Source organism: Pleurodeles waltl, chromosome 2_1, assembly GCF_031143425.1.
Source record: "Pleurodeles waltl isolate 20211129_DDA chromosome 2_1, aPleWal1.hap1.20221129, whole genome shotgun sequence".
Taxonomy (NCBI): Eukaryota; Metazoa; Chordata; class Amphibia; order Caudata; family Salamandridae; genus Pleurodeles; species Pleurodeles waltl.
The window spans coordinates 228,024,608-228,168,786 of NC_090438.1; positions in this window are offsets into that span (position 1 = coordinate 228,024,608).

The window sequence follows — 144,179 nt, forward strand, 5'->3', positions numbered from 1 at the left end:
TTTCTGGGGAAAGGGCCCCAGCCTTCACTTCGGAGGAGTTGGAGAGACTGGTGGATGGTGTCCTACCCCAGTACCGTTTACTTTATGGTCCTCCAGACAAACAGGTGAGTACACTGTGAGCATGATGCATGGGATATGAATGCATGGAGTGCTGTGTGTGTAAGCCTCATGTAAGGGGGGGTGGCTGAGGGGTCCTGGGCAGAGTGCTGCATGTCTGGTGGTCAATGTCTGTGCGTAAGGGATGGGAGGGATATGGTGGGCCATGAGTGTAACAGGCCGGACGACATGACTAATACCTTTTTCTTTATATCTTTTTATACAGGTCAGCCCCCATCAGAAAATTAGGTGTGTTATCGCCAAGGACGTGCGGACCCTGGGGGTCTTTGACAGGCAGAGCAACCACTGTTGCAAACGGTGGGAGGACCTGAGCCGCTGGGCAAAGAAGGCGGCGGAGGCCGAGCTGGGGATGGCCTCCCAATGAGGAAGGGGTGCCCATCGTGCCTTGACCCCCCTGATGATCCGCATCCTGGCGGTGGGATATCCGGAGTTGGATGGGTGCTTGAAGGCATCACAGCAGCCACAAGGGGGGTGAGAATAGTTTCAAATTCTGCAAATTGTGTGTGTTGAGATGTTATCTGGGTGGGGGATGTGGGTCTGTGGGTGCCCCTAGGCCAGGGCGAACATGGCAGGGTCTGATGCACTCCAACCCCAAATATGCTAGTGGGCATTTCCTGCTGGGCAGGGTCCTGTGGGTTTCAGCTGTGCTGCTTTGGCGTTAGGCCTTGTATTCCATGGCCTGGGGACTAGAATTGTAACTGGTAGTGCATGGCCTAGTGCATAATGCAGTTCCCTGTGTGTTGTGCACGCCAACGGTGGTGTTGTTGCTGGCAATGACCAAGTGTATCCCCTGTCTCTTCCCCCCCTTTTTGTTTTGTCACCCTATCCTTTTGTGCATTAGCATCATCTGGCAGAGGAGCAGAGGCACAGGCGACAGAGGGAGCTGCATCCCACATGGCCCAGGAAGCCGAATCCACTGACGGTGAGGGCACCATTGGGACGGAGGGCGAGGGGAGCACCATGGCGGAGACTGGAGGGGACAGTTCTGACAGCGACACCTCTTCCGATGGAAGCTCCCTGGCGGTGGCAGACACCTCTGTGGCCACCCCAACTACAGGTACAGCCGCCACTCCCGTACCAGCACAACCCTCCCAGCAGCCCCTCAGTGTTTCCTGTGCCCGCTCACCCAGGAGGGTGCCCATCTCCTTCGCCCCAGGCACCTCAGGCCCTGCCCAAGTCAGCCCTGCTGCCCTCAGTGAAGGGTCTATTGACCTCCTGCGATCCATCTCTGTTGGGCAGTCAACAATAGTGAATGCCATCTAGGGTCTGGCAGGGCATTTGCAACAAACAAATGCATTCCTAGAGGGCATTCACTCTGCATAGTGGCCCAACAGATGGAAGCCATTGTCCCTGTCTTTAGTCTCCCCCCTCCAACTTCCTCTACCCAGTCCCATTCCCCTCAAACCGAGCCTATCCCAAGAACACCTTCAAACCAGCATGCACTCAAATCAACACAGAAAAGTGGCTCAGGCAAATACAAGCACCACACTTCATTCCACAGGCACTCACACAAGCACCATCCAGAGGCAGATAAACCAACATCCACTGCCTCCACTGTGTCCCCATTGTCGTCGTCCACCCCCCTCCCAGTAGCGTCTCTTCTCACACCTCCATGCACTACATAATCATCCACAACCCCCATCACCATCACACCTATCACTGCTCGCCCCACAGTGGCAGTCACCACCCTCACATCCATGCACACATCCCCTGTGTCCTCTCCTGCTGTGTCTGTGCCCCCTCCTCCCAAGGTACACAAACTCAAGCATTCAGACTCCCAACAGTCATCCATCTCACGACAGCATCCAGCCCATGCACGTGCACCCAAACACAGCAGACAGACACCTCCTACAAACATTCCCTCTTCCTCCACTCCCAAACCTTCACACTCTTACAGCCCCAGTGTCCCCAAAAAGATTTTCCTCTCCACCCTTGATCTATTCCCAGCCCCTCCCCCCCGGCCTTATCTTAGGGCCAGGTTGGTCAGGACACAGGCTAGCACCTCAGCCACACGGTCTGCAGCCACTGTTGGTTCTGCAGCCACTGCAGTTATGAGAGGCACCGTGAAGACACACATCCACACAGCCAGTGTGCCTGCACCAGCTGCCTAGGGCAAAAAGGGAGCACCAGCTGGCAAACACAAGGAGGCGCCATCAGCTGGCAGAAGCAAGGAGGCACCATCAGCTGGCAAACGCAAGGAGGCACCACCATCTGGCAGAAGCAAGGAGGCACCACTATCTGGCAAGGGCAGGAAGGGACCACCAGCTGCCAAGGACAATGAGAAAGGCACAGACGCCGCAGGCAGGATGGATATGGAGCCTGGTGCTGGAGCAGCATCTGGGCACACAACACCTGCCATGGCACATCAGCTCTCTGGGGCTGTGGGGGAAGGGCTGGAGCCTCCCCGCCCCGCCACCAGCCCAGCCACCAGCACTGCCACCATCACCGCCACCAGCACCACTGCCACAACCACTTGACAGCAGCAGCAGCCCCAGTGGGCAGCCGTCCGAGGCTGTGGGGGAAAGACTGGAGCCTCCCCCCACCACAGGCAGCACCACCACCAGCTCAGCAGCCAGCACCTCCGCCAGAACCGCCACCAGCACCGCTGTCAGCACCGCCACCAGCACCATTGCCAGCACCAATGCCAGCAGCAGCAGCCCCAGTGGACAGCCATCTGAGGCTGTGGGGAAAGGGTTGGAGCCTCCCCCCACCACAGGCAGCACGGCCGCCAGCCCAGCCGCCAGTCCAGCCACCAGCACCGCCGTCAGCACTGTCAGCAGCACCACCACCAGCTCCGACACCACCACCACTGCCGGCAGCAGCAGCCCATTGGTCTGCCGTCCAAGGCTGCGGGGAAAGGGCTGAAACCTCCCCCCACCACGGACAGCACCACCACCAGTCACGCCACTGCCACCACTGAGCAGCCATGACTGCCGGTGGGCAGTGTGTAGTTGTGCCTCCATGGGCTTAAGCGCGTCCTGGCCCCTGCAACATCTGAAGGTGTGACACCCAGGTGAGAGACAGTGACCTTACACCCTCCAAGGTCTGCATCACAGGGCATAAAGCCCCCTCCAGAACCAGTGGAAGAAGGCATCCACTCACCCCCTCCTTGCCAGGATGAAGCACACTGGGCACAAAGCCCCCTCGAGAACCAGTGGTAGAAGGCATCCACTCACTCCCTCCTTGCCAGGATGAAGGGGTGTTGTGTGTTGCGTGTGTGTCACTCTCTTTTTCCTTCCCCCCTCCCTTGTGTGCTAGGTGTGGTACTCACTGTGGTCGTCTTTGCTGCCATTTGTGTTCCTGATGTAGGAAGTGGAATACCAGCATGGGTAACACCTGCAGTTCGGGCTCCATGGCGTTGTGGTTGTTCCCTGATTGTCCAGAGGTGAGTCGTTTCCCTTCTGTGTACTCCTTTCTGCTGTGCTTTTGATGGCGTTGGTACCACCCCGGAAAAACTGGCGGATTGGCATGATGTAATAGGGTGGGCAGTACGTTGACTTATGCCTGGCTGTTGGCGCTTGTTTCTACCACCGTGGCAGTTGGAGTGTTAAAGTGGCTGTCTGTGTTGGCGGTTTCCGCCGTGGTCATAATTCCATTTTTTTTACCGCCGGCCTGTTGGCAGTATTACCGCTGCTTTATCACCAACCGCCAGGCTTGTAATGAGAGCCATAATGTCCACATTTGGCATACCCAGGTTCTAGCATACTCTCTGGTCTGAAACACAAAGCTGTAACCCACAATCCAGACTCTAACCATTTTAAAGGTAAGCAGGGATAGCATACTGGAGCAGAATGTGATAGCTTTGAAAAGGAAAGGCAGTTAAAATGGAGAACAGGGGTGGTTTAAACAAAATGATGGATTTAATTGGATTCTGTAAATATGCAGATAGGAAAAATTAGGTAGTGACTGTGAAGAAGACGTACGCACATCAGTGATTGGCTGAGGTTCAAATTAAAAAATAATAATGTATTCTTGCATATGTTTACAATTGGAAACAGTCAACCACACCTGCTGCATTTGGGTTGGGGTATAATGTTCAATTTCTAGAATGTATTGTGAACTTCTGATCTATTGGTTCTAGTGGGTTGCTAAGAAAACTCTGCTAAGAGAGTGTTGGGGGAAGGGTATTAAACAGAATGTAGTCTGGTATTTTCAAATCAGAGTTGTTTAGAATCATTATTAGAGCATGAGGGTTCAGTTTCCTAGAGAAGACTTTATTATAAAGTGCAGTGTAGTTGTAAATTATTAAACCAACTGAGCTAAGTATGTTTTTGAACCCCCATATTGATTTGTGAATTTGTCGCAAAGTTACACGTGGGGGGGCACCGAGGGTTGTGATGAATTGGCAAATATGCATAAATACCCTCCCATATTGGGCTTCTTGACAGAAGTGCAAGTAAAGGTTAACACACACTAACCATTGAGCAATAACAAAAGTAAAGTATGAAAGGGATAATTTAATTAGCTACCTTCAGCAGTGTCGGTGAGTGTAAATTTGTAAAGGTTGCCATTCATTGTTGCTTTGTATGAGAGTGGTGTGCCATTCTTATGCTTAGTTTTCACATTTCCAGAGAAACTTCAATCTATCCAATAACAGCTAAAAAAATATTTGACCAACAAACTAAATTTTCAGGTATGTGAATTAGAGTTTACTTTAAAAACATTTTATTGAAAAGGTATATGTGTATGTGAGGCTTATAAACGTGAGCATGATATATTCAAAGATATTGCAGCTCTGTGAGGGGATCTCTGAATGGCTGTGTGAGTGTTTTAATATAGTTATGAATGGGTGAGTAACTGTCGATCTGGGTGTGTGGTTGGGTCTGTGAGTGTGCTTCTGAGGGTGAGAGTAGGTGTGTTACATTATTTTGAATATTGTGTTACCCTGGAAATGTAGAGTGTTCGTTTGTTGTTTAGTGCATGGTCTAGTTAGCATAAAATGTCCTTGCTAAGCGTAAAGTTTCCGTTGTACTGTATACTAGATATCATATAGATAGGGTGTATATAAGTCATAGTTCAGTCTGCTATGTAGTTAGAGGGTACGACCTGCACTTTTAAGTCATACTCAGTCACATGTGTACTTTTAGACCCCTAGGTATAATTAAATATACAGTCCTTCACCCATAATGAAAGTTATATATCTTGGGAGACAGACAGCAACAGAGGTACTTATTCATTCACTCACAAACCCACACTGTACTTAAGTATACAGCAGTGTCATAGCCAGTTGATAAGCAGAGTGCCATATTTATAAGGTGGCGTTAAGGGACGGTTTGTGGCTTAACACCACCTTGTAAATACGAACCCGTGCCACACAGCAATATGCGTGGAAGGGGCGTGCAATGGGTGTTGCTGTGGGCATGCCACAGCAACACTTATTGCATTTTGATTCTGCCTCAGATTTATGAAATCACGTAAACCTGAGGCAGCGCCAAAATCTAATGCCACACCCAGGGGCAACGAGGAGGAATACTTTTATTGCTCCTTGTTTTTTGCTTTTTCTATGTGTGCTGCATTCTGCTGCACACTTAGAAAAGGCGAAATGCCAGAAATTATTGTTTATGTGTGGGAAAGTGTCACTTCCTGCACATAAACAATCATTTGAAAATGACGCTTTGGCACTTCATCACACACAGAAGTGCCAAAGTGCCTTTAGCGATTGTTTATGAGCAGGAAGGGACACTTTCCCATGCATAAACAATCACACCCTTCAACACAGACATCCTTTCACGATGGTGCCTGAGTTTTCTGTGGCAGCTAAATTTAGTGCCAGTGCAGGGGGAAACACAGGGGTGCGCTGTATTCCCTAAAATACATTGCTTCTTTGTGTTTCTAAAGTGCTGCAGCACGGTGCTGCCATTGTTGGCGCAGCACCATGCTGCACCACTTATCTTTAAAGCTAGCCCACAGAGACCCATAGTTACTAAAACAGTGAGTCATATACTGGTATACTTACTTCAATATCTGACGGCACACCCATAGAGGAACTGATACACTCACTCAGATATGTAGTCAAGTACTTATATAAACGTAGTCACCCATGTAGACAAGTAGTTCTTTAAACATGGTTTGGACCTAGTATTGCAGAACCTGTGTCAGTGGTTTCTTGCCAGGTGGAATTACCATTTAAAACCCCTTTACTACGCCTTAAACTGATATTTTACTACATATAACTCTCCCCTAAGGCAGAATATAGGTAGGTAATAGGACAGGCTGCTTTGTGCTTAAATGTGCTTTTAAGTTTCACTGAGTTACATGTGCAATTACAGACCCATATGCCCCGTTACACATCCAGCCTCCCACCAATACCGCAACTCACATACCTATTTACAAAAGCATCGAGCCAGACACATACCAAGTCAGACAGCGTTACAGGTACTTACACATTCACCCATAGATGCACACAGCAACTATGTAGCCAGCTGTATTGGAGCCGGTTGCAAACAGAGTTAAATACACCTATACTCACTAGCACAACATTTAGAAACCCATATAGTTACTAAAAGAACCAGTCATATGCTGGCATATGTACTAAAAGAGCTGATGGGACACCCATAGAGGGATTGATGCACTCACTCAGGAATGTTCTCAGGAACTGAGAGAACATAGTCACCCATCCAGACAAGTAGTCCTTTATCTATGGCTTGGGCCTAGTACTGAAGAGACATATATACATACTCTCTCCTTTTACTACATATAACTCACCCCTAAGGCAGGGTGAAGGTAGATCATAGGACAGGGTGCTATGCCCTTAGAAAGTAAGGCATGTAATATTAAGTTTCAGGGAGTCACATGTGCACTTTCCGACCCATATGGCCAGCTGAACATCCATTGCTCAGGAGACAGACCAGTGGGGCACACCAACATAACAAAATCTATGCTTAAGAGATAATATGATATCTTGAAGAGACCAAATGACGTATCACAATAAGTTTCACTAGAATGCTTGTTTGATCCTCTCTCTTCCTTAAATAAAGTTAACAATCACAAATCTGACCAGAAAATGCTATACACAAATGTAAAACTAACCAAGAAAAAAGTATGTCCATGCAAATATAAATTTGAATACACAAAGAATATAACTTCTTATATACATAAACATATACATATATATACAAAACATAAGAAAAAGAAATGAATAGCCATCAGCCGACACGTGTTTCGTCCTGACTGGACTTCTTCAAGGCTGAGAAAATCACAACAGACAACAATCAATCACGACAAACATATATATACAATTTTACACAAAAATTAAAACATATATACATTTTATTCTATTATTTTCCAATATAACTAAACAAAGGTATTTTCTTGGTCAGTTAGGTGTTCAAAATGTTATATACACATCATTTTTATAATATTGATTTAATCTAAGCCAGAAACTACAAAGGAAAAGAAGAGAACCACCACCACATAATCTTAGTGGCAAGGTGTTATTTAATGTCCAAAGGTATAGCATAAAATATTATCCATGTCTCCAAGAATTGGTATATTAAAGCCATAGCAAAAGTTCAACATGCCACATGCACACCCAAGTGTAAAAGGATTTCTCTTTTGTTGGCATTTCATATCTAAAATTTCTCTTTTGTTAATATTGAACCGCTATATGCCTAAAATGACCCCTCCTTATATCATGGTGAGGAAGAAAATATCCAATAGTTATGTACCTTTGCTCACTTCTATGTCCGTTATACTCATATCACATCTACCACACTCTATAACAAGAGGGGGGGAAGAAAGACAATTCCATTAACCTCCTTTTGCTTGTCAAAAATATTTCTCAAGAATGTGAGAGTTATTTATTATAATGCCATTACTGACCTGTTTAAAAACCACAGTCAATCATATCTTATTCTTTCTTCGTAATCAATTTAAATACTGGACATTGCTAGTTTCATCTATTGGTGAGGCAACTGAAATACAAACAAATAAAATAGCTCTAGTGGTAGCGACAAATATAAAATATCTACTTATATTAACTGCAATACGAAATTTGTGGTATATATATATTGGAATGTATATGGCCAGATATATGTGGGCAGTACAATCAGGCCCTTGAAGGAACGAATTCAAGAACATATCAGAGCCCTAAGAAATCATGATACAGCATCACCATTAGTACGGCATGTCAATGACAAACATCCAGGTACTGAGGTCCCATTAGTAAAATACATGGGTATAAATCACATCCCGACAAATGTTAGGGGTGGTAATAGAACATTGGACTTGCGAAAAAATTAAGCAAAATGGATCATTAAATTGAGAACGATCGAAATGGGCATGAATTTGGATGACAAATTGTATCATTTCCTATAAATGTATTCATTGAGTATACTATTGATGAAGAATGACATACATATAATATGAGTAACCTACTCTGGTGACATACATTGTATACCATATCTTGGAGGGATCTTTCCTTTTCTCACCGTAGTTTTTCTATATACTGGGGGGACTTTCTACTTCCTCACTCTGCATGGGTACTGATGTTTACACTTCTGTACATATTATGGGCATTAATTATGTTGCAATCATGGAACTCGATGGCTGAAAGCCAAGGAAAATTGATCTCTTTTGTTGGTAAATAGATCTAATTGATATTCTTCCATATATTTTGAAACCTATTGCCGGCTTAGTAACAACGGTGATGTTTTGGAGATACATATGATTGGTCCACCAAAATCTCTCCTGTCAATTTGACTGTTGTACTTGTTGAATGATACGAGGTACTATAATTGCCATTTAATAATGGCCGCCGTATTTGAATGCAATGGACTTAATATGTCCATAGATTGGAGTTGCCACTCTGAAATGGCCGCCGTATATACACATAAATAGACGGCAATTTCGTCCTCGCTGTTTAGCAATCCGGTCTTAAATATTGAACCACTTCAAAATGGCCGCCATAGTCCTGTTGTACAGGCGGAAGTCCGTTTTCGCTGTTCATTAGCTTGTTTCGAAAACGAACGCGCCATTTTAAATACCGGCGCGGGGTCGCAGGCAGTTTAAAGTAGCCGGAGGACTGACGGGAGGCACGGAATTTCCCTCCGTCATTGCTGTAAATTAGTTCTTTTTGGAAGATAAACGCAGCATGTAGTAATGCCGGCGAGGGGCTCGTATTGAATTTTGAGAAAAAAAAGCCGGAAGACTGACAGGAGGCACAGATTTCCCTCGACATTTTGCCGAGATTTATTAGCAAACGGGATTGGGAAGCAAACAAAAGAATCAGAAAGAGGGGAGGATAGGTAAGTTAGTAGCACGAATTTGGGAATTTTATTTAGTGTACGTAATGGAAAAATGGAGCCTCATTAATTTGTCTGTTTCATTGTTGGATACTATGGAGATACTGATATAAATCTTGTTAGGTGGATGAACGGTGATTACATATTAATGATAGAAACTAAGGTTCTTTGTTTTTGTAGAAAGGCCACTAGAGCTATTTTATTTGTTTGTATTTCATTTGCCTCACCAATAGATGAAACTAGCAATGTCCAGTATTTAAATTGATTACGAAGAAAGAATAAGATGTGATTGACTGTGGTTTTTAAACAGGTCAGTAATGGCATTATAATAAATAACTCTCACATTCTTGAGAAATATTTTTGACAAGCAAAAGGAGGTTAATGGAATTGTCTTTCTTCCCCCCCTCTTGTTATAGAGTGTGGTAGATGTGATATGAGTATAACGGACATAGAAGTGAGCAAAGGTACATAACTATTGGATATTTTCTTCCTCACCATGATATAAGGAGGGGTCATTTTAGGCATATAGCGGTTCAATATTAACAAAAGAGAAATTTTAGATATGAAATGCCAACAAAAGAGAAATCCTTTTACACTTGGGTGTGCATGTGGCATTTTGAACTTTTGCTATGGCTTTAATATACCAATTCTTGGAGACATGGATAATATTTTATGCTATACCTTTGGACATTAAATAACACCTTGCCACTAAGATTATTTGGTGGTGGTTCTCTTCTTTTTCTTTGTAGTTTCTGGCTTAGATTTAAATCAATATTATAAAAATTATGTGTATATAACATTTTGAACACCTAACTAACCAAGAAAATACCTTTGTTTAGTTATATTGGAAAATAATAGAATAAAATGTATATATGTTTTAATTTTTGTGTAAAATTGTATATATATGTTTGTCGTGATTGATTGTTGTCTGTTGTGATTTTCTCAGCCTTGAAGAAGTCCAGTCAGGACGAAACACGTGTCGGCTGATGGCTATTCATTTCTTTTTCTTATGTTTTGTATATATATGTATATGTTTATGTATATAAGAAGTTATATTCTTTGTGTATTAAAATTTATATTTGCATGGACATACTTTTTTCTTGGTTAGTTTTACATTTGTGTATAGCATTTTCTGGTCAGATTTGTGATTGTTAACTTTATTTAAGGAAGAGAGAGGATCAAACAAGCATTCTAGTGAAACTTATTGTGATACGTCATTTGGTCTCTTCAAGATATCATATTATCTCTTAAGCTTAGATTTTGTTATGTTGGTGTGCCCCACTGGTCTGTCGCCTTATTACTAGAACGGGTTTACTTCAAAACCCGTTTTTATACATCAGGGCAGCGATGTGTTTCAGTGTATGAGCACCCACAAGTTTCTTCTTACTTAATTAGAATGTGCATTGATTTCAATTAATGAGTTGCCATTTGTTTTTGAACATCCAGTGCTCCACCTATACTGCAACTCACATACATATTTAGAAAAGCATAGAGGCACTTACTCACCTAGTCAGACAAATAAAGAGTCACTTAGACCTTCAGACACCTGCCCATACAACACTAATGTATCCAGTAGTAAGACACTCAGTAGTACCCATAGTTACACATAGTAACACAAAGTTATACGCTAAACACTTAGAAATAGAGCCAGTAAGTGATATATACAGCTAGTTATACATAGATATACAGACCCATAGTGATAATAAGAGAGGTACTCATATAGTCACATAGTTACTTATATATTTAGTGGCACACCTAAGAGCTATTGGAGTACCTATTTATGTTTTTAGTCAAGTAGTGACTCTGTAAGTAACCTATCTATGTAAGTATCCCTCTAAAGATGTGGGATCCCTGGTAGTACAGGGACTGTGTGTACAGATTTACTGCCAGGTTGAGCATTCATTTAAATCCCCTTGATAAAAGTTAAAGATCCTTTTTCCTACATATAAGTGACCTCTAATGTAGGCTGTATGGGGAGTTACACAGATTGCAATTGTAATTTTATTTAAATAGAGCTTACTGCCCCTGATAAAGTGTCAAGGTGGTTTTCGGCAAGTAGCACACTACTCAGGAACCAAAAAGGATTAGTGGTGGATTAATATAGGGAAATCTGAGCACAGTATTTGTATTACTGTAGGGAGATATGCGTTCATTTGAGCGATGGACATGTGAGCCTGTTATTTGGATGAAATAGAATAATGGAAGGATAGAGGAAGGAAGAATCTGAAAGTGCTAATTGGGAGGTCTTAGTAGTAAGATGATATTTGGTATGGGATAAGTAAAGGAGAGGTAGAAGAAGGAAGAGTTTGTAGATAGGTATTAGGGAGATCAAAGTAGTAAAATGGGGTTTGGGATCACTCAAGGAGAGATAAATTTAGGAGGATTGTCTGGGAGATCATAGTAGTAAACTGAGGTTTGAGTTGAGCCAGGAGGGGTAGAGGAGGGAAGAGTATAGGAAGGCTATTTTGGAGATCATAGAACTAGAATAGGTTTAGGATGAGTCAGAGGGTGGAGAGAGAGGACAGATGGTGAGACATAGTAAACCGTTCAAGGAAGTAAATATTTTTTTCCTTCTTTTACAGTAGGACTAAAGTAGTAAATATATAGATAGAATATTACATATAAGGACATATATATGCAAGGAATATAATTTATTGAGATTAAAAGCTGTATAGTATAAACACAGGCTTTCAAGAGTTGCAGCATTTGAAGTTAATGTATTTGTTCACTTTTACATCATTATTTTATCTTTCCTCAATATTTCAGTAGTGCAATGCTTGTAGATAGTTAGGATGATGTTTACCTATTGTGATAGATAAAATAAAAACAGAGACTCATAAGCTTCTAATCAAACAACTTACATAGAAGGTATTCAATGTTAAGCATAGAATAATATGCACATATATATGTATATATAGAGATACACAAACATACACATAAATAGTATATATATATATATATATATATATATATACACACACACACACACATACACCCACACATACATATACATGCCTATATATATTTAACCGTAGGTAAAATATACATTTGATAAACAGGCCTAGGCCTAAAGAGTTGTATATATTTTAAGATTAAATAGTTATTATTATTATTATTATTATTATTATTTGTGCAAAGAAATACACATATATAGATATGTATATGTAATCAGATTATAAAATGTTTAAATACACAGGGATGTGCAGTTCATTGATGTTTGAGTATGGTGGTTACATAGGAAAGAGACAAGTCTTGAGTATTCTTCGGAAGATAAGATAGTTATCCATGGATCTTATATTTGGCAGTTATGAATTCCATAGTTTGGCAGCTTGAAGAGAAAAAGATGTGCCCCTTTCTTATATGGTGGTGTTTTGATGTGAGATTCCAATCTTAATCAAAGGTTTCTTTGTTGAATGTTTTATTCCTGATGAAAAGCAGTCCTGTTCTATGTATTGCTTTGTGGGTGTTACATAGCACCATGAAGGTGGATCATCGGACAACCAGTAACTAATGTAGGGTCCTCAAGGCAGGGCAGATGTGGGCTTGTGGCTTTACATATAGGAGTAGTCTGGAAGTCGAGTTCTGAATGCATTGTAGTTTTTTCATAGTAAATAGAGATGATCCATGGTAGATGCCATTGGCGTAATCCAGTTTAGATAGTACAAGAGAGATAATAGCCTGCACCTTGTGTGGAAATCCGAGGTAGGGGAAGTTTTCATGGTGATGAAACTTGCTAATTTGTCCACTTGAACATTCATTGTTAACTTGGAGTCTATGATAATTCCCAGGTTTCCTACTTCTATAGAAACTTTAAGAGGTGGTCCCAGATCATCAGGCCAGGCACTGAGTGGGTCATAATTTTTCCAATGGCCACATGTGCGTATTTATGTTTTAGAAGCATTCAGGGGCATATTTATACTCCGTCTGCGCCGATTGTGCATCAAAATTTTTGACGCACAAACAGCGCAAACGTTGCCCCGTATTTAAATTTTGACGCCCGAGCCCGTGGACGACAAACTTCCGCCGTGTGCGTCATTTTTTGGATGCGGCAACCCACCTTGCGTTAATTATATGCAAGGTAGGCGTTCCCGTCCAAAAAATGACTTAAAGGGCCGTTGCGTCGTATTTATGCATTCGGGCAAAAATGACACACGGCCGGGATGCGGAGCCAGAAAATGACGCACAGCCCGATTTGCATCAAAAATTAACACCTGGGTCAGGGCAGGCATTAAAATGGGGCAAACACACCTGTATTGAATCAGAACACACAGAACAAACAGCAGAGCAGCAGAGCAGCAACAGGGAGCCATGGAGGTGATTCTAATCCAGCATGCACGCAGATGCAGAGCCCAGCAGCAACAACAGCAGCTACAACAACACCAGCAGGGACCCCAAAGGCAGCGCAGAAGGCAGGAGAGGATATTCCGCCCAAGAAAACCCTTCAGGGCCTCAGGGAACACGACATCATACAGAGGTACCAGTTGAACTGGCAGGCCATTCAGCAGCTGCTGCGAAACATTGAATAGCAGTTGCCCCCACTTTGGTGACACCCCGCACCATCCCAACAGAAACAAAGCTTCTTGCCGTCCTTCACATGCTGGCAAGTGGCACTTTTCAAACAACTGGTGCCCTGGTTGGCGGAATATCACAACCATCATTCTCTGGCTTTTTGCCCAAAGTACTGGACGCCATCATTCAACTGACACCCGCCACATTTGCTTCCCTAGAAGCAGCAGGAAACTAAACAGGAGTTCTACGCAATCAGTGGCTTCCCACACGTCCTTGGTGCAATCGACTGCACACATGTACGCCTTGTGCCACCTGCTGCAACTGAACACCTCTACTGCAACAGGAAGCACACACATTCCATCAACGTGCAGGCCCTTGTCGATCACCAAGGATTTATCACCAACATCGTGGCTAAATATCCTGGGAGTGTACATGACTCATACATCTTCCGTCACTGCACCATCAATGAACACTTCCAGGATGGACGGTATGGCAATGGACTACTTGTTGGTAAGTACAAAAACCTACTTATTTACACACTGCACAGCAACTCTATAGGACACACAACACATACACCACAACACCAACATGTCCACAGGAACACACTGAGGTCGTGACATCACTAGCCATGTTTCTAAAGTCCCCATTGAACCTGTCACACATCGGAATTTACTGTACAGCCTAATGTGAAGACGTCAATGAGTGTGGTTGCCGAAATGTCACCTTGCAAATTTTAAGTGTCCCAATGACCTTTACATTAATACATTGCATAAGTCTAAAGGTATGGGATGTCCAGGGTACTTTCATATGAACGTGCTAACAACACTTTCAATTTTAACTGTGCATGGAACTATCATCTCACCCCCAGTGAAGACACACGGACACCTGTATCACAAGTCACAATGCTAGGGAGGGCACACTGTACTGAAAATCCCAAAACATACTGCTGACAAATGGTTAGCAGACAAACACTCGTTCAGCCAAGGAAACAACACAATGCAGATGGTACAGCCTACAAGCATAGTATGTCACATTAGTACACAAAAGAGTCACAGACAACACAAGACAACTACTGCCATTAAAGGTCTTTTCAATAGTGCCATCTACATCAACATGATCCCATTCATTTTCTCTTGCAGCTGATCAGGGATATGGCATCCAGCCATCGATTATGACACCATTTGGCAACCCGAGTACAGCTGCAGAGCATGCAAACAACGAGGCCCATAGGAGGACACGCAGCATTGTCGAGCGGACCTTCGGCATCCTCAAGTCAAGGTTATGCTGCCTCGACATCACTGGTGGTAGCCTCCTATATTCTCCCGAGATGGTCTGTAGGATCATCCTCACATGTGCAATATTGCACAACATTTGTATCAGAAGAAACATTCCCCTCCTGGAACCAGAGCCACACATGCCTGAAGAGGAGGAAGAGGAGGATGCTGGCTAGCAACAGGAGGGTGAACTACAGAACACAGCTGCTGGTATACGCAGGCGGCAACAGATTGTAAATAATTTCTTCTGAATATTATCACCTTCACCACTTTAGTTAACTAATGTAAATAAACACCTATTATAATCACCATATCATGGTCTGGCTATTCCTTTTTACACACCTTCATCTCTACTTATCAGAATAAGTGTGTTGCCTCATGGAGCATTGCTGAGATACTGAGTAGGACACGGAACATCCCAGAGCTTATGTGATGCCTAACATACAATGGTCACATACACACACACTCTTAATGACATATATCATGTACATATCTCCTTTGAAGGCCTATAGCAGAGGACCACAACTATTTCACACATACATGTTGAAAGCAAGGTCCAACGCAGCATATGCACACAACTATGACACCATCACTCAAAAAGAGTTCCATAGAAGCAGAACATAGACAGCACAAGTGCCACACATATGACATGCATTGCGCACATGACATTCCATGTACATGTCAGCCCATTTCCTAACTCCTGACACACCCATGCACCTGGTCATAACCCACCTGTCGGACGAGGTCCCTGGAATACTAAGATGTGTACCCTGATAATACCTCCTCTACAAACACAGACCAACATTAGCAAACCAGTATGCTACACCCTTTCCTAAGGTATGCCATTGTCAAAGACCATCTGACTGCATGGACGTCAGGTCAATTTATACACTGTCTTCTAGTTTCAAAGCTCTGTTAGCACATGTAGATTGCTTCCCCTTGTGAAAATGTCTGTTGGCCCTTAGAATGCAAGTCTCACCTACAGGACTGGTGAGAAACAGATGCAGCCCACACCTGTGATCACCTCCATGCACACCACCCATTACAAAAAGCACTGCCCCGGATGATGCCTGGAACAGCATAGGAGTTGCCATTATGTCAAATACATCGTCAACCATTGATAGTAATTAAGCCGTGTAACACAGCCCTTGGGTTCATTTGTCACCTTCAAAAACACAGGACATACACAGATTGACATGTCAACTGTCTAGTTTGTCCTCCATACAGTCTCAGACAGACCACTGATTATGTAACTTGTCCAGTAGCTGGCTCCTGAATCAACTTGCATTCTGTCAGCCTGACTGGCAACTGTCTGTGCGTCAAACTAAAGTATCCCTGTGTCTACATATGTACCACACTTGCATTAGCAAACCTGCCATTCATCAGGGGGCATTGGGCATGGGCTTCTAACATGCATACACAAATACATTGTACAGCATCATCTGCCTTTTAACTGTACCATTTGAGTTAAATCCTCTTGGAAATGCAAAATTCATGGCCCATCCCTTTTCTGGGTTGCATTTATGCATGAATGACAAAGTGTGACAGTGTCCCAGGGTCATAGGCAGGGATTGGGTCCGGGGCTTTCAGCACAACCAGCAACCTCTGATAATGTACATGACTAATACACAAATGTCAGAACCATGGCAGTTCACACACAGCATCACAGTGCGCACAACATAGTGATGGGCCGTGTGTGGTGAATAGCTGCGAGAATAAACAGCACAGAGGCTATGATGTTCCCAGATGCAGTGGGAAGTGCAGAGGCCAACCTGTGTACAAATGTTGTAATGACACCTGCCGGAACATGACAAATGAAACATTATCTCACTCAGCACACCAAGGTTGCCCTGTTGACTGTCTCATTACACGTCTTTAGTGACAGGGTGGGACCATCCACATGTTGGTTCACATGTCCACATCTACTTTACTCACATTGATCAACAAAGGATACTCAGTAGTTACAGGAATAGCTGCCACTGACTTATGATGAGTCCTGGTCCGAACTGTGACAAATTACATCCCAAAAAATCTACAGGATCATCATTGGACCACACACATGAACAAGACACCTATGTGCAATTGATCACTGGAAATATGTGGACACGTGCTGTCTTGTATGTTGGTCCACCACAGCCACTTGATAGTTGGGGCTTACTTCTATGGCCTCAACTGTGGTGCCATCATACGTATGAGATTGACCCTTGTCTGTCTGTGCAAACAACAATGTACCCACTTCCTCAGTGCACGTGTATGACTCACTGTGGGATTCATCAACTAGTGCCTAGGAAGCTCTTACCAATATTCTAGGACATAGGATGCAGAAATTGTGGACCTTTGACATGAACATGTGTCTGCCATCCATCTAGTGCATGCTATGTCACATGTGGTGTCTACGTGACCCTAAAACTTGGAAGTATACTTTGCGGGTGTTGTTACATGTATGACTAACACATGCCCTTGCTCATTCCAATTTATTCTTGCATCTTAGGGTTGGACACATGGACGTCACATGCATACAACCAAATGTACAATAATGTTTCATGTGATGTGCACACACACCTGGTCAACCAACAAATTAGTTGTCAAAGCACACACTTTGAGCCAAAGGCAATTAGGTATTGTACATATGTGCGTCACATTGCTATACTCTCCTTATGGCAAACATGCACAATTTGTGCCACACATCTATGTAGGCCACACTTATGACCATCTATGACGTCAGCCAACTGTAAACATACTGTGAAGGGTGTAGTGGATGATGTTCCGCTGCAGTATGATGTCACACATGTGAACATACACCATCAACACCATACTGTCTTCAATTAGCTAATCTCTGATATGTTCCAAATGTAAAATAACCAAAAAAGAAGTAAAAATGCCCCAAACCCGTGAATGCACTGTAATTTTGACATCCCTAGCGGTGTGCGTCATTTTTTGTTTACCAAAACTGTATTTGCGTCATTTTTTTTGATGCACAGGAGTGAAATATAGCCCGCATCCAGATATTTGTACAGTCCATGTATCATTATGTGGATGCGGGTTAATATTCACGTCTGTGCGTCCCAAAAAATGACGCAAATACAGTTTAGTGCAACAAAAAATGACGCATAACGAGAAAAAGGCGGGACTTTTCATTCAGGAAGTGATGTAATTGGATATCCTGTTTACAGATCATGTACAGTGGGTGTACTTTCACTTTCACTTTGCAGTCTATGATCCTTCTAGACTGTGTGGCTGTGTAGAGAGTGTTGTCCAGAGATTTTGTGCTGTATTTGTCCTGTGTGCTATCTGTAAAGTCCTTTTGTCAAATAAATTTTGTTTGTGTATACTGTAGTACTGTGTTTTGTCTACATTTGTACATTTATCTTGTATATTTCTTGTTTGTGGGAGTCTGTTGTGGGTAGTGTTAATTTGGGGATAGTTGGGCTCTTTCAGTGTTTAGGTTTACTTTTTTTCTGTCTTTTTACCCCTACTTTCACCCATTTCCCCTTTCTATTTCTTTTACTCCTATTCCTTCTCTTCAATTAGAAGTATGTCTGGTAGGCCACGTCTTGGCAGGATGGGGGAAGAGGAGTTGGGGGGCTTCATCTGGCTGGTGACACATTTCTTGCCGCTCATGATCCAGGCAGGGGGCAGGGTCATACAGGGGTACCCTACAGAGGCGCGCAGAATCCAGTGGGGAAAGGTGCTGCATCACCTGCAGCGTGTGTATGCCAGCCAGAGGAGTGACCACCAGCTGAAGCACTGGTGGGCTGACCTCATCACCAGGGAGCAGGATCTCTTGGACCACCTGGGAATCATGATTGGTGGCACTGTTGGTGAGTACGACTATTGTTATTGTGCACAAATGAATGCTCTGTAGTGACATCAGTGGATTAGTGCAATGTCTGCCAGCTAACTTGATGACTGTGTGTAATTTTGGGGACATATAAGGGGATCATTGATGCACTATGGCAAGGATCACAATTGCTAGCTGTCAGGTAGCACGTGCTCAGCAAACTTACAGGTAACTTTACCATGTAGGAAATCGGTGCGGCCTTTCTGTCAGCACAGGTAACAAAATAGAGAAGTACAGATGTACCAACATTTAGGCCAACTATGTTGACGCAATTGCTAGACTGACTTAAGAATCACTACATGATGCTGAAAATGAGTGCTACCTTCACGACAATTTATACTAGCAAAGTGGCTCAAACATTGGTCTCATGTGAGTCTGGTGAGTGTGGAAGGAAAGCGTTCAAAGAAGTACTATGTATGTGTGGGATTATTGTGTTTCTTAATCTTTTTGGATAAATGTCAGTTCATGATTTGAATATATCGTGTAAAGGTGTAAGGTGCCCTCAGCTAACATCGTAAGATGTTTGTTGGAATCGGTTGAGCCACAATGCAAATATGGATGGCAGTCCAAGTGTATGCGCATGGCTTTACATCTCCATGGTTGGTGCAAATCACCATAGCTGGGCCACATCAATTGACTATACTGTAACAACAGGATGGCTTACAGGAGTCCCTGCCCCTCCCTCTGTACATTGGGCCTATGTGCACTAAATGTGTCATGGCCACAAGACATGTTTGACTGGTAATGCAGTCCTCAAGTAAGCAGGCGTTGGATGTTTCTCTTGGATGCACATGATGAGATGATTACACTCCATATTTTTTAGTGCTCACCAATTATGGGGCAAGTTTACAACCACATGATAGTTAGGGCCAATGTATGTGTGCAGATATGTGTGTAACTGTCACAGGAGACCCATGCTATGCACAAGTTGTCCTTGAAGTATCAGATGCAGTACCATCATGTCTGAATGGCTGCCATTTACTTGTTCAGCCTACACATTGTAAATGATACTGAAAATCTTGCACTGTGCACAAATTTTGAGCACATTTCTTCCTTTCATACCTTACAGGTGGACTGGCGCCCTACACTGTGGGAGCGGTGGTGACAATTGAGGACCCTGACCACTACAGTAAGTGTTGATATGTCTGTTATGTGTTGTGTTTGCTGGTTATGGGCTCGTGTGAGTTGGACGCATAGCAAGGTGTGATGCTGTGGGCAAGTTTTTCACTTGTTCCATGAGTGGGAATGCAGTTTTCACATGTTTTGAGTATCCAATGGTATCATGTAGGGATTGAAGGACATCCCTGCAGGCCCCACTGTGAGTACGGGGGATAGACATGTCTCTGACACTTGTATCACCAAGAGTCGCAATGGAAGTCAGCCCCTATTTAGTCAGCCTGTCAGACCCACATTCTCTAAGATTGGTGGAGCTAATAGCTTCCCAATAGACATCTGCTTTACTACTTACCTACGTAATTTTGAAACAGTAGATAGAACCTCCTAGCGTCATGTACTTCCACATGTGGTGCATCACGTCTGTGGAACCTGAGTGTAATGGCCTAGGTGTGCATGCAATTCATGATCATGGGTGTTCTAGCAACTCTGTGTCTGATGTAAGTCAGGCCTCACTGAAAGTATATGTTGTGTACTAAGTTCTGATTTTCCTGACATGTCTGACCCTATGAGTGCTCTAGGGTTTGCTGTCTCCAAAATGTAGATAGACCTTACCTGTGGTGTGTCTGTAGAGACAAACATGTGTGGATTAGCCTATACACTCCTCGGTGTACATGTTGTTGGCAAATTATAGTTGTGTATCCACTGCCCCCCCTCAAACACGGCCATGGGTTTGTGAATGGGATACCTAGTATTGATGCTACCAGTATGTTACACATACCTGTGAAGAAGTGACGGTTTGGTTGCATACTAGTATACACACTCAGGTTTGGCACTTGGTACCATACTGGAAAGTCCAGTTACAACTTGCAGACCATGTGGCTTTAGTTTTGCTTTCCGTACACTGACATTTGTTGCCCAGCTCTTGGTGGAGGATATGCAGCATGATTCTTAGATGTTAACTGTCAGAACTCAGATTACAAGTCAAGGCCAGTTGTTACCCATCTTGTGGGTTAAAAATGTGCTTTGTGTGATGTGACCTTTGTTGTCTGGCCTGCCATGTACTTCCTCAGGGACATTCGATGCTCTGTATCGTGATATGAGCTGTTAGAAGTACAATAGATGTATTGTCTGATTAACTTGCTGTTTCACACAATGCAGTTACTAATGTGGCATATCTGCATTTGTCTTCACAGCAGCTAACATGACTCCAGACCAGGTCCGTGAATTTCAGCGTCAGGCCATGCGATACCAGCACATCCTGCTGGTGGAGTCGGGGTTCCGGAGGATGGCCCGGTGATATCGCCATGAACGTGCCTCCGGCATTGCCACCGGTGCAGGACAGCCCACACAGACCCCCTCCACTGGTACCCAGACTGCCACTGCTCCAACTGTTGGCCCTGCAGCCTTCAATAGACTTGAAAACAAGATGGACAAAGTGGTGCGCAAGGTGAGCCACCTGAGCCGGGACGTGCGGCACATTAAACGGCGGGTCAGGGATATCAAGAGGACCCTCTGGAGGGCCAACCTCTAGACAGTTGAATAGATGGACATGATACCCTCCCTTCCCTCCTCTTTACTTGTTCTTATACTTAGTGGGCTTAGGGGGCTTAGTGTTAGGTTAGTATAGGCTGTTAGTTTAGTCAGTGTTAGTGGGTGGGGGGGAGGGGGGAAGGGGTCCTGCTTCTTTCTTTTTTGACTTATTACACGTGTGGGTGGGTGGGTGGGGGGCTATGTTGGGGTTCTTGTGTGTAAAAAAAAAAAAAACATAAAAAAAAATTACCCAAAAAATATATATTTGTTTAGGATAGTATAGTATGTGTTTAAGTTAGTATGTGTTGTCCTCAATGTGTCCCGTCTCATAAGGGGGGTGGGGGGTAGATGTTTAGAATGTTTTGTTACATGTGATAAGTAAGTGTAGCTTAGGTTAGTTAGGGACAGTTGTGGGTAATGAGTAGTCAGGGTAGATTAGGGTAGGGAAGATTTTTCCCTCAGTTTCCTCATCTATGGTTAGCTTTTAATAAATATTTGGTTACCCCTTAATAGCATGTGTTCAATGGTACTTGATCGTGGGTTTGGATTCCGTGTACATCTCTTTTGTACTAAAACATCTGTGTCCAATGCTACACACAAATCCCAACTGAGCTGTACGATTGGCAGCTAACCCAGAGCTACCTTGCAAAGTGTCTACCCTTTGTTGCAACCACCAATCACAGTTAATATTGATGACAATGTGTTTCTGTTGATAAGTGTGTTTTCAAAGTCACTAACAGTGCTTCCAGACTTGATATTGGGGAAACAGTTTTAGGTCTGACTGCAGTGTGATGATCATGCACACCCTTATAAGATGAGTTCTCATTGGCAATCTTGTATTCTTGTCTTCATGACCCTCATACATCATTTGTGACACAGTGCAGCATGATTACCTATTTGTATGTTAACTCAGACACCTTCATTTGTGCAGTTTTTTTAGTGTTTACTTAGATTAGTGTGACATGTTTATTGTGTTATTTTTGCACGTTGACAACATTTAGCAGGCACTATTTGATGACTTAGTTATCCCCTGAGGAAGCATTCTTCTGTCCAACACAGCATGGTGGTGTATGGTTTCTCACTTCATCAGAATATTCCCTCAGGATGGGCAGAGTATGATGCAATCATGGTCACTGTTCAGATTTCTCTAACTACATAATTTCTGGACAGTTGTATTGACAAGCTACGTTGACAGTAGGCACATTTCAATTATCTACTGCACAGTTGATATGTCACATTACCCAGAGACAGATTTGTTGTGTAAGTGCTATTTATTGAAAAGTGCTGTAGTGCTATATGTACATTGTCCATGATTGTGAGTCCATTATAGTGATATCTTCCATTGTGATCCAACACAAGGGTTTACCAAAATGCTTTTGTCATGCTGGGGTTGCTGTTTCAGACAGTGTAGAGGGACAGACTTAGCCAATGAGTAGGAGAGAGACAATCACTGGGCTGGGTGACAAGTTATACAGTGGTTAGCAGAACAGTGCTTGAGTACAGTTGTTGTAAGACTGTCATGTTTCAAAACGCAGGACTTTGGTAATAGTTGGCCATGTGGCAGGTACTAGTGCTTCTGGGTACTTTTCCTTGTGAATGTGATCTGTTCCATGTCTTCTTCTTCTGATGTCTGTGTTGCCTCCTTTGTCCTTGTTGTTGTTGGTTGTGAAGGGGCAACACACACCTCAGTGTTAGAAGACGTGGAGTCAGACATCCCGGTGGCTGCTCCCTGTGAAGGTCTTAAGGGCAGTACTGCTGCAAGGAGGGCCTCCTGGTTCTTGAGAATAGCAGCCACATCACGATGGTAGGCAGCCAGGCCGTCCCTGAGGGGTTCAATGTTGCATTTGTGCACGCATTGACAGGATTGCTGTTGTAGGTGTTGGGTCAACTGTATTACAGCTCTGCTGATTTCCTTCTGGGTTTTCTGCAGTTCCTGCAAGATATATGTTAGGGCTTGCATAGCTACTGCCTAATCTGCAGATGACATCATGCACGAACGCACCCCCTCAAGGCTGGCTGCCATATTTTGCATCCCCATCCGCACCTCCTTGGCCAGCTCCTGCTGTACTCCAACTACAGTTCTCTCAAAGCTGGTGCCTGTGACGTCTGAGTCCTCAGCTGTATTGGAGCTGGCAGGTCTTACAATTGGGGTGGTGGGTGGATCCTCTGTGATGGCTGCTTGTTCTGTGCTCCTCCTTGTGACTGAAGGTGGGGCCTGGAGGGTTTCAAGGACCTTTTGGAGAGTTTCCTGGGGAATGTTTATCGGCTCGTCATCCATGTCATCAGGGAAATCTGGGACAGGCATATCGGCAGGAGATCCATCTTCCTCTGCAATGAAACAGGGTAAAATTAGTGTGTCTGTGTTATGACAATTTTGACGTGATGTGCCTGCCTTTTGATGAATTCACTTTGTGATCTTGTTTTGTATTAATATCTGCAGTCCTTCAGATGGGCATTGATTCAGGCCTATGGCCCACCTGTGTGTCACATGTATGTTATTGAGTTATCAGACTTGTCAGCCTCATTGCCTCTAGGTGTTGCTTTATGTCAAATAGAGAATTGCCACCTTCTTTTCCTACTCGACCCTCCATGTGTATCCATTCTCATGGTGAGACCTTTCACTGGCTGTGGGTGTTCTGATGGCCCTGGCAGCACACTTAACTATCAGGACCTGCCCAAATCCCTGATCGTTCACATCGACTTAAATGTAATTGACATGTTGCATATCCTATGCATGGCATAGTTATGATCTGATATGGATGCTGACATTGTTAATGTGTCCTGCTGATGTTGGGGAATGTGTGTTACATTGGATTGCCCTGATAGTCGTATCAGTGTCCTATTTCGTCCTCTGACTGTGCAGGTGTATTTCAGTGACCAGTTACATGTGTCCCCTCCTCAATGCTGTTGTCTGAGCAGTATGACATTTGTGATGTTGCCTTGTTACCCAGGCACAGGATGGACCCTGGCATATGCAGCATGGGTGTGTCCTTAATGCTGTGTCGCTCCTATTGTTGTTTACTTTGGCTGATGTTTGTGACAACTATGGGCATTGACATTTGAGTCTACTGGGGCCTTTGTCTTGTTTCAGGAGATTGTTGCAGATGTCATCCTCACCCCCTAATTTAGGTATGTATGTTCCATGGGGAGGTTACTGCCATTGGCTACTTGAGCTGCACACAGATCAGAGGTGGTAGTGGCAACTGTTGCCACAGTTACATTGCAGTTGTTGGTTTGGCTAGAGGATTGCTAATAGGGCCCTAGTTAATGTAGGAGGTATGTTGGCTGCCAAGTGCCAGGATGTCAGTTTGACGTAGTGGCCTTCCCTCCTGTCGTGGCTTTCCCTTTGCTCCATCGTTGGCATGACAGCATGCCCCCATGGTACTGTTGTTGGTGTTGTGTAATGGTGTGCCCCCAGGTCTTCTCAGAACGGGCCATGCCCCCCTGCTGTGCCCCTTTACCCATGCCACTCCATGTATTAGATGACTTCCATGCAATGTGTAGAAGGTATTTCCCCCCCCCCCAGTTGCAGTTGACATTAGTGCATTTCAATTCCCCATGTGACTTACCCTGCATGTGCGTTGTCTCCTGGTAGTCTGCGCTGTCCTGACCTTGAATCTCTGTGATGATCTCCTCAGGGATGACGGCTGCGACCATCTCCTCCATGTGGTCCAGGACCTCCTGGTGTGCTGGACTCCCCCCTCCAGTCTGCAGTGCTGCCTTCCTGTTCCTGGACATCTTTTCCTTGGTCCTGCGTTTGCAGTCATGCCATCGTTTCTTGCACTCAATGACAGTTCTGCATACTTCAGCCACACTGTTAATCTGACAATTTGTTGCCATATAGCCTCTCTCCTACTGATTGGCAACTTTGATGTGACAAACAGTTGGTGCTGGTGTTCCGTCACCTCTTTTTCCTGCTCCTCTGCACTGAAACAACACTTTCTTTTCTTCTTAAAAGTGTCCTGGTTCTTGTGTGGGTCCTCCTGGCTGGTTCCTGGTCTGCTGTCATCTTCCTGGGGTCTGTAGTGGCATCTGGGATCCATTTTGGCTCTCCTCTGGTGAAATGGCTGTGTTTGCTGTGTTTTTTTTACGCTATTGCGTAAAAAAAAATGGCGCATATCCGGTTTGCCGTGTCGTAAATCGACCCACAGTCATTTCCGCCGCGTTAAAGTCGTTTTTCTTTACGACTTGACGCCGCGGTGTGCGTCAAAAATAATGACTCCCACCTGTTGTTTGCGCCGCCATGCGTCAAAGTATAAATATGAAGCCCGCACGGCGCACCAAAATGGCGTTAGCCGGCGGTAATATTTTTGACGCAAAACTGCGCCGGCGCAGTTTTGCGTCAAAAAGTATAAATATGGGCCTCAGTTTGATATCGCTCTATTTCATTCACAGATCAATGTCTCTGAGGCAACTGAAGATTTGTGAGTTTCCATTATCTTTGAGACATTCCAGTTTAAAGAGTAATTTTGTGTCATCTGCATAGTTGTAGCATGTAAGATGAAATTCTTTGCTCATTGCTGGTATTTACATCATAGAGATGCTGCTAAGCACAGGTGAGATGATTGAGCCTTGAGGGATCCCTGCTTTTGTGAAGTAGGGTTGGGATGAGCGTTAGAAATGGGGTCATTGGTTGTCAGTCAGGTTAACCTCTGTCCAAGCAAGGACCCTCACTCCAGTCAGGGAAAGTCACACACAATCCAAATGATCCTGTGCCCACCCTCTGGTAGATTGGCACTGAGCAGTCAGGCTTAACTTAGAAGGCAATGTGTAAAGTATTTGTGCAATAAATCATGCTATAACACAGTCCAAACACCACAAAAATACACCACACAGGTTTAGAAAAATATAGAATATTTATCTGAGTAGCTTAAGGTCAAAACAGTCAGGATTTGATAATTACAAGTTGAAATATCACTTTTGCAATCATAAATAGATTCTCTAGTTCATAAAAAGCAACAATGGTCTCTTGCGAGCGCAAAGTACCTGTTTTGCGTCTAAATTATCCACATGGGACCTCAGAGGAGATGCCTGGAAAACAGGACAGTGTGCATCAGTATCTCCAGGGACACACAGATGATGCTTCAATGCTTTTCCCCGCAGTAAAGGCTTTGCATCGATTCCCGGTGCGCGGCTTGGATCCTCTTTGGGTTGTGGGGTATTTGGATGTTCCAGGGCCGATGCAGAGAAATCCTAGGCATGCAGGATGAAGTCACAGAAGCTGCACTGGTCCGGTGGACGAAGTGGGGAAATTTCTGTCGTACGGCAGGTGCTGCATTGATTTCTCTCACAGGAAGTCGGGCTGCATGTTCCGGCTCAACGATGCGTCGATCCGGTGGGCCGTGTGTCGATGTTCTGGTTGCATCGTTGGCGCTGCATCAATCTGGTTCGGAGTTGTGGTGATTTTCTCATCGCAGGCTGTGTGTCAATTCTGGCAGGCTGTGCATTGATTTTTGTCGCACAATGTGTTCTTTGTAGAGCTGAAGTCGTTTTGGTCCTGAAACTTCAGGTAACAGGAGGCAAGCTCAATCCAAGCCCTTGGAGAGCACTTCTCAGCAGTGCCAGAGGGCAGCAAGGCAGCAGGGCAACAGCAAGGCAGCAGTCCTTTACAGTAAAGCAGTCAGGTGAGTCCTTTGAGCAGGCAGGCAGCTTCTCTTAGGAGGTTGTAGGTTCTGGTCAGAGTTTCTTTCCTAGGACGTATCTTGTCAAGAAGTGTCTGAGTTGATAGGGTCAGAGACCCGGTTTAAATAACCAAATGTGCCTTTGAAGAGGGGAAGACTTCAAAGAGTGGCTTAGAATCGCAGAAGGTCCCCTTTCATTTCCATCCTGTCTGCCAGAGTCACAGTAGATGGTTTGGCAGTCCATTGTGTGTGGGCAGGCCACTGTACTTTGACATGTAAGGGTTAGACCCTCCACCCTCCCAGCCCAAGAAGACCTATTCAGTAGGGAGATGTGTGCAGGTGTGACTGAGCATCCTGTGTTTGGGGTTGTCTGAGTGAAATGCATAAGGGAGCTGACAATTAACCTAGCCTGATGTGGATTGTAAGGCACAGAAGGATTTAAGTGCAGAGAAATGCTCACTTTTTAAAAGTTGCATTTCTAAAATAGTAATATTAAATCCAACCTCACCAGTGAGCAGTATTGCGTATTACCCTTCTGCCCATACTAAATATGACCTTGTTACCCCTTTCAGATTAGAATCCACCACTCAAGAAATATTTGAGGGTAGCCCTAATGCTAGCCTCTGAAAGGAGCAGGCTTCATAGAAGTTTAAAATTAATTTAGGAGTTTTACACTACCAAAACATATCAACCAAACGGGTCATGTCCTGCCTTTCCTCTACGTAGCACCCTGCCCTATGGGTTACCTAGGGCCTACCTTAGGGGTGCCTTATATGTAGAAAATGGCTTGGTAAGTACTTTTAAATGTCAAGTCGCATTGGCAATGACACTGCACATACAGGCCTTGCAATGGCAGGCCTGAGACATGGTTACGGGGCTACTTATTTGGGTGGCACAATCAGTGCTGCAGGCCCACTAGTAGCATTTCATCTACAGGCCCTGGGCACATGTAGTGCACTTTACTAAGGAATTGTAAGTAAATTAAATAAGCCAATTGGTTATGAGCCAATGTCGCCATGTTTTAAGGGAGAGAGCGTATGCACTTTAGCACTGTTTAGCAGTGGCTTTGTGCGCAGAGTCCTAAAACCAGCAAAAATAGTGCCAAAAAGTGGAGGGAGGCAGGCAAAAAGTTAGGAGTGACCACCCTAAGGCTGTCAGGTCTAACAATGAGAAAGGGGGAATATGAATGACATCAGTTCTGTTTTTAAGGTAGGATGTGATCCAGTCGAAAGCAGTCTGCTTCGTGGAGTCTTAGTATTAGGATGTCATGGTCAACTATGTCAAAGGCACTTGAGTCCAGGAGAAGTAGTGTAGCAACTCTATTGTGAAATATTGTGTTTTTAAGATCACACCAAATGGTAATGAGGGCAAATTCAGGTCCTCTTCCTGGGCCAGATCCAGTTTGGTTGTCTTAAAGTATGGAGTTATCTTCAATGAATTGTGATATCTGGCCGAAAGCTGCTCTTTCTATCAGTTTGCCCAGGAAAGGTCAATTTGTAATTGTTCTGTGTTAGAAATGGGGTCTTTGGTTGACAGTCAGGTTACCCCCTGTTCAAGCAAGGACCTTCACTCTAGTCAGGGTAAAAGAGAATTACCCTCAGCTAACCCCTGCTTACCCCCTTGGTAGCTTGGCAGAGCAGTAGGCTTAACTTAATTTAAACACTACAAAATGACACAACACCAGTTTAGAAAAATAGGAAATATTTATCTAAACAAAACAAGACCAAAACGACAAAAATCCAACATACACAAGTCAAGTTATGAATGTGTAAAGATTAAACGAAAAAAATAGCGCTTAGAAACAAAAATGCTTTGATGAGATGTTAACACGGCGTCGTGACGGAGTCGTTCCCAACAAGCCGACACCAGCGGCGCCAGACACGGAGTTGTGTAGACCCCCAAGTACAGTACCTTTGGTGAAGAGTGAAAACAAGCCGATGCTCGAAGTCGGGGATCGCGGCGTCTGTGCGAAACGTTGAGTCCACGCACTTTGAGCGGCGTCGGTCATGACGTGGTGCGGCGACTTCCACGGAGTCGCGGACTTCGGCGGGGCTGCGGCGGCATCGGGCCTGCGAAGAGCGTCGCGTTCCAGCAAAGGTTACGGCATCGGGTGCAGGCGGCGTCACCGGATTCAGCAGCGGCGTCGGTCCGGAGTCGTCCGAAGTCGATTTCCGTGGATTTCTACCAGCTTTCCTATCAAGGGCCCAGGGACTGGATAGGGCACCACTTGTCAGAGCAGGAGTCTCTCCAGATACTCCAGGTGCTGGCAGAGAGAAGTATTTGCTGTGCCTGAGACTTCAAACAACAGGAGGCAATCTGTAATTCAAGCCCTTGGAGATTTCTTCACAAGATGGAAGGCACACAAAGTCCAGTCTTTGCCCTCTTACTCTGGCAGAAGCAGCACTGCAGGAAAGCTCCAAAAAGCACAGGCAGGGCAGCACTTCTTCCTCAGCTATCAGCTCTTCTCCAGGCAGAGGTTCCTCTTGGTTCCAGTGTTTCTCTAAAGTCTGTAGATTTGGGTGCCCTTATTATACCCATTTTAGTCTTTGAAGTCACCTTTCTTCAAAGGGGACTCAACCCTACTTGTGAAATCCTGCCTTGCCCAGGCAAGGCCTCAGACACACACCAGGGGGTTGGAGTCTGCATTGTCAGAGGCAGGCACAGTCCTTTCAGATGAGAGTGACCACTCCACGCCTCCCTCCTAGCAGAGATGGCTAATCAGGAAATGCAGGTTACACCCCAGCTCCCTTTGTGTCACTGTCTAGTGCGAGGTGAAAAACAACCCAACTGTCAAACTGACCCAGACAGGGAATCCACAAACAAGGCTGAATCACAGAATGGTTTAAGCAAGAAAATGCTCACTTTCTAAAAGTGGCATTTTCAAACGCACAATCTCAAAATCAACTTTACTAAAAGATGTATTTTTAAATTGTGAGTTCAGGGACCCCAAACTCCACATGTCCATCTACTCCCTAGGGGAATCTACACTTTAATCATATTTTAAAGGAAGCCCCCATATTATCCTATGAGAGAGACAGGCCTTGCAACAGTGAAAAACGAAATTGGCAGTATTTCACTGTCAGGACATATAAACCACATTACTATATGTCCTACCTTATCCATACACTGCACTATGCCCTTGGTGCTACCTAGGGCCTACCCTAGGGGTGCCTTATATGTAAGAAAAGGGAAGGTTTAGGCCTGGCAAGTGGGTACACTTGCCAAGTCGAATTTACAGTGTAAAAATGCACACACAGACACTGCAGTGGCAGGTCTGAGACATGATTACAGGGTTACTTGTGTGAGTGGCACAACCAGTGCTGCAGGCCCACTAGTAACATTTGATGTACAGGTCCTGGGCACATCTAGTGCACTTTACTAGGGCCTTAACAGTAAAACAAATATGCCAATCATGGAGGACCAATTACGTACACATTTTAAACAGGAGCACTTGCACTTTAGCACTGGTTAGCAGTGGTAAAGTGCCTAGAGTAACAAAAACAGTAAAATCAGAGTCCAACACACATCAACAACCTGGGGAACAGAGGCAAAAAGTTAAGGGAGACTATGCCAAGGATGAAAAGTCTAACAGTCTGTAGTTATTGAGGTCATGCAGGTCCAGGTTCGTTTTCTTTAATAATGGATACAAGTATGCCTGTTTGAAGCTTTCAGGAAAGATTCCCACAGTTATAGAATTATTGATGATTCTTCTTACTGGTGTGACAGCAGAGGTAGATAAAAGAATGTTCTTGATGTGGTGGACGAAGGTCAGAAGGGCAGCTAGAAGCCTTGCGTGCTTTGACCAGATCCATAAGTTCACTTTGTGATATTTGTTTGAAGTAGTGCAGAGGCTGGGTTGGCTTTCTCTTTTGGAAACAGGTTGGTGCAGGTGGTTTTCCTTTGTTTTAAATAGAAGTCCAATGTGTTTGCCTTGGTTGTGTAATGATTTGCCAGTTCATCTGTGAAATATTGAGTAATGGAATGGGTTCCTTCAATGCATGTAGGTTTTTGAAATTCATTGAGATTGTTTATTTGCAGATGTAGCATTTTGAATTATTTCTGAGTAGTAAATGTATTTAGCTTTTTAATTGATGATTGGTATATTCTGTTATGTTTGCATAGCTGAATGTTTTCTTGAATATTGTTTGTTTTGAGCCAGGTTAATTGTAGTCTTCTGATTTGTTCTTTTATCTTTTTTGGTTCTGTATTTCTCCAAGGTGCTTGTTTTGCTTTCTCCTGTTATGTTTTTCCAGAGGTATTAGGATATTGAAGGTTTCCTGCAGCCACTGATAAAGTTTATTGTGTCTAGATTTGTGTTGGCTGTAAGCTGTGTTTCTAAATATCCAAAAGTGAGTTTGTTCCATGCTTGATAGGTGGATGTATGTAAGGTGGTCTTGGGTGTGTTGATCTGTTGTGTGTTATGTCAGCAAGTTACCAAAATGGTGGTCTGACCATGTGACTGGTGTGATTCTTTGAATGGTAACTAGTTCTGGGTTTGCAGAAACGATATCTAGGATGTGTCCAGTGATGTATGTGGGGTTATGTACAATCTGATGTAGGTTCAATGTGATTAGGCCAGTGATTATAGCTTTTGGATGGGGCATATTGAGTTTATCAAACCAAATGTTTAAGTTGCAAAGAATGCATACGTTGGAGTATAGTGTTATACGTTTTTAAACTGTGTCTAGAACTGTGTCTGGGAACGTAGAATTGCTAGCTGGTAGTCTGTAAAGGAGGAGGAAGTTAGAAGAGTTTGTTGGTGTAGGGTTGCATCTAGTGATGAGGGACTCACAGATTTGTATTGAGATGTTGTCTGTTTTGCTTAGATTTATTGATTGTTTAAATATAACACCTAGTCCACCTTCTCTTTTTCCTATATGGTTTTGCATGATGGTTTGGTAGCCTGGAGGAATGGCTTCACGCAACAGTGGGACCATATCATCTCCCAACCATGATTCAGCTATGAAGCGTAAGTCAGGTTGTGTGTCAGTGAATAGATTATAGATATGGTGCTTGTTCTTAGAGAGTGGTCAAGCATTTATGAGCAGGCATTTTAGAGATTGTATATTAGTGGTGGTGTAATTTTATTTTGTAGAAGAATGATCAGTATATTTTGATCTTATAGGATTATTTTTCTACATTGTGTTCCTCATCCAGCAGCAATAGAGTGCATTTTGTTGGGTCTGTGTGTTTCGGAGGTGGAGATGGTGGTTGAGTTTGACATAGTGAGTTGAGTTCTTTTTGTAGAGTAGCCTTGTTTTGTAACAGTCATCGGGATGCAAAACTGTGAAGAGTGGCATGTTGTTCATTTTGTTTGTGTCTGTTTAGGGTAGAAAGAGTATGGGTTAGGGATTTAGTGGAGAATGTGGGTCATATTCTAAGACTGTAAACTGTGCAATGGACGAGAGTCAGGTGAATGAATGTTTTTAGGTTTGAGCTTGCGAGTGCATGCATAAGCGCGTTTGTCTTGCTTGCGAGAATCAGTTGTATTCAGTAATGGGCTCAGAGCCCGCCTGTCACTCACCAGTTGCTGGTTTGCATGGCACTCTTCTTTAATCCCTGGTAATCAATCAAGGCACGCCTGGCATCATTCCCGGTATTAGCTGTGGAGCAGGGATCAAGCAATGATCCATTCATTCTAATTAGTGCCCATCCATTGCTTCCAACATGATTGAGGTACTATTTGCTCTTTTTAATTTCTGGTGGTCTGCAAACAAAAAGCTTGTGACTGGCAAAAATGCCATAAGTGTGGGTACTGTGGGCTGATCAATGCCCCCATGAAAACCACACATTCATAAAACTTTTATGGGAGGATATTGGGGAACAATGAGTTTGGTATTTTTATTATTTGTGTAGTCATGAGGGTGAGAGTGGGTGTGACAGAAAGTATTATGAAGGTTTGTGTGATTTTGATGTACTGGTGTGTGTGTTTTGCTTTTGGGAAGTAGTGACACTAATAAACCCAGATACATCCAAATCCACATAGTAGCAGCTCACACACACACAAATGCATACACGAACACACTGAAGCACATGCTCATGTGTACACTAACATACCTACCGCAAACTGATATATGCAGTAACACATGCAGGAAGACACTTATGCCTACAGTGACAAACTCAGGCACACACTGATGCATATGCTTAGCTACCCAAAGACACACCGATGCATACAGTGGCATACTCAGGCACCGACTGGTACATACTCTGACACAGGCAGAGACATACAGATATAAACATGAAAATGAATGACTAGATACACTATAGTAATAAAACTGTTTACGTCGGCAGTTAAATATTTAAAAAATGTAATTTAATAGTATGCAATGAAAAGCTAAATGTAATCTTTTTTTTTTTTTTTCAGACATCTACTTCTAATTAAAACCAGATAATTAGAATGCCATAAAAACAGAAAGATGAGAGAAACATAAGCCAGGAGATTACCTTCTTAGTATTGAGAAACAAAAGGAGCAAATTGCAGAGAATATAGTGAAAGAGAAAAGAGCTGCTGGCAAGAAAACAAAGACGTTTCTCAAAATAGTGTGTGGAAAACTGCAAAGTGAGCAAATGTAGGTAAATAAAAAGCAAAGTTTCAAATCAGGTAAAAAATGTCAAAAAGTACATAACATTAAGAGCAAAAAATCATAAAATATAGCAGCTAGTTTAACCAGAAGTCAGAGGCAGTTTAAGGAACTAGAGGCTAGATGTACCAAGAAATGGGTTTGCGACTGGCAAATTGTGAGTCGCAAACCCACATGCAGGATGGTGTCCCTGACACCATCTGCGAATCGCAAGGGGGTCGCAAAGACCCCCCTCATTGATTTTAATGAGGTGGGTCGCAATTTGCGACCCCTTGCGACTCGCTGCACTCACAGGGATGGTGGCCTGCTGGAGACAGCAGACCACCATGTCTGTGACTGCTTTTTAATAAAGCAGTTTTTTTTTTTTTTTTTGTATTGCAGTCCGTTTTCGTTAAAGGAAAACAAGTTGCAATAAACTCGAGAAAATGAAACATTTTTGTTTCATTTTTTCAGAGCCATTCACAATTGGGTGCTAACTGTGAATTGCTTTGTGACTGTGTTCGCGGTCACAAAGCAATTCTACATCTTGATGCGAATCGCAAATAGGAAGGGGAACACCCCTTCCTATGTGTGAGTCGCATTCCCATTTTGCGAGTCAGTAACCAGGTTCCCGACTCTCAAAATGGGAATGAGCATCGCGATGCGCGTTTTGCATGGCGCAAACAGTGAAATTCGCTGTTTGCACCATGCAAAACACTTTGTACATCTGACCCTAGGAGTCAAAATGTTTCGTACTAGGGTAATTCAGAACCTCTAGAACTTTGAAGCAGTATAAAAGGAGAAGAGAAGCAGTAAAACAAATGGAACATCTTGAGGCTATAATTGATAAGGCCTTTGCCCTGAAGAGGAAACTTTTAATTTTGAATCTGAGTGGAATATGAACACTGGATACAATAGTGTTGCTTATAAGGAAAATAAGCCGAAAGAAAAGGCTTGTGAATAGAAGTAACTTTTGCAAAATTTTAAGTGCCAAATGGAAGCATACTTCCACTTTGGGCCTTTCTTTCATGAAGTAAGCTACTTCCAAGAGAACACATTGGTGCATGCTGTTGAAACAACTTGACATTATTGTTAGATGAAAGATGGTACTTCCATACTGAAAGAGATAATGGTTCCTAGTAATGTTGAAGAAGAAACAGCTGGAGAAGTACCAGGAAGGCATAGACCGACCCCTGTATACAAATGGAACTGTAGCAGTATTTGCAGTGTTCGGCAGGAGTCAACTGATATATTCAGAAATTTCCTACATAACGTCCCATGAAAAAGTCTGAAACAAAAAATTGGTATTTTGCAGGGATTATACCCATGCAGAGTAGAGAAGTATGGTAATTGAAAGGGGCATTCAATAGCATGTCTATCGAAGAAAGTATGCCAAAGCATCATTCATCATTTCAGAATGTTACCTGTACACCACTCAAAAATGCAAATTGTAGTCTTGAGGCTTTGCTATGTCAAAACTATTGCCCTATGTTTAGGGCAAATGAATAGACCTCTTTTACATAGTACAATAGCAGAGGTAGAAAAAGTTTGTGAAGATGTTCAGTTTCATTTCTTTGGTCCTGAACAGGAGTGTAGGGAAAATGAGGAATTGCTACATGTAGGTGTAGAGGAACAGGAGACAGGTATTATTATTGATAGTTTTACAGAAGAGGCTGGGAGGTTTAACAGGAGTCAAGAAAAAGGGGGTGTCAAAAAATTGTTTTGCCCATGTTAATTCCCATAGATATTTTAGACGCAAATACATCATCCGAAATCGCTGGACAGAATTACACCATATTTGTCAGAAAGGCAGCTCTTGGTCCAAAAATCTCCCTTTTTGGTTATTTGGTGTAAATCCGTTCAGAGATACATAGAGAAAACCACATTTGCATATCTAGAGTTGCAACTAATTTGAAAAAAATTGTGACAAATAACAAATGAGCAAGCCAACAGTAATGCAGTGAATGGCTGGCCGCAACCTCAGCAGAAAGTTGCGGCCACCATTTTAACTAACAGGACATGGTCCCCGGGGCTGACAGACAACTGTAAAAGTGGTACAAGAGGTCAGGGTAGAGGTACCCTGAACCCATGGCTGGAATATAGGGGTGTGTGAGACCGCTTATATAGAAAAACCACCCGAAAGCTGTTTTTCAATCCACATGTGATATTCATATTCATGTGGCAGGTATGAACCTACACTTAGCAATGGCCCTCAAACCCCCACTAGGTCCATTCAAGGTGTCAGTAAATTAATCCCAGCTCAACTCTTGGTAGCTTGGCAACAAGCAGTTAGGCTTAACTTAGGAGACAGGTGTGTAAAGCCTTCAATAATCACAAAACAGTAAATAAGTAAAACACACAACACAATAGAAATCCAACACAAAATTATAAAAATAGATTATATTTGTATCTTTAAAATGACACTAAAATGACAAAAATCCCCAAAAAGGAACCAGAGATATGTCTAGCACCAAAATATAAATATGGAGTTAAGTTAGCGCAGGATTTGCGGTAAAAAACAAATGTGCAAAACCAGCACAAACAGAGTATAAATATGGGCCTATTTTTTTTGTACAATATTTATGATGTTTTTCCCCACTGATCAAGTATGAAACTTTATACAGTACAATCATTATGGTGTACTATTGTAAAAGCTGAGAACAGTAAAAAAGAGAAAAGGAAACAGTTTAGTGTACGTACTGTAAAGCACTATTTGAGCATAATAAATATTTACTGCTTGATATATAGTATGACCTTATGTAGTGCAGAAACTTAGATTTTGTCAAGGGATTTTGCAAAAGTAATACTAATTTATTATTTTTACTCCAGTTCTTTTTATTCCATTTCTTTTTCTTTTTAAACAGATCAATGACACTATCTATTGAAGTAAAGTAATTTCCTAATTAATTCTTTGTCACTAATTCTACAAAGTGAACATGTGAAGGTATACACAAAGGTAGAGTTTAATAGAGCTACTGAAACATACAGATAGAGGCTCTCATATTTCCAGAAACACACTCATTCAGCCACTAACACACCCACTCAGTGACGGGTATAGGCAGGAACATATTCATTCAATTATACTACTACACACACTCACTTATCCATACAGATATTCACACACTCATTTACTATATAATACATGTACTAACACATGCACTCATTCACCCACACCATAATTCATACAACAACTCAGTCACACATACAATTTCTAACACACCCAGTCACACTCACATATAACTACTGATACACCCAATCACTCACCCATAGAGCCAGAAAGACATCCACTCACTCATCTAAACAGTCACACATACACTTGCTTATACAGCTAGTGTCATACATACTCAGCATTACATACAGGCACTGACTCAGTAACTCACTCACCCATACAGGCACTCACACAGCCACATATTCACTGTTACAGACACTCTCTCACCCACTTATTCACCCATACTGGTACACACACACACTGATACAGACTGTGACACACCCAGGCACACACTGATACACCCAGGCACACACTCATGCATGTATTCACTGCTACATTCAAGCACACACTGATGCATACACCAATACAGACTGTGACACACCCAGGCACACACTGACACACCCATGCACACATTCATCCATACACTGACACACCCAGGCACACACTCATGCATGTATTCACTTCTACATCCTACCACACACTGATGCATACAGTAACATGCCCAGACAAGCACTGATGCATACACTGACACACCCAGGCACACAATTATGTATACACTGATAGACCCAGGCACACACTGTTCTATACACTATCACACTGAGTCATACACTGATCAAGACACCGACACACCCTAGCACACACTGATGCATACAGTGATACAGCTACTCACTCACCAATACAGCTACTTATGCACACACTCACTCCACCGTATAGGCACTCACATAGTTTTGCACTCACCCATACAGTCACCCATACAGTCACTGACGTAGCCACTCATTGACTGGTTGCAGCTAATCAAATACACATCCACTCACTCAGCCATATATGTACTTACACAACTTCTGAATAACTCATACAATCATTCACACAGTTACTTACTCACCCATACAGCTACCTCACACAGCCACTCCTTCACTCCTACAGTCACTCACTGACCCACTTAACCATTTATACAACCACACACACTGCCACTCAATCATCCACAGAGCAACTCACACCCAGTGTCTCACTAATGCAGCCACTCACCCACCCAGTCACTAAATCATACAGCCGCTAACACAGCAACTCAGTCACCTATACACTCAATCACACACCCACTATCTCACTCATACAGCAGCTCACAACCTCAGTCACTCCTCATACAGCTACTCACATAGCCACTCACTCACTCACTCATACAGTCACTAACAGCGAGCCTTTCAATCATCCATAGAGCTACTAACACCATGCCTCACTTATACAGTCACTCACTCACCCAGTCAGTCACTCATACTGCCACTAACACAGCCATTCAGTCATACATACAACCACTCATACACCCATTCACTCACTACGTTCCCCCACTTCGGTGGGAAGTGCTTGCTGAGGTATGTCTTCAGGTGGGTCAACATGATTTTAGTCCCACATGAGTATTTCTTAGATGTTCCCCTGGAAAGAGTATTTTCACACAATGAGTCCTTCACATGCTTGCCCACTGTTTTGTTTTCCCCTCAGAGGGGATAGTAAAAAAATCCCAGCCAATAGATTGCTGTTTTTCTGGGGGTTACTCATCAGATGAAATTTCCTATTCAGAATGTGACTCCTGCTGCTCACTTCCACCAGATGCCATTTTATTTTTATTTCAAAATGCACTACAAGTATCTGAAAATGGAAGAGAGTTGTAAAGGTGCTTCCAGTCTCTCCACTGTATGTGTGAAACAGGAAAACTGGGTTGGGACTTCCTTTGTAGAATAACAAAAAGTGTCCTATCCAATGAAATCCCTTTGGTACATACTCATGTTATATTTGTGAACGCCGCCGTTGCCATGAATACCGGCGTCATCGCAAATACGGGAGTGTTCAACAATAAAATTATTTACAGAAAATATCTGATTATACATTATATTGGTAAACTTTTGACCTCAATCATTAATTACAGTGTGTGTATATATGGGTTTTACACTTTCTGAAGATCACACCAAATTGTCAGTTAACGACTAGGGTTAACCAGAAAAGCCTGGGGGGGATCGGAAAAAGGGAGGACGTGATTCTTCTCAGGGGAAGAACCAAGGGAAAGATAATAAAAAGCCCAAGGAGTCCTCACAAGATTCCCCAAAAACTTCTCAGGGTAGGGGAGCCCCGGGCCATTCCCAGGGTATCAGGGGAAGCATTATGATACTGTTAAGGCAGGAAAGTTTCAGGAGCTTGCTAAGGCCGACAGGCGCTTTGAGTGTCATCAGCAAGATGGTATCTGCTCCAAGAAGCCCCACACTGGTGGGCAATCCATGGGATTGCTAATGTAGGGATGGGGGTGAAAGTTGGCCCGGGGCAGGGATCAGGGTACACAGAGGTCACCTTAGTATCTGAGGGTGGGGTGGACATTGCAACTCTGGCCACCTTACCTCCCAGCATGGAGAGGTTTAGGCAGAGGCCTAAATTAAATGGGACTGAGGTGGAAGCTCTGAGAAATACAGGAGCCAGTGTGACAATGGTCACAGAGAAGCTGGTTTCTCCAGAACAGGTCTTACCTGGTGTTTTCCACCAAGTTATATAGATAACAGAACCAAACTCCATCCCATGGCCATGGCGAGCCTGGAATGGGAAGGTTTGCTGGGAAATGATCTGGAAGCATCTGAATGGTCGGAGGTGGAAAGAAGGGTCCATGCAAAGATGCTGGACCTCCCTGAATGGGTGTATGCTGTGACCAGGTGAAAGGCAGCACAACAGGAATGTGCTGGACACTTGGACCCTGAAACAATGGGCCAAGCCTCCAAGAAAAAGAGAGAGGGCACTGGGTCTGGCTTGCCAGTTCCATCAAGTACAGAGGGTCAGGAGAAATCCAAACCTGAGGGGGAGGATCTGACCTCTGAGGGAGGGGCTCTTCCCCTGCAAGCTCTGCCTGACTTTGCAGAACTCTAAGGGGCAGGTGGGCCCACCAGAAAAGAGTTGTGCCAGGGACAAACTCTTGAGGGCCTAAGGCAGACTGCTGCCAGGCAAGAACAAGGGGATACCAGTGAAACTCACAAGGTTTACTGGAGGATGAAGTTCTCTACACCGAGACAAGAGACCCCAAACCAGGGGCAACCAGGAGAGTGGTGGTGCCCCAGACGTATGGAGAATTCCTCCTCACTTTAAGCCATGATATTTACTTAGCTGGGCATTTGGGACAGATCAAGACCTAGAACAGGTTGGTCACCCATTTTATTGCCCCCAATTGTCAGAAAACGTCAGGGAGTTTTGCAGCTCCTGTATCATCTGTCAGGCCAGGGGCAAGGCAGGGGGCAAGCCAAAGGCTCCCTTGATACCACTGCCAGTGGTTGGGACTCCATTTGAGAGTGTGGATATTAACATTGTTGGTCCCCTAGACCCACAATCTGCCTCAGCAACAGGTACATTTTGTTGGTTATGGACCATGCCACCAGGTACCTTGAGGCAGTACCCCTCAGGACAGTCACTGCTCCCACACTGACTAAGGCTCTACTTGGTGTGTTCACCAGAGAGAGATTCTGAAAGGAAGTGGTCTCAGATAGGGGCACACATTTTATGTCTGCCCATCTGAAAGCAATGTGGGATGAGTGTGGTGTTACTTATAAGTTCACCTCCCCCTATCATCCACAGACCAATGGTCTGGTGGAAAGGTTTAATAAGACCCTGAAGGGCATGATCATGGGTTTGTCTGACAAACTCAGGAGGATATGGGATGTTCTCCTCCAATGCCTGCTGTTTTTCTACAGAGAGGTGCCACAGAAAGGGGTCGGATTCAGCCTCTTTGAGTTACTGTTTGGGCACCCTGTAAGAGGCCCATTATGCTTGGTAAGAGAGTCTTTGGAGAAGCCTCTCAAAGAATCCAAGGAGAATGTGCTGGATTATGTGCTGGGCCTGCGGTCACACATGGCTGAGTACATGAAGAAGGCAAGCAGCAACCTGGAGGCCAGCCAAGAGCTCATGAAGCTTTGGCATGACCAGAAAGCTACCATGCCTGAGTATCACCCATGTCAGCTGGTGTGGGTTTTGGAGACTTTGGCTCCTAGGGCACTTCAGGACAAATGAACGGGGCCCTATTCAATTCTGGAGAAAAAGGGTGACGTCACCTACCTGGTTGACCTTTGCACCCCCAGGAATCCTAATAGGATCCTACATGTCAACAGACCCCACCAGGACAGGGCAGACAGGACCATGCTGATGGTCACTGATGAAGTGAGGGAGGAGTAGAGTGAATCTCTGCCATACCTCCTGTCCTCAAATGAGCAAGATAGTCAGTGGAGGGAGTGGTACTCTCTCCCAATTTGACAGACAAGCAACAAAAAGACTGCAGAAACATTTTGGAGCAGTTTGCTATCCTGTTTTCCTTGACCCCTGGACTCACCAATGCATTTGTCTATGACATTGACACCGGTGACAGCTTACCTGTCAAAAACAAGATGTACAGTCTGTCTGACCAGGTCAAGGCCAACATCAAAGCTGAATTGACAAAGATGTGGAGCTCAAGGTAATTTAGCCCTCTGACAGTCCTTGGTCCAGTGGTACTGATGCCCAATCCTAATCCCCAATGTGGGAAGAAGGAATTGAGATTCTGTGTGGACTAAAGAGGTCTAAATTCAGCCACTAGGACTGATGCTCACCCCATACCTAGAGCGGATGAGCTCTTTGATAGGTTGGGGGCTGCCAAATACGTGAGCACCTTTGAACTTACCTCAGGATACTGGCAGACTCTCTTAAATCCAGGGGCTAAGGAAAGATCAGCATTTTCCACACCAGAGAGCCACTTTCAGTTCAGGGTGATGACGTTTGGCCTGAAAAATCCTCCTGCCACCTTCCAACAGTTGGTGAATAGAGTCCTATCTGGGTTGAAATCTTTCAGTGCAGCAGTGGATGATATAGCTGTATTCAGTTCCACCTGAGAGTTCCACCTGGTCCACCTGAAGGAAATGCTTCAGGCTCTGCTTCAAGCAGGCCTGACTATTAAGGCAAGCAAGTGCCAGATAGGGCAAAGTTCAGTTGTGTACCTGGGCCACCTTGTTAGTGGAGGCCATGTACAACCTCTGCAACCCAGGATCCAGACTATCCTGAATTGGGAGGCTCTTAAAACCCAGACTCAGGTCAGAGCCTTTCTTGGCCTGACTGGGTACTCCTTGAGATTTCTCAAGAATTATGGGACCATAGTGGCCCTCCTGAATGAGCTTACCTCAATGAAACAGACCAAGAAGTTAATTTGGTCCCCAGAGTGTCAGAAAGCTTTTTACACTCTAAAGCAGGTTATGTGTTCAGCGCCAGTGTTATTGGCCCCTGACTACAGCAAGGAGTTTATAGTGCAAAAAGATGCTTCAGAGGAAGGGATTGGGGCAGTTTTAGCACAAGTTAATGAAGAGGGCCAAGGTCAAACAGTTGCCTTCATTAGCAGGTGACTAATCCCCAGAGAGAAAAGATGGAGTGCCATTGAGAGGGAGGCCTTTGCTGTGGTCTGGTCCCTGAAGAAGTTGAGACCATACCTGTTTGGCACTCACTTCCGTGTACAAACTGATCACAGGCCTCTCAGACGGTTGATGAAAATGAGGGGGAAGAACCCGAAACTGTTAAGGTGGTCCATTTCCAAACAGGGGATGGACTTCACAGTGGAGCACAGACCTGGGACTGCCCATGCCAATGGAGATGGCCTTTCCAGGTTTTTTCCACTTAGCTGATGAGGACTACCAGGGTGTAGGTTAATACTCATCACCTTTCATCGGGGGGGCAGTGTAGGAAAGTCCTCCTTTTTGCCCTGGTCAGCCCAAACATTTTGGACAGATACGGGTGGTTACTGACTTTTGGCTGTGCCCTAGTTACTGCTAACCAGTCCCAGGGCCAGTGTTCTGTGTAAAATGGATATGCAAATTAGGCTAATTATAATTGGCACTATTAACATACATATAAGTACCTAGTAAATAGTAGGGCAAGTAGGTTTAGGGACCTCAGCATAGGTAGTGCACCCATTGGTGAACTGCTGAGGTGCCCAGTGTCATTTTAAAGGCAGGCCTGCATTGGTGGCTGCTTTTAAATTAAAGTTACATGCAAATTCAATTTTGGAATTAAAAGTACTTCCAAAGTCTTACACTACCTTACTTTTACATATAAGTTACCCCTCAGGTGTGACTTTTGTGCCCCTAGGCCTGGGTGTCATGTAACTATAAGCAGGGACCGTATAACATAGTTTAATAAGGCCTGGTGAGTTAAAACACCCACATTTGTTTTTCCCTCATTGTAGGGAATGTCCTCCATGGGCTAGAATGGGAGACTTTATATTAATTTATAAAGTCCCCTTAAGTAACAGATTCCTCAAGTTTGGTATCAAATTAATTATTATAATAAATCCCACAACATACAATTGTTGGATTAACTATAACTTGTTCAGGTAAAGAGTTTTAAACTTTACCTGAAAAGCTGCCAACTTCAGCCCTGCAGTGTTTTGCTGCTTTGCTCTGATTGGCCAGCCTCTGGCAGCCTGGCCAGTCTACCTTGATGAGGTGTGAAGTGGCCTGGCTCAACACAGAGGGATGTGCCTGGGGGAGGAGATCTTCCCTCAGCAGATGGGGAAGCAGGAAGGGAGAGGGCTGCCAAACTGGTCTTCAAAGGCAGGGAAGGACATTTGGACCAACCCAGCACCTCCCTCACATCCTGCAAGCCCAGACAATTAGATGCCCCCTTGATTAGATTAGGAGAGGGCAGGAGAGGGGTGGGTTTAAGATTTTTAGCCACAAGAGTGAGTGGGCTCAGCCAGATGTAACCTCCAAAAATATTTTTTAATGATCAAGGATTTTTGAGGAATGTTGCTCCCTGGGATTGATTTTTGTCACAATTCGCAGGAAGTGATCATCACACGGGGGAGGGCCCTGCACCTGATTGGAGAACCAGGACCCCCCTGTTTTTCACCCAGGAGCAAGGATAAAACTGGCAGACCTGCACCCACATTAAGATCCCTACCAGGAAGAACTACTGGAGAAGAAGGTCTGCTCTGCTGGACCCCTGACCTGCACCTGGATACTGCATTCTGGAGGACTGCACTATCTGCACTCTTGGGCTTTCCCACAAGAAGGACTTTTCCTGGCTTCAACTGGTTCAAGGTGGGACTCCCTGTTTGTACAGGTGAAAACTTGCTAACCAGAGTCCCCTGTACCAACTCCTGAAGAAAATGATCAGCTGACCACTGTCCAGAAGCCAAATTGGAGTTTGGGCCACTTGCATTCTGGGAGTTGTAGTCTGCATCCTCAAGGAGCATCTCAGAGCTTCTGGAACCTTGGAGTGTGCTGTGGACCCGAAAAAAGAACCTTAAATGAACATCTGGAAGAAGATCCAGAAATTAGGAGAAATTTTGGAAAGCGCTCCATAAAGGTACTGACCCGCCACAGCAACTCTAGCTGGCTTGCCTCAACCACGACCCTGCCTGACTTGCAGGTTCATCCCGGTGAAGAAAATCTCTGAAAAGGTGACTAGTTCCGAATGTAGGAAGTTGACCTAGACCTCCCAGGCAGTGTATCCGAAGAGTGCTCAAGGGACGTTAGATCAAGATTGAGGTTTGCCTCGGTCGAAGGATTTTCACATAAAAAAAACAACGAAGTCCAAAAGTAAAAATCTACACCAAAGGCTCCCGCGACACGTATCCCAAGAGGAGTTCCAGGAGGTCGGATTGGACTGGCGACTTAGTCTCGCTGATGAAAATCTCTAGAAAAACGACTAAGTCCTAAGGTAAATTTTTGACCGAGGCCTCCTGCGTGCTGCAGCTGAGCAGGGCTCCATCCCAGTCTGCCTTAAACTTGGACTTTGCCCCGGTCGAGGGGCGACCAGATGACCAGATTGGCGCTAATCTTTTGTAAGCACTAAAAAGCATTAATTCTTTAAAAATCATATCTCCGTTTCCCTTTAGCATATTTTATTTGTTTTGGTGTCATTTTAAAGCTACAAATATTTCCTATTATTACAAATTCCTTGTGGATTTTTTAACTATTTCCTGTGTTTATTTCATAACTGTTTTGTGCTAGTTGAATGCTTCATGCTTTGTCTCCTAAGTTAAGCCTTGTCGCTCGTTGCCAAGCTACCAAGGGTTGAGCTAGGTTTAATTTATTGAGACCTAACTGGACCTAAGTGGAGGTTAGTGACCTATTGCTAAGCGTAGATACTTACCTGCCCTTACCAATAACCCATTTTCCAACATGAATGTATTGGTAGGCATCAAAAACACAAGACCACGTGTAAGCCTCAAGGCCACATACAGTCTTATTCCACTTAATTTAGCCACTCCACTATTCACTATTCCACTCTACACCACTCCACTTCTCTCCACTGTATGAGACTCCTCTCTATGCTACTCTGCAATTACAATGTACACAACACCACTGTACGCTGCTCTAGTCTATGTCACTCAATTGTGCACCACTCTACTGGACACGACTTAACTACATGATATTCCATTCTGCGCCATCTTACTGTACACTACTCCATGCTACTTTTTTCCACTGTATGTTGTTCCACTCTGCGACACTCCACTATATGCTATTCTACAGTATGCCATTCCACTGCACGCTACTGCACTCTATGCCCCACCAATGCATGGCACTCTACTCTATGCCCCTTCATTCTATGCAATTCCATTGGACCCCCGTCCAATGTACATCACTCTACTGTATGCTATTACACTCTACCCTGTGACACTGTAAGCCACTCCAGTTTACACCACTTCATTTTATGCCACTCTACTGAGTGCCACTCCTCTATACACTGTTACAATTCACCCTACTCCGCTGTACATCACTCCGCTCTATGCACTGCACTCCACGCTATTAAACCATATATAACTCTACTCTATGGCAGTCCACTCTATGCTATTTTACTTTATTCAACTCCACTCTATGTCTCCTCAGTGTATTCCACTTCACTGTATGCCACTCTGCTCTACACCACTCCAGTATATGCTATTCCACTCTATACCATTCCACTGTATGCCACTCCACTCATCGCTATTCCATTGCATGCCATTCCACTGTATGCTACTCCACTCTATGCCTCTCCAACATATGTCACTCAACTCTACCCCACTCCATTCTGCACTATTCCATGGACGTCACTTCACTGTATGCTACTCCACTGTACGTTATTAAACTCTGACCCATTCCAGTGTACCACCTCACTGTACACCACTGCAGTGTATACTACTCCACTATATGCTATTTCAGTCTATGCCATTCTACTGTACACCACTCCACTCTATGCTATTCCACTTTATGTCATTCCACTATGTGCTACTCCATTCTACGTCACTCCAGTGTACACATCTCTTATCTATGCCACTTCATTCCATGCTAGTCCATTGGAGGCCACTCCACTAAATGCTATTTCACGCTACCCCACTCCAATGTTCACTACTCCAGTCTACTGTAATGTCAGTCCACTCTACACTTTTCTATTCCATGTTATTCAACTTTATGCTATTCTGCTCTACATCACTTCACTGTACTCCTCTCTACATTATTCCACTGTACGTCACTCCATTCTATTTCATACTATACGTAACTTCAGTTTTGCCCCTGTACCTTATGGTATTCCACTCTAACCCACTCCTCTGTACACTTCTAAATTGTATTATATTAGACTCTGACCCATCCCCACTCTACACCACACCAGTCCAGTCTAAACAGTTTAACTGTATGCCACTCCACTGTATGCTACTACACTATATGCTATAATGCTCTACACCACTCCTATGTATGCTACAACGCTATTACATTATATGCCGCTCCATTGTACATCGCTCCAGTCTATGCTTCTCCACCCTATGCTATTCCACTTTCTGCCAATCCACTGCATGCTACTCCACTCTACACCACTCTAGTATACTCTATTCCACTCTTTATAACTCTACAAAACGCTATGTCACTCTACTAGACTCTACTCCACTCTGTCTCTGAACAATCCACTATCCAACTTTGCACTCAACTCTATGCACATACCCTCTATTGTACAACTCTATACTCCACTCTAAAGCAGTTTCCAACACTATAGAACACAACACTCCACTCTATTATATGAAACTCCACTCCAATTTATAATAGTTTCCTCGACTCTGCGCTAAACTATTTCAATGTGTACAATCTCACTCTGAGTTAATCCACTGCACCCGACTCCACTTTATCTCCCTCCACTGAATACCACTCCATAATTGCTATTCCACTCTATGCCTCTTCACTCGTTGGCACTTGTAGGAGGCTGGCCTGGCTTATAGTGGGTACCTTGTGGTGCTTACACCTTGTGCCAGGTCCAGTTATCCCTTATTAGTAGAATAGAGGGGTTCTAGCAGCTTAGGCTGAGAGAGGTAGCTATAGCAGAGCAGCTTAGGCTGAACTAGGAGACATGCAAAGCTCCTACCATACCACGTATTTCATATAGCACTATCTCATAAGAAAACACAATACTAAGAGTTACTAAAAATAAAGGTACTTTATTTTAGTGACAATCTGTCAAAAGTATCTCAGAGGATATAATCCCTTAGGAGGTAAGCAATATATACCAAATATATACACACAAACCAAAATCAGGTAAGTAACAGTTAGAAAAGTAGTGCAAACAATGTAGAATCACAATAGAATGCAATAGGAAGAAATAGGCCTAGGGGCAACAAAAACCACATACTCTAAAAGTGAAATGCGAACCACAAATGGACCCCAGGCCTAGTGTAGTGTGTAGAGGGTCACTGGGAGTGTAAGAAAACACTAAGGGTGTCCAAGATACCCCACCCCAAGACCCTGAAAAGTAGGAGTAAATTTACACTGCTACCCCAGAAAGACAGTGAAGTCGAGATAGGGGATTCAGCAACAACTGAATGCAAAACACTGAAGATGGATTCCTGGACCAGAGGACCTGTAAAGGAAGGGGACCAAGTCCAAGAGTCACACAAGTGTCCGGGGGGGGGCAGGAGCCCATTAAACCCTGGATGAAGGTGCTAAAGGGCTGTCTCTGGGTGGAAGAAGCCGAATATTCTGCAACAACGGAAGGTGCCAGGAACTTCTCCTTTAGTCAGAAGAAGCCGCACACTGAGCTGGAGGATGCAGAGTTGTTTTCACACAGAAAGACCGCAAACAAGCCTTGCTAGCTGCAAGAGTTGCGGTTGAGGATTTTGGGTGCTGCCAGGGCCCAGGAAGGACCAGGAAGTCGCCCCTTGGAGGAGGAGACAGAGGGCACACTCAGCAATACAGAGAGTCCATGAAGAAGCAGGCAGCACCCGCAAAAGCACCTGAACAGGCACTTAAAAGATCTGAGGACAACAGTCAACTCAGAGCCACAAAAGAGGGTCCCACAATGTCGGAGTCCAACTCAGCGAGTTTGGCAATGCAGGATGGAGTGCTGGGGACCTGGGCTATGCTGTGCATGAAGGAAGTCTTGCAAAAGTGCACAGAAGCCCGAGCAGCTGCAGTTCACCCAGTACACAGGATTACTGTCTGGCGTGGGAAGGCAAGGACGTACCTCCACCAAATTTGAACAGAAGGGCCACTGGACTGTCGAAGACACTTGGACCCAGATCCTGTGTTCCAGGGACCACGCTCTTCAGGATGAGAGGGGACCCAGAAGACCGGTGATGCAGACGTTTGGTGCCAGCGTTGGCAGGAGGAAGATTCTGTCGACCCACTGGAGATTTCTTCTTGGCTTCCAGTGCAGGGTGAAGGCAGACAGCCCTCAGAGCATGCACCACCAGGAAACAGTTGAGAGGGCTGGCAGGATGAGGCGCTAGAATGTTGCTGTTAGTCTTCTTGCTACTTTGTTGCGGTTATGCAGGCGTCTTGGAGCAGTCAGTGGTCGATCCTTGGCAGAAGTCGAAGAGTGAAGTGCAGATGAACTCTGGTGAGCTCTTGCATTCGTTATCTGGTGAGATACCCACACGAGAGACCCTAAATAGCCCACAGAGGAGGATTGGCTACTGAGAAAGGTAAGAACCTATCAGGAGGAGTCTCTGATGTCACCTGCTGGCACTGGCCACTCATAGCTGTCCATTGTGCCCTCACACATCTGCATCCAAGATGGCAGAGGTCTGGGACACACTGGAGGAGCTCTGGGCACCTCCCCTAGGAGGTGCTGGTCAGGGGAGTGGTCACTCCCCTTTCCTTTGTCCAGTTTCACACCAGAGCAGGGCTGGGAGGATCCCTGAACCGGTGTAGACTGGCTAATGCAAGGAGGGCACCATCTGTGCCCTTCAAAGCATTTCCAGAGGCCAGGAGAGGCTACTCCTCCTAGGCCCTTCACACCTATTTCCAAAGGGAGAGGGTGTAACACCCTCTCTCAGAGGAAATCCTTTGTTCTGCCTTCCTGGGACCAGGCTGCCCAGGCCCCAGATGGGCAGAAACCTGTCTGAGGGGTTGGCAGCAGCAGTAACTGCAGTGGAGACCCCGGAAAGTTAGTTTGGCAGTGCGCGGGCTCTATGCTGGAGACCCAGGGATGCATGGAATTGTCCCCCCAATATCAGAATGGTATTGGGGTGACAATTCCATGATCCTAGACATGTTACATGGCCATGTTCGGAGTTACCATTGTGACGCTACATATAGGTGGTGACCCAAATGTAGTGCACACGTGTAATGGTGTCCCCCGCACTCACAAAGTCCAGGGAATTTGCCCTGAACAATGTGGGGCCACCTTGGCTAGTGCCAGGGTGCCCACACACAAAGGCGGTCATTCTGACCGCCAGGGCCGTGGTCCGCGGGAGCACCGCCAACAGGCTGGCGGTGCTCCTTTGGGCATTCTTACCGCGGCGGTACAGCCGCGGCCAGAAACGGAAAGTCGGCGGTGTACCGCCGGCTTTCCGCTGCCCAGGGGAATCCTCCATGGCGGCGCCGCCATGGGGATTCCGACCCCCATACCGCCATCCTGTTCCTGGCGGTTTCGGCCGCCAGGAACAGGATGGCGGTATGGGGTGTCGTGGGGCCCCTGGGGGCCCCTGCAGTGCCCATGCCAATGGCATGGGCACTGCAGGGGCCTCCATAAGAGGGCCCCACTTAGAATTTCAGTGTCTGCTTAGCAGACACTGAAATTCGCGACGGGTGCTACTGCACCCGTCGCACCCCTTCCACTCCGCCGGCTCCATTCGGAGCCGGCTTCCTCGTGGAAGGGTGTTTCCCGCTGGGCTGGCGGGCGGCCTTTTGGCGGTCGCCTGCCAGCCCAGTGGGAAACCCAGAATGACCGCCGCGGTCTTTTGACCGCGGTACGGTCTTCTGGCGGTTCCCGCTTGGAGGGCGGCTCCCGCCGCCCACCAAGCTTGGAATGACCCCCTAAGTAACTTAGCACCTAACCTTCAGCAAATGCAGGTTAGACATATAGATGACTGATAAGTTACTTAAGTGCAGTGTAATATGGCTGTGAAATAACATGGATGCTATTTCACTCAGGCTGCAGTGGCAGACCTGTGTAAGAATTTTCTGAGCTCCCTATGGGTGGCAAAAGAAATGCAGCCCATAGGGATCTCCTGGAACCCCAATACCCTGGGTACCTAGATACCATATACAAGGGAATTATAAGGGTGTTCCAGTGTGCCAATGAGAATTGGTAAAATTAGTCACTAGCCCGCAGTGACAATTTTAAAAGCAGAGAGCATAAACACTGAGTTTCTGATTAACAGAGCCTCAGTGATACAGTTAGGCACCACACAGGGAACACATACAGGGCATACTTTATGAGCACTGGGGTCCTGAGTAGCAGGATCCCAGTGACACTTAGGAAAAAACAAACATACATACAGTAAAAATGGGGGTAACATGCCAGGCAAGATGTACTTTTCTCCTACAGCACTCCACTGTACAGTATTCCACTGCACGCTATTCCACTGTATGCTACCCAACTTTACGGTAATCTACTCTATGCCACTACAGTATACACCACTCCACTCTATTCCACTTCACTGTATGAAACATTCTTCCAATCTATATACCTACACTCAATAAAAGTCTATCACACTTCATGGTACTCCATGACATTCTACTCCACTCTATCGCTGTACACTCCACTCTCCAAATCCATTTTCTGCCTGTGCAACACTTTTCTATACAAAACAGCACTCCATACTACTGCATGAGACCCCACCCTAATTTGTATCAGTTTACTAGCTACGCCACACCAGTACACTCCAGCCCACTGTACTCTATGACACATGAAAACAATCTACTGTACTTTACTCCACATTACGTTACACCACTACACTAGAATCTACGCCATTATATGAACCTTTACCTCATTCTATAACACTAGATGCCAATCCACTCTAATACACTCTATAACACTATACTGTACTGTATAGCACTCCACTCTAAAAAAAAAAAACTAAACTCTATACCACCAGCTACACTCTACTGTACAACACAGTACTCCAATTTATGACACTTTACTCGACTGTATGTTATGCCACTCCACTCTACTGCACTCCAGGGCACTATAGTCTATCATAGGCCGCTCCACTCTGTGATACTTTACTCCACTTTATACTAACCCACTCCAGTGTACTCCACTCAACTATACTCCACTCTACGACACTTTATCCCACTCTATGCTACTGTACTATACTCCGCTTTATGCTGCTCCACTGTCTGATGCTTTACTCCACTGTCTGCAACTTCACTCTACAACACCTTACTATACTCTATGCCACTCTATGACACTCTCTTCTTCTCTATGCCCATCCAATCTATGTCACTTTACTACTCTGTATGACACTTAATGGTATGGCACTTAACTTCTTTTGCTGATACACCACTCCACCACACTGAACTCCACTCTATGAACTTCTCCTCCAATGCACTCCATGCCACTCCACTTTACAATACTCCACTCTATGGCACTCTACTTCACCCCTCTAAACAATCTACTCCACTCTATGACTGACTATGACACACTACTCTACTGTTAGACATGACATTCCATGGTGCAACTTTTTAAGTCTACAATACTTAAAACCATGCCACTACATTATATAACACTGTACTACACTGTACGATACACTACTACACTCCATCCGACTACACTTAATTCCAATCTACAATACTCCAGTCTATAAAAATAGACTTTGCAACACTCTCCTCCACTATCCTTACTGACATTCCACATAACAACTCTACAACTGGACTATATGATTTGGAACACATTTTATTAAAAAAATTAAAAAACTAGTTTAAAGTACAGTAAATTTCATTCCGTTACAGAGTGTGTTTCGATGAGATAAAAGATTCTGGAGATTGCACACATCATGGAGTGCCTGTTTTTCTTTAGATGGTGGCCGTAGTTTGGAGTGAAAATATATACATACAAATGTTAATTGGTACCAGGAAATATGATAATTCCCAAAAGCAATATACAATATTCCATGAAACAGGTCCCTGTAACACATGTATAATTTAAAACAATATAAATAGACATGTTACATTTTGTATACCAACAAGCATAAAATATCTTGGATGCATCTGAAAGTGTCCTGAATTAAAGCATCATGCTCCTGTGTGCTCATCAAGCCCCGAAAAAAAAAAATCCAGCCCAAATGAGCATGGCCATTCAAAAAGGTATAAATAACAGTTCCACGGTGCATGATCTGGTCAGCGATCCGGCCCAAAGGGTATAAAATATGGTACCACAAATTAATGCTAGACTGCATAGTAATTGTAAACAGATCAGTTCTACTCAGCACGCTATCACGGGCTTACATATGATCATCATCTGTGTGCAAATGACAAGACAAAGACAAAAAAAGAACCTCCATTACTGCTTCAGCATCAGGGGATGTGTTAAAGTAGAAAATGAGCCTATATTTTAATCATGGCAGACTAGATAGCAGATTTCATACTCTAGGTTGAAGAACCAGACCGAACTGAATCTGCTTTAAAGAAAAGGTCACAGGAAATACGCCCTAGAGAATCAAATTAAGCATGTAATAATCAGTTTGAGGGTCAATAACCACACCAATTTATTAAGAAATGAAAGGCTTATTTCCCTATATTAACAATGCTAAGTCACAAAAATAAATTCTCAAACTCAAATGATACATATATAGAAAGAGGCTGATTTAGTTGATATATGAATCTAAGCTTAATCAATGCAAATAAACAGAATATCTCAATAGTTATTACACAGAACCATAGCAATATAATCTGAGCAAGAGAAATTTAAATACATTGAAATAGCAAAACAAAAGAATCAATGACCATTCATGTGTTTGAGAAAAACACCTCACTGACCTCTAATTAGCATCAACATGTTGAACTTCATGTAAAAGAATTTAGTAACATGAATTTAGGAAATATATATCTAAGGTGCTATCAAAAGCAGCAGTATTATATTATTAACAGTTGGTACCTGAAAACAAAAGACAAATAACAATACACAGTTCATACATTTACCCAATCTCTGAGGTACTCAGCAACTACGTCTACTTCATCAGGTGGACCGCAACATCAGCATCGAAACAGGAACAAGGTGAGGGGTAAGGTTTAGAATTTGGACCATAAGATTACTAAACCATCAAATCATTTGTTCAGTAATGAAAAAACATAGTAAACTTAGAAAATAATAAACACCAGGATGTCAGGAACAAACTGGCAAAGCATGAAATGTCAAATGACAGATCATGAGAAGTAAGATCTCTGGAGACTCAGGATCACAAACAAACATCCAAAAAGAATCTACCCTCCACTAATGGTGACTGAACATTACATTTAAATTAAACTTGTTAAATCCTAACGATTGGTTTAGAACATGAGGTGAGAAAATGATGTCCAATCAGAACATTAACAGATATCAAAATAATATGAAATGTGAGCTCTAAGCTCTTCTTTTTGCTGTTATTCCAGTGACGAAACTCAAACTAATACACTTATAACATGTACATCCTCTTTTCTCGTTGCATCTATGAACTCATTGTTCGACATCTTCTGGCTACGCTGTCACAGTATAGTGATTACAAAACATGGAAACATTTTCTCATCAGGCCATTTCTCCTTGAGGAAAAAACATAGGTTAGAAACATAACTACAAGAAAATATGAGAATACAATGAATGAAGGCTGTCAGGCTTTGGAAATGCAGCTAGAAAACAGAACACACTAGAAACATTTAATACAGATAACATTGCACAGTGGCCTTGCATCTGCATTAGCCTAGCAGAGGCCACAAAAAACTTGTTTAATTTCAGCATTTATTTTAGCAAAGAACACGCTCTTAAAGAAACAGAATAATTTCATCATGACGTTAGCTTGACATAAAACAAATATAGCCTTTTACTTGTTGGCGCCCATTGAGAAGGTCACAATTTTCATAAACACAATATTATAAACAAATTAAGTCACAAGTTAATAAATGAGTATAATTATATAAAGACAAATTATTTACGATAAAATTCTTGCTCTCACAGATGGTAGTAACCATGTGACTAAGACCTTGAAACAACATATACTTCAGTATGAGAAATTACTAAACAGGGACATTAATAGGTTGTGGGAAGTGACTTCTTTTGATGACTTTTTTGAGATGAGCAGCGCCCCGAAGGGTCTGTGTATACTTATTATTCCCACATACCAAAACCCCTAAACCAAAACTTTTGGACGAATGGTCCGCTCTTATGGCCACAACTGGTAAACAGATGATGGGTTTTCTTTCAAGATAGGTCAGAATTGAATTGGAGGAGACCTGTGATGAAATTGCTGGACTAAACCCTCTCTTGATTCAACATCCAGATCAGACAAAAATTGTGAATTCTATTTATGAGATGGAGTCCACAGTTGGTAATTATGAGGAGGAGATTCATATGAAAAACCAGCACAAGTTATTTCACGACAAACAGGAATATGCTAGTTGTTGTATACTTACTTTGGGCAGGAGATATGACGGAGCCACTAAGCAATTCAAACTGATGGGAGCTTTGATACAATGTTGAGGGAAAACAGGGCTGATTGCAGAGGCTCCCTGACTTTTGTGCCCCACAATTTGATATTTTTCACTTTTTGCTGGTGTTTTCCTGACTCTGATGATGCCCTGGGTACTGCTAACCAGTCCCAGGGCCTGTGCTTTGTATAAAATGAGTATGAAAATTAGGCTAATTATAATTGGCTAAGTCAACCTACCAACCTACCTATGAGTCACTAGTGTATGGTAGGGCATGTAGGTTTAGGGACCCCAGTATAGGTGGTTCCCGCATAGGTGCACTGCTGAGTTGCCTAGGGTCATTTTAAAGGCAGGCCTGCCTTGTTGGCTGCTTTTAAATGAAAGTTACATGCAAATTCGACTTTGGAACGAAAAGTAGTTTCAAAATCTCAAACAACCCTATATTTTCATATAAGTCACCTCTTAGGAGTGCCTTTTGTGCCCCTAGGGCTGGGTGCCATGTAACCATAAGCAGTGACCTTATAAAAATAGTTGTGTGAGCCCTGGTGAGGTAAAACAGCCAAATGTGTTTTCCCCTCATTGTAGGGAATGGCCTCCATAGGCTAGAATTGGGAGATTTGATTTTTATTTTAAAAGTCCCCTGAAGTAAAAGATACCTCAAGTTTGGTATCAAATTAATTGCTATAATAAATCCCACTACTTCCAGTTGTTGGGTTTAATATAACTTGTTCAGGTAAAGAGTTTTAAACTTTACCTGAAAAGTTGCCAACTTCAGCCCTGCAGTGTTTTTGCTGCTCTGATTTGCCAGGCTCTGGCAGCCTGGCCAGGCTGCCTTGATGAGGTGTAAAGTGGCCTTGCTCAATGCAAAGAGATGTGCTTGGGGGAGGAGATCTTCACTCAGCACATGGAGAGGCAGGAAAGGGGAGGGCTGCCAAACTGGTCATCAAAGGCAGGTAAGGACATTTGGAGCACCCCAGCCCCTTCCTCACATCCTGCAAACCCAGGCAATTAGGTGCCTCCTTGATTAGATTAGGAGAGGGCAGGAGAAGGGTGTGTTTAAGATTTTTAGCCACACCAGAGGGTGGGCTCAGCCAGATGTAACCTCCAAAAATCAGTTTTAGCCAAGATGGATTTTTGAGGAATGTTGCTCGCTGGGATTGATTTTTGCCACACTTGCCAGAAAGTGATCATGACAGGGGGAAGGACCCTGAACCAGGACCCCCTAGTTTTTCACCCAGGAGCAAAGATAAAAGTAGCAGACCTGCACCCACATCTCAGATCCCTACCAGATTCCAACAAGGAAGAACTACAGAAGAAGAAGGACTGCCCTGCTCGACCCCTAACCTGCACCTGGACACTTCACTCTGGAGGACTGCACCAGCTGCACACTTGGGCTCCACCACAATAAGGACTTTGCCTGGCTTCAACTAGTTCAAGGAGGGACTCCCAGTTTGCTACAGGTGAGAACTTGCTAACCACAGTCCCCTGCACCAACTCCTGAAGAAACCAACCAACTGACCACTGTTCAGTGGCCAAAAAGGTGTTTGCGCCAGGTTCATTTAGGGACATCGGATCAAGCTTCAGATTTGCCCTGTTGGAAGGATTTTCATCTTGAAAAAATGACTAAGTCTGATGGCAAAAATCTCCACCGGGGGTTAGCGCGACACGCATCTGAGGAAGAGTTCCAGGAGGTCGGATTGGACTGGCGACTTGGTCCTACTGAAGAAAATCTTCAGAAAAACAACTATGTCTGAAGGTAAACATTTGACTGAGGCCTCTTGTGAGCTGTAGCCGAGTAGGGCTCCATCGTGGTCAGCCTAAAACTTTGACTTTGTCCTTGTTGAGGTGCGACCAGATGACCAGATTGGCACTATTCGTTCCTAAGTGCTAAAATGCATTAATTCTTTAAAAATTCATATCTCTGGTTCCCCGTATCTGATTTTGTTCATTTTGGTGTCACTTTAAAGATAAAAATATAATCGATTTTCATAAATTGGTGTAGGATTTGTATTGTGTTTTGTGTTTTACTTATTTGCTGTTTTGTGATTTTTAAATGCCTTACATATATGTCTCCTAAATTAAGCCTTGTCGCTTGTTGCCAAGCTACCAAGGGTTGAGCTGGGTTTAATTGATTGAGACCTAACTGGACCTAAGTGAAGGTTAGTGGCCTCTTGCTAAGCGTAGGTACTTACCTGTCTTTACCAATAATCTATTTTCCATCAAACGGGAACTGGTAACTTTGGAGTCTGGCTCAGACATTTATTCAGATCTGGATGATCACCCAGGTACAGCCAGTAAGGATTTTATGACTTTTACTGCTGCAGATGAATATCATTTTTGACAGCAAAGCAAAGTCCCCTGCATGTAGCCACCAAAAGAAACAGGAGAAATTTACGGAAAAGGAAAAAGACAAAGCAGAGATAATGGGTGAGATTTCATTAACAGTTATGAATCTATTTGACCATGTTCTAACAAAGGATGAACGTTTGGAATTAGGTATGTCTTGCTGTCCGGTTAAAGATATGGATTATTGTAGAATCTGGATTGATATTTTCCTTTTCATATGCAAAATTAATCTAATGAAGTTTATTAAACTACAAGAAAATAAGTGGAAAAAAGACACTCCTGCTGTGACATATTGACACTAACTTGTAACAATTTATGTTTGGTTGATAAAGAGAGTCTGGCTGCAGTGAGGGAACTAGAATTGGGTCAGGTGTATTGGGCAACTGAGAGGAATTTGCTATGTGATTTGAATTCGGAACTTTACTGAATTTCACCAAACCCTTTCAAAGTAAAGTTGATATGTAACCCCAGAACACCACATGATAACATTGATTCCTTTTTATGATGTAGTGACGAAGGATATTTTTCATATTTGGAAAGGTTCTAAGGCCTGCCAACCTGATAATTTGAGGCAGAAACAAAGGCAGACAATCAAGACATCAGTGCAGGACCCCAGTATTGTTATTAAACCCTCCAATAAGGGGGGAAATGTTGTATTGTGGGATCTCAGAAAATATATCAATGAATTCAAACGAAAATTGATTAGATCTAGGGATTATGAGTTAACACCAAATGAGGCATACAAACATTCTATTGTAAAATACCATGTGTTGTTGGATGGATGGAGAGATAAAGGTTGTTTTGTATGTGAAAAATACAGTTGCTCCTCATTTCTATTTATCCCTACAATACATAAAGACAGGGATACTTCACCTGGTTGGCCTATAGAATCTGCCAACAACAGTTTGCTGGACCTACGTCCATTTTTCTGCACTATTATGTGTGGCCTTATGTTCTCAGTTTAACCTCTTACTGTTGAGACAACACTTACTTCATTTCTAAGATCAGTGGGATTCCTTGGTTAAACACTTACCTGTTGGTTATAATATATGATTATTCTTTATATACTTATATCAATCATGAGCAAGGTATCTCTGCATGTAGGCCTTTTTTTAGAGACAAGCCAATACATTTCTATGATCACTCCATGATGCTTCTAGAGATGCTCAGATACTGCCTTGAGAGCAACATATTTTTTTGTTTAATGAGACATGGTCCCAACAGAAGCTCGGAATGCAATGAGCATTTGATTTTTTCCAAGATTTGCCTGTATCTTTATGCGCTGGTGAGAAGAACAAGTTGTTTGGACTGACTCCAATTAACTCTGTCCGGTTAAAGATATGGATTATTGTTGAACCTGGATTGATATTTTCCTTTTCATATGCAAAATTAAACTAATGAAGTTTATTAAACTACAAGAAAATAAGTGGAAAAAAGACACTCCGGCTGTGACATATTGAAGCTAACTTGTAACAATTTATGTTTGGTTTAAAGAGAGTCTGGCTGCAGTGAGGGAACTAGAATTGTGTCAGGTGTATCGGGCAACTGAGAGAAATTTGCTATGTGATTTGAATTTGGAACTTTACTGAATTTCACCAAACCCTTTCAAAGTAAAGTTGATATGTAACCCCACAACACCTCATGATAACATTGATTTCTTTCATGATGTAGTGACAAAGGATATTTTTCATATTTGGAAAGGTTCTAAAGCCTGCCAACCTGATAATTTGACGCAGAAACCAAGGCAGACAATCAAGACATTAATGCAGGACCCCAGTATTGTTATTAAACCCTCTAATAAGGGGGGAAATGTTGTATTGTGGGCTCTCAGAAAATATATCAACGAATCCAAACAACATTTGATTAGATCTAGGAATTATGAGTTAACAACAAATGAGGCATACAAACATTCTATTGTAAAATACCATGTGTTGTTGGATGGATGGATGGATAAAGGTTGTTTTGTATGTGAAAAAAACAGTTGCTCCTCATTTCTATTTGTCCCTAAAATACATAAAGACAGGGATACTTCACCTGGTTGGCCTATAGAATCTGCCAACAACGGTTTGCTGGGCCTACCTCCATTTTTCTGCACTATTATGTGTTGCCTTATGTTCTCAGTTTAACCTCTTACTGTTGAGACAGCACTGACGTCTTTTCTAAGATCAGTGGGATTCCTTGGTTAAACACTTACCTATTGGTTATAATATATGATGACTCTTTCTATACTTGTATCAATCATGAGCAAGGTATCTCTGCATGTAGGCCTTTTTTTAGAGACAAGCCAATATATTTCTATGATCACTCCATGATGCTTCTAGAGATGCTCAGATACTGCCTTGAGAGCAACATATTTTTTTGTTTAATGAGACATGGTCCCAACAGAAGCTCGGAATGCAATGAGCATTTGATTTTTTCCAAAATTTGCCTGTATCTTTATGGGCTGGTGAGAAGAACAGGTTGTTTGGACTGACTCCAATGAACTCTGTCCGGTTAAAGATATGGATTATTGTTGAACCTGGATTGATATTTTCCTTTTCATAGGCAAAATTAAACTAATGAAGTTTATTAAACTACAAGAAAATAAGTGGAAAAAAGACACTCCGGCTGTGACATATTGACGCTAACTTGTAACAATTTATGTTTGGTTGATAAAGAGAGTCTGGCTGCAGTGAGGGAAATGGAATTGGGTCAGGTGTATCGGGCAACTGAGAGGGATTTGCTATGTGATTTGAATTTGGAACTTTACTGAATTTCACCAAACCCTTTCAAAGTAAAGTTGATATGTAACCCCAGAACACCTCATGATAACATTGATTTCTTTCATGATGTAGTGACAAAGGATATTTTTCATATTTGGAAAGGTTCTAAGGCCTGCCAACCTGATAATTTGACGCAGAAACCAAGGCAGACAATCAAGACATTCATGCAGGACCCCAGTATTGCTATTAAACCCTCCAATAAGGGGGCAAATGTTGTATTGTGGGATCTCAGAAAATATATCAACGAATCCAAATGACAATTTATTAGATCTAGGAATTATGAGTTAACAACAAATGAGGCAAACAAACATTCTATTGTAAAATACCATGTGTTGTTGGATGGATGGAGGGATAAAGGTTGTTTTGTATGTGAAAAAAACAGTTGCTCCTCATTTCTATTTGTCCCTAAAATACATAAAGACAGGGATACTTCACCTGGTTGGCCTATAGAAACTGCCAACAACGGTTTGCTGGGCCTACGTCCATTTTTCTGCACTATTATGTGTTGCCTTATGTTCTCAGTTTAACCTCTTACTGTTGAGACAGCACTGACGTCATTTCTAAGATCAGTGGGATTCCTTGGTTAAACACTTACCTGTTGGTTATAATATATGATGATTCTTTATATACTTGTATCAATCATGAGCTAGGTATCTCTGCATGTGGGCCTTTTTTTAGAGACAAGCCAATACATTTCTATGATCACTCCATGATGCTTCTAGAGATGCTCAGATATTGCCTTGAGAGCAACATATTTTTTTGTTTAATGAGACATGGTACCAACAGAAGCTCGGAATGCAATGAGCATTTCATTTTTTCCAAGATTTGCCTGTATCTTTATGGGCTGGTGAGACGAACAGGTTGCTTGGACTGACTCCAATGAACTCTGGACGTAACTCATAGTTTTGTGGACTATTCATCATTTGGGATAGTACCAGAGATTTTATTTTTTACTTTTGACATATATTTCCACCAATGATTTAAATCTGGTGTTCGCAACTAAAATAGATCACAAGGCAATGGGATTTAGTTATTTTACTTTTTACATATATTTCCACCAATGATTTAAACCTGGCGCTCCCAACTAAAATATATAACAAGGCAATGGGATTTTGGGATATTTTTTATCCAGATTAGTGATGGAGATATACTAGGAAATAACATTTTGCATGGCCAAAGTCATCATCCCACTCAGCTCAAATGGAGCATCCCCTATGGGGGGCTTCTCAGGGTCAAGTGCAATTGCAGCCACCCTCACATTTACCAGGAAGAAGAGGAAAGTTCTGCATGATGCCAAGGAAAAGGTAAAAGTGAGTATGAGGGATGAGCTTCTCTTCCCTACAGCTAGAAAGAAGGAAAGGTTGAATCAAATTTCTTTGATTGCAACTTACAATGCAACATCACATTTGGTGAAAAAGATGATTCACAAACACTGGAATTTGGTGAAATCTGATCTTGTGATTGTCAGTCAACTGTTAACAAACCCCTCACTCACATATAGGAAATCACCATCCCTTAGGGACATGTTAGTGCATAGTAATTTGAATACAAGAATGGATGTGGGAGGGTGGCTCATGGATCAACAGGAATTCCATAAATGTGGCCATTGTAAAACCTGCAGAACCAGCAAGAACACTAAGACCTACTCTTTACCAACAGGAAAAGTCAGATATATATACAAGTTTATTACTTGTAGTAGTGATTGATATTTCTGTGTACTGGTGGCTCTTGTAGCTTGCGGTATGTAGGAAGCACAATTTATCCAGTTCGAAAGAGGATTTTTGGAAATATGTGGGCAATAGGAATGTTGACAACAGTTACATTGTGGCAAGACATTGGTACCAGGTTCTTAACAGAAACACTGATGAAGTGTCAATTTATGGTGTTGACAGGGTCATCTTTAACAAACGAAGAGGAGACAGGGAGAAGAAGGTTGGGATTTTGGAGTCAGGATTTATCATCCGCTTGAAGAATCACACTCCTGAAGGATCAAACTCTGTGGAGCAACTTTTTGTTCATATTGGTTAAGATAATTGAGGTCCACAATAAGGTGATACACAGAGAATGTGAGAGGATGTGTCCACTCCCTTTTGATGCATCTTTTGAGGATATCATTTGTTTGATAAAACACAAAACAGTATGACAACATTATGTGGTTAAGAATTGTGAGAGAACAGGGCTGATTGCAGAGGCCCCCTAACTTTTTGCCCCCATTTTCCACTTTTGCTGGTGTTTTCCTGACTCTGATGGTGCCCTGGGTACTGCTAACCAGTCCCAGTGCCTGTGCTCTGTGAAAAATCAATATGCAAATTAGACTAATTATAATTGGCTAAGTCAACCTACCTAGAAGTCCCTAGTATACTGTAGGGCATGTAGGTTTAGGGACCACAGCATAGGTAGTGCACCAATAGGTGCCCTGCTGAGGCGCCCAGTATCATTTTAAAGGCTGGCCTGCCTTGCTGGCTGCGTTCAAATTAAAGTTATATGCAAATTCGACTTTGGAATTAAAAGTAGTTCCAAAGTCTTAAACTACCTTATTTTTACATATAAGTCACCCATAAGGTGTGACCTATGTGCCCCTCGGGCTGGGTGTCATGTAACTATAAGCAGGGACCTTATAAAAGTAGTTTGATAAGCCCTGGTGAGGTAAAAACAGCCAAATTCGTTTTTCCCTCTTTGTAGTGAATGGCCTTCATAGGCTAGAATGGGGAGACTTTATTTTAATTTTAAAAGTCCCATTAAATGAAAGATACCAAGTGTTTGGTATCAAATGAATTGTTATAATAAATCCCACAACTTCAAGTTGTTGGATTTAATATAACTTGTTCAGGTAAAGAGTTTAAAACTTTACCTGAAAAGTTGCCAATTTCAGCCCTGCATTGTTTATGCTGCTGTGCCCTGATTGACCAGCCTCCGCATTGATGAGGTGTGAAGTGGCCTGACTTTACACAAAGAGATGTGCCTATGGGAGGGAATTTCCCCTCAATAGATGGTGAGGCAGGAAGGTGGAGGGCTGCCAAACTGGTCTTCAAAGGCAGAGAAGGACATTTGGAGCAACCCAACAACACCCCCACATCCTGCAACCCCAGACAACTAGGTGCCCCCTTGATTAGATTAGGAGAGGGCAGGAGAGGGGTGTGTTTATGATTTGTAGCCACACCAGTGGGTGGGCTCAGCCAGATGTAACCTCCAAAAGTCATTTTCAGCCAAGATGGATTTTTGAAAAATGTTGCCTCCTGGGATTGATTTTTGCCACACTTCCCAGGAAGTGGTCATCACAGGGGGAAGGACCCTGCACCTGATTGGAGAATCAGGACCCCCCTGTTATTCACCTAGGAGCAAGGATAAAACTGGCAGACCTGCACCCACACCTCAGTTCCCTACCACATCCCTACCAGGAAGAACTACAGAAGAAGAAGGACTGCCCTGCTGGACCCCTGGACGGCACCTGGAACCTGCACTCAGTAGGACTGCACCAGCTGCACACTTGGGCTTCACCACAAGAAGGACTTTGCCTGGCTTCAACTGGTTCAAGGAGGGACTCCCTGTTTGCTACAGGTGAAAAATTGCTAACCAGAGTCCCCTGCACCAACTCCTGAAGAAACCGACCAGCTGACCACTGTCCAGTGGCCAAAAAGGAGTTTGCGCCAGGTGCATTCTGGGAGTTATAGTCTGCACCCCCCAAGGATCATCTCAGAGCTTCTCGACCCTTGGGGTGAGCTGTGGACCCCAAAAGAACCTTAAAAGAACATCTGTGAGAAGCCCCAGAAGTTTAGAGTACTTTTGAAAAAAAGCTTCATAGAGGGACCGGCCCGCTGCGGCTACTCTAGCCGGCTTGCCTCAACCGCGATCCGGCCTGATTTGCAGGTTACTCCTGGTAAAGAAAATCTCAGAAAAAGAGACTAAGTCAGAAGGTAAAAAGTTGACCGGGACCTCCCAGCCAGCGTATCTGAGGAGGGCTCCACGGACGTCGGATCAAGATCCAGGTTTACCCCGGTCGAATGATTTTCACTTTGAAAAAATGACTAAGTCCGAAGGTAAAAATCCTCACTGAGGGCTCCCGCACCGCGTATCCGGAGAAGAGTTCAGGGAGGTCGGATTGGACTGGCAGGTTCCTCCCGCTGAAGAAAATCTTCAGTAAAGAGACTAAGGGCCTCATTCCGACCCTGGCGGTCATGGACCGCCAGGGCCGGGGACGGAGGAAACACCGCCAACAGGCTGGCGGTGCTTCTGGGGCAATTCTGAACGCGGCGGTAAAGCCGCGGTCAGAAAAGGGGAACCAGTGGTTTCCCGCCGGTTTTCCCCTGCCCCAGGGAATCCTCCACGGCGGCGCTGCAAGCAGCGCCGCCATGGGGATTCCGACCCCCTTCCCGCCAGCTTGTTCCTGGCGGTTTACACCGCCAGGAAGAGGCTGGCGGGAACGGGTGTTGTGGGGCCCCTGGGGGCCCCTGCAGTGCCCATGCCACTGGCATGGGCACTGCAGGGGCCCCCTAACAGGGCCCCATTCAGATTTTCAGTGTCTGCAAAGCAGACACTGAAAATCGCGACGGGTGCCACTGCACCCGTCGCACACCAGCAACTCCGCCGGCTCCATTCGGAGCCGGCTTCATCGTTGCTGGGGCTTTCCCGCTGGGCGGGCGGGCGGCCTTTTGGCGGTCGCCCGCCCGCCCAGGGGGAAAGTCAGAATGACCGCCGCGGTCATTTGACCACGGTGCGGTCTTCTGGCGGTCTCCGCCCGGCGGGCTGTGCCCGCCGCCCGCCGGGGTCGGAATGACCCCCTAAGTCCGAAGGTAAACTTTTGACCGAGGCCTCCCGCGAGCTGTAGCCGAGCAGGGCTCCATCGCGCGGTCGTCCCTAAACTTTGACTTTGCCCCGGTCGAGGTGCAACCAGATGACCCGATTGGCACTTTTTGTTTCTAGGCGCTAAAAAAACAATAATTCTTTAAAAATTCATATCTCCGGTTCCCCTTCTCCGATTTTATTCGTTTTTGTGTCATGTTAAAGATAAAAATATGATCTATTTTTATAAAGTGGTTTTGGATTGTTAAACAGTTTCCTGTGTTTTATTTAATTATTGTTTTGTGATAATTGAATGCTTTACACTGTGTCTCCTAAGTTAAGCCTTGTCGCTCGTTGCCACGCTACCAAGGGTTGAGCTGGGTTTAATTTACTGACACCTAACTGGACCTAAGTGGAGGTTAGTGGCCTATTGCTAAATGTAGGTACTTACCTGCCCTTACCAATAACCCATTTTCCAACAAGAATAGATGTGAAAAATGAAATGAGAGGGTAATGCCACTTGGCCCTAATCCACTTAGTATTTTTTATAATTTTCGAAGTCAGTATTATTGAGAATTTATGAGACCAATTTTTAAAAAGTTAATTCTGATTATGTTCAAAATGTTGAAATTGGAAAATGTTGGAATCGGATATCAACTATACAAATAGTTTTCTTGGGGACATAGTCTTCTATCTTTAATCACTGCAGGTGTGAAAGTCTGTTTTTTTATTTGTGTAATTGTGTAAAAAGATTTGTATTTAGGGGAGTGGAGCACGTTTTTTAAAATGGCTGAGAAAAAGATTGCAATGATCGAAACGCATTGGCAATAAACCTTTCCTTTCAAATATTCCTGGTCCTAGAGTGTGCTTTACTGTCTGCGAGAAAGAAAAGAGCTGTTAGGTGATATATGTGGGTCGTGGCTTTCCGCTCGGCGCATGACTGCCCCTAGCTGGGTTGTTAATTTATACTATATATACACAAAAGATATATACCTGCGGGCTCGACCGGTTTGCACGAAACATGCCACGCCTCTCGGGTGCAGGATCCACTTTGGTAGCATCTTTGGAATATATATATATATATATATATATATATACAGTATATATATTTTGGCAATGCAGTTGTTAACAACTTAATTCCTTTCATTTGAAATCCTTTGTGGGATCCTCTTTAGTTGCTTTTTTTGTATCCACTATGGTGTTATGTAACTAATTTGTATATACTCCTCCAAGTGAAAGTCAAAATTGCTTAACAAATTTGCATCAGGATTTCCATTTAATCGTAACAGTTTGCCATTCAGAGAGCTGCATAGAATCCTCCAAGTAACATAAACACCAATGCTTTCAAGATTTTTTTGAAGAAGCACACACCTAATTGTGCCCAGTACATTTAGTCGATCATTTAAACGATCATTACGAGAGTGATATAACGATACTGAAATACATGCAAGATTCGTTATGTAAAAATCACTTTGCTTCAAATATACAACGATGGATGGTCTGAGCTGTAAGGAAATGTCTAAGTGCAGCACAGTTATTATTTTCTGCTTTTCTGTATCCTGTTTTTTGGTATTATGACCCTGCAAAGTGACACTTGTTGTCAGCCCCGCACTAGATGTGGTTTTGTACCACAATTGTACTGTAAAGCTGGTTTCACCCAACTGGTATATTTACTTTCATTAAGGAAATTAAATATTTGCCCATATATTGTACCAGTGATATGAAAGTAAAATGTCATATGTGGATTGCAGTAGGTGTTTACACCACCTGCATGTATGACAAAAATATATATAGCTTTAATTCCGCCCTGGCCCCCAGCTAGGATGCAGTGCCTTTGCCATCTATGAAAATACCCTTTTCATATATCATATAGGTTACTCCTAAAGAATGCCTTGTAGGTTCATAGATTCCGGTGCCTGGATACCCTTACACGTGACAAGTTTTGTTCTCCACAAATCCTTGTTACATATTACATATATTGCAAAGGGTTGGGTGCTTAGTATATAAAATATGTCATACCTGGAAATTGTGAACATCATGTTCTAGAAAAACCAAAGACTCCTAACTACTCTCCGGGGATCAAGTTGTTTGCCTCCTTTTTGCATGCTCTCTGCATGCTGTTAGTGTGCTGTTTTGCATGCCCCAGTGACACAAAAAACAGGTGGTCTCCTGACTCTACACAGCCCCAGATGACCACTGGAAATTGGATCTTAAAGGAGACCTGAACAGAGAAACAATTGGAGACTAAAGGCCAACCTTAAGGCCATAAGGGCTAGAGAAATGGCTAGGAGGATCATTCCCAGCTGTAGCATTAAAAGTGGAATGTATGTTTTTCCACCTCTAGAGGATGGAGACAAGGTTTTGAGTGCTCAGAGAGGATGCCATGTTTGTGCAGATCAGATCTGTTTGTAGTGTTGAAAACTGGCGTTATGGGACCTCCTGTAAAAGGGTTCCTTGCCATGGTGGTAACAAAAAAAGTGATTTAGATGTAAGATAAAAATTTGAAGTGGGTCAATGCAGCGCATTAATCCTATTAACAAAGCAGCCTTGGCAGGTATGAATTTCAGCTTTGCTCAGCTTAGAGCTTTTGGCTTTAGAGGGAGCTCAATGATTATGTATCTGACATTGAGGTACCCCACCAACTTCAGATTCTGACATCACTCTATTGGAAGACTTTCTGTTTCAAACAGTAAATTAGGTTCCAAAATTATTTTGTCAATGTAACCCACACGATTTAGACCTCCTCTCCACCTTGATCAGTCTTAAATTGAACCTTGATGTTTGTCAATTATAAACAGTTATTTATATTGTTGATTTAGTTTGGCTCCTCTAATCCGAAATTGACTGCTTTCCATATATTTGTGTTCATTATAGTTTTCTTTATTTCTCTAAGTTTCCTTGTGAATATGATTTTGGTATTTGCCTGGTCTTAGATTTGTTGAATCTCCTTGAACCGAACACATATTGCCCTGTAGTATTGCCTGTTTCTTGAGCTACTGATGCCAGGTATTGAGCACAATTTCACTAAGAACTGTATTTTAGAAAACACATGGTATGTCTATTAAGATGATGATGGTCCCCTTCTAAAAATGATAACCCATTTACAGACAATAACCATTTAGAATGAGCCATAACGTGATACTCATGGGTGAATGTATCACTTGGATGAGGGAGAAAAGTAGCTATATAAATATTTTAAGTAGCAAAATATATGAATTATTTTATCACAGGATCTTGTAATGTAGAATGTCATTGATTAAGGTGACTTTAAGGCCTTTTGCCAAATTGTAGCATATGTGGATTCATGGACAAGTTTATCCGAAACAAGATAGCTTGTCAAAGTCAGTCCATTCTTTACTGATAAATTGTAGGGATTATGCTTTAGAGCAACCTATAATATTCTTAGAAGTTAAACACTGTTTTATGGCTCTAAAAGACAATATTGATCCTTGATCACAAACAAAATGCTTGTTATGGTACTGACGTTTAACGCTTTAAGGGCCAGATGTATCATCAAACCATTTTGTGATTCTCTAATAGCGATTTTTAAGAAATCGCTATTTCAGAAATGCAAAATGGTATGTATCATTTTTGCGATTCGGTAATAGCGATTTCTTGAAAAATCGCAAATGCTATTACTGAATCGGAAATTGCCTGTAGGCCCATATGTGCGAATTTTTTGCATTTCCTCATTGGAATTCACAATTTGGGAAATGCAAACCCCAGGGTGCTGGGGCCCTAAGGCCACCCCTGCTGCACCCCAAAAAATTAGTTTAGGACATGTAAGGTGCACATATGCCAAAGGGGCATGTGTGCGTTACATGTCAATTTTAAAAATGCATTTTTAATGCATTTTTTTTATTTGCACATGGTTACCACCAAATTGAATTTGCTGGTAATAGCGATTCCTTAATGCCCAATTCACAGTAAGGAAACACTGGTTACATGTGCCTAAGAAATTGCAAATAAGGATTCCTTATTTGCGATTCCTTATTTAGAGAATCACAATTTGCGATTCTCTAAATGGGGTCGCAATTTTAAGGCATTGCTATTTTAGCAATTCCTTAACATTGCTTAACGAATGCCTTTCATACATACTGAAAGGCATTTTTGCATTCGCAAATGGCCGTTCGCACCGTTTGCGAATGCAAAAAGCTTTCATACATCTGGCCCTAAATGCTATACTGCAAAACTACTGTCGCTAAAATGCCTAAACAAAAAATCATCAAGTATATGTTGGTATGCATAGAGTTACTCTACTTAACTCCACTTATGTGTACCTTGACAATATATATATATATATGTGTGTATGTGTGTCTCTTCAACGTTTGAACATTCAGACTGAATAACAAACCTATACTTATCTATCTACAATTAATTCAACAACATGTTGGTAGTTGATATTTTTACTACAATATACTTGTAGCAAAATATTTCTATGCTTAATATTATGACAGGTATACAACCAAATGGTGTTACTGCAAAGGCTCCATTTGCTGGAAACCTTTACCGTCAATGGCATGTAAGTATGTTAACTGGCGTAATTCCAGGAATTTTGCGCAACAAGTGTGACATAAATTACCAAAATTACGTGAATTGTGGTAGTGTTATTTTAATTTTGCGAAGGACTCGTGTACTGCAAAGGTGTTTTTAAAGGGCATTCACCAAAAAAAATGTGTTTGATAGTCTGAAGTGGACAGAGACGTTTCTGTTCCGCTAGTTGTGTTTTCTTTTGGCAAAACACACAAATAAACCAAGGGGTAATAGTACATCTAGCTTTATGAAGGTTTCCTGTAAGTATTTAACCTAAAGAAGAGTTATTTTATTAAGGGACTGAAAGAAATGTCTCATTCATTCCTTTTCTCATCAATCCCCACAGCGCTTACTCAAAACTAATACTCTGAATAATAATAGAAGGCCGCAAGCTTAAAAATGGATAGATCCTTTTTGGATGTTTTAGCATGATAATAAAGTTCGTGCTTTTGCTAGGCTGAATCTAGAAATGGATTTTGACAACCTTTGAAGCCATTCAAAGGTATAGGTTTTTGGAATATTTTTATATATACATATTCTCTTATCATTAATCATGCTGCTATTTTCATCGACAATGATGTATAAAATGTATATATTTTTGTTCAGATTTCCATAGCACTCTAGACTTTGCATCAGTTAGTGATGCATCATGTTAATTATATTACTAATGCTACGTGATTGATGAAGCCCACTGTGGAATAAAACAGTTGGGTGAATCGACTGAGACAAATGAACGCGTTTTTCATAGATAATAATCTACTGCAATACCTACATTTTTATGGGCAATTAACACTTATAATTGCCCATAGAAACATAATAGCCTGCCTGGATCAACGTGCAATGAGTGGTGTTTCATACCTGTTGTAGGTAATTTTGTAAGAGTCCTACAGATAAGTGAACTTATTCCGTATGAAACGTGCTTCTTTTCCATTTTGACATTTTTCATTCTAACTTTCCAGACATAAATGCAAATTGATAACTATTATGGTAATTGAAGGCAGGTAAGCTGAAATGCGAGGGAACTATATCAGCATTTTCCCAAAACAAATTTATTCCACAAAGCAATTTGCAATAACAATCCCGTAAAAGTCTTGTTTCATGTAGTATTTTGATGCAGAGCTATACAAATACTGACGAGAGACGTGAACATCAAGAGTAGTTTGGCATTGTGAAATGCTTTTAATATGTTAGTTTGTGTTGCGAAATAAACATACACGTCTCAATTATGAAACATTGAATACGAACGTGGATGTATTTTTTAGAACGTGTCCTGCAATTATGGCAGGTATGTTCTGTTACATTTTCTGCTGACATATGAACAAACGCAAAAAGCCCGGGAAGTAGGGGTACTGCAGCACCCTCAAAATAACCATGCTGGAGTTCAAAAGGTAAAAGAGCAGTAAATATCCCTTTAAATTTTAATGGAGCGCTCACAAACAGACGTCAAATACCAGGCCATTCCTTCTTACAAATTGCTGCTTATCCTTTTAACACGGAGGTTGGCTTTTACGTTTCTTTCTCTGACTGCAAAGTTAGAGAATTTTTTATGATGAACTATATTGCAGGGGTATTGGGAGTGCAAGAGGAAAGTCTGCAGGATATTATTTTTTCTAATACACAACAACATTTAAATATCTGTGAGTGAGCTGTGCAAATATATCAGCAGTTAAGACATCAGAAACTGAGCTCATTTTTTTGTAATTCTGAAGTGTGAACTGTGAAGAAAAATATATTTTAATAGAATAAAAATAATCATTTCACTTCACGTGATGATTTGCAAATAATAAATGTTCGAAATTGGGTCTTTGGTTGACAGTCAGGTTACCCCCTGTTCAAGCAAGGACCCTCACTCTAGAGTAAAAGAGAATCACCCTCAGCTAACCCCTGCTTACCCCCTTGGTAGCTTGGATGAGCAGTAGGCTTAACTTAGGAGTGCTAGGTGTAAAGTATGTGTACCAACACACACAGTAACTTAATGAAAACACTACAAAATGACGCAACACCAGTTTAGAAAAATAGGAAAAATGTATCTAAACAAAACAAGACCAAAACGACAAAGATCCAACATACACAAGTCAAGTTATGAATTTTTAAAGATTAAACTCAAAAATAGAACTTAGAAACAAAAATGCTTCGATGAGGTGTTAACACGGCGTCGTGACGGAGTCGTTCCCAACAAGCCGACACCAGCGGCGCTGGACACGGAGTCACGTAGACCCCCAAGTACAGTACCTTTGGTGAAGAGTGAAAACAAACCGATGCGCGAAGTCAGGGATCGCGGCGTCTGTGCGAAACGGTGAATCTGCGCACTTCGAGCGGCGTCGATCACAACGTGGTGCGGTGACTTCGACGGAGTCGCAGACTTAAGCGGGGCTGCAGCGGCGTCGGGCCTGCAAAGAGTATCGCGTTCCAGTGAAGGTCACGATGTCGGGTGCAGGTGGCGTCCCCGGATTCAGCAGCGGCGTCGGTCCGGAGTCGTCCGAAGTCGATTTCCTTGGATTTCCACCAGCTTTCCTTTCAAGGGCCCAGGGACTGGATAGGGCACCACTTGTCAGAGCAGGAGTCTCTCCAGAGATTCCAGGTGCTGGCAGAGAGAAGTCTTTGCTGTCCCTGAGACTTCAAACAACAGGAGGCAAGCTCTAACTCAAGCCCTTGGAGATTTCTTCACAAGATGGAAGGCACACAAAGTCCAGTCTTTGCCCTCTTACTCTGGCAGAAGCAGCACTGCAGGAAAGCTCCACAAAGCACAGTCACAGGCAGGGCAGCCCTTCTTCCTCAGCTATTCGGCTCTTCTCCAGGCAGAGGTTCCTCTTGGTTCCAGAAGTGTTTCTAAAGTCTGTAGTTTTGGGTGCCCTTCTTATACCCAGTTTCTCCTTTGAAGTAGGCCTGCTTCAAAGTAAAGTCTCTTTGGAATGTGAACTCCTGCCTTGGCCAGGCCCCAGACACTCACCAGGGGGTTGGAGACTGCATTGTGTGAGGGCAGGCACAGCCCTTTCATGTGCGAGTGACCACTCCTCCCCTCCCTTCTAGCACAGATGGCTCATCAGGATATGCGGGCTACACCCCAGCTCCCTTTGTGTCACTGTCTAGTGTGAGGTGCAACCAGCCCAACTGTCAAACTGACCCAGACAGGGAATCCACAAACAGGCACAGTCACAGAAATGGTATAAGCAAGAAAATGCTCACTTTCTAAAAGTGGCATTTTCAAACGCACAATCTAAAAATCAACTTTACTAAAAGATGTATTTTTAAATTGTGAGCTCAGGGACCCCAAACTCCACATGTCCATCCACTTCAAAATGGAATCTACACAACCTATGAGAGGGACAGGCCTTGCAACAGTGAAAAACGAATTTAGCAATATTTCACTGTCAGGACATATAGAACATATTTCTATATGTCCTACCTTAACCATACACTGCACCCTGCCCTTGGGGCTACCTAGGGCCGACCTTAGGGGTGTCTGACATGTAAGAAAAGGGAAGGTTTAGGCCTGGTAAGTGGGTACACTTGCCAAGTCGAATTTACAGGTAAAACTGCACACACAGACACTGCAATGGCAGGTCTGAGTCATGATTACAGAGCTACTTATGTGGGTGGCACAGCCAGTGCTGCAGGCCCACTAGTAGCATTTGATTTACATGCCCTGGCACCTCTAGTGCACTTTACTAGGGACTTACTAGTAAATCAAATATGCCAATAATGGATAAACCAATCACATACACATTTTATAAAGGAGTGATGACGCAGAAATAAAGGTTTTTCATTTATTAGCGCTTAAACGTAGTGCTGCAATAATCAAGAGTGACTTTAACCGAACTAATAAAGATTGTACGGGGACAAAATGTGCCCTCAGAGTAGTTGCCGACATTTATAAGCGTGCTTTATATAACGTGATGTATTAGAATTGCACGAATCTGACATAACCGTAAACGTGTGTTAGGATTTGCTTGCTTGAAATGCTTTAGCTTAGCATAACTTTAGTGGAGGCTTTGGCCTAGTTGCCTGGTCTCACGGTTTAGATGCTCGTATTTTTTCAATGTGCTATTAAACGTGTATTTCTGCTTGAAGCTGTACTTTTCCACTGAGATCGTTCACATGCTTATCTTAAGGTTTCCTGCCAGCCTGGCATTTTTCTCTTTGCTCCAAGGTCAATCTGCAGGTGCGGACAATGGAAGCTCTGAAAGTGAGTTAATTGGTATAAAATGTTGCAACTTACGTACCCGTTTCCAAGGATAATGTATGCTTAAGTAAAAGCTTGAGAACTGTTGTTTTTGATTGGACAATTTGAAGCCAACCTATGAACCCTCCAATGGAAGACCCTACTGGATTTGAACTGTTGTCTATTTAAACCAGGTGCACGAGAAGAAAGTAGCCATTACCAGCCCGATACCCGCCATTTTGCAGGACATTGCAGCTAAAATGGCCCACCTTGCTGAGACGCCATTTTGAAAGAGACTTTGATGCTTTCTCTAATCGAGAGAAAGAGACTTAAATGATTCTTACCCTAGAGACTTTAACTTTGATTTGTCCCTTTGCATGAAGTAGTAGTTTATCTTGCCGCCGTGAGGCAACTGCCCCGTCCACCCCTGCCCCTTTGCCCCGTCCCATGCTGATCGAGAAACGGTACCTGTGAGACGAAGACTTCCTTGAATGCTGATTGTAATTGGTAAATATGAAAGGAAATTGTACAATTGCATTGTGTTTCTTTTAGGTAACCAACTGCTGATTTTTGATAAGAGCCCTAGTTAGGAGTTTTTCTAAATTAATGTTGCTAAATTGTTTTTGCATGAAGTCCCACATGCCGATGCTAATTTGAGGTTAGATGAGGATTCCTTTTGTTGCACGATGCAATTTGAGACCTTGTTATGCTGACTAAATGTATGCAATTAGCTCATTACAGATTATAGTTTTAGTGATTTGCATTGTTATTATCGAATGCCTTGTTATTCAAATGCTGCATAGATTGCATCTTTTTCGTCGTTATGGACAGCTATTAATGTTCATTTACGTTTATCATTTGGTGTTGAGACACATCTATATTGTGCTAGCTTTGTTAATATAGGGAAATAAATTCATTAACTTTGAATAAACTGGTGTGGTTATTCATGACCGAAAGGTCATGGTTCGCCGAAATGTATTCTGGATTAATTGTTAAGTGTTATGTTGATCAGGGCATTGCTTACGTTCGTTATTGATTATTGATTTGATTAAATTGACTGATCTCGGGTGAAGAGAGTCCCACTTAGCCAAAAGATTCATCGGCCGAAAGAGCGTCCAAGTACAGGTAAATTATTAGTACGGAACGCTCTATCAGTAGATGGTAGCAGAGGACGGTTTAGACTTTTGGGACCCCACTCGAGACATACATGGTGTTGAATTAACGGTTTAGACTTTTGGGACCCCACTCGAAACATACATGGTGTTGAATTAACGGTTTCGACTTTTGAGATCCCACTCGAGAAGTTGAATTAGATTTTCTTGGGTAAAAAAGATTGAGAAAATGATGATGGGCTAAGTCCACCGCGACTTTCCCGGGATCTCGGAGCTTGCGAATGAAGAGAGTGGAGGTGTGAGATCAGCGTTGGCGGTACTAGTGATGGTATGAGTGAAGTTAGGATTTTGCGCTTGCACAGCTTATTGCCGCAGATTGTGTGAAAAGGTTGCGAGGATTTTAGAGAATAGCGGAGGTGCGACTCCGAGTGTAGAAGTAGGGAAGTCGTCGAACTTCATAGAAATAGCGGAGGTGCGACTCCGAGTGTGAAAGTAGGGAAGTCGTCGAACTTCATGTGCATGTGGCGCTTCGTGCATAAAAAGGTCCACGTGGTTGTTGTTGTTGAGACGGGCCCTGCGAGGTCAAGAGACTCCGGAGTATGTTGAAAAGTGTATGAGACACTTGTTATATGTTGTGGTCTGGTCGGTTTAATAGGTTGATCGGGCGTGGTCAACGAGTCGGTACGTGTGTTAAGGGAGTGAAAGAAAACTTCGACTTCGGGCTTTGACAAAATTCTAAAGTGCACTAGAATAGATCACTGACAAGTTGAGAGCAGCTGCGGGTCAGATTTGCTTGCGAACGTGGGGACCGAGAAAGATGGAATAACTGCCGAGGCTAGTGAAAAATCCCTAAGGTCCTGAAGCGATTGTGTTACCCTTCCTGTAGTAAACCGACAGATCTGTTTTATTATTATTTTGGTTGCTCGCGATACATGCTAGAAGTTGTTACGAGAGGAGCTGAGTGAAGGAGGACTAGCCGTGAGGCTTTGTCAGCCGCAGTGTGTGAGTGTGACGTCACTAGGAGCCGCGCTGGGATAGGTTGGTTGTAGAGAAGGGTCGCGCACGGATTGGACGCAGTCCGTGGGGCTCGATTGGAAGGGGAAAGGCAAGCGAAGAGTATTCCGGGAATTAAAGTCACCTATTGATTACAAACTTTGTGAAATAAAAGACGAGAAAATGAAATTTTTTAAAGCATTAAGGAGTGCGATGAAGGGAGAGTCTTACATTAAAGCGAGCGTAGGAGAGGAGACGCCGCCCGAAGGTACACCAGCTTACATTGTAATGGAGGAAAAGGGGGTGGCTCCGTGCCTTTGGCTAAAGCAATGGCACAAGCTGACAGAGAAACATGGGAGCGTAGCGTTCCCGCTCCATGGGACATTCAATATAAGGATCCTAGAGAATTTGAGATTCGCGATGTACGACATGAAGGTTCCTCCAAGGCCAGCACAGTTTGAGGCTCTAGCGATTTGGGAACTAATGGCTAGACAGCAGCAGCAAAATAAGTTTGAGACTAGGATAAGGAAGGTAGAAAAGACACTAGCGGACGCTAGGTGGGATAATGCACAGAAGGTGTGGAGGTCAGATGTATTGCAGGGGATAAAATTGTTTCCCGCAATTACTAAGGAAGAAGAGGAGACAGGCAAGAAAGCTACCTGTAAGACAAACAGGAGGTGTTCCAAAGATAGAGAGGACGAGGAAAAGTTGAGAAGAGAAGAGGAGTTAGAGGATGAGGAGTTAATCATGCAGTTGCTGAACGACCGTCCACCACCTTATGCAGAGAGTGGACAAGGTCCAAGTACCAGTTCTGCCCCTCCGGCACCGGTACAGAACAGTGAAACTCAGAGTTCAGGAGCATCATCGGGATCTAAGGACCCGAGTTTACTGTTCACCCCGCAGATACCGCAGGTTAGGAGAATATATCCAGATGTGCCCATACTGAAACCAGCAGAAAATTATCAGCCGCAGGTCCCAAGGTACTACAGCAGTGACAACAGTACGGGAATGATTCTAGATCCAACCGCAATGGGAGGACAGAATGGTCACAACCCAACACTGGCACAAGCTGAATCAACCCAGTTTTTGATGCCTCAAAAGCAGATGCAGGGGGGAAACGCACATGCTCAGATGACGGGGAGTCAGATGGGCATGCCGGCAATGATGACCCATAGTTTGGGAATGAACATGTCTCAGAACATGGGGAATGGACAGAACGCAGATGCGATATCCCTACCCATTACTGTAGGTCCACCGGTACCTTTGTACATTCAGCCTAACCCAGGTATGAGCAGTCAAAGCTCAATGGTGCAGAGCGGGATGGAAAGGAAGTGCATTCAAAACACTCCAGAGACAACTCCGATAGCGGCCCTGCCAAATGGATCTGGGTCCTTGATGGAGTTTAGTCCCATATGTGCTCAGTCAACACTGGTGAGGTCGAGTCCCCCACTGATGATACCGCTATCATCGAACACTGAAAAGTTGCCGCAACCATCAATGGCAGTCGATGTGAATGCTACACTGATGGGGTTGAATGCGCAACAGCTGACACAGTGGTTCAACAGTCTGAATTCCACACTAAGCTCAGCCAGTGGGAAGGGAGAAGACTATCTGAATAGGGTCAGGTTGAACATGGAAGCACAAGAATTGGTGGAAGGGACTATGGGTGTGAATAGGTTAGAGTCCTACTCGGAAGAAGAGCTGAGGTATCTATGTCCCAGGATTACGAGAGAAGTGAACAAGGTACATAGAAGCTTGCAAGAAATAGCTGACAAAAACGGGGTTGATATAGACAAGACGAAACACTTGATCAGGAGCTACAGGTTGGATTTCGGGACCACAGATTTTGAACACATGAGGTCAGCAGGCATGAAGGCGCACCTTAGAGAATTGTTGCAGAGTGCACAAGTGTGGAGGTGCTTAGACAAATGGGAAAGCAGATGGGTAAAGAGAAAGGAAAAGAGGAAAGACAGTGTCCCAGAGCTCAACGAGAAAAGACCACAGAGTAGTGATGCAGTAACCATGTTACCAATGAGGGAGACAGCAGGGGGAAAATTAATACATGTACCGTGGCACAGAAGCGACATTCAGTCTTTTACGGATGATTTTCCCAAACTGAGAGAGAAACCGATTGAATGGTATCAACAGACTGATAGGTTTGTGAAGCTTGCAAAATGTCTCTGGGAAGACCTGAACACTCTCTTTGAGATTGTGGTTCCGGCAGATTTGTGGGAGGATTGCAAAAGAGCTGTAGGTTGGCCGACAAGTGAACCAGAGAGAGACAGGGATACGGGTGCACCATCACCTATGGTGATGAGCCTGTACTATAAGGTGATTGAGCATTTGAAGACGAAGGTTGCCGCGAAAAATGTGGATTGGCAGAAGATCGATCGAACTGCCCAAGAGGCTAAAGAGTCGATTCATAGTTACTATGAGAGGTTGTTGAAAGCGTTCAAGAACTACAGTGGCACGGAAACAATAGAGGCGAAGGACATGCTTCATTTTGTGTTTAGATTTGTGGAAGGGCTGAGACCAGAGATAAGTCAGATGATAAAGTCGCATTTGATTTGTTGGCAGTCGAAACCTATTGATGAGGTGTTGAATTATGCGAAATACTGTAGCGACGAAATTGAAGTGAAACAGAAAAGGTTGAAAGAGAAAGTGATGATGATGCAGCTTAAAGCAGCTCAGACAGGTCTGCAAGGTTTGCAAGGGTTGCAAGGGTTCCAACAACAGGTACCGCAACCGCAGCCGCAGTTGCAGGGAAATATGACGTTTCAGCCACAGGCGAGAGGCAGAGGCAGAGGAGGTTTTGTGAATAATGGTCCGGATTTGAACACTGTTGTGACTCCGAATGGTGTGCAGGCATTGAAAACGGTGATGCCGTGTCACATGTGCGGAATTGTCAGTCATTGGAAACGCGAGTGCCCAATGGTGGTGCGGGAAGGTGCAGGTGTTGGTCAGCAAAACAATGATGTCAATGCATTTCAGACAATGAGGGGACCGAAAATGAGAGGTCCAAACCCAAATTTTCAGACCATAAATCAGCTGCAGGGATTACAGCCCATGCAGCCGCAGCAGATGCAGATGCCCCGTATGCAGATGACGCAAATGCAGCCAATGCAACAGCAGTTTCCCATGGTACCTAATCAGCAAATGCAAATACCTTTGGCACCAATGAGTCAGCAGCAAGTGATGGTTCCTCCACAGGTCTCGGGTCAGGTAATGAATACAAATGGCACCGTACAACAGTTCCCATTACACAGTGAGAGTGGAATAAACAATGTATGGGAGAGTGAAAGTTCAGGAGAGGAAGGAGATTGTGTGCTTGCAGCATCCTTGGAAGTTGATCAAAAGGGTCCGTACGTGGAGGGAAGAGTAATGGGTCATCGTGTCTCATTCTTGGTTGACACAGGAGCCACACTTTCAACTGTTAAGAGCATTGAAGTACCAAATTTGCCGCTCTCAGGGAGAACAGTTCAAGTGGTGGGAGTAGCAAACAGGCACCTGACAAACCCAATCACAGATCCGGTACCAGTCAGCATTGGTAACTATCAAGGGTTACACAAATTTGTGGTATGTGACTCAAGCCCGATAGCACTGTTAGGGAGAGACCTATTGTGCAAATTGGGTTGTTCGATTATGTGTTCGAACAATGGAATAAAAATTCAGACGAGCAGTGATGGGGAAGAAGAGGACAGTGTAGAGGGGGATGAGATGGAAACTGTCGATGAAGAGTATCCTCTGATTTGTCTTTTCCCGATGATAACTGAAGAAGATATTCCAACTGAATTACGGGAAACAGTCGGAAAGGAAGTGTGGGATATGACAGGGAAAGAGGTGGGATTGATGAAAGGAGTGGAACCAGTGAAAGTGACTGTAAAGCCCAATGCAACCTTTCCCCAGACCCCACAATACCACATGGCACAAGACACCCTCATGAAAGTTGCCCAACTCATTGACGAATTTGTAAAGCAGGGAGTACTGAAAGAAGTGTTAAGCAGTCCATGTAATTCACCAATCATGGGACTAATAAAGCCGAGTGGAAAGGTCCGAATTGTACAGGACTTGAGGAAAATAAATGACATCATAATTAAATGTTGCCCTGTCGTACCAAATCCAGCTGTGATAATGTTTCAAGTCCCTTGCGATGCCGAGTGGTTCTCAGTCATCGACTTGTCACAAGCATTCTTTTCGGTGCCTCTTCATGAGGACAGCCAATTTCTCTTTTGTTTCAAATTCTTAGACAGAGTGTACAGTTGGTGTCGAATTCCTCAAGGGTTCTCTGAGTCACCGTCAATATTCAATCAGATTCTAAAGAAAGACTTGGAAGCATTAGAATTGCCATTCGAGTCAACCCTAGTACAGTACATCGATGACTTACTGATTGCATCAAAGACAGAAAGTGGCTGCACAGCCGATACCATTGCTCTGTTGAACCATTTGGGAAGGAATGGACACAAGGTGTCTCCTTCCAAATTGCAGTTCTGTCAGAAGAAAGTGAAATACTTGGGTCACCAGATAGAGAAAGGGTCACGGAGAATAATGAAGGAAAGAATAACAAGTGTACTTCAAATGAGTCCACCAAAGACAAGGAGGGAGGTGAGGAAGTTTTTGGGAATGGTAAGCTACTGTCATCAGTGGATTCCCAACTTCTCAACTCTAGCAAAGCCTTTACTGAAGCTGACCCAGAAGGATGCCTTGGATCAAATTGAGCTGAAAGGAGATGAGATGGATGCTTTTATCGAATTGAAAGAATGCATGTGCAGGGCTCCAGCTTTAGGTATGCCTGATTACACAAAGCCTTTCACATTGTTTTGTCGTGAACGTGATGCATGTTCTTTGTCTGTCTTGACTCAAGCCCATGGTGGCATAAACAGACCAGTAGCGTATTTTTCAGCTACTTTGGATCCGGTCGCAGCAGCACTCCCAGGGTGTTTGCGCGCCGTAGCAGCAGTTGGTATCAGCCTCACTCAGAGTGAAGGAATAGTGATGGGACATCCATTAACAGTCATGGTCCCTCACTCAGTTGAGATACTTTTGACCCGCTCCCGAACTCAACACATGACTGGAGCAAGACTCACAAGGTATGAAACGATAATTCTGGGCTCACCGAATGTGCAGCTGAAAAGGTGCACTACGTTGAATCCAGCAACCTTGCTTCCCGGTGAAAATGCTGAAGTTGAGAACGCTGAAGACGTCGAGCATGACTGCCTTCAGGTGACTGAATTTTGCACAAAACCTCGACCTGACATTAAGGATACTAAGCTTGATGAAAATGACCAAATTGTTTTCGTTGATGGTTCATGTCTAAGAGATGGGATGGGAATTTTGAAAGCAGGATATGCTGTATGTACTGTAACAGGTGTCTTGGAAGCGTCCTGGCTTCAAGGAGTCTATTCTGCACAAGTAGCAGAACTTGTAGCCCTTACAAGAGCACGTCAACTGTCTGCATTGATGAAAGTCACCATTTACACTGATAGTCAGTACGGGTTTGGAATTGTGCACGACTTTGGACAACTATGGTCACAGAGAGGTTTCCTGACTTCTTCAGGATCCCCAGTGAAAAACGGGGAGAGAATAAGGGAATTGTTACACGCCATTCAAATGCCAGCCGAAGTTGCAGTGGTAAAATGTAGCGCTCATACAAAAGGACAGGACTATGTTTCTCTGGGAAATGCATATGCGGATCAAGTCGCAAGATTTTGTGCCTTGAACTGTATATTACTCAGAGATGAATGGAATTCGATAAGTGAACCAGAACTCGAACCAGCTGAAGCATTTGCCTTGAAGGTCGTAGATACAATGGATGAACTAAAAGCGTTACAGAATAACGTCAGGGAGGATGAAAGAGATTCCTGGATTAAGTCACAATGTATAAAGAGACCAGATGAGTTATGGGTTTCAAATGAGGGAAAATTTGTTTTGCCAAATAGTCTCTTATCGCAGCTAGCGCGGTTCTATCATGGGCAGGCTCACCTAGGGAGAGATGCCATGATAAGACTGTTCAAAACTGATTGGTTTAACCCCAGATTTCGTCAAGCTGCAGAAGCAGTTTGCCATCGATGTGTCATTTGTCAGCAGATGAACCCAGGGAAGGGAACGGTTGTGAACGCGAGCCACATTGGTAGGGCGAGCGGCCCGTTTAGTAGAATGCAGATGGACTTCATTGAGATGCCTGTGCATGGAGGTCTGAAGTATGTGTTGGTGATTGTGTGCATTTTTAGTCACTGGATTGAAGCATACCCCACACGTAGAAATGACAGCCTTACAGTTGCAAAACTATTGTTGAGGGAGTTAATACCACGTTTCGGATTCCCGATCTCTTTAGAATCAGATAGAGGAAGTCACTTCAATAACGAGGTGATAAAGTTACTTTGCGCAGCGCTGAACATTGAGCAAAAACTGCATTGTAGCTATCGCCCTGAAGCCTCAGGACTGGTGGAACAAATGAATGGTACATTGAAATCAAGAATGGCGAAAATATGTGCATCGACAAATTTGAAATGGCCTGACGCATTGCCCTTGGTGTTAATGTCAATGAGAAACTCCCCTGATAGAAAGATTGGATTGTCTCCGCACGAAATTCTCATGGGCAGGGCTATGAGACTTCCTGCAGTTCCCGCAAACGCGCTTTTGAATATTACAGATGATATGGTGTTAGACTACTGCAAAGGTCTGGCTGACGTGGTTCGCTCTTTCTCTCACCAGGTGGAAGCGACCACCTTGCCACCGATCCAAGGTCCAGGGCACACACTGAAAGCAGGTGACTGGGTCATGGTAAAGAAGCACGTGAGAAAGTCGTGTCTGGAACCCCGTTGGAAAGGCCCTTTCCAAGTGATCCTGACGACCACTACCGCTGTGAAGTGTGCGGGAGTTCCCAACTGGATTCACGCCAGTCACACAAAGAAAGTGTTGTGTCCCACAGATGAGGAAGTTGAAGCGCTGAAACTGCCAGTGCCTGATAAAACAGTGCTGAGCGCTGAGACAGAGCAAAAGCGAACTGAAAGCGAACAGGCAGGAACAGAAGAGAGAGAAATATTCTCTGAGGACGAAACGACCGACTCACTTGGGGAAGACCAAGGAGAAACCTCAGACAGCGACGAAGCAGCTGAAGGTGACAAAGAGCCTGAAGCAGCTGAGGGTAGCAAAGGGCCTGAAGCAGCTGAAGGTGACAAAGAGCCTGAAGCAGCTGAAAGTGATAAAGAGTCTGAAGAAAGTAACGGTGACGAAGGGCTCGAAAGAGGTGAAAAAGAAGGAGAGCCTGATCAGAGGAGGGCTTTCCCAGAAGCAGATGATAGAGAAAAAGAAAAGGAGAACGTGATTGATTCCCCAGAAGGAGGGGACAAGGCAGAACAGAACGAAACAGTTCAAGCTCCCACAGAAAAGATCGCAGGTCCATCAAATGGACACGGTGCAAAGAGGAGACTAAGTATATCACCAATAAAGCAAAGGACTAAAGAAAAATTGAATGACGGAGAAAGGTCAAAAGTGAAAGAGAAAAGAAAGGAAGTGACTGTCGTGGTACCATCCTCAAGTGAAGGAAAAGACTTGGCAAAAGAGGAGAGTACTAGTGAGGCAGAATCGAAAAGAGAAGCAAAATTGAAAAGGAAAAGGATACCAAACAGGAGATATTCCGGTCCAGAATGGGCATATGTAGTCAATGACGATTGGACTGACGAATTTGTATCTCTTAGCCTCGAGAATGAAGAAGAAGAGATACCAATAGAAAAGAAAAGTTTTATGGACACTGTTGATTTAAAGGGTAATAAATGATATTGCTTGCTACAATCTAATGTGATACAACCAGCTGAGACATTGCTAAACCGGATAAGACACTTGCTGAACTGATAAAAGACTGAGTTATTGCCGAATTGAGACAAATGCTGCTAACCGATAAGTGTCTGGCCTCTTGAAGAAAACTGTGTGAACATTGCGCTCGTTCAGCTTTGTAACTGAATTGCTAAATAGTTTCTTTATAGGTGCTTCTAGCTCTCTGATTCTATACAGATCATGGCTACACAAAACAGTAGAGTGAAATATTGTAAATATGCGTGTATAGGCTTGATAATTGCATGTGTACTAATAATAATGGCAATCGTGCTTGGAATGCATGGTAAGGGTGAGAATGAGAAAATTGATGCTTCTACTTTTGCTCCTGTTACTGTCACTGAACTAACTGCATTGAAAAGACTAGAATTAGATGAGAGACACTTGCATGATAAGAAAGAACTTTTGTATAATGTTTTCTATCGCTTGCTAACAGAATATGTTGAGACTATGGATGCGAAAGATTGTTATGTGTGTACACAGATACCGACATCAGTAAAGGAAGGGGTGACTTATCACCACATGCCTCTTACATACGGGATTACATGTAGTATAGTAATGTCTAGATTTTATGGTCAAACTAACATACAGTATTTTTACTCGAATTATGATGTTACCTTTGCATATGTTCCTATAATAGCGCAGCTAAGCCAGATTGCTAAAGATTGGGATGCTAAAATAATGAGGGAATTTTTCGAGCCAATGCAACCTTTTGAAACGGCTCACGCTCATAGGGAAAACCTTACCTGCTCGCTCTCTGCAGTAGAAATAAGCTTTTTAGATCGCACAGATGATAGAAGGGCACAAATGAATGCGAAATTAGAAAAGGAGCTAAGTAAGAGGACTTCAGTAGATCATTATGATTTTGCCGCAATAAAGACACAAGGGAGAATAGCTTTAGATGCTTGGCATGTAGGGAAATTTTGTATATATCGAGGTGAATCTTATTATGATAACATTTTCGTAGGAGCGAGTGAGTGTAAACATACGTTTATCTTTAAGGCCAAATGGACATTCATGATGAACGGACTTGACCCTGTCATACCAGGTGTATATTACATTTGTGGGTATAATGCCTATTATCGTCTTCCGAAGGGATGGTGGGGAAGATGTTATTTGGGTATAGTGTTCCCAAAAGTTTATCAACTGGATGACCTATCGATGATTCAAAAGACATCTGGATCCCATCGTATCCAGAAAAGAGAGACTGCAGCTGCTGTGGTAGGAGATATATTTGGAGCCATGATTCCTTCGTTGGGAGTTGTGCTGAATTCCATCAAAATAAGAAAGTTGTCTACTATAGTGGATAACATGTTGACAAAGTTTTCAGGTGCTATAATCCTGATAGATGCTGAACTTGCAGCGGAAAGAGCTATGACTCTTCAAAACAGGCTTGCCTTAGACATTCTTTTAGCAAAGGATGGCGGCGTTTGCAAAATGCTTGGTGCGCGCCACTGTTGCACGTATATTCCCTACAACAGTGTGAAAATTAAAACTATGCTTGCTAATCTAACAAAAGAGAGTGTAGACTTGAAGGAGTGTGGGAGAAGGTTGGAAAAGGACTTGCTTCAGTGGGAAATTGGATTGGTGGAATTTGGAATGGAATATTACTAAAAATAATACAGGGAATTTTAATAGTACTGATTTGCATATTTGGAATTTGGGGAATAAAAAGGGGAATAATAATGATTATGGAAAGAATTAAAAGAAGGAAGGAAGAGAAAATGATGAAAAGAATGGCAGAAGAATATAAAGCGAAAACTAGGGGAACTAAAAGGAAAAGAGAACTGACAGAATTTTAATGGAATAAAATTTGTGGGAATAGTTTGTGTGATGACAAGTAGTCATCAGAGGAGGGATTGATGACGCAGAAATAAAGGTTTTTCATTTATTAGCGCTTAAACGTAGTGCTGCAATAATCAAGAGTGACTTTAACCGAACTAATAAAGATTGTACGGGGACAAAATGTGCCCTCAGAGTAGTTGCCGACATTTATAAGCGTGCTTTATATAACGTGATGTATTAGAATTGCACGAATCTGACATAACCGTAAACGTGTGTTAGGATTTGCTTGCTTGAAATGCTTTAGCTTAGCATAACTTTAGTGGAGGCTTTGGCCTAGTTGCCTGGTCTCACGGTTTAGATGCTCGTATTTTTCCAATGTGCTATTAAACGTGTATTTCTGCTTGAAGCTGTACTTTTCCACTGAGATTGTTCACATGCTTATCTTAAGGTTTCGTGCCAGCCTGGCATTTTTCTCTTTGCTCCAAGGTCAATCTGCAGGTGCGGACAATGGAAGCTCTGAAAGTGAGTTAATTGGTATAAAATGTTGCAACTTACGTACCCGTTTCCAAGGATAATGTATGCTTAAGTAAAAGCTTGAGAACTGTTGTTTTTGATTGGACAATTTGAAGCCAACCTATGAACCCTCCAATGGAAGACCCTACTGGATTTGAACTGTTGTCTATTTAAACCAGGTGCACGAGAAGAAAGTAGCCATTACCAGCCCGATACCCGTCATTTTGCAGGACATTGCAGCTAAAATGGCCCACCTTGCTGAGACGCCATTTTGAAAGAGACTTTGATGCTTTCTCTAATCGAGAGAAAGAGACTTAAATGATTCTTACCCTAGAGACTTTAACTTTGATTTGTCCCTTTGCATGAAGTAGTAGTTTATCTTGCCGCCGTGAGGCAACTGCCCCGTCCACCCCTGCCCCTTTGCCCCGTCCCATGCTGATCGAGAAACGGTACCTGTGAGACGAAGACTTCCTTGAATGCTGATTGTAATTGGTAAATATGAAAGGAAATTGTACAATTGCATTGTGTTTCTTTTAGGTAACCAACTGCTGATTTTTGATAAGAGCCCTAGTTAGGAGTTTTTCTAAATTAATGTTGCTAAATTGTTTTTGCATGAAGTCCCACATGCCGATGCTAATTTGAGGTTAGATGAGGATTCCTTTTGTTGCACGATGCAATTTGAGACCTTGTTATGCTGACTAAATGTATGCAATTAGCTCATTACAGATTATAGTTTTAGTGATTTGCATTGTTATTATCGAATGCCTTGTTATTCAAATGCTGCATAGATTGCATCTTTTTCGTCGTTATGGACAGCTATTAATGTTCATTTACGTTTATCATTTGGTGTTGAGACACATCTATATTGTGCTAGCTTTGTTAATATAGGGAAATAAATTCATTAACTTTGAATAAACTGGTGTGGTTATTCATGACCGAAAGGTCATGGTTCGCCAAAATGTATTCTGGATTAATTGTTAAGTGTTATGTTGATCAGGGCATTGCTTACGTTCGTTATTGATTATTGATTTGATTAAATTGACTGATCTCGGGTGAAGAGAGTCCCACTTAGCCAAAAGATTCATCGGCCGAAAGAGCGTCCAAGTACAGGTAAATTATTAGTACGGAACGCTCTATCAGGAGCACTTGCACTTTAGCACTGGTTAGCAGTGGTAAAGTGCCCAGAGTAAAACTAATAGCAAAATCAGAGTCCAGCACACATCAACAACCTGGGGAACAGAGGCAAAAAGTTAAGGGAGACCACGCCAAGGATGCAAAGTCTAACAATCAATATTTGCTGAAACCTAGTTTTCACACATTCTCATTCTTGTGCTATGTTTTTATCATTAAAACTGCATTTAATGGATTTAATTATGAATAGTGTGACCATGTCTGTAAAAGTGATAGATTTTGCGACATTATGCTCCAAAATACACCAAAGATTCCATATCACAGCCTTGCCACTTTCCTCCTGAATGAGTGTGGCTCATTTGCTATAATTTTTCTTTATGTGGCACTTCAAGTTTTTACAGTCCTTATGACATTTATGTTAGGCACCTAGAAAAAGGTGGGAACAGGAAACACAGAGAGACCTAACCAGAATTTAAGCTGTTGGAGACAGGGGCAACATTTCGGCAACTGTGCATTTTTTGCCAATCAAGAATGTGCATACTTTCCTGTATTGCAAAGAGCGGAGTTCCCCAGAGTTGTGAAGAACAATGGCACATCATCCTATTATTCACTGGGCAATGTAGTCTAACAACTACCAGGCAATGCTCTAATTTATTTAGCACAACATATCTGCACATCCGTCTTTACCCCAGGACCCTGGATGGCTAGAAACAATTGTGATTGGTCATGAAGGTGCACTGGGGTGTACAAAAATCAATGCAGAGTTTCAGAAGATCGTCCGCTTTTGATAAAGGACATTCAGTTGTGTGGCCTTTTGGTGTCGTAATACTGATGCTGTAAAATGTGACATTACTGCATCATGCAGTGCTCCATTATCAGAATATGGATAATGTAGAAATGCCATGGGGCACATTAACAAAGATGCCACACAGCGCAGAGCAGCACTCAAAGATGCTGTCTTGCCCTGCATGACAGCAGGAGAGCACAATATCTACAGAGATATGGCTCTCTCCTCCCCTCTCCCTGGGGCGAGAGGCAGGCGCACACCTTTGTGCTATAGTGCAGTGGTGTGTGCATGAGCCCAGCACAGGTTTTGTACTGGAAGGGTACCCTTCCAGTACAAAATACTATGCTTAGGCACACGCACTGTGCAGCATACATGCAAAGTTAGAAAAGAAAGTAGAAATAAAAACATCTCCTTTTAGTAGGTCCTTTCAACTTTCAAATGGCATTAACGTTTGGTGCAAAAACCTGTCTCCTATTGTTTGTAGATAGGGTTTTGCATCGTAAGACATAGATGGTTGCATAGGAATACCCCTTTAACGCCCCCATGATGCTAAGTAAAGCAAAGCAGTGCTTCACAGTGCTTTGTGTTACTTTTATGATACTTTCCAGCGCAAAACTAGTTTTGCACTGGAAAGTAAAGTAGAAAAAGACTAACCCACTAACCCAGTGCACAATGTTTGCTAAACTACCCCCACATATTTTCTCCAATTTCATTGAGTACAAATGTTGACGATTACAGTTCTCACCACATAAATTTCAGCAGGTTTTACTTCAACCTGATCTTCTTTGCAGATCACATATTATCAAAACTGTTTTACCTAAATTTCACCAACATTTGTTTGCATGTCTAATGTTGTTTGCACATGGGCACATTAAAAACATATATTAGCCACTCAAAAAGCACACTTGAAATGCATTCAAGACTATGCCTTGACAGCAAAGATCATAGTAACATTGAGTTGGCCTGAGCTAAATATATCTAAAATACATGTTATTATGCAAAGTGCCAGACTAGCATTTTGGGTTATTTTTGTTGGAAAATGCATATCAGGTTCCATTTTGGATGTGAGGGCAGATTTTGTACAAAAATAGTAGCAAAAAATCACAGATGAAGTGAAAAGCAGCCGCTCCTGTTAAGTTAGTTCCAAAAATGATTGTGCTCGAGTATTAGGATTTTGACCTGAACAACATTTCAATTATGTAACAGGCATAATGGAATAATCTCTGGCATTTTTGCATAACAAATGTAATGTAAAAAGCCAAAAATGATAACAAATGTAATGTAAAAAGCCAAAAATTACATACGATTAGACCAGTATAAATTACATTTTAAACGGCCTATTAATGAGTTATGTTTTAAAAAGAAACCTGTACTGTATGCCACAAAACCATTACCTCCTCATCCACTTATTCACCTCGTTCCTTACCGTCCTTACAGAAGTATATGTGTGCCACCTTGCTACCTACAGCAAACAAAAGGCTGTTTATTGTAGGAGGCTTCTACCCTCCTCCCCCAATTACACAGACCAGAGCACCACCAAGACCATCTCCTGTGCTTCTGTCTTTCTGTTGACAGACTCCCTATTGTTGAGAATGACACTTAGGTAAGTGAAGACTCTGAACATTTGATCCTGACTCTAATGTAAAATATATTAAACAGGTGGATCTTCCAGCTCTTTTCTCATACTTTTCAGCAGTTGAGACTTATTTTGCATAAGGTGTGAGATTGTGACTCATCCTCACAAACCTAATGGGCCAGTCCACTAAGAATTTATAAGATGCATCTCCCTTAAACCAGTAGAGTTTGTCTACTCTCATCAAACAGGCACTTAGGCCCATATTTATACTTTTTAGCGCTGCATTTAGGGAATTGTTTGATGCAAAAAAAAACAATTGTGATTGCGATAGACCATATGGTTATAAAATCTCAGCTAATGGAGACATGTAGATATTTAAAAGGGTGGGGCTCAGAGAAGAGCCTTGCTGAACCCCACAGCTGAGACAGAAGCTATTAGAGAGAAAGAATGATTTAGGACTTGAACGGTCCTATCCCTCAGAAAGGAAGAGAACCACTTCCAGGCGATCCCCTTGATGTCTGCATGGGAGAGTCTTTGGAGCAGCACGCTATTATCTATGGTGTTGAATGCCACACTCAAATCCAATAGAATAATTGCTGCATTACCCCCTGAATTTAGCCGTCATTGTATGTCTTCCATGAAGGACAGAAGGGCGGTCTCATGCTGTGTTGCAGTTTAAAGCCCATTTGAGTGTGATGAAGAATTTTGTGGTCTTTGAGAAAGCCTGCCAAATTCTGTTGACATGTTTTTCGATCGATTTGCATGCTATGAGGAGAAGAGAGATTGGCCTACAATTGCTTAGTAGGGCTGCATCAAGATTAGGCTTTTTAAGTAGAGGCTTGACAATTGCATGTTTCCAGTGTGGCAGGACTTGGCCTGTTGTTAAAGATGCATTAAGGACATTGGTTAGGACAGGGGCCATAATGTCTGAGCCCAAAGCCAAAATGTAGGGAGGGGCGGGGTCCAGTGGGGATCCAGATTTTATAGTGCATAAGGAACTACTTACTGAGTCCTCCATAAGTGGTGGATAACCTGATAGTGAGGCTCTGGAACTATGGACCTCAGACTGACCGACCAAGTCACCTTTCTGACCTGACCTATCAGGAAAGGCTGAGTGAATGTTGAGAATCTTCTTATGGCAGAAACAGGCTAGATTATTGCTGTGTTCCTTGGTGACCTCCGTCAGATCAATATGGGCCAGCACCTGGATAATCTCTTCAATTATAGAGTCGGTTTATTTTAGCGGATTAGAGGACTGCTCTATTTTGGACGCTTACTATAAAGCCTGCAAGGCTTTTATTTCCACATGGAAAATTCTGATTGCTTTCCTATATTCGAGTTTGGAGGAGTCATCGTAGGTTTTCCTCCACTTTCTTTCTAGCTGTTTACACTCCTTTTTAGCAGCAGCAGCTGGGGAGTGAATCATGGGGATTTCTTCTGATGAACACTTTTGGTGATGATTTTTACTGGCAGTACTATATCTAGGAAAGTGGCGATCCACTCATTGACTTTATCCAGGGAGCATAGAATGGAGTTGGAGGGATGAGATCCAGTGTTTTCAAGGGTAGAAATCCATTCATTGCAATTCATTTTTGGCCAGTGATGACTGGTTAGCTCATTCAGATGTTGGTGTGTAGGAGCAGAAGAGTTGGGAAGCGTAAGCGTGATTAGGAAATGATGCTCCATAACAGAGGAATGGGTGTCTAAGCTAATAGGTCTGAGAGTGGACTGGCTCATCTCCTTCCTCACAGACAGAACCCAAAAAGTCTGTCTCCCACCCTTCCAATCACCCACCACCAAAATCACCTGTGGAGTCCCATAAGGCTCCTCCCTCAGCCCCACACTCTTTAACATCTACATGACCCCGCTTGCCAACATCCTCAGATCCCACGGCTTCACCATCCTCTCTTACGCTGATGACACACAACTCATCTTCTCCCTCACCCGCAACCCCAACACCGCCAAATCCAACCTACACACCGCACTCCTTCACACCGCTGCCTGGATGACAGCCAACCACCTTAAACTCAACTCCAACAAACCCGAAATAATCATCTTTGGCCCACACAAAAACACCTGGCACCCCTCGTCGTGGCCCATCACGCTAGGCCCCACACCCATCCCCGCAAACCACGCACGCAACCTCAGCATCATTCTCCTCCCTCTCGATGACCCAGCAAATCAACGCCCTCACCTCCTCATGCTTCAACAAACTCCGCACACTGAAAAAAACATTCAAGTGGATCCCCACAGAGACCAGAAAGACAGCCACCCATGCACTCATCAGCAGCAGGCTAGACTATTGCAACGCCCTCCACGCCAGCACCACACAAAAACTCAAGCGCAAGCTACAGCGAATCCAGAACTCAGCAGCACGACTCATCCTCGACCTCCCCAGACATGAACACATCTCACCACACCTCAAATCCCTCCACTGGCTCCCCATAGACAAAAGGATCACCTTTAAAATCCTCATCCAAGCACATAAATCGCTCCACAACATCGGCCCAACCTACCTTAACGGAAAAGTGTCCTTCCACACTCCCACTCGCCACATCCGCTCCGCCGACCTCTCTCTCGCCACTGTCCCTCGCATCAAACACACCACCACCGGAGGCAGATCCTTCTCCTACCTAGCCCCCAGGGCCTGGAACTCCCTCCCCACCCACCTCCGCAAGACCCAAGACCTCCTGCACTTCAGGAAGAACCTTAAGACCTGGCTTTTCGAACAGTGATAGCCCCTTCCCCCCGCACTCTCCCTCCTTCCCTCCCCCCCCCAGCGCCTTGAGACCCTCACGGGTGAGTAGCGTGCTATATAAGTCTCTTTGATTGATTGATTGATTGAGATATTGCTGAACACAAGATCATTAGTGTGACCTTTAATATGTGTGGAGCTGTTTACTAGCTGGACCAGGTCTAGTGCAGTGAGGTCTGTGAGCAGAGTTTTGGCAGACTTGTTGATCGCCTCATCCACATAAATATATTAAAGTACACAAGAATGATTAAGTCGGATTTCCTACAAGCTAGGTCAGCAATGGATTCCGGGAAGGCTTGGATATACCTATCATAGGGGCCAGGAGAGTGGTAGATCAGTACTCTGGAGAGTGTATATGAAGGGTTTACTGGCAAGGAGAAAGACATGCTTTTACAATCAGGAATTTGCAGAGGCTGAGCCTAATAGAGTTTTTATAGATAAGTGCATCCCCCCAACCCCTGGTATGTGATCTATCTTGCAGATTTAGTAAATAAACCTGGGGCCATGCCAGGGTGATGTCCGGAGAGGATTCCTTGCAAAGTCAGGTTTCAGTCAAAAATAATGCCTCTAGGCCATAGTCACTCAGCAAAGAGTGAATATGTATTTCGTGGGCAGGTAGAGACTGACAACTAACTAACAGGAATTTTCCAGCTGGCCCATTATGTTTCCCTTGAGGCTGCAAGGGTCAGAGCTGGGGAGTCGATAGACAAGCATTACAGACCCTAAGTGGGAAACCAGGATTAAAGGAATGCTGACAGTAGTCCGTAGTGTGATTTCTGAGGGCAAGAAGTTGACAACGGAAACACCCACAACTTCGGAATCCCAGCCCATGTTCTACATAGACTCTAAACCACCCTTAAGGCTACTGCCAGACTCATCCTGAACATCCTGCAAAATAACCACATCTCTCCAATCGTTCCCTGTCCAATCAATCAATCAAAAATATGTATAGAGCGCGCTACTCACCCATGAGGGTCTCAAGGCGCTTGAGGGGGGATTAGGGGGGGATCGAGGGGGGCAAGGAGGGTCACTGTTTGAACAACCATGTCTTGAGGTTCTTTCTGAAAAGCAGGAGGTCTTTGGTTTTACGTAGGTTGGTGAGGAGGGAGTTCCAGGTTTTGGGGGCAAGGTAGGAGAAGAACCTGCCTCCTGTGGTGGTGCGTTGGATGCGGGGGTCTGTGGCTAGGGCGTGGTCGGCTGATCGGAGGTTGTGTGTGGGAGTGTGGAAGTTCACTCTTTTTTTGAGGTAGGTAGGGCCGGTGTTGTGGAGGGATTTGTGTGCGTGGATGAGGATCTTGAATGTGATTCTCTTGTCTATGGGGAGCCAGTGAAGGGATTTGAGGTGTGGTGAGATTCGTTCGTGGCGGGGGAGGCCAAGGACGAGGCGTGCAGCTGTGTTCTGAATTCTCTGTAGTTTGCGTTTGAGTTGAGTGTGGTGCCGGCATAGAGGGCGTTACCGTAGTCTAGTCTGCTGCTGATGAGTGCATGGGTGACTGTCTTCCTGGTTTCTGGGGGAATCCATTTGAAGGATTTTTTTAGAGTGTGGAGTGTGTGGAAGCAGGAGGAGGTTTGAGCATTGATTTGCTGTGTCATGGAAAGGGAGGGGTCCAGGATGATGCCGAGATTGCTTGCGTGGTTTGCGGGGGTGGGTGCGGGCCTAGGGCGGTGGGCCACCAGGAGTAGTCCCATGTGGTTTTGTTGGGCCCGAAGATGATGATCTCGGTTTTATTGAAGTTAAGCTTGAGGTGGCTAGTTGTCATCCAGTTGGCTGTGTCGAGGACAGCAGCGTGTAGGTTGGTTTTGGCGGTGTTGGGGTTGCAGGTGAGGGAGAGGATGAGTTGGGTGTCATCTGCATAGGAGAGGATGGTGATTCCTTGTGGTCGGAGGATGATGGCTAGGGGGATCATGTAAATGTTGAAGAGTGTGGGGCTGAGGGAGGGAGGTGTCAAAGGCTGCGGAGAGGTCTAGGAGGATGAGTGCGACGGTCTAGCCTCTCTCGACTTTGGTCCTGATGTCGTCGGTGCATGCGATGAGGGCGGTTTCTGTGCTGTGGTTCTTGCGGAACCCGGATTGTGAGGGGTCAAGAGCATTGTTTTCTTTGAGGAAGTGGGATAGGTGGGCGTTGACTAGTTTCTCGGCAAACTTGGCAGGGAAAGGGAGGAGGGAGATGGGGCGATAGTTGGAGAGGATCTCCGGGTGGGCTTTCTTTTTGTTTAGGAGAGCGGTGATTTCCACGTGCTTCCAGGGATCTGGGTAGGTGGCGGAGTCGAAAGAGGAGTTGATTATGTCACGGATTATGGGGGCGATGGTTGGGCTGGCTTTGTTGTAGATGCGATGTGGACAGGGGTCGGAGGGGGATCCGGAGTGGATGGAGTTCATAATTTTTTCAGTTTCTTTGTGTGTGGTGGGGGCCCAGGTGGTGAGTGTGATGGGGGGTCATGAGTGGGGGTTGAGTTGGGTGAGTGAGAGGTGTGTGTGGTATGAAGCTGTTGTGGATGTCCAGTATTTTGTGGTGGAAGTGGTTGGAGAGGGTGTCACATAGGGGCTGTGTGTGTGAGGGGTCTATGTTGCTGGCTTTGGGTTTGGCTAGTTCATTGATGATGGTGAAGAGTTCTTTGCTGTTTTGAGAGTAGTTGTCAAGACGTGTCTTGGTGTGATCTCTTTTGGCAGTGCGTATGAGTTGGTGATGGGTGCGAATGGTGGTTTGGAGGGTGGAGAAGATGGTTGTAGAGGGTTCTTGTCACCAAATTTTCTCCGCTTGGCGGCATTTGCGCTTGGAGTCTTGGAGTTCAGGGTGAACCATGGGGCGTTCTTGATGTTGCGGTGGCGATGTGTTTTCTGAGGGGGGCTAGTGTGTCTGTGCAGGTAGTGATCCATTTAGCGAGGCTGTGTGCTCCTGTGTTGGGGTTGTTGGGGGGTTGTGAGCCAGTTGGGAGTTCAGGTGTTCTGTGGGGATCTTGTCCCACATGCGGTAGGGTGTGGTGTGTTGATGGTGGTGTGTGGGGGGGTTTGGTGAAGGAGAAGTGGGCACCGTGGTGGTCAGTCCAGAGGAGTTCGGTGGTGTGGGTGTAGGCTATGTGTTGGCTTAAGGTGAAAATTGCGTTGAGCGTGTGTCCTGCTGAGTGGGTGGGTGCGGTGACCAGTTGTTTGAGTCCGAGGTTGGTGAGGTTGTCTATGAGGGAGGTAGAGTTGTGGTCTTGTAGGTTCTCTAGGTGAAAGTTGAAATCACAGAGGAGGATGTAGTCTGTGGAGGTGAGGGCGTGCGAGCTGATGGTGTCGGCATTGGTGTTGCAGAAAGCGGGGTGTGGTCCTGGTGGTCTGTAGATTATTGTACCTCTGAGGGTGGAGTTGTTGTTAATGTGGATCAGGAAGTGCATGTGTTCTGTGTTGTCGATCGTGTCTTGGGAGCTGGTGGTGACTTTGATGGTGTCCCTGTGTAGGATGGCGATGCCACCACCTGGCCTGTTGAGGCGGTCTTTGCGTTGGAGTTTGTATCCCTTTGGGATGGGGATGGCTATGTCGGGTTCCAAGGAGGGGTTGGTCCAGGCTTCCGTCAGGAAGGTGATGTCAGGTGAGTGTGATGTGATGAGGTCCCAGAGTTCTATTGCATGTTTGTGAAGGGAGCGGGTGTTGAGGAGCAGGCTGTTGAGGTGGTTGTGGTGGGTGGTGTTTGTGTGGTGCATGAGGGTGTTGTTGCGGGGTGTGTTCTGGTTGTGGGGTGGTGTGCTGCGGGGCTGGGTGGTGGGGGTGGGGGCAGAGCAGGTGTGTATTGCGTTGGGGGTGTTGTGTTTGTTGTCAGGGGGTCGCTATGGTTGGTGTGTGGTGTGAGGGATGAGGAGCAGGAGAAATAACAGGTGTGGCAGGTGAAGGGGTCATGCGTGTGTGTGGGGCTGGACAGGGTGCAGGTGGGGCGGGGGCCTGGGTTGAGTGAGTGGAGGGTGAGGGGAGAGTAGATTTGTTTGAGGGGGCCAGGGGGACTGGTGCTGGGCGCGGTCTTGGCCCGGACGGGCACAGATAGGCTTGCATTTGGCGTGCCTTCGGCGCGCCAGCGGTCATCCGCGCCGCCGCTGCCATATATGGGGAGGAGGGAGGGAGGGGGTGGCAGCTGGGAGGAGGGAGGGTTGGGAGAATGGGAAGGCTGGGGGGGTGGGGCCGCAGGGGATGGCAGCGGAGGAGGTGGGAGGTTGGGAGGGGCCGCAGGGACGCATCGGCAGGGGATTGCCTGAAGGAAAATCGGACGGTGAGGAGGAGGGGGGAGGCGGGAGGGGCCGCAGGGACGCATCGGCAGGGGATTGCCTGAAGGAAAATCAAACGATGAGGAGGAGGGGGGAGGCGGGAGGGGCCATAGGGCCACAGCGGCAGGGGATTGCCTGAAGGAAAATCGGCCGGTCAGGAGGAGGGGGGAGACAGGAGGGGCCACAGGGACGCAGCGGCAGGGGATTGCCTGAAGGAAAATCGGACGGTGAGGAGGAGGTGGGAGGGGCCTCAGGGACGCAGCAGCATGGGATTATCTGGAGGAGAAACGGGTGGAGAAGGAGACGCTGCAGGGCGGCGGCGCGGGGAGTGACCTGCCTGCAGGAAAGATGTAAGTTCAAGTTACTCACCCATGCCTACAAAGCTCCCCAGAGCACTGGTCCTGCGGACCTCAACCACTGCCTCAACTTCTACCAATAGCCAGACACCTTTGAATTGTGTACCAGGCAATAGCACACCTCTCTCCCAACAAGAAGACCAGAAGCTGAGGATGTTCCTTCTCATACCTTGCAGGCAAGACCTGAACAACCTTCTGCAACACCTCAGTATTTCCCCCTTCCTAACAGACTTTCAAAGGAACCTCATGACATGGCTCTTCCAGACGAAACAGGTATGATCTTCTTCTCCCCCTCAGGCCTGCCCTCCTCCGACTCAGAATACCCTCACTGGTTTTTATCCATGCTCTACAAATCCAAAAACAAAATATCATAACATTCTAACCTATACCATGCAATCCATATACACTTGAAATTTTTGATGACAGTTCAAAGGTCACTGTGTTATACCAGGGTTGTATCTTATGAACTGCAAGTAACACAAAGATCTCTATGACAAAAGCAGTAACCCACTGAGCTAGCCACATAAAATACAGTTCTATGATCCGCACGTTCTTTGCAGCAAGCATAGTAATCCTCTGCGCTACTTTATAGTGAGTGAAAGCTGTCCCTAGACAAGTCTCAAAACATTTAAGCATGTACATTAATACCACATTAATGTCTGCAAATAATAACTCTGCTAGCTCAAACTGTAAGTGAGCATCTAGCATTCATTATTAATATATGTGGTTTCTGGCAATTTGTATGAGAGCTGTTTTGTATTCTACTGCTCGAGGAAAGCAAAAATAAACTCAAATTTTACTGGTGTTTGGAAGGTCACAGTTTATTGAAATGTGTTTTAAAGCAAGTGAGGCTGAAACTTGATGTCACCTGTACACCCCATTCATCAAGACAGAAAACACTGAAGGATTTTGTAAAACTATGCAATTGCACTCTTCCTGTGTGTATGTGGCACTAATGTACAGGTTTAACATTTTACAGCACCCACCAATTCTAAAACGTTGCACCTACTAAAACGTTACTTTTTTCGAAATCTTTTTTCGAGCTGAGTTTCATTTGGGAATTATTAAAATGGAATTCAAAATGAAGCAAGCAGGTCTTTGTCAGGTAAACACTCTGATGGGATAATGTATGTGACCAAACTGACCTTTATTGCACAACATCGGTCGGAGCTGCCTTTCCGTGCCACTGATATTCTTGTTACGGGCAGGAACACAGCTTTTATTGTCACAGATGATCATAATTAAGAAGGTACTCTGTCGTTTTGGAAAGGCACAGCAGTGCAGGGTGTGGGCTGGCACTAAGGCAATGATGTCCGTGATGAAGTGAACACTGTTGTCCATCTTTTATTTCCTCAAGGACCAACGTCATGGAAATAAAAGAAGGACAATCGTGCTCACAGTGCAGGCTTTTTGACCCCCCGCCCAGTCTTGGTGCCAGGTGCAGGAGCTCAGGTTCCACCACTCCAAATCCAGCCTTTACCGTCACTAAGAGTGGCCCACATTGGAGAAGGGGAAAGGGGGTGGGTGAATTATCTCAGTAATGCCTTTCTCTCCTCCCATGGTTGTGCTTTCATGAGAAAGCTTTTCAATTTGTATTAAATCCTTCAGAGTTCTCTCTCTAAGCTTTACGTCCCAGTGCATGGGCTCCTCTACTCTGTAACCAGTTCAAGCACAGAGGAGCTCAAGAGATAGGCACTCCTTCCTGGGTTTGACCTTTAGGTGTCCTCTACAGCTTTCCCCCAGTTCCACACATTTCCTACATTCTTGCCTGAAATAAGTGAGAGTGTCCAAAGGTCATCTGTATTATGCCACACTCACATAGATATGCTGAATTCCTCTGTTTTGGCAACATTGGATTGCCAGGGAAGTTGTCCTTCCTCTATATCATTGTCCACTCAACTTTCCAGTTCGTCTTCCACAGGACTTCTAGAGACTTCAGCTGTCAGCTTTGAAAATGAGAGTGTGATACTTCAATGACTATAGTGTCATGGGATTTGGCCACTGTTCTTTATGAATTTCATCATCCAGCCATCCTAAATGCCTATGGCCATCAGTAGTTCTATTTTGGCATTTGATGCATCAAGTGTGGGCTTCATGTTTGATAGTGTCAACAAAACCCTGCAAGGCATGCTTGTGGGATTGAATGAAAAACTCAGAAGGAAGTGGAAAGTCTTGTTAACCTGTTTTTAATTTGTCTTGCAGGAGAAGCCCACATGAACGTCTGCATAGATATCCTATGAGAGGTTCTTCGGGCCCTGTGAGAGAAAGGTGGGAGAAACATGTCAAGGAACTAAATCAATAAACCTAGAGATAATCTTGTGCACTCAATGTAGTGCTCATGAATTCATGATATTTATACCAGTAAATTACAAGTCTTAAAAGGAAAATGTAATTAAATGACTGTGCATTCTTAAACTAATAAATCATAGTACATTCATAGTTATCCTTTCCTAAGTGATAAGTGTAATGTTATTTGTTATTTAATCTTACTTACTTATGCCTATTATCCCTCCTGGACATCAACCAGGTCTCTCCAGGCATCTCTGTCCTGGGCTTTTCTTTCAATCTGAATCCAGGTGTAATCCATTTCCTTGTAGACAGCCTCAAGCCCTTGGCACCAGATGTTTATTGGCTTACCTCTTTTCCTTTTCACTTGAGGATTTCTGGTCAGGGATTGCCTGGTTGTGTTTGATGCAGGCTTGCAGAGTGTGTGACCTATCCAGCACCAGTTTCTTTCCATGATTTCTTCGTGAGCAAGAAGTTGGAAAGTCTGCTCCCATAGGTCATTGTTGCTGATGGTGTTTAGCCAGCAGATTCTGAAGATTTTTCTCAGACAGGTTTTGATAAAGGTCTGGACTTTGTTGGTGGTGGTCACTGTTGTCCTCCAAGTTTCTGCTACATAGAAAAGGGCCAACTTTATGTTAGTGTTAAATAGCCTGATCTTGGTTTGCATCATTAGTTCCTTGCAGCACCAGATCGTCTTTAGCTGAATGAAGGCAGTCCATTATTTGCTGATTCTTGACTTGAAGTTGGTGCCTGTGCCGCCCTTTTGCCTACGACACTGCCCAGGTATGTGGAGGCCTCAACCTTTTGCAGTGCATTGCCTGTAAGAGTGACTACAGTTGTGCTAGCCATGTTAGCCTTAAAGATCTTGTTTTTTCCCTGTGGATGTTGAGCACAAGTTACACTGATGTGGCTGCCATATTGTAAGCCTTCTATGTGTAATTTAATATTAGGTTTATTTATAACATTTCAAACTCCATATATCACATTAATAGTAAGGTAATGAGCATTAAGGTTGTTGTGCAAGATATGATTTGCATATCTGTTGTGTGCGTTATGGATTTTGGTCCTGACTATAATTTGTGAATTGCAGTGATTGTTCAGTTGTAATTTGAAACCAGAACTGCACTTTAACAGCATTTTTGGTGAATAGTTTTTTTTTTAATATGATACTCATTCCTACCTTAATATAAAATATTTCTTGGACTATATGTATGTTCAATTATTAAAACAGGTACAAATTGAGATATGGGTTGGCTACTGTGAGAAAACAGGGCTGATTGCAGAGGCCCCATAACTTTTTGCCCCCATTTTCCTCTTTTTGCTGGTGTTTTCCTGACTTTGATGGTGCCCTGGGTACTGCTAACCAGTCCCAGGGCCTGTGCTCTGTGTAAAATCAATATGCAAATTAGGCTAATTATAATTGGCTAACTTAACCTACCTATAAGTCCCTAGTATATGGTAGGGCATGTAGGTTTAGGGACCACAGCATAGGTGGTGCACACCTAGGTGCACTGCTGAGGTGCCCAGTGTCATTTTAAAGGCATTCCTGCCTTGCTGCCTGCTTTTAAATTAAAGTTATATGCAAATTCGACTTTGGAATTAAAGGTACTTCCAAAGTCTTAAACTACCTTATTGTTACATATAAGTCACCCCTAAGGTGTGCCCTATGTGCCCCTAGGGCTGGGTGCCATGTAACTATAAGCAGGGACTTTATAAAAATAGATTTATAAGCCCTGGTGAGGTCAAAACAGCCAAATTCGTTTTTCCCTCATTGAAGTAAATGGCCTTCATAGGCTAGAATGGGCAGACTTTATTTTAAATTTTAAAGTCTCCTTAAATGTTACATACCAAGAATTTGGTATCAAATTAATTGTTGTAATAAATCCCACAACTTCCAGTTGTTGGATTTAATATAACTTGTTCAGGTAAAAAGTTTAGACTTTACCTAAAAAGTTGCCAATTTCAGCTCTGCATTGTTTTTGCTGCTGTGCTCTGATTGGCCAGCCTGCAGCAGCTTCTGCCAGGCTGCCTTGATGAGGTGTGAAGTGGCCTGGCTTCACACAAAGGAATGTGCTTGGGGGAGAGAATCTCCCCTCAGCAGATGGTGAGGCAGGAAGGGGGAGGGCTGCCAAACTGGTCTTCAAAGGCAGAGAAGGACATTTGGAGCACCCAGCAACACCCCCACATCCTGCAACCCCAGACAATTAGGTGCCCCCTTGATTAGATTAGGAGAGGGCAGGAGAGGGGTGTGTTTATGATTTTTAGCCACACCAGTGGGTGGGCTCAGCCAGATGTAACCTCCAAAAATCAGATTCATCCATGTTGGATTTTTAGAGACTGTTGCCTTCTGGGATGGATTTTTGCCACACTTCCCAGGAAGTGGTCATCACAGGGGGACGACCCTGTCCCTGATTGGAGAACCAGGGCCCCCCTGCTTTTCACCCAGGAGCAAGGATAAAACTGGCAGACCTGCACCCACACCTCAGATCCCCTCCAGAATTCAACAAGAAAGGAACTAAAGAAGAAGAAGGACTGCCCTGCTGGACCCCTGGCCTGCACCTGGAACCTGCACTCAGAAGGACTGCACCAGCTGCACACTTGGGCTTCACCACAAGAAGGACTTTGCCTGGCTTCAACTGGTTCAAGGAGGGACTCCCTGTTTGCTACAGGTGAAAAATTGCTATCCAGAGTCCCCTGCACCAACTCCTGAAAAAGTGACCAGCTGACCACTGTCCAGTGGCCAAAAAGGAGTTTGCGCCAGGTGCATTCTGGGAGTTGAAGTCCGCACCCCCCAAGGACCATCACAGAACTTCTGGACCCTTGGGGTGAGCTGTGGACCCCAAAAGAACCTTAAAAGAACATCTGGGTGAAGCCCCAGAAGTTTGGAAAAGATTTGAGAATTTTTGGAAAAATGCTCCAGAGAGGGACCGACCCGGCGCAGAAATTCTAGCCGGCTTGCCTCAACCGCGACCCGGCCTGACTTCGTGGTTCGTCCCGGTAAAGAAAAACATCCAAAAAAGAGACTAAGGGGGTCATTCCAAGTCTGGCGGGCGGCGGAGGCCGCCCGCCAGACTTCCCCCCTCCGAAAGACCGCAGAGGATATTCTACATTTTTCCCTGGGCGGGCGGGCGGTCGCCAAAAGACCGCCCGCCAGCCCAGGGAAAAACTCCCTTCCCACGAGGATGCCGGCTCGTAATCGAGCCGGCGGAGTGTGAAGGTGCGACGGGTGCTGTTGCACCCGTCGCGTATTTCACTGTCTGCCAAGCAGACAGTGAAATACTTGTAGGGGCCCTCTTACGGGGGCCCCTGCAGTGCCCATGCCAGTGGCATGGGCACTGCAGGGGCCCCCAGGGGCACCGCGACCCCCCCCTACCGCCATCCGGTTCCCGGCGGGCGGACCGCCTGGAACTGGATGGCGGTAGGGGGGGTCGGAATCCCCTCAGCGGCGCAGCTAGCTGCGCCACCTTGGAGGATTCCAAAGGGCGGCGGTACACTGGCGGGAGACCGCCAGTGTTGCCGGTCCGACCGCGGCTTTACCACCGCGGTCGGAATGCCCTTGGGAGCACCGCCGGCCTGTCGGCGGTGCTCCCGCGGTCCTCCAACCCGGCGGTCATTGACCGCCAGGGTTGGAATGACCGCCTAAGTCCGAAGGTAAAAAGTTGACCGGGACCTCCCAGCCATCGTATCCGAGAAGGGCTCCATGGACGTCGGATCAAGATCCAGGTTTACCCCGGTCGAAGGATTTTCATCTCGAAAAAACAACTAAGTCCGAAGGTAAAAGTCTCCACCGCGGAAACCCACATCGCGTATCCGGACAAGGGCTCCAGGAGGTCGGATTCAACTGGCAGGTTCGTCCCGGTGAAGAAAAACTTCAAAATAAAGACTATGTCAGAAGGTAACTTTTTAACCGAGGCCTCCCGCGACCTGTAGCCGAGCAGGGCTCCATCGCGGTCGGCCTGAAAGTTTGACTTTGCCCCGGTCGAGGTGCAACCAGATGACCCGATTGGCGCTTTTTGTTTCTAAGCGCTAGAAAAGTAATAATTCTTTAAAAATTCATATCTCCGGTTCCCCTGGACCGATTTTAATCGTTTTTGTGTCATTTTAAAGATAAAAATATAAACTATTTTTATAAATTGGTTTTGGATTTTTAAACTGTTTCCTGTGTTTTATTTAATTACTGTTTTGTGATATTTGAATGCTTTACACTTTGTCTCCTAAGTTAAGCCTTGACGCTCGTTGCCAAGCTACCAAGGGTTGAGCTGGGATTAATTTACTGAGACCTAACTGTACCTAGGTGGAGGTTAGTGGCTTGTTGCTAGGTGTAGGTACCTACCTGCCCTTACCAATAACCCATTTTCCAACAGCTACAATGTGAAAAAAACATTGGAATGCCCTAGTTACAGTAATCAAAGCGCACAAAGCATGCCATAACTCACAAACTTTTCCAAGTTTTTGTCTTTTCTCTTCCGGTTCCATTGGCAACTTGGCATATTGTGCATGGTGGGAATCATGAGATTTGAACTGTGTTGTGCATTTCGTACCATAGCTGGTGAAATTTCCAATGTCTTATATATTTGAGACAGAACCACATCTCAGTTTTAAGTGTAGTGTTTCAGTGAATTTCTAGTAAAAAAAAAAATATGATACATTATGTGTTCAATCCTTGCTGCTCACCACCTTCAGCTGTACGTAGTGGGAGATGGCCACAGGGACTGGCTTGTGGCCAGGGCATATTCCTAACACAATGTGGGCACCCAAATCTCATTGTACATGTCCTTTGCCATGCACAACAGGGGTTCGCCTGCAGGACTGCCAATCCATAACAGGGGACTACCACCTGTTGTGCATGGTCTTTGGCCTTGTGCTGCAGGGGTTCACCCTAGGTTGTAGTAGGCAGACAGGCCCTGCATCACATCCACACCAGATGCCAAAATCTCACTGTACATCAACCCTCTGCAATTCTCTTGTGGGCAGCCAATCAGAGCTCTTCTGGTCCACGTACTGGAAAATGGTTGATGGATCGATATTTTGACTGGCAAAAAGACTCTCTTGTCACTCAATCAATCATTCAACCAACATTTGTTGAGAGTCTAGCAGCTTCAAACAGTGGCGTCCCGGTGCAGACAACAGAGAGCCAACCACGTTATCCTAGTAGATAGGCTGCATCAAATTACCAGGCTTTGAGTTTTTGTTTAAAAGTGGCCAGCGACTCATACAAGTGCAATTTAGGTGGTAGCCTTTTCCATAGCTTATTCAATGCAAAGCCATAACTTTTCAGGTTTTTAATATATGGGCAGCCATAGATTTAACCTATATGTGCCCCTGGATTTAACAGCCAAGATCTACAAATGTGTTAACACTTATAAGAACCTTCTCTGAAAGAAGATACCTAAAAAAACCTCAGGATTTTCATAAAACAACAAATTCTCACCTTCTGAGTAAAGTGCTAGTTTATGCCCATTTGTAGGTCCATTCAGCAATTTTGACTGTAGATGTGAGCAGTATATCCTATGAAAGATTAATATTTTTTCCCTTACAGTGGTCTGTACAAAAATGATAATGCCAGATCTTAGCAGAATATGTCATGTGACTGCAAATTTTGGGCAAAACCATCCAGATGATCCAGAGTTCTAGGCAAATTAAAAAATGTCTTTACAATTGAAAGTTTGGATGAACCATGACTACACACTGGCGATCGGAGAAATAAGATGGACAGACTGAAGGGGTATTTATTTTAGAGCGAGACAAGGGTTTATGTTGTGGTGATGTGGTGATGTAGGTGGAATGAGTTGGGGAAGGGAATATTTATATTAGATTTGTGCTTTTAGAACATTAGAGATTGGGGTAGGGTTCTGTTTCTGGTGGTGTGGTGTGGTGAGATGAGGTCGGTGTAGGGTAGGATAGTTTTATGTTTTTAAGGTTTAGGGAGGGGTGGGTTATTTGAGGATGAAGTAGTGAGAAGAGAGGAAGAGTTAGGGAAGAGCAAGGTTACTTTTAATATTTTCAAGGCATTCAAGAGGGGGCTGGTCTGTGAATGGTGCAGGCAAGTGAATTTCTACTCTATATTATTATAATATAACTAATGGTCTCAGCCCCCTGGTATTTTATTGGTTTACTTTACTATTTGCAAGAAAGTAGTATACAATATAAAACAGGAAATATTAACCCACCTACTGACATAAGCAACATATCCTGCCACAAACACTCTAAATCTCTCTAAATGAACTCCTTTGAAATAGCCTTACTAGCCTCACCCGCATCGATATTTGTAATGGAAATCTAACCATGCCCATATCCCATCATTTTCCCTCAATGGATGGGATTAATTCAAGCAATTCGCCCATTTCGCAGTTCAGGATGGAATACATCTCCCTCTCTTTCTCTCTCTCTAGGCCTTAAAGGCATAAAAGAGACCCAAATGCCAGTCGTGCCGCTAACCTAATTAGAACAACCAATGTAGACCATTAGAAAGAGTGCCTGATATGAATGTACCACAGCAGAGCACATTTTTGTTGCTCAATAAGAAGCAGAGTTTAACAAACAGGCAATCATTTTGAAATCTTCCTTGAGCTCAGTACCATGAGACTCAGAAGTAGACATAGCATCAGTGTATGACAGGAAATGGAGGAAGCAAGAGCTTTCTTTGCAGTATGAAACGGAAAGATCAAGAAAACATGAGGGAATTTGGGGAAAACAAAACATAGGTGCTTGTAATGTAAAATACAGCAATTGAATTTAGTGTACAGAAGCTATACACCTAAGCAGTTGCAAGGCAACTTGTTCCTGCTGCATTCTTCTTAAATTGTCCTGAAACTGTTGTTTGGTTTGGTGTGAAACTTCTTTTAAATGTGAAAACTGGCTCTTGTATCTTATCCCTAGCGGTCACTGCCTGCTCTTCCACAATCTTCAAGTTTTTGGCCTCAATTTTCTTTGTCTTATGTGTCCTTATTTCCTTTTCCCAGGGTTTGTTCTGATATATAATGCTACTCTGGTGAGTTAAGACAGCACTCAGCACAAAAAAAAATGCTTTTGATGCTGGTTTACTGTGATTTTCTGACCAATCTGGGTATGCATAAAAGAAAATGAAATAGAAGGGCTAACCTGACATATCTGAGGCAATATAATCGTTCAACCCTACTAAGGACCTCATTATGACATTGGCAGTAAGTGCCGCTTACTGCCATGCTGACTGCCGCCAACATACCGCGACCGCAGCGGTATACCGCTACAGTTATTATGACCCACACATAGAAATCCGCTACTATACAGACACACACACAAGTCCGCCAGCCCAAAGGTCAGTGATAAACTGGCAGTATCAAAACCCACACCGTTACACCAACAGAAATACGCCCACATCATCATTACCCATGAATCACCCCGGCGGTCATTCAACCGCGGTAAACCATTGGCGGTACAGACCGCTGAGCCTAAAATACACACACACTAACAAAACTATACCACATTGGACAATTCAAACTACACACACCTGACACACATACACACACCACACCCACACACCCACACCAATAGAAAATACCCACACACACTACCCACAACCCTTTACAACTCCACAAAAATCTACAACTGAGAGAGGGAGTCACCAAGAGCACCCACAGAACCAGAGCCACAGAACACCATCACCCATGCACCATCCACGCACCTCACAGCACACACCCCAACACATCACAACACATACCCTCACACACACCACTCACACTACTCCCATGGCACCACAACGACACCCCAGATTCTCTGAGGAGGAGCTAAAGGTCATGGTGGAAGAAATCATCAGGGTAGAGCCACAGCTATTCGGATCACAGGTGCAGCAGACATCCATTACTAGGAAGATGGAGCTATGGCGGAGAGTTGTGGACAGGGTCAACGCCATGGGACAGTACCCAAGAACAAGGGATGACATCAGGAAGAGGTGGAACAACCTACGGGGGAAGGTGCATTCTGTGGTTGCAAGACACCAGATAGCTGTACAAAGGACTGGCGGTGTACCTCGACCTCCTGCGCACAATTAACAACATGGGAGGAGCAAGTCTTGGCGATCATGCATCCTGAGGGCCTGGCAGGAGTAGCAGGAGGGCTGGACTCTGGTAAGTCAAATCTTTACTACTTAATCCCCCCTACCTGCATGCCATAACAAATTCCTACCCCCACCCTCACCCCATCACTCCACCACCTCACATATATCCCACCATCACAACCCACCCCCCTAACACCAAGACCTGCATGCTACACCAATGCATGGACCCCCTTCCTGGACCTGCATGGACACCCATCACCCTGGCATGTACACTAGTGACAATTACTTAGCCAACAATATCACAACTCACACAAGCCAACGATGCCTTGCTAATAACAGCCATAGAGGGAAACATACCCATGCACAAGATGTCATATGCAGAAAAAATAATACTGCATTTACATCCCCACAGGACCCCCACACAAAGTCACCAGAAAGGAGGTGCCAGCAACATCCAGTCCCCCCAGAAGAGGCCCACAGTGATGACAGCAGCTCTTCACGCCTGGAACAGGATGTCCATCATGGCCCATCAGGGACATCTGGACAGTCGGTGACCCAGCCACATTCCCAAACCACCACAGAGCCTCACCCCTCAGGAAACACCAGCACAGCACTCATCCAGTGGGCCCATGCCTCTGTCCCCAGGGCACGTCATTTAGCAGTGTGTCCACCACAACAGGGACCCCAGGACACCGCACAAACACGATCAGGGACCTGGGTTCAGTGGGCACACGGACCAGGGGACAGAGGCACAGGACAACAGAATAGCTAGGAGGACTACTGTGCGACAAGGGGAGGACAGACCCAGGGAACCGACTCTCCACGAGGCACTCACCAACATCCTGGTAGCATACCACCATTCCCAGGAGACCATGGGCCAGATATTGGTCAAGCTGCTGGAGACCTAGCAGCTGCAGGAGGGACAGTACTTGGGGATCAAGGAGGAACTAAGGGATATCCACAACACCCTGGTCACCATTGCAGGGGTGTTGACAGACTTGGCCAACACCATGAGGGAGGCAGTGGCACGCCAACGGGCCCCTGACACTAGCCACACTGAAGAACAGCCCTCCACCTCCACTGATGCTAGTGGACAGGAGGCCCCGCCACAGGAACAACAGGCCACCACCACCCCACCCCCTGCAGAAGGAGAACCACCACGCAAATGTCCCTGTGATTCAGCCAGAAGCCAGAGAACATTGCCAAGACCCCCGCCAGGAAATAGGACTCCCCTGATTGTCACCCTTGTGTCCCACTCTGTCACCCTGTCCACCTTTGACTGACATTGCTCCACTTCCTATGCCCCCTTGGACAATGCATCTGTGTACCAATAGACTGGACTCTATCCTGGACATTTCTCCACCATCAACCCAGCCCATTGCAATACCCCCGGCACATATTATCACAGAAATAAACACCCATGGAACTAATACAAGTATGGAGTCTGTCAATTGATTGAAATATGTATTAGTTTGACAAGCTGTAAACATTTCAATTCAACTGTACTGTTTTATTTACATACATAGGTATGACCTGTAATGGGCAGCAGTAAACACACCATGAGCCAGAGTGGGGCACAGCTATCTGAAAATAGAGATGCCAGAGGGTAAAGAAAGTGGCCATAGAAATAGGGAAATCAGGCTGCCATGTACGATGTCCAACACAAAACTGCAATGGATAAAGAAGTTATAGTGTCTTACCTGTGTGTCACTGGAAGTACTGTTGAATTATAGTAGTTCTGTTGTGCACATCCTCTTTCTCTGCTTCTTCGTCGTCACTTTCCACAGGCTCCACCGCTGCCACACGACCATCCCCAGGCTCATCCTTCTGCAGAAAAGGCACCTGGCGTCTCAAGGCAAGGTTGTACACCATGCAACATGCAACGATGATCTGGCACACCTTCATGGGTGAGTAGTACAGGGATTCACCTGTCCGATGGAGGCACCGGAATCTGGCCTTCAGGAGGCCAAAGGTGCGCTCAATGATCCTCCTTGTTCGCCCATGTGCCTCACTGTAACGTTCCTCTGCCCTTGTCCTGGCATTCCTCACTGGGGTCATTAGCCATGAGAGAGTCACCTGTAAATATTGAGGGATACCTGTTAGCCACACACTCACCCTTAGGGCCAACACCACACCCATATACCTACATCAACTGGGTGGGGACCATGGGCTCACCTATTAGCCACACCCTGTGCCTCTGGAGTTGAGCTATCACATATGGGATGCTGCTATTCCTCAAGATAAAGGCATCATGCACAGAGCCATTATACTTTGCATTGACATGGGAGATGTACTGGTCCGCCAAACACACCATCTGCACATTCAGAGAGTAAAAGCTCTTTCGATTTCTGAACACCTGTTCACTTATCTGGGGGGGGGGACAAAGGCAATATGTGTACCAACAATGGCACCAATGATGTTGGTTATATGTCCCATTGCATAGAAGTCAGCCTTCACTGTGGCCAAGTCCTCCACCTGGGGGAAAATGATGTAGCTGCTCATGTGTTTTATCAGGGCAGACAACTCTCTGGTCAGCACATTTGAGAACATAGGCTGTGACATCACTGATGCCATGGCCACTGTCGCTTGGAAGGAACCACTTGCCAAGAAATGGAGCACTGACAGGACCTGCACTAGAGGGGGATACCTGTGGGTGGTGGATAGCTGAAATCAGGTATGGCTCCAATTGGGCACACAGCTCTTAGATTGTGGCCCTATCAAGTCTGTAGGTTAGGATAATGTGCCTGTCCTCCATTGTCGCCAGGTCCACCAGGGATCTGTACACGGGGGTGTTTCCATCTCCTATTCATCCTGAGTGGTTTAATTCTAGGGTGAAAAACAGTGAGCAGAAAGTCATATTCAAACATATACTCAGATTAATTTGCTATTTTTGTTTAATAGAAACAGTATGTGTACTTGTAAGTCAGTTGATGTGCCTATGTCTGCTATGACACAGTTAGGTGCCATGGCCTGTGCCCCCCTGAAATGGTGGCTGCCTGACCTGTGAGGAGGGACAAGTGAAAATGGGGTAATTCCTCTGGTGTTGTGCGCATTGCGGTCGGAGGTTGACGACCGCAGTGCAACACTGCATTGGTTATCATTGGGGCGTATGGGTTCCGGGTGCCAATGGTGATGTATGCCGGCAGTGACAGTATGCACCGCTGCGGACATGACCACCATTTTCTATCTGTTCACTCACTTGCTACCTGACCTTCAACTGGAGAGGACCTACACCGCAAGTGCTGCTGTGATCTGTGTTTGGAAGCGACCATGGCTTGAGTGTCTTGGGAAAGGGCCCCTGCCTTCACTTCAGAGGAGTTGGAGAGACTGGTGGATGGGGTCCTACCCCAGTACCCTTTACAATATGGTCCTCCAGACCAACAGGTGAGTACACTGTGAGCATGATGCGTGGGGCATGAATGTATAGAGTGCTGTGTGTGTAAATCTCGTGTAGAGGGGGCTGAGGGGACCTGGGCAGAGTGTTGCATGTATGGTGGTCAATGTATGTGCATAAGAGATGGGAGGGATATGGTGAGCCATGAGCATAACAGTCCGTACGGTATGACTAATACATTTTCTGCAGTATATTTTCTTCAGGTCAGTGCCTATCAGAAAAATGGTATTTGGCTTGCCATCACCAAGGAGGTGTGGGCCCTGGGGGTCTTTAACAGGCGGAGCACCCACTGCCGCAGACAGTGGGAGGACCTGCGCCGCTGGGCAAGGAAGACAGCAGGGGCCCAGCTGGGGCTAGCCTCCCAACGAGGAAGGGGTGCCCGTCGTACCCTGACCCCCCTGATGTTCCACGTCCTGGCAGTGGCCTATCCAGAGCTGGATGGGCACTGGAAGGCATCAAAGCAGCCACAAGGGGGTGAGTACAGATTCAGATTCTTGACTTTGCGCATGTTAAGGTGTTACCTGGGTGGGGGATGTGGGCTGTGGGTGCCCCTAGGCCAGGGTGAACATGGCAAGGTAGGTTCCAGGATGGGCAAGCTCAGATGCAATCCAACCACAATAATGTTGGTGGGCATCTACTACTGGGCAGGGTCCTGTGGGTTTCAGGTGTGCAGCTAATGGCGTTAGGCATTGTACCCCATGGGCTGGTGACTAGCATTGTAACTGGTAGTGCATGTCCTAGTGCTTAGGACTGCTCCCTGTGAGTTGTGTACGCCAACGGTAGTGTTGTTGCTGGCATCGACCAAGTGTGTCCTCTGTCTCTTCCCCCCCTTTTTGTTTTTTTACCCTGTCCTTGTGTGCATTAGCATCATCTGGCAGAGAAACCTGCGACAGAGGGAGCTGCATCCCACATGGGCCTGGAGGCCAAATCCAATGACGGGGAAGTCACCAGTGGGATGGAGGACGAGGGGAGCACCATGAGGGAGACAGGAGGGAACAGTACCGACAGCGACTCCTCCTCTGATGGAAGCTCCCTGGCAGTGGCGGACACCTCTGTGCCCACCTCAACTACAGGTACAGCCACCACCCCTGTACCAGCACTGCCCTTCCAGCGGCCCCTCAGCGTGTTTCCCGTGCCCGCTCACCCAGGAGGACGGGCATCTCCTTCGCCCCAGGCACCTCAGGCTCTGTCCCAGTCAGTCCTGCTGCCCTCAGTGAGGAGGCTATTGACCTCCTGAGATCCCTCTCTGTTGGGCAGTCAGCCATACTGAATGCCATCCAGGGTCTAGCAGGGCATTTGCAACAAGCAAATGCATACCTGGAGGGCATTTACTCTGGCATGGCGGCCCAACAGAGAGCATTCCTGGCTCTGGCCAGCTCACTGATGGCAGCCATTGTCCCTGTCTCCAGCCTCCCCACTCCAACTTCCTCTACCCAGTCCCAATCCCCTCAACCCTAGCCTATCCCTAGCACACCTTCAGACCTACATGCAGCCAAATCAACACACAGAAGTGGCTCAGGCAAACACAAGCACCACACTTCATCCCACAGGCACTAACACAAGTACTATCCAGATGCAGACACACCAACATCCACTGCCTCCACTGTGTCCCCCTCCTCAGCCTCGTCCACCACCCTCCCAGTAGTGTCTCCACTCACACCTGCATTCACTACATCCTCATCCACTACCTCCATCATCAGCACGCCTATCACTACACGCCCCTCACTGGCAGTCACTACCCCTACATCCATGCACGTCCCCAGTGTCCTCTCCCACTGTGTCTGTGCCCCCTCCTTCCAAAGTACACAAACACAAGCACTCAGACACCCAACAGCCATCTACCTCCCAACAACATCCAGCACATGCAACTGCACCCAAACACAGCAGTCACCTCCTACAACCACTCCCTCTTCCTCCACCCTCTTCCCACCCCAGTATCCCTAAGAAGCTTTTCCTCACCAACATTAACCTATTCCTTCCCTCTCCCCCCCACGTCCTTCACTTCGGGCCAGGGTGGCCAGATCCCAGCCCAGCACCTCAGCCACCAAGTCCACGGCCACTGTGGTTTCTGCAGCTACTGCAGGTGTGAGAGGTTCCAAGGAAGCACCTGTCAGCACAGCCAGTGTGCCAGCACCACCTGCCAAGGACAAGAAGGGACCGCCACCTAGCAAGGGCAAGAAGCGGAAACCAGCCAGCAAGTGGAAGGAGGCACCACTAGCCAGAAAGGGGAAGGAGGCACCACCAACCAGCAAGGGCAGGAAAGGAAGACCAGCTGGCAGAAGCAAGGAGGACCACCATCTGCCGGGGGCAGGAAGGGACACACAACACCAGCCATGGCACTGCAGCCGTCCGAGGCTGCAGGGTAAGGGCTGGAGCCTCCCCCCACCACTGACAGCACCACTACATGCACCGTGGCCAGCACCGCCACCTGCACCACCAGCAGCATCACTGCCAGCAGCAGCAGCCCCAGTGGGCAGCCGTCCGAGGCTGCAGGGGAATGTCTGGAGCTTCCCTGACCACTGACAGCACCGTCACCTGCCCCGCAGCCAGCACTGCCACCTGCACCGTGAGCAGCACCACTGCCAGCAGCAGCAGCCCCAGTGGGCAGCTGTCCGAGGCTGCAGGGGAATGGCTGGAGCCTCCCCCCACCACCGACAGCACCGCCACCTGCGCTGTGGCCAGCACCATCACCTGCACTGCCAGCAGCAGCACTGCCAGCAGCAGCAGCCCCAGTGGGAGGCCGTCTGAGGTTGCAGGGGAAGGGCTGGAGCCTCCCCCCACCACTGACAGCACCGCCACCTGAACCACCACCTGCACCTCCACCAGCAGCACCACTGCCAGCAGCAGCCGCCCCAGTGGGCAGACATCCGAGGCTGCAGGGGAAGGGCTGGATCCTCCCCCCACCACTGACAGCACCGCCACTTGCACCACGGCCAGCACCAGCACCTGCCCCGCCGCAAGCACCGCCACCTGCACTGCCAGCAGCAGCAGCCCCAGTGGGCAGCCGTTCGAGGCTGCAGTGGAAGGGCTGGAGCATCCCCCCACCACTGACAGCACTGCCACCTGCCCCGCCGCCAGCACCACCACCTGCAGCACAACTCCCATCCACTGAGCAGCCATCACCGCTGGCGAGCAGTGTGTAGTCATGACTACATGGGCTGCAGTGCATCCTGGCCCCTACAACACCTGTCGGTGTGACACCCAGGTGAGAGACTGTGACCTTGCACCATCCAGGATGAAGCACACTGGGCTCAAATCCCCTCCAGAACCAGTGGAAGAAGGCCTCCAGTCACCCCCTCTTGGGCAGGATGAAGCACACTGGGCACAAAGCCCCCTTCAGAACCAATGGAAGGAGGCATCCACTCACCCCCTCCTTGGCAGGATGAAGCACACTGGGCACACAACACCCTCCAGAAGCAGTGGAAGAAGGCATCCACTTACCCCCTCCTTGGCAGGATGAAGCACACTAGGCACAAAGCCCCCTCCAGAACCAGTGGAATAAGGCATCTATTCACCCCCTCCTTGGCAGGATGAAGCACATTGGGCACAAAGCCCCCTCAAGAACCAGTGGAGAAGCCACCCACTTGAGAGACTGTGGCCTTGCACTCCCCAGGACCAAGCAGTGGGCAAATCACCCACTTGAAAGACTGTGGCTTTGCACTCCCCAGGAACAAGCAGTGGGCAAACCACCCACTTGAGAGACTGTGGCTTTGCACTCCCCAGGACCAAGCAGTGGGCATGGAGCCCCCTCCAGGCCACTGACGTTGTACCAACTTCTGGTTGAGGTGTCCCCCATTCCCTGTCCCCCTATGGTGCCTGTGTTTTTTTGACCTGATGCCCCTGCAGTGTTCTCTCCGTATTGAGGCAGGAGTCAAGTGTGGCCTTGGCATATGTGTTATGGCCTTGGCCTTTGTGTTATTGCTCCGTGGGCCGCGGACATTTTGGAGTGGACATTGTCCCTCGTTTTGCATATATTGTACATACTGTTCATTGATTTAAGTACGTATTTATCTAAAATTGTACTATTACACTGACTTTACTCAATTCCTTTTGTCCTTGCGTTATTCCTGAGGGTTACGGGGTGTATATGTGATGTTGTTGCATCTGTTTGTGTGTATTGTGTTAGGGGTGAGGGAGTGGGTCGGGGTGTTGCATGTTGCATGTGTGTGTCACTCTCTTTTTTCTCCCCACCCTTGTGTACTAGGTGCAGTACTCACTGTGGTCGTCTTCACCGGCGTTCGGGTTCCTGGTGTATGAGGAGGTACACCAGCATTGGAAAAATGTCCAGCTCGGGCTCCATGGCGTCGTGGTTCTTCCTTGAGTGTCAAGAGGTGAGTTGTTTCCTTTCAGTGTACTGTTTCTACCATGCTTTTACTGACGTTGGTACCGCCCCGGAAAAGCTGGCGGATAGGCCTTTTGTAATGCTGTGGGCAGTACATTGTCTTTTGCTGGCTGTTGGCGGTTACCACCGCAGTGTTTGTTGCTACGGCCATGGCGGTCAGACTGTTAAAATGGCTGTCTGTTCCGCCATGGTCATAATTCCATTTTTTTTTACCGCCTGCCTGTTGGCGGTTTTACCGCCACTTTATCACCAACCGCCAGGGTTGTAATGAGGGGCCATATCTTAAAAGTGACCCTTTTGATTTTAAGAATCTAGGATTGCTTCCACCTCAATTTCTGATGGGCTTTGAGTTATAGTGACTGGAAGCGGTCTAATCGTCTGTTAACTAGTTGACTAGTTTAAAAAAATGTACAGGTCAGTGAGGTTTCCATCAGTGCCGGCTGAGCTAGAGCTCAAAATCCACAGCTAGTCACACTGCCAAAAAGCAAGTCAGTTTTCAGTGTAAAAGTGTGATGTGTCCATGTTGCATTTTGGGAGCCTTCCTGTTGCGGGCACTAGGACTACCCACAGAAGTGAGGTACCATTTTCGTCGGGGAATGCTGGGTGGAAGAAAGTTTGTGTGTCCCCTCAGATTCCATATCTTTGCATCAGAGAAATATGAGGAAAATTTGCTTTTTAGGCAGATTTTGATGATTGCAAAGGATTCAGCATGACAGAGCCTGATGAAAGCTCCACAAGTCACCCCATCCTGGTTTTCTGTAGGTGTCTAGTTATTAAAAATGTACATGTTTTCTAGGTTTCCCTTGGTGCTGGCTGAGATAGGGGCCAATTTCCACAGCTGGGCAATTTGCTCAAACCGAGTCATTTTTCAGTGAAAAATGTGGTGTATCCACATTGCATTTTGGGGCATTTCCTTTTGCAGGCACTAAGCCTACCCACACAAATGAGATTCCATTTTTATCAGGAGTCTTGGCGGAACAAGGAATAACAATTCAAGTGTTATTACCTATTGTCTTTGTCTGCATTTGCACCTTCCAAATGCAAGAATGTGTGTACAAAATAAGTCATTTTGAGAAATGTCCTGTAGTTCACATGCTTGTATGGATATCCCCAAATTCAGAAAGGTGCAAATAGCCACTGGTTCTAAACTCCATATCATGTGCTCATTATGGAAATACATAGGTTTACTTGATACCTATTTTTCACTCTTGCTATTTTATCAAATGTATTGCTTTATGCCCAGTACACAATGAAAAACCATGGCAAGGTACAGCTCAGTTATTGGCTCTGGGATCGTTGGGTTTTTGGTGAACCTACAAGCACTATATATCGCAACAACCAGAACGTTCCACCAGCCGTGACTGTATATTGCTTTTGAAAATCTGCCATAGTTAGAAGTGACAGATGAAAACGTAGACACAAATAGCTGTTTTTTAACTTAATTTCAATACTTTTCGATTTCAACTGCTACTTTCTATAGGAAAACATTGAAGGACCCCTACTTTCCATAAATGTATAGCTTTCTGGGATCCACCATTGGTTTCACACCCATTTCTACTATGATCAGGAAGGCAGTTGAAAGCACAAAAAAGGAAAAATAGGCTGTGTCCCAGTTAGATGCCAAAACTGTGTTGAAAACCCTTTATTTATGCCATTTGCAGGGAAAAAGCCAGATTCTTTCTTCTGCAGCACTTTTTCCCATTTCCCCCCAAATTACACACATTTAGCTGCTTTATGGCTAATTTTTGGTCCCTTCCAGGGGAATACACAAACCCTAAGTTCCCCAGGATGTTGGAAAAAAGGACGTAGCTTTGGAGTGGATAGCTTATGTGGACAAAAAGTTGTAGGGTCTAAGTGTGAACTACCCAAATAGCCAGAAAAAGGGCTCAGCACTGGAAGGGGGGGCGGGTCTAGCAAAGAAGGGGTTAAATTACTGCACAACTTAACATAATAATTAACAATACACATTATATGAAAATGCAATAAAACTATAACATATTAGACAAAAAATAATCAAAATAATTATTATCCTATTTCTTAGGAACTATTACCCAATTAACAGACTCATCCAAATAACCAATTAACAAGTAAACATGAATTATCATCTACTACAAGTCCAACAACCTGACACAAAAATAAAATTGACGTAAAATAAATTAACCTTGAAATTTGTCCCCAAATTCAAAAACATAAAACAACAGTAAAATTAAACCTACTTAAAATTAAAATAATAACAATTAAAGCCCAAATTATAAAACTAACTGAATAAATGAAAAACATATTATGTACTTGTTAGAAATGGGGTCGGCAATCAGAATACACACTGTCCAAGCAAGGACCCTCACTTTAGTCAGGGTAAAAGAGAATCACCCTCAGCTAACCCCTGCTCACCTCCTTGGTAGCTTGGCACGAGCAGTGTACCAACACACACAGTAATTTAATGAAAACACTACAAAATGACACAACACAGGTTTAGAAAAATAGAGGATATTTATCTAAACAAAACAAGACCAAAATGACAAACATCCACAATACAAGTCAAGTCATCAATTAAAAACCAAAAAGAGTCTTCATGTAAATTTAAACACAACGCTAATGCTAATAGCATGGAAATGTACCTGTTTGCGTAAAAAATAACCCTGCACGAGCGAGTGTGCATTAAAAAGGGCTTGCGATGCGTGGATTTCACTCACAAGTGATATCGGGCATCTTTTCTCCTTCAGTCGAGTCGGCGTGCGTCGTTTCTTCTCTCCACAGGAGAGCGATGCGTTGATTCGAACCGCACTCTCGGGTCGACAGGCGTTGCATACATTTTACACACCCAGCGATGTTTGCGTCAGAAATCCTGCCGCACGATGATCCAAAAACCATGCAGCGTGGGTTGCGATCTAATCAGTCTCCATTAGCGATGCTGTGCATCGTTTCTCCAGCCGCGGGCATCGATCTTCCAGTCACGTTGAAGGCGAGCGTCGATGTTCAGCTGCGAAGCCGGCGGCACGTTGATTTTTCAGCCGCAGATCAGAGTTGCGTTGATCTTTTCCCCACACGGCAGTCAGTGCGTGGATTTTTCACTTTTGCCCTGCCATCTTCTCCTTTGAGGGTCCCAGGAACTGGATGGGCACCACTTGGCAGAGTAGGAGCCTCAGAAGAGGCTCCAGGTGCTGGCAGGAAGAAGCTTTACTGTCCCTGATTAAATCAAGCCCTTGGAGAGTTCTTCACAAGATGGAAGGCAGAGGTTCCTCTTAGTTTCCAGAAGTGTTCTAAAGTCTGTGGTTTTGGGTGCCCTTCTTATACCCATTTTGCCCTTTGAAATAGGCTTGTTTGTGAAATCCTGCCTTGCCCAGCCCAGGTCCCAGACATACACCAGGGGATTGGAGACTGCATTGTGTGAGGGCAGGCACAGCCCTTTCAGGTGTGAGTGACCACTCCTCCCCTCCCTCCTAGCACAGATGGTTCATCAGTATATGCAGGCCACACCCCAGCTCCCTTTGTGTCACAGTCTAATAAGAGGTGCAACCCGCCAAACTGTCAAACTGACCCAGACAGGGAATCCACAAACAGGCAGAGTCACAGAAATGGTTTAAGCAAGAACATGCTCACTTTCTAAAAGTGGCATTTTCAAACACACAATCTTAAAATCAACTTTACTAAAAAATGTATTTTTAAATTGTGAGCTCAGAGACCCCAAACTCCATATGTCCATCCATTCCCAAAGGGAATCTACACAGTAATCATATTTAATGGTAGCCCCCATGTTAAACTATGAGAGGGACAGGCCTTGCAACACTGCACTCTACCATTGGGGCTACCTAGTGCCTACCTTAGGGGTGTCTTACATGTAAGAAAAGGGAAGGTTTAGGCCTGGCAAGTGGGTACACTTGCCAAGTCGAATTTACAGTTTAAAACTGTACACACAGACACTGCAGTGGCAGGCCTGAGACATGTTTACAGAGCTACTAATGTGGTGGCACAATCAGTGCTGCAGGCCCACTAGTAACATTTGATTTACATACCCTGGGCACCTCTAGTGCACTTTACTAGGGACTTAATAGTAAATCAAATATGACAATCATGGATGAACCAATTACATACACATTTTGTATAGGAGCACTTGCACTTTAGCACTGGTTAGCAATGGTAAAGTGCCCAGAGTAACATAAACAGCAAAAACACAGTCCAGCACACATCAACAACCTGGGAAACAGTGGCAAAAAGTTAAGGGAGACCACGCCAAAGATGAAAAGTCGAACAGTCCTCTACATTTAAAAAAACAATATACAATACTTAAAAATAGTATTCGGACCTCCTGTATTCTGTTCCATGATGTTCTTGATATCATGATAATTTTAGGGCAATATCGTGTTTACACAATATTTTGGCAGAATACCACTCTTGTAGTAGACTGTTCACTAGTACTAATATCTTAGCCTAGGTACATTATGTAAAGCGGTGGTGGAAGCATACTGTGTTTTGGGAATCAGTAGTGTTATCAGCCTTTTTTTCTGTGTTAGGTAGAGGGCAGTGTACTTACTGCTACTGTGTAAATACAGCTGTTAATTCAAAACCAGACCATTGTGCAGATATCGCATTTGCATGTTGAGTGTGTGTTTGCAGTGCATGTCTAGCATATGCATGATATTACGTATGATTCTGTGTCCTGGGGCCAGATGGATCGTTTTCTGATGCCTATGGTTAAAAATAGCACACAATAGAGGAGACTGTTAGCTTCCTCAAACAGTTGATGTTTATTGCCTAGGTTCCTGTGCCTTGAGGGTGAATACTGAAACACTGAAATGAAGAAGATGGAGAAATGGCTACTGTTGGAAATGTCTATGAAATCTATGGACTGATGATAGGGTTTCCTTTAAAAGGGAGATTGTTTCTGGGGAGGGTCTTCATTCTTATTTATCTCCATATACTGCTTCAAGAAGGTTGATGACAGTCAGATTCAGAGGTCTCACAATTCCAATTCATACTGTGCTGAATATTACTGCCTAGTAATGAAAATAAACTGAATGCCAGCAGGCAAGTTTCTCAGGCACACTAAGGCTTTTTGTCAAGAAGAGTCATTCTTATTGCTACCTGTGGTATAAACAATTGCTTTGCACAAGCTCTATGCCTGGAAAGTTGTCTGTAAAATACATTTGAAAAAGAACCAACCCAAGCAAGTTTTGAGGCCAGTGGATCTGCATCCACTGTCAGGAAAATGTGCATAAAGGTAGGATTCAAACCACTTTTCATGTTATTCTTGATTAAGAAATGGAGTGCTCTACAGAGTACTTGAAGAACTTTTGTGCAGCCAGGGCTGGTGTGTGTCTGACAGCCAGTTTGCCGGGGTGAGGGCAAATCACTTGAAGGCAATACTTCTGCTGGAGGAGTGGGTGGTCTCCCTAAAGTGCCTAGAACCATGACTTCCAGTTGAGAGCGAGAAAGATTGTACCTGACCCTGCAGGAGGAACAACTATCCAGTTATCATGTTAACAATGTTTCAATCCAAACAATACCGGGATCATCATCAGGACATGTAGATGAGAAGGCCTGAGAAAACGTGCTTAAGTAACTGAAATAAATAGGGATGTGAGGGAATCAACCTAAAAAAGGGCTGCCAGTTACGAATCAGTAAAAATAGGGAAAGTATTAGAGTAAGTTAGGGGGCTAATAGTCTGCAGCCATGCATACAAAATGGAAGCGCTGGTACCATGTGTGCTCAAGGATAATTCGTAAGGTTGATAACCCCCATCAACTTGAGTCAAGTGCCTGGAAAAAACACAAAAGTCAACAGCTGTGCGTACAAAAACATTCTATATGCAGCACAAGTGTTTCCATTCTGTTTGCAGAGCTGCAGTCTACTGGGATTGTCTGGCTTCTTGGTTTAAGTTGACGTGGGTTATCAACCTAGTGAATTATCCTTGTGAGCAGAACTCTCCTATTTCGTGTTCTATATTGCTGCGATTCTGCTGTTCATCACAAGTTAACTTACATCATACTTACAAAGTGGCGCAATGCATGCATTGCGCCACTTTGCGATCCCATGTGCCACATAATGCTTGTGTCAGGCATAATGTATGCAAGAGGGGCATTCCGGCCTCAGGAGGCACACAAAAATGGCGCAGTAAAATCAACAAGATTTCACTACACCATTTTTGGCGACATTTTTAACTCCTATTCAAAGCAGTGATTCACCCATTTGAATCAGTGGGCCTCCTTGCATTTTGCTGGCCCTGCGTCAAAATGTTTGATGCTAGTGCAGCAAATCTTCACAGTAGCGCAAAATATTTTTACGCTATTGGCCTAACATGTGCTGTGGTGCTACATTTTGTAAATACGGCACACCCATGTTGTCGGTAGGTGGAGCAGGTTTGATGCAAGAAAACTGGTGCATCAGCACTGATGTGTCATTTTCTTGTAAATATGCCCCTTTGTTTTCTGTCAATTTTTTATTACATTAATAGTGAATAATAACATATTATTCACTATTACTGTAACAAAGATGGATTACAATTAGCTGGAATATGTCCATCCATGGTAGCTGAAAATACTTTTCAATGTATGTTGTGTTCATGCTTGGCGGTGAGTGGGTTTGTGTGAGAGACTGTATGTAAGTGTGAACTTGTGTGTATGTAGAGGTATGTCTGTGTGAGTGAAAGTGGAGGTCAAATGGCGTGTAATATCACTTCCAATACCCTTGGCATTTTGGTGAATTGACATGCATGTCTAACATGAAAGCTAAAATGGAACGCAGCAGCTGTAAGCAATACATAATCAAGTTGACATCAAATAGATGCTACGTTTTTTAAGTTTCCTTTCAAATTGTGTTCATACATGGAGAAAGTACGTTAAACGTTTTCTATACGTATATAGAGTCGTTTAATTGATGGGCAGAAAAGTCAAATTCAATGAATAATCGCTTACTCATATAGAGTTCTATATAATATAAATGGGGCGGATTCACAGAAAAAATCAACAGATTGAAGGCGCAGATTTCTCAACGCACATGGATGCAGATTTCGGACATTTTCAAATTCACAAAACGTTTGTGTATTTCCATTTTCCGACATGATAAGGCATTATTAGAAGTGCAGTTATACATAGTGTTGAATAGTCCATGGTTGAGAATGCATTTTTCATTTATGTTTTTTTTCTTTTTCTCCATGGAGAAGATATTTTTGCTGTTGCAAATTTCCCTGTTCTACACTTCAACCAACTTTAGGTTTGTGCTCTTCCCTTTTCTATTGTGTATTTTCACTGCTCTTCAGCGTAGCTAAGAGGTTGATGTACAAAGCATTTTTGTGTTTGCAAATGGCCCGATTACCAGAATCAGACCATTTGCGATGGCAAAAATGCTTTTTCTGATGTAATAAGCCACAATTGGGTTTCAGTGCCTTGTTACCGAATCACAATTTGGTTTTGAAATTCGGAATTTGGAAGGGCCGTGTTGAGGGTGCCCCTTCCTAATCCTGATTTGCAATTGTCTGTATAGATGTTTTGCAACTTAAATCAGGTTGTGAAACATTTATATTTAAAGTCCCAACTCAAAGTTTGAGGTAACCCATTCGCAAACAGGTGGAGCCCAAAGGATTCCTTCAGCTTTGAAAATGGTAAAAAAATATGTTTTGGGAGAAAGCAGTGGTTCAAGGGACCACTGCATATACTTAAAAAGTAAACCTTCAAAGTTTAATTTTTTTTCCTTTTAAATGCATCCCGTTTTCCTCTCAGAAAAACGAGCTGCTTTAGAAAAAAGATTACTGAATTTAAAAGTAATCCCAGAAATTATGGTCTTCTGAACCCAGCATTGAGTTATTGCGGGTCCCAAATCGCGACCTACCTCTTCAATATGCATAAGGTAGGGCTATTGCAACCCACTTGAAGTAGCTAAATAAAACTCATAAGGAATAGTGATTTCCTAATTGTGACTCACAAAAAAAATCACAATTAGCTTTTTGCTAACCCTATTTTCGTACATCTGGCCAGAATTATCAAGGTTTTGCAAAACCTAAGTGAGATTTATCAAGCCATCCAAGGCGACCTTGTATAGCACTCCATGGCTTGATAAATTCAGAGTAATGCAAGACAGGGTAAATTGCTGCCTTGCACTACTCGATGGCAGGAAAGCGTTCCCTGGGTGGAGTGTGGGTGTTCCCATGAATCTGCCCATGTCTTTTGGCACATTCCGAGATTTACCATCAGTGGCAGACCTGTAAATGCCTCCAAATTCTGCTTCTTCCCAGGTGAGACATAATGAGGAGAAATATCTTTATTTCTCCTCCATCCTGCAGCACATGTAGAAAAAGGAAAATGCCTCTCATGATTGTTTTTGTGCAGGAAGGTGAAAGGGTTCCTGCATTGGCGTTTGGCATCTACAAGTCTATCATCACTAGGTAAGGACAGGAATGCAAAATATAATTTTAAATACAGCACATTCCTGTCCTTTTCCTGCAGCGGATCACAGCACGATGGCCTCCTGCCTTGTGCTATGTGAAAGAATAATAAATCAGTCCCTTTGTATGTAGATATACCTATTCACATTTGTAAGTCAAATATGGTAATTTCTGATAATCCTTGATTTTTTTTTGACAATAAGGAACTTTCCCCCTTGCATGGACTTTCCACACAGCGTAGGACACATTGAGCCCACAATGCTGCTTAAAAAACTGGAATTAATTGAGCCCACAATACTGCTTAAAAAGCTGGAAAATTAGTAGTTCATACCTCAACCCTCTCCGTTATGTGTCCAATAATTTCTCAACAACAACAGCAAAACCATATTGAATGCTCTTTCGGTACAGTGCTTTTGGCATTACTCAACATGTACCTGGCTCATGTTTACTGTTCAATATTTAAAAAAATGTCTGGCCCAAGTCTTTGAGCACTTCCTGTGGAACCTCCAAATATATGTGACATACTAATGGACGTACCTAACAATCCTTGACAACATAGCCATGTGTTCTACTCAATGATCAAACTGATTAGGAGTTTATTGCGCATGAATAGAGATAAGCTGGATTGCTCATTATTGTGACAATAGGTGTCTGACTCACTAACCTTCAATAGCTTCACAAGGTTCAGAACGCCATCAGCCACATTCCTTGGAAACTAGAAATATTTTTGCATCACTAATTTACGTTCAACCCCCATCCACCAAAACCAATGCAGCTCTAAAGGGTGTTAGTGACAGCCTTTTTATGGCAGGTTTTCACTATTGAAATACCTCTTATTTTCATATTCCCAACAAGAACCTCACAGCTAGACTCAAAAGACCGAAGATCCAGGCAGTTAAAATAGGAGTATACATCTGCAGTTGCGACCACATCAGACCTCAAGTTAATGCACTACCGGGTCAAATTCAAGATTTTGTGTACCATTGAGAGAGGTTACTGGGACAAAATCTTGCATCTGTGACTCCCTCAATGCAAACCAAGCAAAAACCTCCAGCCACCTGATTGAATAATATTTCAACAAGACGTTGAAACAAGAAGGACGAAGCCTGGTCCTTCAAGGCCACAGACTTTGGAACACATTTAACTCTATCTTGAGATATGAAGCAAATCACTAAGAAACCCCCAAAGTAGGAGCTGTTTAGTCTTGCGTTTAACAGAAAGCACAAAGACTAGGGGCCACCCTATAGAAATATGTTCTGTTTCCTCTTCTCTCACAAATCTTTATTTCTGCCATTACTACAGAGCTCTGAAATAAATAAAAGGCAATAAGAATGAAATATGTACTAACGTGTCGTGCAATGCAGCACAATCGGGTAACAAATTTGAAGGGGCACCCCTGCAAAGTACCTGGAGGGGGCCCCCTCCCCCCTATATCCAGTCAGGGACCTGCCGCCCCTGAAAAGTGTACTTTGCTGACAGGGCCCCTTGGAGCTCTGCCCCCCCACACACACACACTGCAGGGGCTGCAGGGGCCTTTGTTATGCCACTGATGCAGCACAGCAACCAAAGTTGCTGAGTTGTGGTGCATGAAAGGGATAGAGGAGAACAGCGTCATTTCTACTAATATATGGTAGTGTTTTCCTCCCTCCCTCAGCTGGCACACTTTAAGCTGCCATGCACCAATTCACACATCCTTGCACAAGAGTGTGAGAATTTAGGGCCAGATGTATCAAAGATCTGTTCTGCATTTCTTAAATAGCAAATTAAAAAAAATCTCTATTTAAGAAATGCAATATGGGATGTATGAAATTTGGGATTTGGTATAGCGATTTCTTAAAATTTGCAATCACTATTACCTAATCACAATTAGAGAATGGGAAGTTTGCATTTCCCAATTTGCGAATTCCATTTATGAATTCGCAAATTAGGTAATGCAAACCCCAGGGTGCTGGGGGCCTAAGGCTCCCTCTGAAGCACCCCAAATAAAAATTGCAGACATGTGAAACACACACATGCCCTAGGGGCATGTGTGCTACATGTCATTTTTAAAAATGCATTTATAATGCATTTTTAAAAATTCCACATGCTTACCACCCAATTGGATTTGGTGGTAGTTACATTTCCTAAATGCCCAATTCGCATTTAGGAAATGCTTGATACATGTGCTTTGGAAATCGCAAATAGGAATTCCCTATTTGCGATTTCCTACTTAGAGAATCACAATTTGTGAGTCTCTAAATAGGGTGGCAATTTTAAGGAATCAATATTTTAGCGATTCCTTCAAATTGCACAGCGAATGCTTTTCATACATCTTGAAAGGCATTTTTGCATTTTCAAATGGCCCAATATTGCGATTCGCACCATTTGTGAATGCAAAATTGCTTGATACATCTGGCCCTTAGTGATGCCAGACATTATCTTTTCACTGGAAGGGCACCCTTTGGGTACAAACTTACACTCTTAAAAATAATTTAACACTTTTGCCACTTTCTATATATGCTACAAAGTGCAGCACACACGGAAAGTTGTAGAAATAAAAAACATTTATTATCAGCCTCAAAGAAATTTAATTTTTTCGTGTAAAGACCCTGTCTATGAATGTTAGGAGACAGAACTGCGTAAAAAAAAGCATGTGTTGTTGCATAGGAAAGTTAGAAGGTATGGTATGGTATGCCCCTTTGACGCAAAACAGCTTTGTGGTACTTTAGGGCCTCTCTCCAACGCAATAACGTTTTTTCTCAAACGTAAACTCGAAAAAAACACATTGTGTGCCAGTTTGCGTTAATTTCGTGATGCAAAAGTGGCACAAACTGTCAATAAATGTGGCCTGCATGGTTTTTCAAAAAACCCAAAAATGTAATACATAAATAAATGCCATTCATATCTGTATCAAGGGACAAATATACTGAGGAGCATATTTATACTCCGTTTGCGCCTGAATTGCATCGTTTTTTTTGCCGCAATTTCGACGCAAAACTAACTCCATATTTATACTTTGGCGTTAGACGCGTCTAGCGCCAAAGTCCATGGAGTTAGCGGCATTTTTTAGCGTGGACACCTACTTTGCGTTAATTATATGCAAGGTAGGCGTTCCCGTCTAAAAAATCGACTCCGAGGCATGTGCGTCGGATTTATACTCCCGGGCAAAATTCACGCCCGGGAGTGGGCAGGTCAAAAAAAATGACGTACGGCCTCTTTTGCGCCGTTTTTTAGCGCCTGCAAAAGGCAGGCGTTAAGGGACCTGTGGGCTCTGAAGGAGCCGAGAGGTGCCCTCCCATGCCCCCAGGGACCCCCCCTCTCACCCTTGCCCACCCCAGGAGGACACCCAAAGCTGGAGGGACCCATTCCAGGGACATTAAGGTAAGTTCAGGTAAGTGTTTTTTTTTTTTTTTTTGTGGCATAGGGGGGCCTGATTTGTGCCCCTCAACATGCCACTATGCCCAATGACCATGCCCAGGGGACAGAAGTCCCCTGGGCATGGCCATTGGTCAAGGGGGCATGACTCCTGTCTTTGCTAAGACAGGAGTCATTTCTATGGGGGTTGGGAGTGAAAAAAAATGGCGCAAATCGGGTTGAGGCGAAAAAATTGCCTCAACCTGACTTGCCCCATTTCTTAACGCCCAAGCCCCATATCCCCCTACGCCGGCGCTGCCTGGTGTACGTCGTTTTTTTTAACGCACACCAGACGGCGCCGGCGGGTAACGCCGGCTAACGTCATTCAATAAATACGGCGCCCGCATGGCGCTTCAGAATGGCGTTAGCCGGCGCTAATTTTTTTGACGCAAAACTGCGTTAGCGCAGTTTTGCGTCAAAAAGTATAAATATGGGCCTGAGTATTACATGTGCAGCATAATCTTGTTTCCAGCATTCTTTGATATTAAACCATGAATATTAGTATTAGTCCTATGGAAAAAGGTTTAGTTAGACATTAACCAAAACAAACACTTCAAAATACCTTTTCCGTGTTTAAATATCATAGTCTGCTATCTTTTTCCGTAAATTGAAATCTTGGCCAGACAAACATCTTATATGACTACACAGTTATATTGGTTATCTCATTAGGGTCCCCTATGGTTTTCTTGTTCTGAAACAGGAAAGTTATTAGAAAAACGATTGTTTGTGCCTTAAGCAAAACGCGTGGTTTCTTCCACTGCTAAATTCAACTGAGATAGATGAAATGTACAATGTGTTCTGGGTAAAGTAAAAGTTGCTCTGTCGCTGCAGACAATCTGATTTAGTTTTTCTTTCTTTCTTATTCCACAAGACTACATTCATACTTCCAAATTTCCATAGTTTCGTTCTGACAAAATATAAAATGTCAATTTGTTCTGTCATGTGCACAAATCCTGCATAACATACCTTTAAGTAAAGGTTACATAATTCGTGAAACTGGGATATATTTTTCAGGTAATGTTAAATTCTGTCAAACTGAACCATGTTTGCTGCTTAAAAGTCAACCACATACCACGCATGTAGATCCAAATTGAAATTAAACAATAGTTAAACCCATTCTTTTTGTATTACTTTTTTAACTATAACACATGTCAACATGAACCCATTAGCAGTCACTGAATGCCTTCACAGAGAAGACATTTCAGGTCCTTACCTACCAACCCATTTGCTATACAGGGAAAACAGTGGAGATCTGGGGCCAGATTTACAGGGCCCTAGCATCTCTTAGCGCAACAGTAGCATAATTTTGTACGCTGATATGGCATAAAGGAGGCCATTCTCATTCACTATATTTACTAAGTGGCACAATGCTTGCATTGTGCCACTTTGTGCCCCCGTGAGACAGATTATGTCTGTGCCAGGCATAATGTATGCAAGGGGGGCATTCCCCCACAGGGAGCCCCATAAAAATGGCGCAATGAAATGTACAACATTTCACTAATGCTCAGAGCAGGCATTAGAATGGCGCACTCATTACTTTCAATAGGCCTCCCTTTACTTTGCAGGATTAGCACCACAATTTATAGTGCAAATTCTGCAAAGTACCACAATAGTGTCATGAATTTTGATATTGTCCTAATGTGTGCCATGGTGTGCCGCTTTGTAAATATGGTGCACACATGGTGTTGTTAGGGGGGGGGGCACAGGAAAAGTGGTGCATCACAGCTGATGAGCCACTTTCTTGTAAATCTGGCCCCAGTGCTGACATTTAAGTGCATGGTTGTGCCTAGGACCACTTGGCTCTGCCTTCCTGTCTCAGTGGCCCTGGCCTACTGACTCCCTTTTGTTGTAGGCCTTGTTCATTCACTGGTAGTTTACTGTCAAGAGCATTGAAGATGAAGTGTATCCTATAGACCTCTTCCCGGGCACAGGAATGCTTTCAGCATTACACAATGTGGGTTGGATTCTCTACCAAATTTCTACATGCCTTTGAGTGCAAGGGTGCATGCCTCTCTTTATGTTTTGACACGGAATTGTGGGTAGTATTTTGAGATTGAAAGTTACACAAGGGAATAACGAGGCATGTGATGGCACTGGCTTACACGAGATAAGGAGAATCATTAATTGACATATGGCAATAGCAGGGGTATGTTATGTCATTAGTTGTCATATTAGCGTAACATCAGAACTTTATGGGATTGAATGGGTATGAGATATAACTAGGTCACATAATTAAATTTACTTTCCTATGATGTGTCAAGCACTGGTATTTACAAGACATATCATGGCAATGCCTGTCATATGACGAGCAAACAAGGCAAATGATTGCATATAGGGTCGATAAAGGGGGCAAATTGTGCCATTAGGCTTTTTATGGGAAACACCTAGGTACATTAATGTATTGGCAGGCATATGAGAGTTAATACATGTCTATATTGTGGCATTCAAAGATATGTGCTGTGGGATTGTGAGAGACAAAATACATTTAATGAAAAATAAAGGCTATCCAAAATATATCAGGATCATGTATGAGTGATAACTCATGCTGATTTGAATAAATGCAATGCTTATGTTATGCTTCTCTCTGTACATTCTTGCAGCTAGGCTGTTATTTAGTGACCATTCCAGTTCATGGTATATATTGATAGTATCTCCTTCTGCTATGGCTGAGTGAAGAAACAGGGCTTTGTTTAGAGTTTGGTGGTAAGATAAAATGTTTCAATTTCTGTTAGAAATTGCAAAAACAAATAGAATCCACTGACAGGATTTCATCTATCACACTATGGGCCTCATTTATGAAGCCCTTGCGGCACACTGTGCCACCAGAGCATAACTTTTTTTGATGCTCCGGTGGTGCAGTGTGCCGACCCGTATTTACAATGCTATGCAAAGCCACCTTGTGTGGCTATTCATGGTCTTGTAAACATGGACCCCTTTTATGAATAACACTGCATGCATAACACTGGGTGTGGCTGAGGGTGTTGCCATGCAACACCCATGGAATCCAATGGAATCTTATGCATTCCCAGATTTACAATGCATAAGATTCCTACGCCACCTCAGGGTTGGCTTTAAATTGGCACAATGGGAAGAAAACCATTATTTCCCCACGTTTTCTCTCTTTATATGTGTGCTGGATCCTGCAGCACACACAGAAAATGGAACCCACCATTAATGAGTGTTATTGTGTAGGAAGGTGTCCCTACCTGAACATAAACAATCATCCCTGCAACGCATGCACCCATGCTCAAACTACTGCCTAGCACCATGGTGCAAAGGAGCCTGTGTTGCAGCTAGGCAGCAATTTTTGAAGCAGCACAGGGACAAGCACAGGAATTCACCGATTCTTATACATACGGCGCACTCCTGAACTTTTGTTTTGAGACAGGGCAGCGCAGCGCAGCAAAAAGGCTTGCGGTGCTGTCCTGAGCCAAAACTTAGCAAACAAGGCCCTATATTTCGAACATGGTTATGAGCCCATAGAGTGGGTGGTGAGGCACTGTCTGCCCACAAAATCTATGTTGACTGCTGGGTTAGTCACCATTTTTCGCAAAATGTGCTCTCACAAACATAATAAATAATAATGCGGGTGTGCAGTTGCACTTATGCTTGTCCCACTACTTTTGGGGCCAGCACTAGTGCTCCTACTCCTTCACAGACTAGAGTGCTATAGTTCTGACATCAGAAGGTAAGATCATTTCAGACTTAGGGATATTACAAAATCTTCAATATCATCAGAAAAATGTATAGTGTATCCATTTGACTAAATCAATATAATAATTTGATAAAAAAATCTTCAGTTTGAACATTGAAAAGTGCAAAATGTAATAACAAACACGACCTTAAAACAATTGCAATACATAGCCCCCTGCTTGAAATCGGACCTTAATCATGATTCAGCACTATTTGTATTACAGGAAAATTAGCAGTAAATGTAATATGTGTACACGAAGCATATTGGGCATGATTAGATTACAAAGAGATATTTATAATGAAGCCACTCACCTGTAATTTGGTAAATGGTTGCTATGATTGATTACAATATTTTTGATGCAATACAAATTTGGCCATCTTTTTATCTCAAATCAAAAGTGCTTCACAAGAATATGTATTACTTATGCATTTACAGAAAAAAAACAGTGACCTTACAGCTTTCTCTTGCCTTCTGTGTCTTCAATGAAGCAAATATGCATGGATTCATTTTGTTCTAACAGTATTAATACGTCTGACCATATGAGAGTTCATATTTTGACATCCTTCTTCTCATTGAAACATGGTTCTAAGATATCGCTAGAACCACTTTTATTATCTCTGTCTCAGCGAAATACTCCCTTATCCAGGTGGTCAAAAGCAATATGAGGTGGGTTTTCAAAACAACTGGAAATTCTACTTAGAAAATGTTACTATGTTTGCACCATTTATATGATTTTGTCTTTACTTTCACACCAGGTTCACAATTAGTAGCCTCTTCCTTCACCCTTTTTTGAGCACATTATTGATCCAAACATATTCATTGTCTGTATACTATGCTTGAATATCCTTCAAATTTTGATTTTTAATAAAAACTGTAATATCTAGACACATTCTAAACCAGTACTCCTTATCTCAACAAAGGAAACTTTGACCTCATCTGTCCTAGTATTCGATATTGCTACACAGAGCCAATCATATAGATATACTTGTGGTCATCACCTACATTAATTGCTTCCTCTTCACTAAACCTGAAAATAAATTTCAAGACAGATAGCATGTGCCATCTAGGACTAAGTAATGCCACTGTTCAATGATTTAACATTTCTGATTCAAGAGGCTAACTTAATAAGCATTCTTAACTTCTAAACTTGAGATGTGTTTATTACATTCACTACCTTCAAAAGCAAACTAAATACATTGTGTTACCTAAGATACACACATTCTTAACTTTAGCTAGCAACCAGTCTGCCATGAAAAAATGTGGCATCACTCTAACATTATTATTGCATTAAATATGAAATTAAGACACACATATATCTGAGCATGGTATTCCTTGCCTGCAGTGTGTTGTGTGTGTTGCCCCTGTCAGCCATGGTCAGCTGTTTCTCTATACTGCCACCCCCATTCCACGCACACCATGGACAGACTGTATGCTATTGTGAGTCTATCCCCCCATCAAATCTCTAGGGTATAATTTCGAAGGCACCTTCTGGACAGGCTGTCTGTGGTGTTTTCGAAGCATGTTCCAACACTTGGCAGTAACACTCATTTGTGGGCGTAACTCACATACCTGGTCTGTCCTATTTTGAAGGGCATGGACGAGGGCACTTTATATTTGCTGGAGTTTGGAATCCTCCTCCATTATAGCATTATTGTGATGGCTGTCAACTTACATCCCTGATGATCACTTCAAAGGAACTTCCTTCTCAGAGAGATGATGCCTTTAATCCTGATTGATCCCACTGATTGCCAATGCCTACAACCATTTACCATGAGACTCTACTCATACCACATAAGAACAGAAATGAAACTGACAACTTTCTACGAGAAATTTAAACTAGTCATCCTGGTTAATTGTATTCTCCAATGTGTGCATTCCATAAGCATGGTAGCTGCTAGCAATGAATAAAACTCCACCTTTCATTTATGAGGTTGGTAAACCAGATTTATACTGGGAAAGGTGGATAAAAATACTTGACACATATTTGATTGCTATAGGAAGAGAAAAAGTTAGCCCAAACATGTAAACAACATATTCTGGCATACATGGTAGGAAGATATTTGAAGGTCTACCTGAACCCATGCTAGCACTAGATCACAATGGAGGAGAACCAGAACTAGATTATATCAGCTAATGCTAAAGAAACTATAAGGTTATATTACTGAGAAAATAAATGTTGCTCCTGAGAGGCACAGGTTCTTCAGATAGGGTTGAGGGAAAAATAAGTATGTTTTCTACTATATAGCTGTTTTGAGGTATTGGGTTGTTGGTTGAATGGGGTATGAGCCCAGATTAATCAACAGTCACAAAGCCTTGCAAGGTGAACCACAAAATGTGACTAAAGTAATCTATGCTTAACACTGTGTAGCTTGGGACAAAAAGCAGTCAGGGTAACTTAGGGGCAATGTGTTAAGTATTTATGCGGTAAACAAACAGCAACACAGTGAAAACACAACACAATAAAAATCCCAAACCAATTTAGTAAAATAGAGAAAATTATAATCAATTATTTGACACCAAAACCATGAAAATCCAATCAGTAGTGCCAGAGTTCTAAATTTGTAAAGATTACAATTCAAAATACCAAGTTTTCAGTTTTGGAAAATGTCTACCTGGGCCCCTTTAGCACCACAAAGAAGGGTCCAGGAATGGTTGGAGACATTCAGGGGGTTCAAGAGTAACTCATCCTGGGTTCAGGTGGAGGTTTTAGATGGTGGGAACCTGTTATGTCCCTGTGGCTGCGAACAGGAGATTACCTAAACTAGCTGTAGGAAAGTACCATCTTGCCTGGCATGTTCCCCCCAATTTTTGCTATGTATGTTTGTTTTTGCCTGTGTCACTGGGATCCTGCTAGCCAGGACCCCAGTGCTCATAAAGTGTACCCTGTATGTGTTCCCTGTGTGGTGCCTAACTGTATCACTGAGGCTCTGCTAACCAGAACCTCAGTGCTTAGGCTCTCTCTGCTTTAAAAATTGTCACTGCAGGCTAGTGACTAATTTTAGCATTTCTGATTGGCACACTGGAACACCCTTATAATTCCCTAGTATATGGTAACTAGGTACCCAGGGTATTGGGGTTCCAGAAGATCCCTATGGGCTGCAGCAATTCTTTTGCCACCCATAGGGAGCTCAGACAATTCTTACAGAGGACTGCCACTGCAGCCTGAGTGAAATAACATCCACGTTATTTCACAGCCATTTTACACTGCACTTAAGTAACTTATAAGTCACCTATATACCTAACCCTCACTTATTGAAGGTTAGGTGCAAAGTTACTAAGTGTGAGGGCAGCCTGGCACTAGCCAATGTGCCCCCACATTGTTCACCGCAATTTCCCCGGACTTTGTGAGTGCGGGGATACCATTACACGCATGAACTACATATAGGTCAATACTTATGTGTAGCTTCACAATGGTAACTCCGAACATGGCCATGTAACATGTCTAAGATCATGGAATTGTCCCCCAATATCATTCTGGTATTGAGGGGACAATCCCATGCATCCCCGGGGCTCCAGCATGGACCCCGGGTACTACCAAACTAGCTTTCTGCAAATCTATTTTAAGGACACAAATACCATAGGCAATATCTTCATAACTAAATGAGGCTCCAACCTGCTGGGATGGAAGCATCCAAAAAAATGTAATTGAGCAACATGATTTAACTGTAGGCAGATCTGTCACTGTCCAATCTTCTTTGTGTGCAGTGACTCTGCAGTTGTAAATATATTACTAGTAAAATATATTTGTGAAATGCATTCATAACCTTACACAAAAGTGTAAGTTTACCTATGTGCATTAAGCTTATTGTCTTTGAATCCTTTCTTAAGGGAAACATCCCAATTTATTTTACTCAAGGCATCACATCTGCCACTCACCGTTCTGTTGTGGTATTTCACTAACCTGCACTGTTTTCCCTATGGTTGATTATTAAAATGGAACTTCTTGGAGTTCTAGTGGCATGACATATCACGCATTAAACAATATGCAGCATTTGATATCATCAAGAAAATCTTTCTCAAGCAACAATTTCAGTCAATTGTTGGGGTGAAACACGAAAGTCACTAAATTTACCAGTGCTCAACTCTTTGGTAGGTTGGCACAAAATCTGTCAGCCTTAATATGGAGACACTGTGTTAGGTATTTATGCAGCACACAAATAGTAATAAAATGATTGCACAGCACAAGAAAAATCCTATAACAATTTAGAACAATAGAGCTCATTTAATTAAATATAATGGCATAAAAATGAATTAAATACAATCAGTAGAACCAGAGTTATGATTTTAAATTTTTTTGTCTGAAAAACTAGCTCCTCAAAGTCAAAAGGCTGACCATGTTGGAGCGTGGTACTGAATAAGGTTAATTGGTCCTGGTATTATCTTACCTTCAGACGTAGAAACAATTTGAAGCAATGTCCAGGAGAAGGTAGTGTTCAGCAGGGCAAGGCAGCAGGCTGTGTTCAAGGAGGAGTCATCGTCACATGAGAACACTGGATGGGCCATCGACAATGGCAGGAAAAAGATCAGAGCAGGAGAATCTGGATTTCCAGGCCAAGAAGGTCATCATTGTCGATGGGGAGTGTGGGACTTAGCCCTATCTGCAGGGTCACCCCAAAACACTTTTTTACTGTTTGTTTTTGTTGGCTTTAGGACTCCTCAGTTGGAAGTTGGATTTTAATTTACAATTTACAAATGCCACTTTTAGAAAGTTAACAAACACACTCAGGGGGTTATTCTAACTTTGGAGGAGTGTTAATCCGTCCCAAAAGTGACGGTAAAGTGACGGATATACCACCAGCCGTATTACGAGTTCCATAGGATATAATGGACTCGTAATACGGCTGGTGGTAAATCCGTCACTTTTCCGTCACTTTTGGGACGGATTAACACCTCCTCCAAAGTTAGAATAACCCCCTCACTGTGCCACTGGAATCAAGCTAACCTGTCTGATGAAGGGTGATACCCTCAAACCGGTCGCAGGATGCTTGTTTCGGGCTGGAGTGTTCCCATGGGAAACAGGGTGAGGACTGATTTACATATGGCTGGGTCCAAACTGGTGTGGAATGGTGAGCAAAAGAATTGATGGCTTAAAACCAGATCTGTGACGGGGGTAATGTTTGAATGGTTCCGCATTCTGTCCATCATTTGTGTTTGTTTGCTTGTGTCGCCATAAGTGCACCGGGTATGCCCAGAAATGGGTCCCGGGCTCACTGTGCCACTGGATTCAAGTTAACCTGGCTGATGAAGGGTGATACCCTAAAATTGGTCCCAGGATGCTTGTTTCCGGCCCAGTGCATGCTTCTAGTCACATTTCCTCTGCATCCTTCCTCTGGTACCCCTTGGCAACCTGATGAATGTGGCAATACCTCTCTGCCCTCTTTGTAAATTGTTGCTTCTGGAATGCACACAGGTTGGCAGCTGCAACATGAATTGGACATCTCAGTCAATTGTATTTTTGGCAAATGAACAACATGAATGCAATGACTACAGCATCTGCAGTTGTAACACATTGTCCACCACAATTCACCATAATATCCTAAAGGGCATGTGGGCACACATTTACCCACCAACAATCAACTCCACATTGCCCATGTCAATGGTATTCTGACCAGCTATTGTTACACAATAACATTGAACCATCTTGGAAAATCATTGAAGGACCATGTCACTATTGACTAAGATTGTCATACATATCAGCCATGTGACCATGCAACATCATATGCATCATAGTGGTTGACTCACCAATGTCCCTCATGCTGGCCCAAGTGTTCTCAGTTCATTGACATATGAAAAACTCATCTCAGCAAGGACTACAGGTAAAATGTGGTCTTACAGCAAGGCCACATATGGCAAGGACAAATGTCAGGACATATTGCTAAATGCTAAACTGATTGTGACAGGCATCAAATGTGAAATTACAGGGCAGTGCAGTCACTCAAGTCAAACAGGGGATGATGACACTACTCTCATACTGATAAAGGTCTGTCCATGATGAACTGTGCCTTGACTTAGTACATAGTCTCAGATTAACTTGTTTTCTCCCACTATGGTGGACATTGGTTGTATATGTGTCCTAAACTATGCTCAGCATGTTGCATAACAGCACTCTTAACCACCATCTCATATGTGGGTGCATGCATGTCCTACTCTTCATCTGCACATGGATCTTGGAATAGCACTGGCTAATGCTGTACACTGTGGGTCATTTGATTTTACATCACATCCTAGACACCATCTAGATTACTTTGAGTAGATCACGCTGTGGGTTATGGCAAGTCGATTGTCAGTGTAGTATGGATATCCCTCTGGCCAAATATAAATGACAAGATATGTGAGGATGACAAAGGTTAGAAATGCTGCAAACTACGACTCAGGTAATGAGCCATCACACCACAATGGTAGTGGAAAGTTTGGCATATCAAGTGAGGTATGTTGACCACTGAGCTGCTAACATTAGGTGACTATTCACATGGTTATGCATCAAACCGTGACCTGAGTTACTCCATGCTATGTGTGGCACACATACCAGTGACATGTATAGTCAACAACATCTTGCAACCCTGCACACGTGTGTTGGACTCTTAACTTTGGACACATGACCATGCTGTCATCACTGTTATGGGACTCATGTACCATGTCCAACATTTCCATGGCCGTTGCTACACATGTTGGCACCAGTGCATTCATTTCATGGGATGCACATCCTAGACAGAACTGCAACCATACAGTCCACATCCAGTTTTAGCCTAGTATGTTTGTGGTAGCATACATGAACTTGGTACATGGCATTGCTTACAACATACAAATACAAACACTTGCATGACATATGACACATACAGATTGTGACTCACTGGTTCTATTGGGGTCATTGAAGCTTGCCACCTCTCCGATAGTGTATGGTTGAGGTCCACCTGCAAGAGGGAACATGAGACATAGCACTGTGAATGATGCTCAATGAACACTGTGGACAACTATTGGACGTCAGATATCATCTGCCAATAACCCTAGTATACCTGCGTTGATGAATACTCAATAATGACATTATACATGTCTCAGTGACATACATTGGCAGGGCAGGCTGACATGTACATATATGTGCTGGAACAGAACATACATGCCATGGATACATTGTTAAGTAATTGCAGATGACTTCCTACTGCAACATTTTTCAAGCATTGCAATTTGTATTACCACTCTGCACATACATGACTCACAGGACACACTCACGCATGACTCCATGTACTCCTGTGTACGTGTTTTAGGTCAAATGTACATGGCTATGCAACATACATCAGTAATGAGGCACTTAGTGGACATGGACACATGTTCCTGGTAACCATGTACCCTTCCACCATGACAAAGTTGTGTTGGCATTGGTGTGCTTCAGAATTTAAGTGGAGAAACCCAGTGGACAAGGACAGGAATAAGCCTTTTGTTTCCATAATGGTGCAGTGTTGCCATTGTCATAGTTGCTTTCTTGCGTCAACACGATAATTATGTAGTGGATCCTATTTAGTTTTCATGGGAATCAGGAGTTTAGCTTAGCCTTCTGGCTGGCAGGCCTGTGCCCCCTTCACCTAGTGACCTTTAACCTACTTAGCTTGCTCTGTTTTAGCACATTTATTTAATTATTTCTTCCAAGATGGCTGCCATGTTTATAGGTAGAAAGAGGTTTTAGTTTCATGTTAACAGTGTTACTATCAGCGTCAAAGATAAATGAGATACACAGGATTTCACATCATGTACTTTCCCACTTTCATGCAACGTTAACATAATGTACCTTTTCAGGGAATTGCTTATATAATTGCTGCCCCATGCATGCCTTCTTATCTATTGTTTGGGAACATACCTGCTTAAGAGGATCTACAAGATCTGTAGAAATACATCTCACACAAACATGATTATCAGGGGTATTCCTACCAGATGCCATTGACGCTATCTATGATACATGTTGCGTTAATGCAGACCTAGTCTTCGTGTCATTACATAGCCTGATCTAGAGACCTCATTCCAAGGTAACAAGGGTTTGGGACTCTTCTCATGGACATAGTACTGGCAGATTAGGTTTAGCGCACCTAGCTCACTTTAGGTTAGAGATGAGGTTTATCGTGCTAGGGTATTAAGGTTCATTTCACACCTACTTCACATCTTACGTTATTGCAAGATGATGGGAGTCTTTGTATTCATGACTCTCGGTTTCACCGTTCTGTTTCTTGCATTGCTCATTATCCTAATCATTGCAGCCCAAAAAACAAATTACCCAAACAACTCCCAACTAACATAACTTAAGATACTACCCCAGAGATAGACACCCTACAACACAATTACAACACAGTACTAATGACAAATAAACAGGACAATACAGACGTCAGGGACAATAATTGGACAGTAGGCAGCACAATAGACACCTCAAACACCACTCTAAAACAGAGATACCAAATACACCTCCTATCACGAAGGCAGACAAAAAGACTGTGACTGTAAAAAGAAAGTTAAACTAATTTTGCAGTTCCTGGTGTGCAGCATGGCAATACCATTACCTCACTTCCTGTGTTGATGCATCACATTGTTGTAGATGCGTCATTTTTTTATGCTACACTGTGCTAGATATTTTATGTTGCATGGCAACACAACATTAGCCAGTTCCGACACCTTGCATAGTATGTGTCATTTTTGGCAGACGTAATGCCATAGTTGCGGCAAATGTAATTTTTGATGCAAGGCATGTAATATGTCAAACATTTGTGGTGGCCATGGGAAAAACCTTTTCATATGTATCCAGTCATGTGTAGTGTTGTGATACCTGTGGATACTTCAGATCAACATACTCCTCTCTTTCCATGTGTTAAAGGTATGTGTTGCAAGTCTGTATGTGTGATTGTACATACCTTACTGGGACCAGACAATGCTCAGGCCACACTTCCCATAAGTCATTTCAATGGCAAGTTCATAGAGTGGCCTTATGTTCTAAGAATGGGACACATACAAGCCTCTTGCGCACCTTTGTGCCTCAATAACATCATTCATTTTTACGCTACAGTGGCAATAAACAGGCCCTCACCATGTGCCGTATATGCAAAGTGGTGCAATGCTAGCATTGCACTACTTTGTAAACCTAGTGCGACACATCATACCTGCGCAAGGTATGATGTATGCAAGGTTGACATTCACTCACAGGGTAGTCCAAGAGCAATTGCACTGGGGAAGTTACATGATGTCATTGAACCATTCTAGCATCATTAGGTTTAACACACCTAGCAGGCGTTAGACTGCTGTCAGTGCTAAGTCCTATGGGCTTTACTGAACTTCATTGGCCTAATGCAACTCAGCTGTTTTTGGCAATAGTCCAGCAAGTGCCAGGGTGCACAGTATTGCGAATACAGCGCTACCATGGTGTCGTTAGGGGGTGCAGGGCAATCCAAGGAAACTAGTGCATCATTAGTGATGCATCAATATCTTGTACATAGGCCCCTATGTGTAGTCACCTCAGTCCATTGATCAGTTGACTCCCAGGAATGTCATTGGCTAGCCATGGAATGTGGCCCATACACCCACATGTGGGTGTGTCCCAAAGTACAGACAGCAGACTGTTATGCAATGGGTGGTGGTGTTTGAAGTTTATTGTGCTAGCAAGTGTGGTGTTCTCATGTATGATCCGCTTGCTCTACAGCAAATTCGCTATTTAGGAAACTGCCTGTCTTTCCATGTGTACAATATGTTTACTGTAAGTGAACGTCTGTGGGGGTACATGCATTATTGGGATCTGATTACACAGATGGCACATTTCCACTGTTTGTGATGCCTCACAGCTTAGGATAGATTACTAATGTGCTTGACATTTTTATTAACGTGATACCCTTGTTACGAATATATCCTGGGATGCTTTTGAATTTCCCTAGTTTGTGACCAGCTTACCAACCCCAATGACAGTACATTTGTTTGAAAATCTAATGTGTGTCCAGAGGAGTAGACATCAGGCTATTATACAACATGGATAATTTACTGTTCCCAATGCAGCCAAGGGTTGGAATGTTTAAGACAGACATGTGCAATGGATGTGTGTCATGCCATGCTTGTGGTTGGTTTGTGTTCTTCATATGTGATTCCTTCTGCCTGTTACAGTGGTATGCTTAGTATAACAGTGCAAACATGTTCATGATCCAATCATCGGTTATAGCGTACTTTCAGTAAAATACATTTGGTCATGTCAGTGACTGACATGTTACCCTCTGTAGGTACATCAACACTGTCTATAAGTGTTAGGAGCTGTTTTACAAAAACACAATTGGCTATGATGATTCTTAGCATTAATCCTTGCTCACAATGTTGGGTCACACAGAGCCTTGAGCACCTAGGAGAGATATTAAGGTTGCATTTTGTGACAGTGTTGTCTCAATGAAAACTTTGACAGTACAATTTCTCACCACATAGTTTTGCACGGTATTAGCTTGTAGCACACACAGTGCATTGTAGAGTTATGGTCATAGAGGGATGGCAGGCTACACATCAGATCACCATCAAGTGCAAGCTACCAAATGTACATTTACACTCCCATGCCCTATTACCTACTAGGGACTTACAGGTTGTTGATGTCAGCCTTGCCCTGTTATCTACCAGTGACTTACAGGGGAATTCTGTCAGCCATGCCTTATTATCTACTAGGGACGTAAAGGGGATTTCTGTCAGTCTTGGACTCTTATCAACTGGAAATTACATGAGTTTGTGATTTGGAACGGTATATGAGCCTTTTGTTGCATAGGCAATCCATTAGTAGATAGTGGGACACGGACATGTCTGTAGATCAAGGGAACAGATATTGTCATTTTACACATGCATCACTCATACTTTTCTGTGCCAGGCAAACACTCATGTGGACTTGCTGACAGTCTGACTTGGATATTAAGTAGACTAAACAACTTGTGTACTTATGCGTGTGGTCTTACATATGTACAATGTTGTATTGTGGATTGGTATATTGAGATTGTGTAGACATTCCCACCTGTAGAAGCCAGACTGTGTACTGTAGGCCTCAATTGCCACATTGCTGTCACTGTTTGTACAACTGGTACTTGCTCATCATCTTCATCATCCTTACTGCCCAGTCCTTCATGCATGCCACTGTATTTTGTTGAGTTTGCTACAGGGCAAGCAATATTTACCATAACATATCCATTGTATGCAGTAGTAGTGACTTACATCCACAAATCTCCAGACTCCAGTCACAGCACTTGTGTAATCTATGAGTCACATCACAAAGTGGCTGTACCAGTTCAGTACTGGAATGTCTCAGCTGCCTTTCAATATGTGTGTGATTCACGTAGGCACTCACACTCATCTGCTACCAACATCCTTTGGTAAACAATGCAAGGTGAGGTTGCGCTCCTGAAAAATGATGCACACCTAAGAACCGTGGCACTAGACATGTCTAGCACCACGGCGTAAATGCGCTATGATATTTCTATTAACAGATACATTACTTCTGCAAACATTTAGATCACCACTTGTTTGCCCTATAATGCGTAGTTTAAATGGGTTCACTTCAATAGCACAAAAAAAGGTTTAGTTGCAGAAATATAACTAACTTAAGCTTAATGTTTTTTAGCACTGTTGCACCATGCATTGAGGGGCAAGTGCGAGGCTAAACCTATGCCAGATTTGTGAAGCCACGTAAGGCCACTTTGCAAGGCCCTGAATGGCTCCATAAATCTGGAGTAAAGCAACACAGTGCAAATCTCTGTGCTGCCTCACTTTGTGCAAAGGAGGTATTCCATGGGCATTGTGTGGTTGTTACCACGCAACTTACATGGTTTTTCTCATATTTCCAGATTTACCAGAACTGTTAAATTTGGGAATGCGCCAAAAGATAAGCATCCCAGGGTCAGGCACAACGAGGAGAAATACCTTTACTTCTCCTTGTTTTTTCTTGTTTCGACATGTGCTGAATTTTACAGCACACATAGAAAGATGAAAATGCCTCTTAAGATTGCATTTGTGCAGGAAGGTGTCCCTTTCTGTACAAAATCAATCCTATCTATAACACAGCAACCCTTGGACCATGAGAAAGGGTGCCTGCATTGGCACTAGGCTGCCAAAAGTTCACGAGCACTAGGAAAAGACAGAAACGTTCCATGTAACGGTGCCCTTTTGCATAGTAAAGTGGCTTGCTGCATTGTGCTGTATGAAAGAATGATGTCTGCCCTTTGGCTTCCACCTTATAGTCCAGTTAAGATGTGTTCTGTGGCTTCCCATCCCATTTCATTTTCATGATTATTTATATGAAATGTGCCATTGAAGGGTGCAACAGTGTTGGACTTTTTGCCTTACACAGGTTCATCCCAGGTCTTTTTGCCTCCTTCCTCCTGGTTTTTCTGACCTCTCGCTGTTGGCTTTAGGACTCTGAGCACTTTATCACTGCTGACCAGTGCTAAAGTGCAGGTGCTCTCCCATCTAAAGTTGGTATGATTGGCTTATACTTAATTGGCATATTCAATTTACCTATAAGTCCCTTGTACAGTGGTATCTCTTTACCCAGGGCATGTAAATTAAAAATTAAATACTACTAGTGGGCCTGCAGCGCTGCTTGCGCCACCCACTGAATTTATGAGGGGTAGCGTAGGCGTGTTTGGTATGGTTGTGATGGTGATAATAAATGCTGCTTACTGGTGTGGGTGTATTTTTTATTACTATCACAGAAATGCCACTTCTAGAAAGTGTGCATTTATCTGTGCTTATGACTCTGGTGTTTTGCAGCTTGACTCCAATCCACGTCTGGGCAGAGTGACAGTTGGGGCTTTGTGCATACTTTTCAGACAGCCTGTACACAGGGAGGGTGGAGGTGTCACAGAGGTGCATCTGCATACTGAATAGTCTTCCTGGGCTGAGAGAAGGGAGAGGCGGGGCACACCTGCATTTGTAAAGACTGTGCCCTGGCCTCACACAATAGGGTCGTTAACCCCCCACTGATGTTTGGAGCCTGTGCTGAAAGGAGAGAGGGGGCACTCCCAGAACCAGTTGTAACTGTCTGGAACCTCCTCTACCTACCATTGTAAGACACTGTAAGAACTGACTATAAGTACAGGGGAAGTTTCCCCACAATTTGGAGACTCTTGGAATCATCTTGGAACTGGACACCAAAGGCTGAAAGCACTCACCAAGAACCGCCCTGGACTCCTGCTGCTGTGCTGACCTGTGACCTGCCTGGTCACTGTGAAGGACTTGCCACTTGCTGCCTTTCCCTTGTGCTGGCCTGTAGCTGGGCCCTCCACCTGAGGACCTTGTCTTAAGATTCTGCTCCCCAGGGGCATGGTGCTGTGGCCCCTGACCCCTGCATCCATTTCTTCACAAGGGGTGCTTCTCCGTGGTTGCGGCTGCCATAGCGCTGATTGCAGCGTGCTTATGGAGCCTTGGGATCTCGTAGGCTCCTTGCTGCATTGTGCCCCTTTAAATAAGATCACCACAGCGGGCCGGGAAGCTGGAAAAACACTTGCGCACCGCATTGGGTGCAGGCGAGTGTCTGCTCAGGCAATAGGAGGGGTCTGATCTTCTTGTGGCTTCACGGCAAGACCAGGGGAAGGCGCGGGGAGTGCCCCCTTCCCCCTGGCCTCTGCGTTAGGAGCAGGATGCTCCTTTTCTGCTGTTAGGTAAAACTGGCATTATTGTGCCCCCCCCCTTGGTGGAAGGGCCAGTGGAGGCCCGGGGGGCCCCCAGAGATTGCAGGTCCCGAGAGGGGCCAGTCATTAAACCGGAGGGGATGCGTGGTGCCCACCTCCTGCCCTAAGTTGTTTTTTCTGGCTTTAGCCCCCCTTGTGAGGGCCGGTTGAGGCCCTGGGGGGCCCCCAGTAATCATGGTCCCCGGAGGGGCCTGTCTATAAAAGAGAGGAGGTGCATGTCGCCCTCCTCTGACCCCAGAGTATAAGGGAGGCCCCTGTTTTGCGCATAGGAGCGCCGGGGGCCCCATTGTTCACCTTCTAGGCACTGGAGGTGCCTTCATCCAACCAGGTACTGTTTAGAGGACCAATATAGTTGCAATCCAAAGTTCTTTCTACAGACTTTTGTTTGATTCATATATTACCTACCTGCGTTTGATGGTTTTACATATGTGCATGCAAATGTTCCTTTTATGGACATGCTTGCTA